The 142254-nt window shown below is 51.4% G+C and overlaps 2 protein-coding genes across 5 annotated transcripts; one reads left to right on the forward strand and one right to left on the reverse strand.

The window, feature by feature from the left end:
* Positions 1-35225: 35225 nt before the first annotated feature.
* MYLK4 (myosin light chain kinase family member 4) lies at positions 35226-105540 on the reverse strand. Of its 4 annotated transcripts, XM_055570463.1 has the most exons (13): positions 105380-105540; positions 103721-103932; positions 62055-62139; positions 58101-58206; positions 54171-54264; positions 53990-54099; positions 52767-52908; positions 49849-49919; positions 48900-49028; positions 48010-48162; positions 46205-46283; positions 42970-43041; positions 35226-39368 (listed from the first exon to the last, which is right to left on the reverse strand). In XM_055570463.1, exons 2-12 carry the CDS (start codon positions 103871-103873, stop codon positions 42994-42996), a joined length of 1170 nt encoding a protein of 389 aa, XP_055426438.1. In that variant the 5' UTR covers positions 103874-103932; positions 105380-105540; the 3' UTR covers positions 35226-39368; positions 42970-42993. The 4 variants fall into 4 exon arrangements, with proteins under 4 accessions (XP_055426438.1, XP_055426441.1, XP_055426440.1 ...); XM_055570466.1 differs by lacking the exon at positions 46205-46283; XM_055570465.1 differs by lacking the exons at positions 103721-103932; positions 105380-105540 and adding an exon at positions 99594-99955.
* A 16309-nt stretch (positions 105541-121849) lies between these two features.
* On the forward strand, positions 121850-133259 carry WRNIP1 (WRN helicase interacting protein 1). Its single transcript, XM_055570468.1, has 7 exons — positions 121850-122800; positions 124492-124683; positions 125106-125347; positions 129650-129879; positions 130814-130969; positions 132049-132128; positions 132582-133259. Exons 1-7 carry the CDS (start codon positions 122063-122065, stop codon positions 132855-132857), a joined length of 1914 nt encoding a protein of 637 aa, XP_055426443.1. The 5' UTR covers positions 121850-122062; the 3' UTR covers positions 132858-133259.
* The last annotated feature ends 8995 nt before the right edge of the window (positions 133260-142254 follow it).

Raw genomic sequence — 142254 nt, forward strand, 5'->3', positions numbered from 1 at the left:
AACGTGTGGTTTATCACAGCCTTCAGAAACATCGACTGATCGGGATTATCCCCTCTCTCCTTTCCTGTGTGCCTTCAATTAGCTGAATGAAAGCAAACCCCAGGCTTTAGGACCAAAAATAGCTGGGGAAAAGTGACGCAGACTTCACCGAGATGAAAGAGTGGAGCCCAGAAGCCTAATTAAAAGCAACTGAGAAACCAGCATTTGATACGGAGTTTACTCACCTGAAAAAATAAACGGAGAGCTGCAGCAGGGCTCGGGGGGAGGGCTGTGGGAAAGGGCCACGGGGTCCCTGGCGGGTCACAGGAAGGCCCTGCCTGCGAGGACACAGGCTGCCTCTCTGCCCCTCCCAGAGTCAGGGGGAGGTCGACCAGGAGGGGACCCAGGAGGGCGCGCCGCCACGGTGGCAGGGACCACCTTCGTCCTTCCCCCGCGCACGCGGGCTCTTCCCCTCCCTGAAATGCGCGTCATTAGCGAGCATCCTCCCCCAGATCTCCCAGCCTCTTCCCATCGCCCGTCTCCTCGCCTCCAGCCTCTCCCCCTTCCTGACATTCAGAGTGTTTCTGTGCATTCAGCATATGGATTGTTTTTGATGGCATGAGCTTTCAAGGACTCACTGAAAGAATGAGCCTTCCTTTACCAAGAGGAAAATTCTCTCCGTTTTGAGATAAATCAAGGCCCAAGGTCAGTCAAGAAATAAATGACTCCCTCTTTCGAACACTGCATATTTTTAACCTACAAATCAGCCCCACACATGGAACACTGGCAAATCTAAATGGCTTTGGCGGGGGGGCGGGGGGTGCCCTCTTGAGGCAGCTGCCATCTTGTCCAAGATTTTACTTGGAGGCGAGAGAAAGAATTTCACCTAATTGTCTTGGCCCTTGACAGCTGGGGGAGATGGCCCACATTCTCTCCTTTCCAAGCTGGATATTCATTACCTCGGGCAGCACTGGAGGTGGGGGAGGCGGAAAGATGTATTTGGTGTTTCCTAACAAATGCGGTGGCTTCGTTACTGCAAATAACTGAAAAGACAGCGCTGTTTCTGGAGCGGTCTGCTATGCGGAGGAGGCAGAGGCCAGATGCTGGCTCCTGGGGGCCCCAGCAGCGTTTCCTCGCCTCGCGCTTTGTTGGGGAGGATCCAGGACTCCACGAGACCATGGCAGCCAGTGTCAGCTGCTGTCCCACAAAATGTGAGGTCCAGGAGTTTTCACAGAGACGGGGGCCAGCAAACCGTGACCCAGGGGCCAAATCCAGCCTCATCCTACAAATAAAGTTTTATTTGAATGCAGCCACACCCACGTGTCTGAGGATTGTCTGTGGCTACTTTCAAATGGCAGAGTTGAGTGGTTGTGGCAGAGGCCATCTGGCCCCACAGAGCCTGGAAAAATCACACTCTGACCCTTTAAGAAAACATCTGCCCGGCCCAGAATGGGGTAGGGATAGGCACCAAATATCAGAACATCCCTGTTTATGTGATTTAATGTGAACCAGGGACTCAGTGGTCAGGAGCAACAAACAGAGAGGAAATAAAGGGCCGGGGAAGCAAAATCTATCTCCCACATGTGTGATCTTTCCAAGTCCACAGGAGGTTTTCCTAATCTTTCAATAACCCCGGTCCAAGAGTGCAGACCAGGTAACTGAATCTTGACAACTAGGGTTTCCCAGGTGGAGCTAGTTACAAAGAATCCACTTGCCAATGCAGGAGATGTAAGAGATCCATGTCAGGAGGATTCCCTTGAGGACAGCATGGCAACCCACTCCAGAATTCTTGCCTGGAGAATTCCATGGACAGAGGAGCCTGATGGGCTTCAGTTCATGGGGTGGCAGAGAGACACGGCTGAAGCGACTGAGCGTGCAAGATTTGGAGGACACATTTACAAGCCAAGGAACCCCAAAGATTACCGGCACACCCTCAGAAATCAGGAAGGGGCCTGGAATAGAGGCTGCTATTGGACCTTGGAAGGAACAGCCCAGCCACCACCTTGATGTCTCACCATCCTGCCCCCAGGATGTGAGACAGTAAATCTCTGTTGTTCTGAACCACCAGCTGGAGGCACTTCGTCACAGCAGTCCCGGAAGCTGAGTGCACGCCCTCTGTACCACGTGACCGTCATATGCATTCAAAGAAATAAGTAAGTAGTTGGAAAATTTTCTGGCCAAGAGAAGAAATAAATAAAGTAGGCCCTATACCGTGGCTCTGTTTCTACAATCACGCAGAGCTTCACGAGACATACGGGGAATTCGTCTCAGTGGAGCCAGCCACACTTAGGTGAGTATTGTGAAAACGAAAGAAATAAACCGGCGGAAGTCCAAGGCAGGCAGGACTCCAGTCCTTCAGCCTCTGTCCTGGACGCCCTGCCCAAGCTGAGAACTTGATCCGGGGAGAGTAGCTCTTTCCCCAGTTTGCCTTCTTATCTCACATTTTTTTAAGAAAAAAAAGGTGAATTCCTTTGAGGAGCAAGAGAATCTGCCTGAGCCCAGTGAAGCGACCGGAGCTGTTAGGAGACCTGATTCAGGGGCTTTCGGCCGCTGTCCATCCGCGCCCGGTGGTGACCACGGAGCAGCCCCACAAATGCCTCAGCAATGCCGGAGCCACAGACGCCCAGCTCCCTCTCCGCCTGTCAAGTGAGGCTGTGGCTTCTTGAAAACTGGGTCTGGGTCATATTTGTATTTTTTGTTAGCTCTGAAATTTAAAAAGTTGCTATGATCACAATGCAATCGAGACATGGGAATGTCTGGTCAACTCAACAAACTCAAAACAGATTTTGACCCTAGATGTTCAGCTGGATATTTTTGAAAGAAAATACTTTTTAAGAGGATGTTTTGCATTTACAGAAAAATTGCAAAGATAATACAGAGTGTTCCTGTATGCCCCACACCCATTTTCCCCTATTATTAACCTTACACATTGGAAAAGACCCTGATGCTGGGAAAGATTGAAGGCAGGAGGAGAAGGGGAAGACAGAAGTTGAGATGGTTGGATGGCATCACCATCCTGATGGACATGAGTTTGAGCAAACTCCCGGAGATGGTGATGGACAGGGAGGCCTGGCGTGCAGCAGTCCATGGGGTCACAAAGAGTCGGACAAGACTGAGCTACTGAACTGGACTGAACTGAATCTGGTACATTAGTTACATTAATGAAACAAAATAGATAGCATCGTTATTAACTGAACAGAGGTTCGTGACATTGTACAGGAGACAGGGATCAAGACCATCCCCATGGAAAAGAAATGCAAAAAAGCAAAATGGCTGTCTGGGAAGGCCTTACAAATAGCTGTGAAAAGAAGAGAAGTGAAAAACAAAGGAGAAAAGGAAAGATATAAGCATCTGAATGCAGAGATCCAAAGAATAGCAAGAAGAGATAAGAAAGCCTTCCTCAGCGATCAATGCAAAGAAATAGAGGAAAACAACAGAATGGGAAAGACTAGAGATCTCTTCAAGAAAATTAGAGATACCAAGGGAACATTCCATGCAAAGATGGGCTCGATAAAGGACAGAAATGGTATGGACCTAACAGAAGCAGAAGATATTAATAAGAGGTGGCAAGAATACACAGAACTGTACAAAAAAGAGCTTCACGACCAAGATAATCATGATGGTGTGATCACTCACCTACAGCCAGACATCCTGGAATGTAAAGTCAAGTGGGCCTCAGAAAGCATCACTATGAACAAAGCTAGTGGAGGTGATGGAATTCCAGTTGAGCTATTTCAAATCCTGAAAGATGATGCTGTGAAAGTGCTGCACTCAATATGCCAGCAAATTTGGAAAACTCAGCAGTGGCCACAGGACTGGAAAAGGTCAGTTTTCATTCCAATCCCAAAGAAAGAAAGGCAATGCCAAAGAATGCTCAAACTACCGCACAGTTGCACTCATCTCACACACTAGTAAAGTAATGCTCAAAATTCTCCAAGCCAGGCTTCAGCAATACGTGAACCATGAACTTCCAGATGTTCAAGCTGCTTTTAGAAAAGGCAGAGGAACCAGAGATCAAATTGCCAACATCCACTGGATCATTGGAAAAGCAAGAGAGAAAAACATCTATTTCTGCTTTATTGACTATGCCAAAGCCTTTGACTGTGTGGATCACAATAAACTGTGGAAAATTCTTCAAGAGATGGGAATATCAGACCACCTGACCTGCCTCTTGAGAAACCTATATGCAGGTCAGGAAGCAACAGTTAGAACTGGACATGGAACAACAGACTGGTTCCAAATAGGAAAAGGAGTATGTCAAGGCTGTATATTGTCACCCTGCTTATTTAACTTCTATGCAGAGTACATCATGAGAAATGCTGGGCTGGAAGAAGCACAAGCTGGAATCAAGATTGCCGGGAGAAATATCAATAACCTCAGATATGCAGATGACACCACCCTTATGGCAGAAAGTGAAGAGGAACTCAAAAGCCTCTTGATGAAAGTGAAAGAGGAGAGTGACAAAGTTGGCTTAAAGCTCAACATTCAGAAAACGAAGATCATGGCATCCGGTCCCATCACTTCATGGGAAATAGATGGGGAAACAGTGGAAACAGTGTCAGACTTTACTTTTTTGGGCTCCAAAATCACTTCAGATGGTGACTGCAGCCATGAAATTAAAAGACGCTTACTCGTTGGAAGGAAAGTTATGACCAACCTAGATAGCATATTCAAAAGCAGAGACATTACTTTGCCAACAAAGGTCCGTCTAGTCAAGGCTATGGTTTTTCCTGTGGTCATGTATGGATGTGAGAGTTGGACTGTGCAGAAGGCTGAGAGCCGAAGAATTGATGCTTTTGAACTGTGGTGTTGGAGAAGACTCTTGAGAGTCCCTTGGACTGCAAGGAGATCCAACCAGTCCATTTTGAAGGAGATCAGCCCTGGGATTTCTTTGGAGGGAATGATGCTGAAGCTGAAACTCCAGTCCTTTGGCCACCTCATGTGAAGAGTTGACTCACTGGAAAAGACTCTGATGCTGGGAGGGATTGGGGGCAGGAGGAGAAGGGGACGACAGAGGATGAGATGGCTGGATGGCATCATGGACTCGATGGACATGAGTTTGAGTGAACTCTGGGAGTTGGTGATGGACAGGGAGGCCTGGTGTGCTGCAATTCATGGGGTCACAAAGAGTCAGACACGACTGAGCGACGGAACTGAACTGAACTGATACTTTATTCAGATTTCCTTACTTTTTACCTGATATCTTCTTTCTGTCCCAGGATCCCCTCCAAGGCACCTGATTGCTTGTAGCAGCCCAGTTCCTTAGGCTCCTCGGGGCTGTGACAGCTTCTCAGACTTCCCTGGTTTTTGGTGACTTGGACGACCTTGAGGAGAGCTGATTGGGAATTTTGTGGAATGTCCAGGGTTTTTTCCTCATGATTAGCTGGGATTATGGTTTGGGGAGGAAGACCACAGGCAAAATGCCACTCTCATCACCTCCTGTCAGGGGCACATACAGTTAAGATAACTTGTCACTGTCAATATTGACCTTGAGCCCGGGCTGAGCTTGTTTCTGCCAGGCTTCTCCACTGCGAAGCTGCTCCAGTCCCAGGCTTCTCCACTGCGAAGCTGCTCTAGCTCCCTAGCCCCACCACACACACACACACACACACACACTGTCCTCATTGGAAGGAAGCCTCTGTGCACACCACACACTTAGGGGTTGGGGCTCTGCTTTGCCTCCTTGAGGACAGAACATCTCCATAAATTATTTGGAATTTTCTGCAGAGAAGACTTGTCTCTCTTCCGCCATTTGTTTATTTTTTCAATCATTTGTTTATATCAGTGTGGGCTCATGGATATTTATTCAGTTCAGGGCTACTTTATTTACTTAGTGAATCTTTTTATTGAATAGGATGGCTGTTTTGGAATCATGAGCAGATCAGCTCAGAGCTCAAAACCCACTGCACAACCATCCACTCCAGCCTCTGTTTTTGCTCACGTGGTGACCACATTTCTGGAAACTCCTTTATTGGCCATGTAGGGGCCAGGCGTGCCCGCCGGGCCGCATGGGGGCACAGGTGTGAGCGGGCAGGCTGTGTGCCCCCACACTGTCAATGTTTGGTTTGGTTGTTTGCACACCGCCCAGCATTCGAACGTGGGGAACAACACAGACCATCTAATTCCTGTCCTCAAGAAGCTCCAACAGTCATTGGAACAGACACGAGGCCCCAAACTCACACGAGGTGTGAGAGAGAGGGAAGTGTGGAGGCATCACAGACCAAACACGCCAGGTGCGCTGTAGGGCAGACTTCACCGAGGAGGGTTTTCTTGAGCTGGTGCAGGAATAGCTTTTCTCAGAGAAGCTCTATTTTGTGAAAAGTGGGAACTGGAGATGTGAGATGACCATGGGAAGGGATGATGGGCTTGAGTATATTTTTTTGTGTGTTTGGTTTTTTGAAGGAAGAATGACCAGATGACCATAAACCTTATAATCATTATTATAGTCTACTCTTGTTTAAAATCTTCTCTAAAAGCCAGAATCATTCCATGGCTTGCATGTACTTCATATAACTCCCTGTTTGCCAATTCATATTAAAAGAAAATTTGTGCTAAAGAAAAAATGAGAACACATGGCCATCTGCTCACCCTGCACTCACGAGTCGGGCCTTCATGGAGTGCTGCAGGGGTTTGCCCACTCTGAGGTTTCCGTCTGGAGTCTGGGCCCCCATGGGCATGGGGATTGGCTTTACTCTGAGAGACCCCAGGTGAGTTTGGTAAAAGGTTGTAATGTAGACAGTTTTCTCTACAAATCAGGAAAGCAACTGATTCTCATGAGATTTTTATATGTAGGTCAGTAAGTTTGCTGAATTTGTCTTTCAGGTCAGGAACTGGAAGAGATCTTGCTGGTCGCCTGCTGTAACCTCACCGTTTGCTGAACGGAGTAGTGGGGGCGCAGAGCGGGGTGACAGGCCAGGGCCACCCACGGGCGAGCACAGAGCCACAGCCAGCCCGGGGCCAGGGACGCCCAACAGACCTTCCTGGGTTCTGATCTGGGGCGGCGGAAACTCATTGTTTTAAAAGTTAAATATTTCTGTCTCAAAACAGCTGGACTTCCTGCTTCTGTAGGGAAAATAACACTGTGTGTGTGTGTGTGTGTGTGTGTGCGCGCGCGCGTGTTATCAGGAGGGGCTTCCCAGGTGGTGCTAGTCGTAAAGAGCCCGCCTGCCAATGTAGGAGACATAAAAGACTTGGGTTTGATCACTGGGTTGGGAAGATCCTGCGGAAGAGGGCATGGCAAACCACTCCAGTATTCTTGCCTGGAGAATTCCACAGACAGAGGAGCTTGGTAGGCTACAGTCCATGGGGTCACAGAGTCGGACACAACTGAGCGTCTTAGTACTCCCACGTGCGTAGTTGGGGAAAAGTGGTAGTAAAACATCATGCTATGTAACAGTGTGACAATGGCATTCAGTTCAGTTCCGTCGCTCAGTCATGTCTGACTCTTTGTGACCCCGTGGACTGCAGCCCACCAGGCCGCCCTGTCCGTCACCAACTCCCGGAACTTGCTCAAGCTCACGTCCATTGAGTCGGTGATGCCATCCAACTATCTTCTCCTCTGTTGTCCCCTTCTCCTCCCGCCTTCAATCTTTTGCAGCATCAGAGTCTTTTCCAATGAGTTGGCTCTTCCCATCAGGTAGCCAAAGTATTGGAGCTTCAGCTTTGGCATCAGTCCTTCCAATGAATATTCAGGACTGAGTTCCTTTATAATTTACTGGTTTGATCACGTAAGAGTGTAATGATGGCATCAAATTAGTATTAACTTGTAACGATGATCATTCGGCTGAACTTCTCTACTTTGGAGCAAGTTGCTGGCTTGAACTGTCTCCAGATAAACGCGCCTTGCCCTAAGTATCATCTCATAACCCATGCTACTGAGATGTCATGGAAACATTCCTCTTCTTAGAGGTTGCAGTCAGTTGGCTTTGGTCAACAGACTCGTGTGTGTGGATCCCATTTGGTCTCCTAAGTGACACACATGTTATATGTCAAGTGTTTGGGTTATCTGTTGCTGCATAAAAATTCTGCCTCCAAACCCTAAAAGCGTATTGCTAAATGGAAGAAGCCAATCTGTAAAGGCTATGTGCTGTACGATCCCAGGGATGCGACACTCTGGAAAAGGCAGAACCATGTAAAAAGACCACAGTGGGAAGAGCAGTGATTGTCGGGTTGGAGGATGGACGAGGGAGGGATAAACGGTGGCGCACAGGGGATTTTTAGGGGCAAAATCACTCTATATGATTCTGTCATAGGGACATATGACATCATAGTATTAGTCAATTTGGTCACGTCCAACTCTTTGTGACCCCATGGACTGTAGCCCACCATGCTCTTCCATCCATGGGATTCTTTCCAGGCAAGAATACTGGAGTGCTATGCCCTCCTCCAGGGATCTTCCCCTTTCAGGGATCAAACTGGTATCTCTTAAGTCTCCTGCTTGGCAGGCAAGTTCTTTACCGCTAGCACCACCTGGAACACCCTATTACATCATACATTCATCAAAACCCGTAGGATGTATAACATGTTGCTAGAAAACTAGAGCAAAAAGCATTGTTTCCTGCTAATTAACAAGAAGGATGGCTTAAACCCATGAAAATTCTCAGTTATACTCAGAAAAAAAAAAGAAATATTACTTTCAAGCAGAAGAAGTCATTAGACGTAGGCTAATGGTGTTTCTTACTAAGCTCTTAAATACTGCAGCAAACACCCATCCTATAAAAGCCACACGGAAGGGACAGGTAGGTCCCGCCGGGGACCTTCAGGGCTAATCCGGTTCTTCCGTCCGAGACACGGCCCAGAGACCCGGGTGCAGAGACCTGGGTCTCCCAGGCCGTGGGCACCGCTCCTTGGCGAGGCCTGCCGCCTCTCCAGCAGCCCCTCCCCACCCTGTCCCCCGCCTCCAGGAGTCTCTCATCTGGCTGTGCCCCCTGCTTTGGCAAGCACATCTGGCAGCATCCTAAACCTCTTCTCCTCTAATGACTTACATTTTGGGTGCACAGAAGCCAGAGGGGCTCCTAGACCATTTTTCTTTCTGGCCTGGGGCTGCCTCCAGCAAGTCTGAAGAGACTCGGACAGTTATCTGCCAGAAGTGTCACTGAATTCAGGGTCACAGCAGGAAGACGCTGACTGCAGCCAGGAAATTAAAAGACGCTTACTCCTTGGAAGGAATGTTATGACCAACCTAGATAGCATATTCAAAAGCAGAGACATTACTTTGCCAACAAAGGTCCAGCTAGTCAAGGCTATGGTTTTTCTAGTGGTCATGTATGGATGTGAGAGTTGGACTGTGAAGAAACCTGAGCACTGAAGAATTGATGCTTTTGAACTGTGGTGTTGGAGAAGACTCTTGCGAGTCCCTTGGACTGCAAGGAGATCCAACCAGTCCATCTTAAAGGAGATCGGCCCTGGGATTTCTTTGGAGGGAATGATGCTGAAGCTGAAACTCCAGTACTTTGGCCACCTGATGCGAAGAGTTGACTCATTGGAAAAGACTCTGATGCTGGGAGGGATTGGAGGCAGGAGGAGAAGGGGACGACAGAGGATGAGATGGCTGGATGGCATCACTGACTTGATGGATGTGAGTCTGAGTGAACTCCGGGAGTTGGTGATGGACAGGGAGGCCTGGCGTGCTGTGATTCATGGGGTCACAGAGTCGGACATGACTAGTGACTGAACTGAACTGAAGGAAGATGAGCCAAGATAAACTCAGGCTGTCAAAAATCCATGGAGGGCAAAACAATGGAGTCACAGGGCTGTGGGAGAGGCAGAGTGTGCCTGTCACAGTGGACCTCATTTCAGGATGGACAGATGCTCCGAGGGCTCCCTGGAGGAGGCAGCGGGAGAGGGTGGGGGAGAAAGAGGAAGCGAAGGATGAAGAGGATGATGCCGGCAACAGCCAGTGTCCATGGGGAGCAGCTGGAGGAATTCTGGCAAATACTTGTACGCAAGATAGTCTGAAGGAAGGCCCAGGCCGAAAAGGCCCTCCTTTTTCTGGGGTGCTAAGGCCAGGAGTCCACAGGGAGCCATGAGGAACGGGCTGGGACTGCAGAGCTTGGGCTGTGGGAAAGCCCACCTGGGAGGCAAGCCGCAGGCATGAGCCCCTGTGCTGACCGACTGGCGGGGCCAGGTGCCACTCAGCGCGGCCAGCAGGTGGCAAATAGGCACCCACAGGGCCCCGCCTTTGTAACAGGGACTCGCGAGGCAGCGAGGGTCTCGGGGCGAGGGGAGGAGGGCAGGATCGCGAACCCCCCTGAAACCTGAGACCGAGCTTTTGGAAAGGAACGCTTTCCTCATCCTTTTCCTGGATGACAGCAGCCAGCTGTATCCAAAGTTCACATCTCAGGACTCTGGCAGGAGACGCTCTCCTCTCGGCACCTGAGCAGTTAGGGAGCTTTAGAAACTTAATTTAAAGCAAGTGAAAGTTCATCATGTAGCACGCACCACCCAGAAGGGGTTTTCAGTTGTTTGGAGTATTCTGAGGCTATAAGTAGGCAGGGCATTCTGCCACAGTTGCCCTGTGAACACAGCCTTTCTGCTCGGAGAGAACAAAAATAAACTTCAGTCAGTGCTCCCAACCCCAATTGCAAAGTTGGTAATCTACATGCTTCTCTTTGTCTTTGCACCACTTCCGTTAGAAAGACAGGCACCCATGAGGCGTATCAGCCCGCAGTAATCGTGCAGACGTCACTCAGATACTGCGCTCTCAGAGAACACGGGGGTGGACGCCAAATGGTGTTTGTAAGTGGCTAGCGAGAGCTTTGCCTCTGAAGCACGGTCAAGTTCTGAAAACGATTTCCATCTGAGGAGCGTTTGGGGGCTGGTGTGACAGGCGGGGACGGGGTCAGCCAGTAATCTGATCGCCGCGAAAATCGTCACAATTACCACCTGCGTGGGTGGTCCTGTCCCAGGCTCAAACTGACCTGCAACAAAGCAAGCATCACACCGCTCTCTCTTGTCCCTGGAGGCACGACTCTCTCAGTGCCGAGGCCCTCCGTGGTTAACGAAGAGTAAAGGCACGCTGTCTGCGGGGCTGGAGCCAGCACGGGACTTGAAGACCCCAAAACTGTTCCCCTCAAAGTCCAGGACACGGGCTCCAAGACCATCCATCAGCCATTCGGTTAAAGGTGAACCTGAGCACTGCTGTGAAGGGCTTTACGGATGTCAGTAAGCTCCCAAGTCAGCTGACCTTACCACGGGGAGGTGACCCAGTGGGCTCAGAGATTCAGAGCAGGAGAGGGACCTGACATGCCCTTGCTAACTGAGAGGGGAAGGGCCCGTGGTGAGGAGGTGACCCCCGCAAACTCAGAGCAAGTCTCCGCTGACACTGGCAGGAAAAGGACCCCAGTCCTGCAACCGCAGGGAACTGGATCCTGCCAACGAGGAGCATAAGCTTGGAAACTCCAGACGCGAAGGCCGCCAGACCGCGCTGGACGTCTGATCCACGGAGACATCAGTAATATCGAGATGACAAATCGTAGCTTTCAAGCACTGTTTGTGCTGGTCATTATTCCATGGTGGAAAATGCATACAGCCCCCTTTCAAAGTGTTAGTTGCTCAGTCATGGCCAACTCTTTGTGACCCCAGGAACTGTAGCCACACACACCCCGACCGCAGGCTCCGCTGTCCACGGGACTCTCCGGGCCAGTATGCTAGCGTGGGTGGCCATTCCCTTCTCCGGGGAGCTTCCTGAGCAGGAAGCAAACCCGGGTCTCCTGCATTGCAGGCAGGTTCTTACCATCTGAGCCGCCAAAGAAGCCCCCTATACACCCTGCCACGACTATCTTTCATTGTTTCCCTCACTCTCATCCTCTATTTCTGATGCGCATTAAATACAAGGTAAGCCAGACGGAGAAGAATGACCTTACATCAAAGAGCCTCCGCTCAGAGAAAAGGCCCTGGAGACGCAGGTTCCATCCCTGGGTCAGGAAGATCTCCTGAAGGAGGAAATGGCACCCCACTCCAGGACTCTTGCCTGGAGAATCCCATGGACAGAGGAGCCTGGCGGGCTACAGTCCATAGAGTGAAAAGAGTCAAGAGTCAGGCACGGCTGGCTGAGTGAGCACACACACACACTGAACAAGGAGGGTCCTGATATGTTTAAATGGAATTCAAGCTTTTATAATGATGTCTGGGCATTTACAGTCTTGTGCAGTAAGAAACACCCCACTCCAGGACTCTTGCCTGGAAAATCCCATGGGCGGAGGAGCCTGGTGGGCTGCAGTCCATGGGGTCGCTAAGAGTTGGACATGACTGAGCGACTTCACTTTCCCTTTTCACTTGCGTGCATTGGAGAAGGAAATGGCAACCCACTCCAGTGTTCTTGCCTGGAGAATCCTAGGGACAGAGGAGCCTGGTGGGCCGCCATCTATGAGGTCGCACAGAGTCGGACACGACTGAAGCGGCTTAGCAGCAGCAGCAGCCATAAGAAAAACAAAATAAAATAGGTTGCTGTCTGCATCAGGTGTAGGCAGTCTGCCCCTGGGGTGTGGTGGTTCACACCCCTTGACACCCAGAGCTCAGATTCTCAGAGGTGGGGAAGCGGGGCCAGGACGAGGGTGAGACCAGAAGGACCCAACTCAAGGCGAAGGGGAGGGGCGAAAAACTCAGTCGCTAAGATAAATGGCGCGTCGAAATTCTGATCACACACACACAACACAAAATGTGCCTTTTAACCACTTTTAGGTTCAGCGGCTTTACATTCATGCTGCCCCGTCCCATCTCTGCCTCCCCGGGACTCTTTCCGTCTCGTGAAACTGAAACTCGGCCCCCATCATACGGTAACGTCACAGATAAATAACATGAATGCAATGTTTGTATCAAACTCTATTTTTTAGAGAAGTCTTAGGTTCACAGCAAATTTGAGAGAAAGGTGCAGAAATCTCCTGCCTGCCCCCTACCCTGCCGTGCCCTGTTCCCACATTATGGGCACCCCCACTGGGGTACAGTCACTATGACCGATGACCCTACCCTGGCACACGGTAGGCGCCCAGGGCCCGGTGTTTACATCAGGGTTCACGCCTCGTGCTACACATTCCCAGGGTTTGGACAAACGCTTAATGGCATGTATTCGTCACTGCGGTGTCCTACAGAGGAGTCTAACGGCCAGCCCAGGCTCCTCTGTGCCCCGCCTGTGCACCCTCCCTCCCTCCCTGCCCCCCAATCCTGGGAGCCCCTGATCTCATCACTGTGTCTATAGTTTTGCCTTTTCTGGGATGTCATTGAGTTGGAATCACAGCACAAGCCTTTTCAGATTGGCTTCTCTCATTTAGTAATATGCATTTAAGTTTCCTAGCACAATACTTTTTTTTTCAAAGATCAAAATTAATACCAAAGAAATCCAGGATGAGCAAAATATCGAAATGTAAAGGCTAGCTGGGTCTTCACACATCAACTCACTCTGCAATCCGATCGTGTAACAGACTCCGTCCTGTAATAAAACTGGGACGTTTGCTCCGACCGTTGCTGCCAATAGTTCCGCTTATTTGAGGCGGCCGTCTACATGAATTATGGAGCCGGCCGTGACAGATTGGACCTGGAGCCTGGCGGCCACGGGCATTCCTGCTCGTTCCCCCCCCCCCTCCCCTGCCGGAGGTTTCTGGGAAGTTCATAGGTGGTGGGTGGTGTCGATTACAGCTGAGAAATTAGTCCAGATCATGAAATAAATAAGGCCTGGAGAGTCGGCATGGAGCTTGTGTCCTCAGCTTCCAGCACAAGCTCCCATCACTGTTTCCAGAGCTTTTCCTGGCTTGACTTCAAAATAACTGTGTTCCGAAGTTCAGCAGGAAAGCGCTTCCAGGGATGAGAGAAGTACTTGGTGCCAGGAAAGGCAGGGTCCTGTCCCTTCCCAGCCCCCTCCCTGCCCCTCGGGTGGTGTGAGGTGGGGTGGAGGGGCTGCTTTAGGCAGGAGGAGCCCCCCAGGAGGCAGCCCCGACAGTGCTGAAGATGCGTGACTCACCAGGACTAGTGTCTCCAAGGAGCTCATCGAGGGGACCGGGAAGCAAAGACGTCACTCCCTTGAGCCCGGTCCAGAAGGGTCAGAAGATGCCATTTCTAACGTCCTTTGGATGGAAGAGGGTCTCCAGGCTTCTCACAGGCCAAGGAGTGACTTGGCCAGAGTTGGTTTCTGAGGGCGTGGGGCCCATGGGGGAAGGAGGAAAATGCTCCAAGCCTGACAGCAAATGCCTGGGGAGATGGAGGAGAGAGACGGCGATGGGGCCCGGCTCGAGTGGGGCCAGGAGCAGGCTGAGGGCTCTTCCGGGCGGAGCAGCTGTGAGGCACTTTCCTGCTCAGGAGACTAACATGCCCCCCACCTGCCCCCAGGGGAAGGGACTGTTTCTGGAGTGACTGTGGATGCCCACCGCCTCGCAGGAAAGGAGCACTCGCTACTTTCTCACGTCTACTCTCCTATCCTGAAAGTGCCACGGAGCACGTTGTGGTCGTCGTTCAGTTGCTCAGTCGCATCCGACCCTTTGCGACCCTGAGGGTCCACCCCTGCAGCACGCCAGGTTCCCCGTCCTCCACCGTCTCCCAGAGTCTACTCAAACTCATATCCATCGAGTCGGCGAGGCCATGAAAGAACTGGCTTTTACTCCCTGATCTTCTGGACCTTAGCTCTTAGCTCCTGGAGCTGAGCCTCCTTGAGTTTCCAAGGATTGACGAAGCAATGGCTGGGAGTTTTGCATCTCTTCACATCGCCTGTGAACCCTGACTCCAAGAACAAGGCCCACGCCCTGCTCTGGAGTCACGCTTTTCCACGGCAGGGAAGGGGGAGGACGGGTCACCTGTCGTCTCATGGGCTGCATTGCAGCTTGTTGGGCGAGGGCTCTGGGAAGCCCCGGGTCTCGGCCCAGGCCTGGCAGAGGTTGGCTCTTCTCTCCTGCCCTCAAATAGAGGCCGGGTGCTGCTCCCCTGCTCTTGCCGAGCGTCTCAGGACTGGGTGATGAGGGGTGTCTGAAATAACCACATTTTCTCAGGGTGAAAAGTCCAGCCCGGAGCTGCTCAGGGGTGGCTGGGGTGGGCTTCCCTGGAAATTCCGCACATGTTGAAGCATGTCACGTGACGATCAGGGCATCATGCTGCCTTTCCGTCTCTCCACAAAAATAACAGAAATGAAGTTCAGCCCTAAACCACCTCGTTCACCAACACAGAATTTCCCTTAAACAGCCTCTAGCGCACACACACACACACACACACGCCAAGATTACCTCCCCTGACAGTGAAATGCAAAGCAAGAAGCAAGGAGGAGAGGGGCAAGGGAAACATTTCAGACCAGACAGGTGTGTTTCTGTGTCACGCTTTTAGCAGGGACGTTCATACAAAAACAAAACAAGATGCAAATACAGCCTCTGGAGCACCGAGTGTTTATTCTAAATCTGTCCCCATTGGCCCTACCACTTGCTGTGTCTCTGCTGCATCCTGGGCCTCTAATTGTGATTTTCTTTCCTCCCCTGTTAGAGTTTCGTTCTTTTGAAGTTAGGAAATGTCAGTGGTTTCTTTCAAGCGTTTTTGGGCAAGACTCTTTTTTTAAGAGTCAGAGCAGGAAAAGGCCATTCAGCTTATCTCGTTCACTTCCTGAAATCCAAACAAGCTCTCAGAAAACCGCATCACACCCCATCCATTCAGCAAGGGGCTCTGCACTTGGACAGGAGATCTCAGGGCCATTTTGCTTTTATAAAAACCTTTAGAACTGGATCTGAAAAACCTCCAGAGATTTGGAGAAATAACTTGAAAGCTTGAGGCTAAAATTGGGTGGTTATTTCCCTCCTGAGGAAATGATTCAGAAAAATCCTTTCTTTCCTCAGAGAATTCCATCCCCGCTGGCCGCCCAGAGCCCCCACGTGGACCAACGGCTGAGTTTTTCAGACTTGTAGGCTAATTCTGTTTCTCTGCTGAGCAGAGGATGCCCCCAGCTGTGCCAGTTCCTCCCCTGGTCCTGACTGAGGACCAGACTTTGAGAGCCACGTGTGATGGGAAGGAAGAGTTGGATGAATCTACTCGCCCCCATTAAATAGTGCTTATTTAAGAGTCATTTGCAGGGACCCCCTGGCAGCACAGTGGATAAGAATCCGCCTGCCAGTACGGAGGATGCACTGATCGCTGGTCTGGGAAGATCCCACAGGCTGCAGAGCAACTAAGCCCCCATCTCACAGCTACTGAACCCTGAGTGCCTAGAGCCCGTGCTCTGCAACAAGAGAGGCCACTGCAGGGAGAAACCCATGCACCTCAACGGGAGCAGCTCTCACTCGCCGCAACTAGAGAAAAGCAACGAAGACCCAGCGCAGCCACAAAAAAGAAATAAGTTTAAAAAGTCACTTATAGAACATCAAATTTCTCAGTGAGCAAAACAAAAACAAAATTAGGATTCCAACCCCAACCCCAAACTTAAAATCTCATTTTCTCAAAAAAAAAAGGGGGGGTTTGAAGCTCCCTGCCTTAAAAAGACAGAGAAGGCAATGGCACCCCACTCCAGTACTCTCGCCTGGAAAATCCCATGGACAGAGGAGCCTGGTAGGCTGCAGTCCATGGGGTCGCTAGGAGTCAGACACGACTGAGTGACTTCACTTTCACTTTTCACTTTCATGCATTGGAGAAGGAAATGGCAACCCACTCCAGTGTTCTTGCCTGGAGAATCCCAGGGACGGGGGAGCCTGGTGGGTCTATGGGGTCACAGAGTCGGACACGATTGAAGCGACTTAGCAGCAGCAGCAGCAGCAGCAGCCTTAAAAAGACAATTATGAGAGGGCCAGTGGTCAATCCAAGTCAGCTGAGTCTCCAGAGCCTGCCCCACCTTGGTCAATAGTCTGTGCTTTCAGGACTCATCCCCTTTTAATGTGGACGAGCAGAAACATAGAGCAAAACACATGGCAGGACCAGACAGCAGGAAGCAGGCAGCGTACAATCCGACCTTCTCATGTGACGGGACAAGGCTCCTCAGAAAGTCCCTGGCGTGGTCCTGGCACCGTGATAGCAGTGTGAGTGAGTCCTTACCGCCGCAGTCAACAGGGTGACAAATGACAGCAGGTGGTCGGATCTCTGAGTAGAAGCCGCCGCTCCCCGGGGCCCACTGGGGTCGCTGAGGGGCCTGTGGGGGTCCCTGTGTTCGGTGCTGGCCGCCAGGAATCTGCTCGCCATCGTCAAGGCAGACAGTCCACCTATTCATCCTTCCTCCTGATGCACAACGGTGGAATCCTGAAGCCCACACTCGTCAGAGGAGCCGCAGAAATGGGCCCAGTCATCCAACATGGCTTTTTTTAAGTTCTATTATCAAACCACAAGATTGGTAGTCATATTTCATTGTCAGAGTTTTTTTTTAAAAAAAGCCAGTCCCCAAATCATGACATCCGATTCTTTCTATTAGGACCTGATTCCTTGCTGTGTTTTTTTTTTTTTTTTGCTTGCTGACTTTGAGCAAATTCCAGAGACATCGTGACCATCAAGTTTCTGTGATAAAGGAGACACTGTTCCTGAGTGTCTCACAAGGAGAGAGTCTGCTTATCCTAGGCAGCACAGTTTTATTTTGAATCATATACATTTTGGTTATTTTTTTCCAAAATATACTACACACTTCTCAGTCCTCCTAAGACCTGATTTTTTGCATGAGAGTGGCACACGCAGCATAATGTTCACCAGTCTCATCAGGGTTATGCGTGCGTTCAGTGGTGGTCACACACATTCACACTCGTGTGAGACCATCACCCCTGCCCGCAGGACTATCGTGAACGTAAGAGGAACTTGCTTTGATAAAGACTCAGCGTCGCCCATAAACCTCCAGCGCTGTGATCGTTGTAACATTACTCACGGAGGGAGAGGGGACAAATGATGTGTTTGTGCAGTTCATGCTGCATATTAGCTAACCTCGAGCCCCTGAGGTTTTGGGGTCGTGAGATGGTTTTTATTGCTCCTGTTTCTGTTATTCTGTCTTCTCCCATCAGGGGGTAACAACCATTTTCTCTGCTTTCAGGACACTTTTCTGTGACGCCCACTCTTTCCTAGTCTACTGCAGGAAAAGTCAGCGGTCAGACTCTCTAAAATGTGCTTAACTGAGAGTCCGGCCGTGGGGAAAACTTTCCCTTGAGTTAGGGTCAAAATAGCCTGTGAACGGACCTCACGACGTGTGTTTTCTTTGGAAAACATTTCTGCTTCTTCCAGATTCTTCCCTGCGTCTTAGGTGGTGGTGACTGATGCGCGTCTGGCCTGTGGAGAAGGGGGCTCATGCTTGCGGCTCTTCGTTGTCCGGAGCCCCCTTAACATCAAAAGGCAGCTGTAACATCTGGAAGCCTGGTCCCCACTGGGAAAACAACAGAGAAAATTAAATTAGGGAGACAAAAATTTAAGCAAACTCCCTTTCAGGTTCCTATCATTTCCTGCCATAGAAATAAAAGACAGATTCTTTCTCTATTTGCTCTCAATTTGTCTTGACCATATCGTTTTTACTCACGAAATTATCCCTCCTAAGTGTAGCCGGCAGAGAAATAAAATCAGAACCTAGACCTCAAGGGCAATCTTGGAGGGTTAATCAGGTTGCACATCCTTCTCCCCTTTCCACCCAGTACCTGCGGGCAGAGTGGGCGGGCTGGCGTTTTCTCTGAGAGCATCTGCCATGGGGACTTTACTGAGGGGTTTTAATTAAGTCACTGGTTCTCAGTTTGGGGCAGTTTTGCCCTCGTGGGACATTCGGCAAGGAATGGAAACAGCTGTGATTTTTGCAACTGGGGGAGTGTGAGAATCGAGCGGGTAGACGCCAGGGAGACTGCTGAACAGCCTCCAAAACCAGGAGCCCCCCAGGTGTGGACTCCTCAGCCCCTGCATCAGCAGCGCTGAGGTGGGAAACCAGAGCTGAGGTCCAAGGGCGACAGAGGAGACGGATGCTTCAGGTGGGGACACAGAGGACCTCGGTGACTACTCGGGGGCCCGGGGCTGGAAGAGTTCCTGCGAATGGATTTTTTAAGCCAGAGGACTTGCTTTTGGGGGTTTGAGCCTATAAAATGTAAACGATCCTTGTTGAATTGAGGCTTCAAAGTTGAGCTGAGCATTCTGAGAATTGTTGTATATATTACAACCATTTCATATAAAAATATGTGTTTATATATAAGTGGGTTCTATACCTGCATGTATAGAGACATAATTACTTACACACACACACACACACGCACACTATTGGTTCCATTTCTCTGATGAACCCTGATGATCATTCACTAACTAGTTTGTAAGAAGAGAATTTGACGACAGTCTAAATTTCCAACATCAAGAGCCAATATAATGGAATACAAAATATTTATTAAAAGGAACAATTAAGTTTATGCCTTGAACAGCTCTTGAAAACAAAATGTTGAATGTACAAAATGGTCCTAAACAATGCACACAACAGGATGTCACTTGTGTAAATTTTGAAAATACATAAATCAATCCTATGCCTTTATTACAGAAAACAGAGGTGCAATGAGTTTATAAACCAGTGGCCCACAAGGGATCATAGCGAGTTAATCAGAGCTGTGTCCTCTAAGGAGGGAGGGCATGGGGCGGCAGGGATATGGAGAAGAAGTGGGGTCCAGAAGGAACCCAAGGAATTCCAGTTTCCTTGGTGAAACTTGGTTGTTTCATAAAAAATGTCTGAGGCATGAGGGACAAGATGTTTGCTCTTTGCAGACGGTGGTCGTCATAGGTAGGATCCTGGTTCCTTCCAACATGCATCCACAAGGAATCCATGACGGTGGCATCGTTTGGGAAGAGTCTGTGCAGAGGTAACTAAGCGGTGATCCCAGGTGAGACCGCCCTGGATTCGGGTGAGCTCCACGTCTGAAGACAGCTCCTTTCCATCGTGGACTTTCATTCCACTTCCACAGTTCTGGGCCTGTTATTCCCAAATACGTTCCTATACCCGTGAAAGAAGAGCTGACCTTCACATTTCTTCAAGGCGCCTTCATCAAATGTGAAAGTTAGAGCTTGTCTTTCTTGAAGTGGTTCCAAACCTCTGATTTTGGCGTTGGAATATGGTCTTCAAAGCACCCCACCCGCCCTCGGGCCCTCACTTCTTCAGTGTGGCAGCCTTGAAACCTGACAGCTCCCTGGCATGGCTGCAGGGGAAACGGTCAGGACCCCCTGCTCATCCTTGGGAGGAGAGCTGCCCTGTGAGCCGGCCAGCCTGCACTTGGATAAGAGATCGGCTTTTGTTGCATTAGGAGACCCAGGGGCTTGTTTGTTATGCAGCAGGACCCATTTTCCTGACTGATACAAGTCCCCAAGCAGCTGTCTCATTATTCATTCTTCTGACCTCCTTGAACATCAGCATTTACAAACCTGCCAGAGAAATTCTCTAAGTGACTACGGCTCAGTCCGTTCTCCTTCAGATCATGAAACCATTTGTAAACAAGCCCTAAAGTCACTTTATGGTCTCTTCCACTGGGATTTCACAAATACCATCTCATAGCCAACATTTTACCTCCCTCGTCTGACTCAGAAAAACACATTGTAATCAGAACACCTTTTGCACAATAAGGAAAACAAAGGCACCTTCACAGCTGGTGCTGGCTCCCAAACGCGGGTGGGCCCTGGGCTCCGAGTCCCAGCCAGCACAGGCTGCTCGCTCATAGGCTCCTCCGAGAGGGAGGCCCCGTGCTGGTGCGAGGTGTGCGCACCTGTGTGTGTGTGTCTGCTGAGTCTAACTCCTCCGCCCCCAAACCGCACCTTTCTGTAGACCTCTCCCTCACAAAGCCTCCGCTAGCGGTGGCGACGTGACTCAGGGATACCCGAAGGGACGCCGAGCACAGGCCCCAAGTTACAGACGCCTGGGGCAGAGCCTAGCCCTTCTCAGCTGTGCGCCCACCCAAGCGACAGAAAATGGACCATCATGTCGCTGCGTGGCATTTCTAGGGAATACTGAAAGTGCTTCCTGGAGGGCCTGGCTGGAGGGAAATCCCCATAGTCAAGGCAGATGAGGGTGGACATGGTTCTCATTCTCCAGGACCCGTCCCCGGAATCCTGTCCCAAGAGGCAGATCACACCCCCTCTCGGAAGCGGGTCAGAGCCCACAGATGCTCCCAGCAGCCTTGCCCCAGTGGGCGGGGTTGGGGGGGGCAGACATGGGAGTGAGGCTCCCTGCAGCCAGGGAGGCCCTTCCCCCCATGGAAACCCCAAGCCCACCCCACTGGGCAAACCTGAAGACCAAAGAGCCAGACACTTCTGGTCGATGAGATATGTTGCAACCGGTTTTCAAGTAGGAGAAACCTGCGTATTGACAAGTTCATCTTGAAATGAATGCAGCAGAGAGACGTCTTCACGGAGAATCACTGAACTGTTCCTGGTTGCTGATGGCTGATGACATTTCAGATGATTTTTCAGACTATATTTTATAAAAGCAATAATGTCGTGTGCACAAAACAAATGAGATATGTTTTCTTATTTCTTCTTATTTTGTATTTACAGAAATAAGGAGGAAGTACCCCAAGTTTTGAGTCTAGACCCAATGTCCAATGCCAGCTCTACCACCAGCAGCCAAGGCCCCAAGTGACCCCGTGTCTCCAGGGGCCACATGTCCACATCTCAGCACCACCAGCAGCCGAGGCCCCAAATGACCCCGTGTCTCCAGGGGCCGCATGTCCACATCTCAGCACGGAGATGGCAGTGTTTACCTCCTGGGAAGATCTGACGCTTCACGTGCATAACTTACAGCAACACAGCTAGACTAGGACTCGGAGAACAGTCAATGTTTAAAAAAATTCTAACACTCCCAACAACCGGGCTTCCCTGTGGTTCAGCTGATAAAGAATCCGCCTGCAATGCAGGAGACTCAGGTTCAATCTCTGGATTGGGAAGATCCCCTAGAGAAGGGAAACGCTACCCACTCCAGTATTCTTGCCTGGAGAATCCCATGGACAGAGGAGCCTGGCAGGCTACAACCCATGGGGTCACACAGAGTAGGACACAACTGAGTCACTTTCACTTCCAAAACAACCTGCTGGGGAAAGTCATTTTTCAAAGAAGGTACTTACTGGACACTGATCAGCCCCAGCAAAGTCGGAGAAGGCCGTGTTCCTTCTGCTTCTCCTCCACGGCGTCCACGTCACCAGGGGTCGGGGGAGGTGGGAAGACTTAGCTGTGGACCCCGGAAGGTGGTGTCGCATCTCCGTCCGTGTGTGGCTCTCTCGGCCACACTGACGAGCAGCCCAGAGCAGGCGTGTGCAGCCGCAGCGACGGTGCAGCCCCCACCAGTGTGAGCCCACCCTAGCCCACCCGCCCTACGCCGAGTGGCCTGGCTCCAGCCTGTCTCCACTGGAACCCAGCACCCAGCTCCTCTCTGCGGGGTTCCTTAGACGCGGTGGGGCGGAGAGGCCCCTGCGCCTCACCACGGGCACCGTCCATGTTTGCTCTCTGCTTCCTCCTCCCCTGGCCCCGCACCTTCCGCTTGCGGCTGTCCGTCTCTTTCCAGAAGTTGTCAGGTCAGCTGGAGGCCAGTCCTCACCAGCTCTTCCGTCTTTCCCATCGTCAGGTTAGACATCCCGTGAGGGCCAGGGATCCACACTCTGCTCATCAATAACGTCCTCAGCAAATCCATCCACGTCCTCCCGGCTCCCCTCGCTCCTCCACTCAGTCAGGGCGGCCCGGGCTCCAGCCTCCCTGTCTTCCCACCTCCTCCTCCCGGGAGCTCAAGCTTTCCCTCCCTGTTCGAGTCCTACGCTCGCCGTTTCATCACTGCAAGGAACTTCTGTGACATCATCATTCTTCAGTCAGTCAGTCAGTTCAGTCGCTCAGTCCTGTCTGACTCTTTGCGACCCCATGAATCACAGCTCGCCAGGCCTCCCTGTCCATCACCAACTCCCGGAGTTCACTCAAACTCATGTCCATCGAGTCGGTGATGCCATCTAGCCATCTCATCCTCTGTTGTGCCCTTCTCCTCCTGCCCCCAATCCCTCCCAGCATCAGGGTCTTTTCCAATGAGTCAACTCTTCGTATGAGGTGGCCAAAGTACTGGAATTTCAGCTTTAGCATCAGTACTTCCAGTGAACATTCAGCATTGATTTCCTTTAGAATGGACTGGTTGGATCCCCTTGCAGTTCAAGGGACTCTCAAGAGTCTTCTCCAACACCACAGTTCAAAAGCATCAATTCTTCCGCCCTCAGCTTTCTTCACGGTCCAACTCTCGCATCCATACATGGGGCTTGCAATTTTGCAGCAGGGAGGTTTCCTGCCTACAGCCGAACAATGGTCTTGTTTTAAAAACTGTAACAAACTAAAGGGCTAAGGTGTTCAGCCTGCAGGGCTCGTGATGAAAGAAGCAAGTTTCCTGTGCACAGTTTATCTTCCCCCAATTAAATGTGCACGGGCCATGGCCTCGGGGACCACGCTCGGCCACTCTCCACGGCTTGTCGGACAGGCTCCCCAGGAGTGACCAGCAGGGTCTCCTCCTCTCTCCCGCGAACCGTGAGTGGCTACCAGCAGAGAATAGACCGCAGGAGACCCCCTGGGCCCGGGTCTTCACAGTAGCCCCGTTCCCACCTGGAGCCGGCGAGGAGGGCAGACAGGCCCCGAGCTCTGGACGCTCCTCCTCTCGGCCAGTGGGAAGGCCTGCGGGATGCAGGCGAACCCTTCCGAGGTTCTGTGCGGCCATGCCCGCCCGCGTCTCCGCTTTGTTCAGGAAGCAGTGCGGTGCCCCTAAGGGACCTAGGAGCCGAGGGGCCTTCGCTCTAGCTCCCAGACGTGTCTCGTTGGCCACGTAATCTCGACCATCGGGCCTTCAGGGTCGTCCTCTGTAAACCAGTGATGACAATGGCTGTTCCACTAGACTGCTGGGAGAACTGCTTAGCATAACTCAGGGCACGCGGTCTGGTGGGGGGCGGGACTTAGAGCACGGGGTCTGATGGGCGGGGGCTCAGGGCACGCGGTCTGATGGGTGGGGACTGAGAGCACGTGGGTGCCCGCACCACTGGAGATAGACCTCCCCTCCCACCTGTGTCGTCGGACCACCAGCTCGCAGCCCACGGTTCCACTCGGCCTCCCACAGTCGTGGTGTTTTCGTCAAGCTTCTGTATTTTCGTTTGCATCCCATCAACGTGCTCCCCTCTGGCTCGCACAGTCATGACTTACCCCCTTTCCAACGTCCCAGAACTGGATTTATAAGTTTTCGTCTGCTGTTACAAAGGCTCCACCTGAAATGACCACCCTGTTCAGAGCACTGTCCCCAGAGGCAGAGTGCCTGGTGTCCCCAGCTCCCCGGCCCGCTCAGGGTCTCGACTGCACCAGTTCCCTAAACCATGAGGAGCGTGTTTGGCTCCCTGCAGACTGAACCAAGCGCCTGGAGCCAGCCCAACTCTGGATGGAACACAAAGGCTGAACCGGGCCCAGCAGGTCCCAGCTGCAGTGTTTCGATTGCTCACCACCGAAAGAAGTCTTGCCTCTGTCTTTTACGGGAACAGATTTGCGCGTGTGCCCACTGGAGGGGCTGCCTTCCGTGCTAGCTGGGACACGGGTGGCCCCGGGGCTGACCCCTCCCCTGCTGGCCGGGGCCTTGGCCGCTGGGCCCTTTGGGTCAGCAGATTTCTTTCCAGATGTCCACCTGCGCGCGTCCATCAGACCACCTTACGCCTTGCCGGGGTCGCTCCCCTTGCTGGGTAATGCTTCTGCGAGCCTTCTCCGAAGCAGCTGCGGCCAGGGAATCTGCGGGGGAATGGCGCTTTATAAATCAAAAAATAATAACGGAGCGCAGGCTGAGCACTGGAGGCCGCACATGCCTGGGCGACCTCGCCGGCCGGGCGCCGCGGGCGCTGGTGAATGACCACAGTGCCACCTGGTGGCCGAGCTGAGCTAGCGCCCCAGGGTGCATGCGAACCGGTGTTCCCACTAAAATCCCAGAGAAAACATAACCCAGCAATCCAGAGAGTTCCCCCGGAAGCCTTCAAGCTGGGAAGAAGCATAGGATAAAAATCTCATTTTTTTAAGACTTTTAATTTATTTGTTTCTTTGGTCCCCATATAGCGAGCTGAATTTCTGCGTAGCCCTTTTTAGTGAGAAGTCACTGAAGAACAGACTTGTCCGGGTGCTTTATGATACTGCTTTCCATGAGCAGAATATTTAAGGCACTGCTATCTCTGTTAACAAGAGTGACCAAAAATGCTTACGAAACTCGAAAAGGAATGAAAGTTTGTGCTTCCTTTGTGTTACGTAAAAATGCCGGGTTTTAAGTTTAATTATTCAGACTGAGGACTTCCTATCTAAACTCAGAACTCAGGTGCTTTCTGAGCCAGAAACCTGGCTTCTGCCCCCATCCACACATCCATGAGAAAGGCATGCGTGACCCTGGATGTGTAAGCCAAGCTTGAAGAAGTCTGCCTCTAACAGAGCGTTTCATTAAAGTTGCAGCCTCTCTCTGTAAGTGTCTCCAGTGTAGAGTGAGGAAAAAGCCGTGGCATATCTGGAAATCAGGGTGGGGTATGGCAGCTCAAGGAGGCGTGCTCCTTCTGGAATTTTCCACTCCCTCGACTGTTTCTTCATAACTGGAAGAGCCCTACCACTTCCCGCTCTACCGCATTGCTGTGTGAGAAAGATTCATACAATGGATTTTTATAAAGCTCTTTGAGCTTCTTTCAAGGGAACAGCCTCGTTAAAGTAACCAGTAAAGGAGAAAAAAAAAACCCGACTGACACTTAGGTATGATGGTTCCAAAGAGGACGTGCTCTAAACATTATGGATCAAATCTACCTTAAAAGAAATGGGTGTGAACTCCAGGGAGACGTGGAAGTGGCCTTGCGCGTGCATTCTATGCTGCTTACACGCCTGCTGAATAGAAACGTTGGTGTGAACCAAGTGATATTTTCCAACAGAGCCAGAAATGTCACGGTCAGGAAAAGTAAAACCCAAACAAACCGGAGAAATAGGCAAAGGCCCGAACGGCGGGAACCGAGTGCTCGCCCCTCCTCGAATCTGGGAGAAACTGAGCAGAGCCCCGTGTACAGAGGACGAGCAGCCGCCGTGGGCGCAGGGAGGCGTGAGCGCGTTCGGGGGTGGAAACCAGCTTCTCCACCTTGAGACCGCCTCGTCCCCGCGGTGGAGAGCTGCTTTCTTCTTCTGTTACCCTGGTGGCTCAGATGGTAACGGGTCTGCCTGCCGATGCAGGAGACCCGGGTTCAATCTCTGGGTCAGGAAGATGCCCTGGAGGAGGGCATGGCAACCCACTCAGTGTTCTCACCTGGAGAATCCCACGGACGGAAGGCTATAGTCCATGCGGTCACAGAGGCAGACACTGAGCGACTCACACAACAACGGGAAACTTACCACCCTAAGCACTTAATGCGCTCAGGGCAGTGGAGCTGAGACCAGGCACACAGTAGTGCAGGATTTCCACCGTCTCCAGAGCTCTTCCTGCAAAACCGAGACTCTGTCCCCATTAAGCATTCGCTCCACTTCTCCCCTAGCCCCTGGAAACCGCGTTCTGTCTCTACGCATCTGCTCTAGGGACCGCGTACAAGTGGCACCATGCAGAGCTGCTCCTGTGGCTGCTTATCTCTTTCTTCTGTGGCTGATCTCCTGAGGCTGTCCTCAGCGTTCCTCCACGCTGCAGCAGGCGTCGGAACCGCCTTCCTTTCTGAGACTGGACCGTAACCCACTGTGTGGATGGACCACGTCTTCTTTACCCATCGTCCACCGACAGGTGGGGTGCTCCCACCTTTCAGCTGCTGTGGGTGCTGCTGCTGTGAATGGGGCACCTTTTTTGAGTCCTTGCTTTTCATTCTCTCGGCGTACATGCAGAATGAAATTGCTGGTCATGGAGTAACTCCACGTCTAAGGTTTCAGGAACAGCTGTGCTGTTTCCCTAACAGCTGCCCGTGCCGCATCCCCACCAACAGGGCACCGGGGCCAGCAGGGCACCGGGGCTCTGCTTTCCTGCCAGCGTCGCTTCTCTGTTTCTTTGACGGAGGCTCTGACAGGTTTGAGCTGACACAGTGCCTTCCTCTGATCAGTGAGACCCTCACTCGCCCTGCCTGGGGGCTTTGTGCAAGGTGATCTTCTCGCGGCATCTCGGAGGAGGACGTGCTGTACTGGACGTGGCAGTCAGGTTTCCTCTGCGTGGCCTTGTGACAGGCCTGTTGCTTCTGCTCCCCCCGCCCCCCCCCAAAGGACCTTGGGAGCTGGAGCAGGGGGGACGTCCCCCAGGACTTGGGGACCCTGGGGGCCATGTGACTCATGCCTGGGTGGCATCCAGAGGTCAGCAGCGGCCAGGTTGGACCTTCTGCGGCCTTGCAAAGCCCCTCACCCCACACACATCAGCCTTGAAGGCCAGTGGCCGCCAGGCTGGGGGAACTGTGCAGATTATAAAGGAACGAGACCGAGACACAAATGACCCAGGGGAAGGCAGTGTGGCTCCACCGGGCCTGGGAGTGAGCACCATGGACGGTCGCCCCAGTGAAATCGGTTTGTGGCCGGCAGGATCTGCTCATGCACAGCTGGCGTGCGAGGTGGTCACTGTGAGACAGTTGTTCTCAACCGGCCATTGTTCTCACTGGCCTTTTATTTACCCTTGAAATGATTTTATTGTAGGGAGCCGGGAATTATAACCCAGACTTGCTGTGGTTGGAAGACATGCACAGCTTCCCAGGAAAGCTTAATTGGTCTGCCTGTCTCAGTGTTTGAGTGTTTAAGACAAGATAAAAATAATCTGGAGGGAACATCTCTATTTTCACATCTCAGCACTCATCTCAGTCCCTCAGTCTCCTACTGAAAAGTCTAATGCTCTCCGCAAAGAGTCACAAAGATGAACAACCCTCGGTTATGGGCCCATTTTAAAGGGTGGTAAGTGGGGGCACTGGGGAACCAAGGACCCCACAGTAGTGGGGACTGTCCTCGTAGGGAAGGAATGGAATTGCAAAGGTGGGCAGAGTTTCCCCAGCTAAAAACCGTAAGGGTAGACTCAGTGGGACACACCCGGGGGATAAGCTGAGTCCTGTTTCCCAGTGAAAAACCCACGTCTTCATCTTTCCTACCGTGAGAATATTTCCTCGGGTTTCACAGTCCAGCAGCTTCTGCTTGGACCCTGTTCCTTCTGCAATGAGTGGTCCCCGACCTTGATACGCGTGAGGAGCACTGGGGAGGGCTTGAAAACCTAAGGCAGATGCCCGTTGGGTGGGAGACCACCGCGGAGGGAAGGCGCACAGCCACAGGAACAGGCTGCAAGGAAACCGAGTCACTCGACCTCCTCCTCCCCTCGTCACGTGGGAGCACGTGAGAGTGAGCAGGAGTGACCTGGGCAGGCGGTGATCCTGCTGGCGTGTGGATTCACCTTGGTGTCTGTTTTCATCTGAGGGATCTTGAAAGCAGATCCTGAGACGTGAGCCTGGACACGGTTCGTTTACGGGGAAAGTCATCCCACGAAGGAGTGAGGGGAGGGGTGTGGGAGAGCCAGAGACAGAGGAGCCCGTGGAGCCCTTGTGCTGGGAACCGACTGTGGGCGCAGGGTGGGGAGTGTGCCCCTGCTCCTCTCCGGGCTGAGGCGGGCGTCTCTCTCTGGTCCAGCTCCCCTAGGTTGAGGGTCCCTGGGGTTTTGCTCCACGGCTGTGCCCACCTGGACGAGGTCACTTCCTGTGGCTCAGGAAGGGGTCCTGCATGTTGAAAGCCAGGGGAGGGCTGGTGCCCTTGCAGCCACCGTGAACCCAGGTGGCTTGAGGGTGAGGCTTCAGCTGCAGGTAGAGTCCAAGCGTGGACAGCAGCGGGGAAAGTCTTTCTGGCCAAAGAGAACACAGATCCATCACCCCCTGAGATGCCACAAGGGCAGGGATCACCGGGGACACTTGGGGTGCCCGTCCGTGCTGCTCCAAGGCAGGAGGGTGAACTCTAGGGCTTCCCACATTGTCATTAGCCCTCTGGTCCCAGGTCCCTGTCACGGCGAGGGTCTCCCTGAGGCAGGAAGAATCAGAGCTGTGAGGCTGTTACCTTGCACTTCTCATCCCTAGACTTAAGCCGAATTGTTGCACAGACATGAGAGAAGGTTTAACGGTGTCCAGTTCCTCCAGGCAGGCCAGGGGCGCACTTCCTGCCCTGGGCCACAAAGGCCCCACGCCTAATGGAACCCAGGGTTTACAGGGAGAAGCCGACACCCCAGCCTCTTTCCGGGGGCTGGTGCACCGGACGTGCACGAGTGTAACAGGAGCTCTGGGTGGCCAGATGCCTGCCGAAGGCCTGTGCGTCACCTGGGCTTTTTGAACTCCTCTCTGGAGACGGGGGACGACCAGCTGGTTTCTGCCATGTTTGAAACCTCAGCTGGATGCTCCCGGCCTGCTTTGCAGAGGCCCCTCCAGCCCAGAGTGCTGGAGAGGCATCTCTGAGTCTCCACGGAGCTCACGTCCTGGAACAAAACCCTTGTCCTCCCGACAGAGAAGAACCGAAGCCCCGAGCAGCGCAGAGGGGCCCAGAGGTGAGGGGACGGAGCACAGATAAGCCCTGAGCCACGGCCAGCTTTAATAACAGCAGTGCTCCTCTGCACCGGGACTCCCAGGGCCTGCTGAGCACTCTGGGTGATGGCGAGGCCGGCCTCGCCCAGAGCAGATTCAACACTTAATAAAAAACAAAAACCTGCGCTGATTTCAGCCGCTGCAGGGTGGCCAATGGACATGGACAAAGCTTCAGACCAGCAGGTGGAGTGAAGATGTAACGCCCTGCTTCCTCGTCGATGAACAGATGGATCCTCAAATAGATGACGGGTCAGAGCTTCTAACTCGTGCAGCCCGGAAACACGTTTCCCGGGAATGATGACCTGGTGAGCACTCACCTGGCCGCGCAGAAGGTGGGGGCATCCGGTGACCCCCCCACCAGACACATCCTCGTCTTCCTCTTCAGGGCAGATGCTACAAGGGAGAGCTCAGGGAGCTCTACCTATGAGCACCCACGTGTGTCTGTGTGCATTTAAACAATTTTCCACCCTTAACCCAACCGTGCGCCGATGTTTGATGTATGAATTCATGATCATTTAACTTAACCTTTGTTAAAGGTTTGCTTGAGGGTGAAATCGTGTGTGTGTGTGTGTGTGTGTGTTCGCAAACAATAGGACACAGTACAGTGAACGCAGGCATAAAGAGAGCTTCACTTTGCCTGTTGGTGCCCGTGGGTGCGGGCTGACCGTGTGACCATAGCCACCGCTGGGCCATCTCATGAGCTGAGGCAGCTTCTCCCAGGAAGCCCTCGGGAGAAGACACGTTTCTCACAAGGGGGGGGGAATCGCAGTTTCTCGGATTTGTAGCTCTCACCCGGCTTCTCCCCTGCCCCGTGACTGGGGGCCACCTCACCAGGCCAGTGCTCGTCAGGGATCACCTGCCCATCTGTGCACAGGCTGTGGACGCAGTCAAGAGGGAGAGGGTTGCTTTGTGATTTGGGATCAAAAAGACCTTAGGATAAACCCATGTGCACGCTCACAGAGAGTGACCTTCAACCTCGCTGTGGAGGACGAAGCTTCCTGGTGTGAAAAATGGCATTATCGTAGGACCAACACCTCACACAGGTTACCGTGGAGATGAAGTTAGAGAGTGAGGGCAAATCTTACACCCAGGATCCTGTACAAAACATCTGCTTAGTTAACGGTGATAAGCATGCACGTGGTACGCCAGAGGGCTGACTTTTCAGGCACGTAAACACCAATGCTTATGTTGACTGAGAAAAAAAAAGCACAGTGTGAGAGTTAAGTTTCATCTGGGGCAAAATGCAGACTGTAGCCGGGGGGCAGAGTGTCAGATGGCTCTGAGAAGCGGCTCTACACAGGCAGGGGGAGGCCCGCGTACACGCAGTTGTGCTGATGCCAGTTCACGCAATCAAACACACGTTTTTGCAGACAGTTTCTGCCAGGCTTGTGAATGTCACTGCTGGTCCCGAGGAGCAGACGTCACCACGGAAGATTTTAGTGCTTTTCTAGACACGAAGAGACGCAAGAATTGAGCTCATAAAATCTTCTCCTGGAAATCTCTAACTATCTAAAGACGTGTTCTGGCAGTTTTTCCCAGAGCACAGAGCGCCTCATTCCTCATCTCCACCCTGAACTCATTTCAGAGGGTGTTGAAGGTCAGTGGTCATGGCAGTTTGTGAATTAATCCTTGTAGAGGCAGATGGCAAGTGCCAGCCTTTTGCTGAAGCGTGTTAGAACCTCACTTTTAACGGCACAGGACACTGCTCTTCCACGGGCTGCCTGCAGGGAGTGCAGGCATGAAGGGGTTCCTAGTTTTGTCCACAAGGACACGTGTTGAGAGGGCCCCACAGGCAGCGCTCTCAGGAGACAGCTGGGTACTCCGCCTATGATCCCACCTGGATGGCCTCCCACTTGTATCTCAGGCTTCCTCGGGCTGACAGCGAAATCATTCACACTGAGTGCCCGCATTACAAAAGAAGAAATACTTCAAATATACAGCCTATGTTTCCTCCTCAAAAAAATTTTTAAAAAGACCAAACTGAACTCAAAGTAAAGAAAAGAAAGGGAATATAAACGATAAGAATAGAAAGCAATTAAACAGAAAAGAGAATTAATGGAGAAGACCGATGGGGGGAAAGGGTTCGTTATTTGAGATGATCAATAAAATTGATAAACTTCAAACCAGATTGATCAGCAAAAGACGGTCATGCAGAGACCCGCTCACGAATGTTCACAGCAACTTTATTTGTAAAAGCTAAAATTTGGACGTAACCCGAATGATCAACAGGTGAACATACAGAAAGGCTATTTTTAGCGTCAGAAAGTCCATAACGGTTTGTACTTTTCTGAAGTGTGAAGGGTTAGGTGCTCAGTCGAGTCTGACTCTTTGCGACCCCATGGACTGCAGTGCCCCAGGCTCCTCTGTCCATGGGGTTTCCCAGGCAAGAATACTGGAGTGGGTTGCCATTTCCTTCTCCAGGGGATCTTCCTCACCCAGAATTGAACCCAGGTCTCCTGCTCCACAGGCGGATCTTTACCAGCTGAACCACCAGGGAAGCCCCATATGCCCACCTAAGTCTAATTTTTGTTGCTAGCTGCCTCTTTAATGTTACCACATAGTAACTACCAATAACAAATAAAACGGCTGTTACGCTTGTTGTTGTTCTTTAGTCACTAAGTCGTGTCTGACTCTTTTGTAATTTCATGGGCTGTAGCCTGCCAGGCTTCTCTGTCTGCAGGATTGCCCAGGCAAGAATACTAGAGTGGGTTACCATCTTCTTCTCCAGGGAATTTTTCCGATCCAGGGATCAAATCCACGCCTCCTTAAATGGCACACGAGTCTCTACCACCAGGCCACCAGGGAAGCCCGACTTTTAAGTTGCTGTGCAATAAAACTCCCATATGAAGGCTAAACAGTAAACGCTGTTTATTGCTTACTGTGAGAAAATGGAAACCTTACTTTGCCGATATGGACAAGGCCTCCTCTTCTATTTTAAAGAGTATTATTCTGAAATTTCAAGTCCCAGTAGATTGTCACAACAGGAACCATCTTTACCCGATTTGCGGTGGCTCAGCAGTTAAAAAAAAAAAACAAAAACAAAACTGTCTTCCAACGCAGGAGACTTGAGTTCAGCCCCTGGGTCAGGAAGATCCCCTGGAGAAGAAAATGGCAACCCACTCCCATATTCTTGCCTGGAGAATCCCATGGACAGAGGAGCCCGGTGGCAACAGTCTCTGAGATCAAAAAAGAGTCAGACACAACTTAATGGCTAAACGATAACAACAAAGTAATATCCTGTGTGTTGAAATACCTTAACCAAACATGTTTTAAGAAACAGGTGGATGTCAGACAAATTTCTAAGGTAGCACAGCTGGGACTGAATAGCTCCTGGGTGAGGCAGAAGCAACGTGAAAACTGCTGCAGGAAAACCGATCAAAACCACAGAGTCTGACACTCGAGAAGTCAGCAGAAGGCGGTCTTGACAGAGTAGCAAAACTCCTGTTCCCCTTGGAAAGCTGTGAGCTCACAAGAAAAGCCACTAAGTGAATTGTGCAATGATAAGATTTGAGACAAATAGGAAATTTTTCAGTGAAAGCAGTTTCTAAAAACAATTTTTAAAGCATTTATAAAGGCTGACTGTACATTATCTTTTGAAAAAAACCCTAGGAAAACTTCATAATGTTTTAGAGTTAAATTTTATTAAACATATGGGCAAGTCTGAAATTATTCAGAATATTAAAATTGACTTGAGAATAATTAAAATTCAGAAAAACCTCAGGTGTGTGTCCAAGTTCTGGACAACATTAATATAATATAAAAAGTTCCTGGGAAATTTACAGTGAACAGGTGTGTGATGTCATCGAGGGGGAAGAAGTTCAGACATTAATTAGCAGGAATTATGAATATCCTCGTTGGGTTGTTTTCTTTCAAGTTGACATATTTTTGAGCATATGCACAGGGGAAATAATTTTAAAATCATGAGGACACATGGCAAAGAAAATCTTGCTTATTCATAATATTCCATACTTTTGCCATCAATCACTTAACAGCCGAGTGAGCTTTGAGGGTGCCGAGCTCTGCAGGCGAGGCCCCGTGCACAGGTAAGCATCTTTGTTGAGAAACGATTTGTCCCCGGCGACATCCGGGGACACAGGCAAGCTCTCGGGGATGCCCGTGTTGGGAGCAAGAGCAGAGAGTTACCGAAGTGGGGCTTCCAACCCTCTCAACCCCTGATGGGTCTGGATCCAAGGTGGGGTGGGGTCGCCTGTTAGAGGGGACTGGGGAGGCGACCATGTGTCTCTCCTGGGACGCAGGTAAGGGAGACCGCCCCATCCCCTCCCCCTAGGAGGACAGGGAGCAGCCAGAGCCCCCGGCCCCAGCGGGGGGACCCTCCTGGGAAAGGGCGGAACTGGACCCTGGACCTGCTTGTTGCCCATATTGGAGGCAGAAGGAACACTGCGTCTCTCCTTGAAACACTTCTGACGGCAAGTGTGTAGGGCTTCTGCACACAACCGTCGTGACACTCGCCTGGAGTCAGCGCAGACCCCGGTTCCGGGCTCAGTCCCTCAGACCCCCCACCCCTAGACAGGCTTCTGTCCAACTCGACTACAGATCACGGCTTCCCAAGATGCCTCCCTGAGCTTCCATCATCTGAGTTAATGCTTGGTTCACAGAACCCAGGGACTCCCTTCACCTCCTACTCCCGGGGTGCTACAAAGGACATAGTGAAGGACACGGACAAGCGGCCAGAAGGGCGAGGCCTGGGCGGGTCCTGAGAGCAGGAGGCTCTGACCCCATGGAGTTGGGGTGCGCCCCCTCCAGCATGTTCATTAACTCAGAACCTCTCCAGGTCCCTACGTTCAGGGTTTTTAATAAAGGTTTCAGTACCCAAGGGTGACGGCCACTGGCGCTAGCTCCGGCCCAGCTCCTTCTCCTCCCTGGGGGCAGGGGTGGCGGGGGGGGTGGCAGGGGCCAGGTGAGTGCGCCAGCCCCACCCCGCCATCCTGTGGTTGGGTCCTTGGACCACCAGCCTCATCCGCCCAGAATCACCTGAGGGCAACAGCTCAGCTGTGGACGCTCAGGAAATCCCGGGGCTTCTAGGAGCGCCCAGGCCAGGACCTGGGACCCGGGTCAGACACAGAGCTGTGGTTGGTGTCACGACATCACAGAGGCCCAGGAGGGCTTCTCCTCCGGGAAAGAGGTCAGAGGGCCTGGCGGGATGCCGGGTGGGGAAGCCTGAGTCTCGAGTGAGTAGCAGGGTGTCTCTGTGAACACAGGGTCCATTGCTCCCAGCAGAGACCCCAGGCATCCCAGCAGGACCATGCCAGCCAGTATGGGTGGGCAGCCACCCCTGGGGGGCTAGACTAGCGATGCTGGCCTGGCCCCACGTCACCCTCAGACAACGGCTAGGCTGGCAGCCCTCACAGCAGCGCTCCAGCCGGGAAGGCGACTGGTGGCCCCGGGCTGGGCAGCCGTTTCTTCCTGAGTCCCTCAGCGATAGGTCCTCTGGGGCAGAAGCACACCCCTCTGGGTCTAAGGAATCGCCCCAGAGCTGCAGGAAAGGTGAGCTGCTAGCGGCCTTCATGATTTCTCACAGCGGTGCTGGCATCAGGCGCTCTGTATGTATCTCAGTCTGTATCTTTGTGCTAAAATTAGGGGAAAAAACCCTGCAGCTTGTGTTGGTCCCTTGCATCCGAGTTGGGGGAGTAGATCTCCCCGGGGCTCCTGTGGATGGTCTCGGGCCCCTGTGAGTGTAGCCTGGGTTCTTGCTATCAGCAGATGTCACACGCCATCCTCGTCCAAAGGAGAGCGTTTGCATCGCGTTTGCCACATCCACAGATTAGCTCATTAACCAAAGGATAAACAAGGTCTGAGTTTATTCTTCAATACGACACATATATATGACTGTTACACATCTTTATAAGGAAAAGGAGTACAGATGAATGAAACTACGCCAGAAATAGAAAATACACACGATAAATGTAGTCACGGCTTCAGGGCTCCGTGTTTATTTCTTGTCTGCGTGGAAAAACTTCGTCCAGAGGGCTCACCAGCACCTATCCATCGGGATAACTACAGAGCGTTCAGGGCTCCACACAGGCACACACGACACAAGACTCTTCCGCCCCTTCGAGTGGGCAGCAGTGGAGTGAGAAGCCTTCACGCACGGTGAGACCACCCACAGAAAGACCGCCAGGGATGACGCGCCTGCCTGAATGGGAGCTGGGAGGAGACACACACCGACCCTCTGAGGTGAGAAGCTGTGAGCTTCACACAAGGCCCAGAAGTCGTTCTGGTTCAGAAGTCCCGCCCACCAAGTGCAGCATCTCAGGCCTTTAGGACAGAAAGCAATTCACATTTTGCAAACATAATTTTCATCTCAGAGAGGCTCTAGGGGAACATGGTGATAGATAAGAAGCCAGACTTTGATTCCAATGTAAGAAAAAGAGAAAGAGTAGAATATTTTAAAAGATGGAGCAAAAGCAGAGGAGGGCACCGTGGCCAGTTTGAGAAGGGCGTGGGCACAGAGGAACGGCCTGAACCCTGGATGGAGTCTCCAGGGGAGAGAGCTGAGCTCGACCCCGCCTGCCCCTAGTTACGAGCTCACAGACCAGTTTCCAAAGGAGGCCCCTCAACTGGCCTGGAGTCCAGACCCAACAGGCTCAAGTCTAATATTGGCCCTCCCACAACCCAGAGGCTGGAGTCGGGGTCGTGGGAACAGAAGGACAAAAAAGGAATAAAAGGAGAGTCTTGCTCGTTTCCCTCGTATAAAAATCCATATTTGGTTCTAAAACAAGGACAAAATGCTGCTGTACTAATTTCCATAAAGATGGTGAGAACGTTGGTTCTCACAGACCTGAGACTACATCATATCAGAGTCTGCCTCGCGTGACAAATCAGGCCTATTTACATCTTTGAGGAAAGAAAGCAAAAAATATGTCAAGTCAGACAGAAAGCAACTCCAGGCAACTCTACAGTGCCCAAAGACACAAGTCAGCCAACCTCAACCCGGAAGTGGTTTCCATGGTTAATCCAGGTGGGAGTCCGTGCCGGCGGGGTTTATGTCGTGAACAACGTGGCCCTTTTCTCCCTGGTTTCTAAGCAGCAGCAGACTCTGGGTCCCTGTCGGTTTCCTTCTCCCCAGGCCGGGGGACATGCCCCACCCCCCTGTCACTTGATTTCCTCCATTTGCTGGAGGGATGGCCTAAAGGAGTGAGCAAGGCCACCACGTCCACGGAGAGGAGGCGGAAGCCCAGCACAGCCTCTCGGCCCTGGTGACTTCTGGAGAAAAGGGGTCACGAGGACCCCGGTCCTGCCAGACTCCGCTTCTGGGTCCACATGCTCCTGTGGTTTGATTCCTATGATGTGCAAACCCCGTTTCCCGTAAGAATCATCACGTCCCGCAGCGACACGAGGGTGTGCACGGAGGGGACCACTGAGCAGGAGACGGGAACCCCCCATCTCGTGTAACTGGAGGGCAATCATTGGCTCTTCAGCACACTGTCCTTAGCGCCCTCAGAAAGCCCCCGGACCCCGCCCTGGCACTCCCCAGCCAAGCGTGCAAATCTAACTATGCAGCCTAAGGAGAGCCGCTTTCAAAGCAGAGTCTCCTTTCTAAACCCTAAAGCCCACGCCCGCTGACTGCAGGGTCGTCAGTGGGTGAATCCGGCAAGCAAGCACTCGTTCACTTGGCCCGAGCTGGGTCCTCCGCATACAGTGGGGCCGGGTAAGGCGACCAGGACTGAGGAGACCCCAAGCCCAGCGGAAGGTCCTCCACATGGGCCGGGGGGAGCCCATACCCAGGCCAGAACACGCCCTCCACGAGGGGCTTCTGATGAGACCCCTGTGTCCCGTTCAGCAGTTGAGTGGATGTAGCTCTCTGTGGGCTGAGCATGAAACCTGGACCACCTCGTGTTTTTCCAGACCCGACGATCACCAGCAGCTAAAGACAGAGTGGTGACGTAACACGTCAGTCACAGGGCCTTGTGTGCACATGTGTGTTTTAAGGAAACTAAATTAAACACAAAGCAGAATCACAGAACAGGAAGAGGAGAAGCCAGCCTTGGATGAGTGCGCAGGCCCAAAGGAGAAAGAGACGCTTCGTACTGCACGACCGGTGAGCTGGCGAGAGGCCTGAACTAATTACACGTGTCTTCTGCCTCCGCCTCCCCCGCCCCCGAAACACGTGGGCGGGTGAGGAGGACTCTCGGGTGGGATCAGAGAGGACGCTGAACTGTCAGCGCCTGTCAGAAGCCCCTCACCCAGGGGCCCCCGGAGCTGTTCTCAGTTGGTTTCATCGAGACAACTGGAGCCTAGAGCGACTTAAGCTAAAAATAAAGACATTATTATAGCTGATCTCAACACAACAGGTATTCGGAAGTGGAAAATGTGAGAGAGGCTTAAGAAGTAAGTGATGGGCGTGGCATCCACCATCTCAGCTTCCTGGAGAAACAACCCCTGTTTCTGCAGCAGGGCTCGGGTCCCCTGTTACATGTGAAGAAACGGCACTAGAGCTCGGGAATGGAAGAGCTTCCAGCTGGAAATCAGGGTCACGTCCGAATGGGAGTGTCTTGTGCAGGGCTGAGCCAAAGGGCCGCCACGTGGCGTGGCCACTGGTCCTCTTTACCCAGGTCGCTCGACAGGAAGCCCAGCACTGTCCTCTGAAGGACTCACCAGAGTCCTTCTCATTCCAGCTACGTTGAGGGAAGCTCTCCGGACAGTTAACGTTACTCTCAAGGCCACGAATGGACAGACTAACCATGCACTGCCTCTCAAAGCCTGTGTTTCATGTGGATGACGGTTCCCTCGGAAGAGAGCAAGGTGCACGGTGACAACCCATGTCCCTCAGCTGAAAGTAGACCAGCTGCTTGGAAGACTGCTGCTCTTGGAGGAGATGGCAAAACAAATGGAAGATAGGCTTTCTGATGCCTGTTGCTCAGAATTCAAAGAAAGCGTATATTCCAGAAAGCAAATTACTCATCAGTTGGATTCACCGGATTTCAGTCAAATCAAAATAATAAAGTCCGAGAAACAAAGCGGTCAAGGGTTCACCGGACTTAGAACTTTTTCTGGCAACATACTCACCCCTTTGAAAGGAAATTCTCTCTCTAAATGTATCCAACTTTTTTTTAACATATATCCACATTCTTTCTCATATTCTTTTCCATTATAATGAGCTGACTCATTGGAAAAGACCCTGTTGCTGGGAAAGACTGAGGGCAAGAAGAGAAGGGAGCAAAGCGACAGAGGATGAGATGGTTGGGTGGCATCATCAACTCGATGGAAGTGAGTCTGAGCAAACTGGGAGATACTGAAGGACAGGGAGGCCTGGCGTGCTGCAGTCCACGGGGTCGCAAAGAGTCGGACACGACTGAGCGACCGAACAGCGATACGTTCTTTTTCATACTCTTTTCCATTATAGCCTGAAATGGCAACCCACTCCAGTATTCTTACCTGGAGAATCTTATGGACAGGGGAGCCTAGTGGGCTACAGTCCGTGGGGTCACAAAGAGTCAGACAGGACTGAGCGACCGAGCGTGAACACACACAGTGGTCTATCCTGAGATGCTGAGTACAGTCCCCTGGGCTGTGCGGTGGCACCTTGTTGTTTATCCTATAGATAATAGTTTGCTGTTGCTTCCAACACATTTTAAACCCTCAGCTCAGTCTCCAGTATGACCACTCTAGTGATCTGAGACATAGCAGAGACGAGGCCTGCTGGGCCCCAGCAACAAAGACAGAAAGCTTTAAGTTCAGGATGGCAGGGAACCATCTTCTTGGGTGCTCCCGGCCACAGGGTGTGGCAGGGGGTGGGGTGGGTACAGGCTTGCCTGCCTCCAGGGCTTCAACTCTCAGCACCCCCCGCCCCCAAGCCTGGCAGAGGTGCTCAGAGTTCAGAGTGGCACCCTCCCCTCCCCACCGCCCAGAGCCACCAGTCTCCGTAGGAGTCAAGGCATCAGAATTGCTGATTTTTCCAAAAATCTTCTCAAGGCAGCAGCAACCGCAGCAGTTTTCCTGCAAAGCAAACAAAATATGACTCTTGTTAATTCAGCAAGGCTTTTAAAATTGTAATTAGTTGGTTGCGCCCCTTAGGAAAACCACAGATGACTTTTTATAATGTATGTGTGTCTGTGAGAAAAAAAAGGAACTCCTTGAAGGATCCACTGCTTACCAGAGCTGGGTGGGGTGTGTGTGTGTGTGTGTGCGCTCAGTTTATGCAAGATATTTTGGTACCATGCGCAGGATCGAAGGACAAGGCCTCTTTGTTTCACCTGAAGCGCAGCCAGCTCCCAGCCGCTGCCACCCTGCGTCCCGCCAGCTCCGTCGGCATCAAAGCGCGGCCGGGGACGCGCGTGGGACACTCTGCATGTCTCAGCCACGTATGACCCACGTCCTCCCTGTAGACCCGAGGGCTTGGCCCCGGCGCGCGTCTCTGGGCTGGCCACGGAGCAGCAGGAAGGAGAAACGAAACGCCACCTGGTTTGTTTTTAGAGCACTTCCTCAGCCCATCAAAAAACCTCTGACAAATTGCAGGAGATTTCTGTCCTCAATTTGCGTTGCGGGTTATGCCTTATTCATAAGGCTCTTTTTCCACAGGAATCATCTCCAACCACCAGATTTTAAAAATCAATATTATCTCAAAATTGGTTTTACTCATGTTGTGTCTTGCCAAAGCTCCCAGCTCCTCCTGGCAGGAGAGATTGTGAAGCATGGCCTACTGCTTTTAGCACAGCATCCTTCTCAAGGAAGGCTGCCCCCAGCATTAATTTCTTAACCTTACATTTTAGTTTGAGAAAGAAAAAAAAAAGTGAGAAAGCAAACCAGGAAGCACCTGCATCGCATGGACATGCGGTGGGACCGAGGTGGGTTTCTGTGGCCCCTGGAGGAGTGGGGGGGACCCAGGAGGGGAAGCTGGCCAGCCCGAGTGGCCATCTCGGAGTGGACCAGGCCAGGTTTGGAGTGGTCTCGCTGAGCATCTGCAACAAAGATGCTGCGTTGCCAGGGCGACTGGCTCAAAGCGCTTTGTCATTTGGGAAGGTCATGTACACACTTTAAAATAGATAACCAACAGAGACCTATGGCCCAGCACAGGGAGCTCTGCTCAGTGTCATGTGCCAGCCTGGATGGGAGGGGAGTCCGGGGAGAATGGAGGCATGCACACCGACACGTATGGCTGAGTCCCTTGACCACTCACCTGAAGCTACTATGACGTTTTTAACTGGCTATACTCCAATACAAAACAAAAAGCTTGAAGTTTGGGGGGAAAAACCCACAATCCTTTGTCCTTGTCCTTCTGGCCGCCACCACCTTCCGTCACCTTGGGTTCAAGAGCAAACCTCCTTGAACCGTCACCCACTGCCTTTTCGCCTCATCCTTCCCACCAGCCCCTGGCGCCGGGCCTCCTGCCTGGGCACCTCCTGGCACCCAGTGACCTCGCTCCCACCAGCCCCCAGAGCCCGCCCAGGGCTTATGGTGGGAAGGTGGTTTGCGGCAAACCCTCAGGGTTTGTGGTCGCTGGGAACGGAGATGCCTCTGGGCGGGGCTGGGAGAGAGAAGGACCGCCGGGGCACGCTGCCCACAGACCTCAGGCTCACAGCTCCCAGCAAAGCCGGGATGCCCACTTTAGGGGGCGCAAATGGCCCTCCTTCTCCACCGTGGCACCTGATGTGAGGCTACCCCCTGCTGTTCCCAAAGCCAACTCCCCGCTAGTCTGTACAAACAAGAATGGTCTTTGTATGTAGAAAGCAAAAGCTTTCCCGTTGACGTCACATCAATCTCCAAACAAGCGAAAGGGTCCCCAGTAAGGGAACCTCGTGCCAAAGCCAGGGTGTTCGCCTACGCTGGTTCTTGACTTGTATGATGATTTGCTGATTTATTTCTACCCCATCTTACTCCTCAACAGATTCGAGGCAGCTCGCAAGAGCACACACAGGCAACAGACCAAGAAAACCTCGGGGCCAGAGTAGATACAAGTCAGGGTGAGAGTTCGGACGGGCAGGCAGCAGAATGCCGCCTCACGAGGCTCGAGTCCAGCAGGGCCGCTGAAGCCGAGCTGCCCGGCAGGCCAAGGACTCGCAGCCCAGACGGCGGGGCCGCTGGCCAGGGCCAGCGGGGGTGCTGGGGCTTCTCGAAGCCTCTGGGGTAGTGCACTGCCCTCGGCCTCTCCTTTGGGCCACGTGTGTGTGTGTGTGTGCGCGTGTGCGTGTGTGTGTGCGTGTGCGTACGTGTGCGTGCGTGCGTGGGTGCGTGCATGCGTGCGCGCGCGCATGTGTGCGTGTGTGCATGTGTGCGTGCACGTGTGTGCGTGTGTGCGTGCGTGTGTGCGTGCGTGCGCGTGTGTGTGCGCGTGTGCATGTGTGCGTGTGTGTGCGCACGTGCGTGTGTGTGTGCGCGCGTGTGTGCGTGCGCGTGTGTGTGCGTGTGTGCGTGTGTGTGCGCACGTGCGTGTGTATGTGCGTGCGTGTGTGGGCATGTGCGTGTGCACATGTGTGTGTGCGTGTGCGTGTGCGCGTGCGCATGTGCGTGTGCGTGTGTGTGTGTGTGTGCGCACGCGTGCGCAGAGTCTCTCAGTTATGACCAATTCTCTGCAATCCTATGGGCTGTAGTCCACCAGGCTCCTCTGTCAATGGGAATGTCTAGGCAAAAATACTGGAGTGGGTTGCCCTGCTCTCCTCCAGGGGGTCTTCCTGAGCCACGGATCAAACCCGTGACTCTGATGTCTCCTGCACTGGCAGATGGCTTCTTTACCACTGGCACCACCTGGGAAGCCCCCTTTAGGCCATAAATTGGACCATTTATTGATGTAACAGCACATGCTCATGTGTAACACTCCTTCTCTGAATAATTCTGACAAAATTCTAAGCAAGGCAGAGGCTTTGTATGAAGAGGCAGTTCCTTGGGGTCCAAGAGGGGGTATGGGCCTGGCAGCAGCTCAGGAGGAGAAGAGTGAGCAGACTCCCCAGAGGGTCAGGCTCCACCGAGCCCCGGGGTGTGCCCCTGGGGGCAGGTCCTGACTCCCCAGAGGGTCAGGCTCCACCGTGCCCCGGGGTGTGCCCCTGGGGGCAAGTCCTCAGACTCCCCAGAGGGCCAGGCTCCACCGTGGTCCAGGGGTGCCCCTGGGCAGGTCCTGACTCCCCAGAGGGTCAGGCTCCACCGAGCCCTGGGGTGTGCCCCTGGGGGCAGGTCCTGACTCCCCAGAGGGCCAGGCTCCACCTGGGGGTGCCCCTGGGCAGGTCTCCAGACTCCCTGACTCTGCAGCCAGCGCTCCCTCCCCTGCTACTCCTACTACGTAGAACTGTTGCAAGGACTCCCAGGAGCCTTCCTGAGTACCTACTGTGTGCCGAGCCCTGAGTACCTACTGTGTGCCGAGCCCTGGTCTCTGGCTTTGCTTGGATGGTCTCAGTGGAGCCACTCAACAAACATGGGAAATGAGACTGTCCCCAGTCCACAAATCACAAGACGGAGGATCCTCTGCTAGGAAACAGCAGAGCAGACCCAAACACAGCCTCCTGGCCTCGGGGCCTCCCCCGGAGGGAATGCGCCCCGCTGCATGCGCGGTCAGCCAGCCACACTCTCCCCACCCTCTCTCTAGGCTCAGAGGCCCCTTTAGACCAACCTTTCAAGAGGCGCTTTCGGGACACTATTTGGTCACCGGGTCCTGGGCATCAGAGCAGCAATTCTTCCTTTTCTAGGAAAACCAAGAAGACATTTCGAGAAGGGTCAGACTGACGCGGTCTGACGATACCCAAAGAGGCAGGGGTTCCTGCAGAGACGTCCCTGGACCCTGAGTGGCTCACGGCCGCAGAATCCAGCTCGAGGGCGTCCCCACTCCCCCTCAACGTCCCTGTCATCACCGCCCTTCCCCTCGGAGTCTCGGATAGAGAGACTCGTGCTCCATGACCCTTGTTGTGACAATGTGTGTTTAGTCAAGACTCAGGCAGACGAGGCACAATAGTCAAGGTAGACTGACCACAGGGATGAGCCAGACACAGACATGGCTGCTTGCAGATGTTCTCAAGCCAGCAGACGAGAGCTAAGGGCCCCAGGAGAAGCTCCGGAGGACAGAGGAAGCCCCTCTGGTTGGCGCTGAGGAGACCGTCCTGGAGAAAGGGCACTGGGAGTGGGCCTCGGACACTGCCCAGGACTTGGGCCAACCTGGGCACAGGGCTGGGGCCCCAACACTGGCACACATGGGGGCCTGAACTGCTGGGCATGGGGGTTCAGGGTGCAAGGAGGGGAAGACTGGGAGATTCTCTCATCAGGGGATAATACGGTCAGAGCTATAATTAAGGAAGGGATGATTTGGTGACAGGGAAGAGCGTGGGCGCACGCAGACTCCGAGCATGTCCATCGTCATTAGCTCAGTAGACAGGAGCAGAGGATGAGGCCGGCGCCCAGGAGACGGGGAGGAGAGCTGGATGGTCATGAGCCGTGGGAGGAGCGCATCGGCCCCACCTGCTTGCTTCCCCGCCCCCAGCCCCAAAGCGGTGGCGGTGTCTGCACAGGTGCCGGCCAAGGGCGCACGGGCTTGCCCTCAGGGGGGCCCTGCAGCAGCCCAGGCTGTGCCTGACACAGTGGGTCCCGTGCGGGCGGTGGGCTTGGCCCTATGAGCCCAGCTCAGGAGGTGGAGACGGCAGGCCTCGGGGTCTAAGAGGGAGAATCCTAAGTTCACAGATCACGGGCATGCTCAGTGGTTGGGAAACAGGAAGTGCTTTTAAGCACAAAACAATGAAAAGAGACAAATAAAAGTTTATTATGAAAACTTTGAAATATCAGAATTTAGATTTAAATAGTTTGGGTAAGAGTTGAATTTTCAATATGAAGTTGAATTCTGGTTCTACAGGACATAGAAACAAGATTCTCTCAGAAGTGAATCACCTAGAAAAAATTATTCTCAATACTTCACCAAAAAATAAAACATATTAAGCTTGAGTGTTGTCCTTCAGTAACATGAAAGGTGTCATACAGGGTGGCCCTGGAAATGTCACAGGCCCCCTTGGCCCAGCAGCCCGCCTCCAGCGGGACGGCAGAGTGGGGAGCCTCGCCGGACTCCAGGGTCTGCTGCCTGTGGTGGGATCCTGGGTGGGGCTATACCCCTGTCCTCAGCGGCCCTTTCACATAAAGGGAATGATGGCATGTCTGAATCAGAGCATCGACCTGAGGACCAAGGGACTCCATTTCCTGAAGCCATCAGAACAGTGCTTGGCACAGTGCTGTGCAATTATCTTTCATGGTAACTAACTGGATTTATACAACGGAAATTTTTTTTGTTTAATCCTCACCATCCCTGAAATATCTATTCACCTTAGGTACCAGCAGTTGGATAAAATAACAAAAAGGTGATTTTGTTGTTGTTGTATGATCTAAAAAATATTTTTAAACACTTCTACACTGTATAATGTCATTAATTATCTGTTGTGGTTTCCATATTGTCCACCACGTCAAAGTGTATTTGGACACCAATAAGCTTGGATAAAAATACATGGGTGGAAAATTGGCCCAGAATAGGTTGGTAACCCTAATAAGCAGTTTATGCCGTCTGGGTGAGGTACCTACCAGGGAATCAGCCTATTTTTACTTGACATCAGTACCAATTATCAAGGAAAGGTATATTCAGACACAAATAAAACTTACAACTTATGCCGAATTTAGAAGTAATTTCAATAAAAACTGGATGTGGAAAAAATGAGTACCGGGTCACAGTCATCCCAGGGCTTGGTCGGTGGAAAAGCTGCACTCCAAACCCCGGAGGAGCAAAGGTGGGGGGGAGGGGGTGTACGAGGCCGACCAGCCGCCTGCACAGCGAGCCACGGCAGGGCCTGCCCACTGCTTCCCCGGGCTCGCGCCCCGCTGACCACACTAAATATTCAGGAAAGCTGCTTAGATGTGACCCGTCTGCCTCTGTGCTGTTTATGTAATCCACAGTGATCTGGATGTGGACGTCGGCAGGAGGCGATGGTAGTCACCCAGGTGACGGGTGGCCTCAGCCTAGACGACCATCCTGACGGTGGGGACTGTACGGATTCTGGGAATAATCAGTGCAGACGCTGGAGGAAAATTACGGAGGAGCTGAGGGGACTGGGGGAGGGAGAGGGGGCACAGAGAGGCTTTGGGGTCTGGGAGGGTGGTGAGGATGGTGGGGGGCGAGCAGAGGCAATCCAAGCGGAGATGGCCAGCTCATGGGGGAGTATTTGGACCCAAAGCTTAGGAAAGACACCTGTGCTGGAGGTACCAACGAGGCAGGTGAGATGTAAGCACTGACTAGGGTGGTGAGAGGCTGTCGGGAGTTTGTGTAAGAAGTGACCACACGGGGAGGCCCGGTCGCTCTCAAGGTACACCCCACCATTCAGTCTTCTTCACACGCACTTACATTAATCGTTTGTCCAAGCTGAATATTACCTTTCTTTTTTTTTTTTTTTTTGGTGCTTAGAGCACACTAAACCAGGCAAGCAGGGAAGTTAGAATTTTGAGTTCTATGTAGGAGATATACCCTGAATGTACATTAACATGTATTCTCCGAAACTTTATGTGACCTATGCCCGAGGCTAAACGTGTATGTGTGGGTGCGGTTACGGTGACGATACGATTCACTTCGCAATGGATACAGTAACTAAATAATAAACCTAATACATAGTTCTGCTGAAAATAATTCTCTAGTGTAGTTAGCATCATTAAAAAGCACAAATTGCTCAATAAAAGCATTTTAAGCAATTTAGCGCTAGCACAAGATTAGAAGGTTGTGAGAGACTAATTAGAAACAGCTTCACTCGAGGCTGAGGTGCCGCTAGCATCTGATCGTCAGAAGGTTGAAGCCGACTAGAAAGAAGAGGGAAAACAGCAGCCGTGGTTACCTGCGTGCTGAGCCTGGAGTGGAGCTTGTGATCCGACAGCCAAGGGTGCTTGAGAGCCTCACTAGCACTGATTCTCCAGCTAAAGGGAAAGGCAGGGGTTGTTAGGGACCCAGCGGAGACCAGATGGCCTCATGTCAAGTTGCCAGGCAATTCTGTCTCCCATGGAATTAGTATCAGGGATAGGTTACCACCCAATCCCATCAGGGTAACACTATTGGTAAGACAAGCAAGACAAACAATTCTGAAATCTTGATGCTACCTGAACATCTTCCTGCAAATAGAAATAACCATTCTTGACCAGATGTCTGAGCTTCATAAATTGAACTTCTATCTTCCCGACCCAGGGATTGAACCTATGTCTCCTGCTTAGCAGGCAGGTTCTTTACTACTGATGCTTTTGAACTGTGGTGTTGGAGATGACTCTTCAGAGTCCCTTGGACTGCAAGGAGATCCAACCAGTCCATCCTAAAGGAAATCAGTACTGAGTGTTCTTTGGAAGGACTGATGCTGAAGCTGAAACTCCAATACTTTGGCCACCTGATGTGAAGAGCTGACTCATTTGAAAAGACCCTGATGCTGGGAAAGATTGAAGGTGGGAGGAGAAGGGGACCACAGAGGATGAGATGGTTGGATGGCATCACTGACTCAATGGATGTGAGCTTGAGTAAGCTCTGGGAGTTGGTGATGGACAGGGAGGCCTGGTGTGCTGCCATCAACGGGGTCACAAAGAACCAGACACGACTGAGCGATTGAACTGAACTGAACTAAAAACTGCTCGTCTCTTCTATTAGATCACAAGTTACCTAAAGCCAGGAACTGGGCTTTATACATTTGCCCTCAAAGCCCCAGATACAATTTCTGGCAGATCAGGGAGAGTGAAGTGCAGGGGAAGGAGCATCTGGGGTCAGCCCCAGACCCCACCCCACCAAACCACCTGTCTATTGGTTCATAGTTGTGGTTATATAACTTAAAAGCTATAAAACAATAAAGCAAGTATTGTTGGCCATGAACTTCTTAAATGCCATCTACCATTATGTGTTTTATTATTTTTCTATTTTCTCTCATTATTTTTCCATTTTGGAGGTTTCTTGTTTTCCATTTTTTGTCTGTTTAAAACTTTTTTAAAAATTATTTTTATTTATTTATTTTTAATTTGTTTTCTTTTTCCTTTGTATTTTTCTTTTCTGTTTTTGGGAGTTGTCTTTTTTAAAATTTTTGTTATTTAGTCTTATCTTTTGTCATTATATATTTAAGACAGGATCACCTGAAAAGTATGTTTGGCTCATCACCGTCCTCCACCCTCTCTATGATCCTAAAATGTGAGCCCCTGTATTTCAGTATCAGTACCCTTCATCCACTGAATTCTGAATTATTAGCAAGACAGAAAGCAGGCCATTCATACATAACAGTCACGTGCTCGGCCTTGTGTTGATTCTTGGTTCTGTCACTTAACCGGCCATGTGATCCCGGAGTACCATCAAAGAACATGACTGATAATGCCCTCCTCCCACGGAGCTGGGAAGGCGGTAAAGAGAACACGTCTGGAGAGCAGCAGCAGGCCTGGCCCACAGCAGGCTCTCCCATGAAACAACCGTTCAGCGGCGTGGAGCCCCCAGCCCCACTCAAGCCCCGCCATCACAGCAGTTCCGGGGCTCAGGAGTCACTGTGTCTGCAGCCCAGCAGGTGCATCAGAGAGACCACCGCGGGGGCTGGTGGCTACTTCCCTAACTGCGGTCCTCTCAGCCCCAGGGCCCCGCTTCTCTGTTCGCCCTGCCTCCTCCTGAGCCCAGAGGGGACGTGGTCACCTCTTCTCCTTAATGAGAAGCTTGGAGATGAACTCCCGGGCCTCCTCCGAGACATCCTGGAACTCTTGGTCCTCCAGGTCCCACCTGCAGGCCAGGATGTTGTTCAGGGTCTCGGCATCGTCGTCGCCCAGGAAGGGGGACAAGCCGCTGAGTCTGTAAGACACGGCGTCCAGGGTGAGAAGCCTTTAAACACCCTCAGACTCTGTGGAGACAAGTGCCTTCTTGGTTCTGTCATTTAAAACGGAAAGAAGGCTCAGGGATAAAGAATCTGCCTGCAATGCAGGAGTTACCCAGGATGTGAATTCAGTCCCTGGGTCGGGAAGATCCCCTGGAGGAGGGCACGGCAACCCACTCCAGTATTCTTGCCTGGAGAAACCCATGGACAGAGGAGCCTGGCGGGCTACAGTCCACAGGGTCGCAAAGAGTTGGACACGCGTGAGCGACCCGCGAGCATGATTTTCTGTCTATCAGCTGCCCTCAAACACGAATCTCACAGAGTAACACAGACGCCCTTTTCACGCGTTTTACCAGAGTGCCATCACGGCCTCAGACGGCAGACGCCAGGAACGTCCCCCGGGCAGTGAGGCTGCTTCATCACTCGGGGGATCAGGACACAGTTGGGGGTGTTTTTTAAGTTACTTTGAGAGCATAGGATGGTGGCCTAGGAATCTGGGTGATTAGTGAAGAAGAGAGACTATTACTTTTTCTGATGATAAAAGGAAAGAATTTACTCCTTTACCCGCCAGACTCAACAGAACATGGAAAGTACCTGAGTAAGGGGCAGAGTTATTTATCTTTGAAAGATCTAACTTAGGGCTTTATTCAAAATAGCGGATGGAACATGCACGGCGATTGAGAACAAGTGCCCGAGGGGCCGGGGGCCTGCTTACAACATGTAGGCGATGACGCCCACACTCCACATGTCAGTGGGGAAGGAGACAAAATCGTAGTTCACAACTTCAGGGGCGAGGAATTCAGGAGTTCCAAAGTTCACCTTCAGCTTCTCTCTGGGTTTGTACCTGAAATTTAGGAGACAACACGGAGGAATGAAGAGGGTCGGCCAAAAACCAAAACTCGAGAAAACAGAAAGGGTGCAGTCTATAAGCAAAAAACTGCAGCTGCACAGCACAGTTAATGTAAACAGACTGAAGGAAATCGTATATTAAAGACAGAGTGTCCAAAACTGGTAACGAAGCTTCCCACCAGAGAGCCTTAAGAGTGAAACGGTAATGAAGCTTCTCACTAGAGGTCCCTAATAATCTGAAATGGTTGTGAGAAAAGCCACTTGGAATAATTAGAACACCTGAATTATGAATTATGAAACATGACCGAAGGAGCTGTGAGAACAGACTGTGCCCTGTCGACAGCTCAAACAAGCCTAGTTTAATGAATAGAGAAGACGCAGCCGTTCACGACCGTCCAACACTCTCACTCACGCACTGAGGTCCGAGTAAACTCCGTTCCCTTGAGGAGCTCATCTCTGCCTGAACCCTGTGAGCAATCCTGCTCACACAATTACTTTTTTAAGGTAAATCTTCTCTTTACAGATGGACCAAATGCAAAAGACTAAGACAAACTCTTACAAATTATGGACTAATGTCTTAAAATTAAATAACTGCACTGTACTAGGTTTTAATATTCCATATTTTTCTTGCATGCACTGTAGAAACTCCTAAACGTTCAAATTCTGAAGCCAGCAAAGTAGAGCTGAAACATAATTTTGGTTAATTCTAAACAGGGATACGAAACCAAGGGGTATATCAGATTTATCTTTGCAAAGAAAGATCACCCATCATGTTCTCTAACTCAATTCATACACCTATGTCCAAATTGACATACCTTCTGGCCAATCCAAAGTCAATAATTTTTATTTGTTTAGTGTCCCGATTCACACACAGGATGTTCTCAGGCTGCCAGGAGAAAGAGACACATTAGCAATGAAAACAACCATCCTTCACTCAAATTGTCCTTGAACCACAACTAAAAATACAACGATGCTCAGGAAAAACATATCAGGCCTTTCACTTTGGGGCGGGCTTGTCTGTGTGGGTATTTTCTCCTTTAATTATGTGGTGGATGAGGTTGTGGGCCCCTGCCAAGCTCGCATGACCCTGCCTTCCCTCCCCCACCAGCTCTGCCGTTGACGACCATGCCTGAGTTCAGGCCAAGGCCTCCTGCCTCAGGACTTTCCAAATGGCCTGGTGGAGGCCGTCTCAGACTTGACATCCGCCCCCCTAAAATTATTAAGTATGAATTTCCCCTTCTTGGAGGACTATTTTTCCCGAGGATTTATGAGTTCCAGGAGAAATGGCCTGCTTCATTCCACCGGCCACACAGAGCACGCACCCACATGCGAGCAGCCCTGACCCCCAGGCTTTCCCTGAGCTCAGTCTATGGGAAAGTCATCTGTAAGGGGAGGACTCCCCCACCCCCGTTCATTCTTCATTCTCGGCGATTCCAGAGAGTTGCTGAGTTTGGTCTCCGTGCCTAAAAGCCTTGACTAAGCGTTCCCTTGGAGCTTGCCTCTGGAAAGACTTGGCCCTGCAATGGGACAGTCTCGGGGTGCAGAGGAGAGAGGTAGATAGCCCTGCAACTCGGTATTTATAGAACATCTGAGAAGTGCACCTCCCTACGTTAGGACAGGAGACCTGAGGATGGGAAAAATAGGGGATCTGACTTAAAGTCAAGGTCATCCTCAAAAGAGAAATAAAGGTTTCAAAGACCCGCCTGAACTCTCAAGCTCTAACTCATCCCAAATCTTCCCTAAGCGCTAGGAGGGGGCATTAGCCGAGGTGCCAAGTCCCCAGGATTCCATGTCCCACCCTTCACACAGGGTCATGGCTGCCCCCCTATCCTGCCTGTCCAGGTGGAGGAGAGGGTAGAGTGAGGTCAGAAACACAACAACACTTTATGAGATGAGCTAGCACCAGCTTGGTGGTGGCGGTTTAGTCACTAAGTCGTGTCCAACTCTGTTACCCCATGGACTGTGGCCGGCCGGCCTCCTCTGTCCCAGGCAACAGAACTGGAGTGGGTTCCCATCTCCTGCTCCAGTAGTGTCTGCTTGTCAACGTTCAATTGTCCATTTGGTTGGGCATAATGTCATTGGAAGCTTTTTCTCTAAAATATCTCTAAAACAGATGTCTCTAGGCAAAGGCAATTTATAGAGAAGTGGGTGCTGCACAGGAAGACTTGGCCTCGTGCTTACATAACTGATTGATTATGTATCAAGCTGTCCAATTGCCAAAAAGCACCATGACACAAAAGAATTGTTTGCAGAATAAAAAAAAAAACAACAGCTCTGAGGGCACTTCAGAAAGTAAATTTTTTTCTATTATAAAATTAAAGCATATTCATTGAATAAGATTTACAAAACACAAAAAATGCAGGAAGGAGACCATTTTAAGTCACCTATAATCTCCCCTGCAGAGAGACAAGCCTTTGGTATTTTTGGCCCCTCTCCCTCCAAGGAGCTTTCTGAAAGGGCACCTGGTCCTTAATGGCCCATCCAGCTGCTGCCTTTATTGCATCTTTACATGCAAGCCACAGCTAGAGTGCCTGTTGCAAGTCCTCAGTCAACATTATGAAGCCACCTGTGGGGCGGTTTGACTTACGACGGGTCAGGCCCCCGCTTCAGCTGCCAATCAAACCCCTTTAGGGATATTTGGAGAGCATCTACACTCAATGAAAATGCTCCGTGAAAGTGTGTGTTATCAAACCAGTTCATAGCCATGGGCTCTGCTAATGACTTTTAACCTCCGGCTCTGGCATCCCATCGACCACTTCCTCCTGCTCTGTGGACGGGAGAGGCAGCGCGTAAATCAGGACGGCGAGAGGAGCCGAGCTCCAAGAACGGAGGCCCATGGAGACCTATGCAAGGAGGCAGAATTGATTGAGCTCCGCGAGCCCCGATGACTTGCAGTAGATGGTATGTTCTACAGAATGTGTATTTTATCTCAGTGTCACACTGTGCAAACAGGGAAATGAGAAACAACCGAGCCACACAGGAAGATGCCTTGAGGACATGAGAGCTGCTCGGAGTTATTGGGCCCATATTTCACTGGTCGTAACGATGCACAGTCGGATTACAGGGACTTCATAAAGGGAGAGAGCGCAAGAGGGAAAGGTCGTAAAATAAGAGGAGAAAGAGGGTGGGCTCCCCACTGTTTACAACAGGTTCGCACCGCTCCCAGGGAGGTGCGCAGCCCCACCCACCACCCTTCTGCCCCTCAGTCTCTCAGCACCTCCCCTCCGGCTGCCCTGGATCCCATTCTGCCATAGCATCCTCCTCCCGGCTCTAGCATGCTTGTAGAAAAATAATCCCTAAAGTCCAGAGCCTCCTGGAGGGTTTTAGAGGACTGCTGGGGATTCTGAAGAGCTGGGAAGTTTGACCACAAGCAGGGAACTCTGAGTCAGCTAAAATTCCTCCCACCTACTCAGACTGATGATGAGAGGATGCAACCAGGATGGTGGCGATGAGGACGGTGTGATGGTAGAAACCACCTCCCTATGAGTTCCTTTAACATAAGCAACTTACAATAAGACTCTGAACAGCAGTCCCTAAGGATGGAGACAAGCACATACCAGAGAGTGACAGAAATTGGGAATAGGGAGATGAGGCTAAGAGTCCAGAGTCTTCAAATTCCCGAATACATACCCAGCGATGGGCTCCGTCTCCCAAGCGGGTGTCCAGTACCCGACGGGTCCCCGGACCCGCCTGGGGGAAGGCTCGCGTCCCCCTGAGGCAGAGCGCGTCCTACCTTCAGGTCCAGGTGGAGGATGTACATCTGGTGCATGTGTCTTATCCCCTCGCATATCTGCCTGATGAACAGGATGGTGTCGAGCTCCGTCAGGTTGCAGTTGTCGTCGATGATGCGATCGAAGAGCTCGCCTCCGTCCACGCTGCGGGGGAGAGGGGGCGAGTCCTGAGTCAGCGCCCTCGACGAGCACCTGCTCCTCGCATCTGCGCGCCGCTGACCCGCCCGCCGGCTGTGTCTGCAGCTGTGTCTCTCTACCTTCTCAATAAGATGCCTCTGACGGTGATGGCCGTCACTGGAGCCCCACCACTTGCTCAAGTGGAAAGTCTCAAAGCCCCTCCCTTGCAGGGGCTGCGGCTCTGGGGTGGGTCCACCTCTGCCATCTCCTAAGGAGCACGGAGGCCCAGGAGGACGCTAGGAAGGCAGAGGTGGAGGGAATTCCAGACTCCTCGGGAAGGCCAGGCTGATTTCAGCAATAAAGTGCTCGTGTGGAGCTCATGCTGGATGTTTCATTACCCGAAATTCCTATCGCACAATGACAAGCAAAACCCGAAGTGGGGGCTGGGGGTGGGGAGCTGAAGTGAGTCGCAAACACGGATTCACTGTTGGTTAGAATGACTCACTTTATAACTAAACACTCATTTTTATAAAGGTGATTTTATTTTACTTTTTATAATTCTTTTTGATGTGGACCATTTTTAAAGTATTTAATGAATTTGTTACAACACTGCTTCTGTTTTATGTTTGGGTTTTTTAGCCACGAGGCATGTGGGACTTTAGCTGCCAGACCAGGGATCGAACCCACAGCCCTTGCGTGGTGAGGTGAAGTCTTAACCAGTGGACCACGAGGGGCGGCCCTAGAAAGGTGATGCTAAACAGAAGCCTCTCAGCTCTACTTCTAAGAGTCTGACACGAGCTTTGTTTTCACTATCAGGTCAAAAGTAGGACACAGTTCAAGGCTCACCCCTCCAGGGTACCCAGAGCAAGAGTTAAGACGGGGCCTCGACAGTACAGCTCATACTGAGCTAAACTTGTGTGGTTGTCCTGCTACTTAGCAACACAATCTCACGTGGAGACCCTTTCCTGAGTAATTTCCTTCCCGCGGGGGATGCAGTTCTGACACATGCAAGTCAGAATCCCAGAGTCCAGCAGGGTCCAGCTGGAGGCAGGACAGGGCGGCGTGCTGGGGATGTGCGCGTAGGATGGGGAGGGGATGGGGGACGCACTACTCCATGACCAGGACGATGTCGTTCTTAGACTCGAAGGCGTCGTAGAGCTGGATGAGGTTCACATGGTCCAGCTGGTTCATGACGCTGATCTCGTTCTTCACGTCATCCTGGGGGAGGGAGGGCTGGTTTAGCACTGGGCGGACGGCAGCCCGCCACGTCCGCACCGCGTGGCCCTTACCTTGTCCTTCATGCCCCTGGTCTTGATGATCTTGGCCGCCAGCTTCAAGCCCGTGGCTTTCTCCTCACACTTGTGAACTTGGCCGAAGCGCCCACTGCGGGAGAAGAGGTCGTGGCCTGGGTGAGGCTCTGTTCCCACCAGGGCCCCGGTCCGGCTGCTGCCCGGTGGACACTGAAGCTTTCCCGCACCCCTCTTTCTGACTTGAGTGAGCAAGCCTGATGTGCCCCTGCTGTGGCCAAATCTCCTAGAACAGGTCAAGTTCTGATACGAGCCACAGGCCTCAGAGTCACCTGGGGGTGATGTCCCAGCCCTACTGAAGCAGGAAGTCTGGGGAAGACCCCAGAATCTGCATTTTCATAACATCCCTTGGGTGGTTCTCATGCACCCTAAAATTTGAGGGTTTCTATTGTAGAGAAAATAGAATCTTTCTGAATGCATGTGAATATAACAAGCTAGGTTCTCTAAGCATAAGAATGATACAGGCTGTTGGTCAGGCAAGTCAGATTATTTTTGGAAACTGCATATAAATAAATAAGTAATCACAAAATTGCATATAGACACATTTAATCAAAGCATACACTACACACTTTAGCTTGGATATCAATTTAAATGCACTTTGTAAGGCAGCTTCTTACAAACGTCACGACCTCCCCAAATACACACTCATGAGCAGTCTTATCCTTTGACTTGCTTGCTGTGATTCCTGACTCAGTGAAACGGCTGGGGAGCTGGGGGGAGGTCACCCCAGCCCACCCCACTCAGCCACACTCCCTGCACAGAAGCAGATGCGTCCTGGGGTGGGGGTGGGGTGACATTACCGTAAGCACAGCCAAGTGTGACATCAATCCCACCCACTGTTCCAGACGTGCTCTCTCTCCTGGAGCCCAGGAACACAGCCCCGGGCGCTTCAGATGTGGCTGCTCATTAAGAAAGGTCTTTTTCCCTTAATTAGCAATGGCCCCCAGATCGGCCTGGCCCAGCCGTGGTGCCACGTCACTGCTCAGCTTCAGCACCTCCTTCTGTCCCTCTGAAAGGCTTCACCCTGCAAGGCCTGGGGCGGGAGATGGCCTCAAGGGTCCCTGCTGGCCCGCCAGGCTGATAACCTCATGCTAGGAATAACTGACCATGATGAGCAGCAACTCTAATCACCCCACAGGCCACAGGTGGGGAAGGAACCCCGGGAAAATGGAGGGGCCTGCCGCGGTGTGGGGGCCCCGGGATCCTGGCCCTGGGGGGTTGGCCCCGCCTACTCTGTAGGACAAGGGGCTGCACCTCAACTCGCCCCCGACGGAGAGGAGGTCCCCGCTGACGAGGCCAGCACGCCCAGCTGACCACCCCCTAAGCTCCTCACTGAGGCCGGGATGGGGCGATAGGCGGGTGGTCCCACCTGCAGCCACCAGAGAAGACCCCGCGCTGCCCCGGAGGCTCTGAGAGTCACCGAGAGACCTCGACTAGAAACGCACACAAACCCTGGGGTTGCTCCAAAGCTGCCTCTGCAAATAACTTGCCTCCTTTAGAGAAACGGTGGCTGGCTTGCCAACCCCGTTCCTCAAGACCCTGATAAGCTAACACTTGCCGTGAGACTAAGAGGCCCAGGCAGCGCTGCCTGCTCCGGAAGCCCCATCCCCCTCGACCGTCCTCACAGGCCGGGGGCCTCTCTGCCATCAGCTGGCCAAGGAGGAGAAAGTTCAGGTGTGTCCTGTGACAGAGGGCAAAGGAGCCATGGGATTGGAAAACCTGGGAGGGGCTTCGCAGAGTCAGCCACACCCCTGACCACAGGCAGAAACACGCACGCTATGAACCACACGTGCTCTCCGTGTTGTGAGTAAATGTCTATGTGTTGAATGTATGTACAGTTTTCCTGCTCTCCACCTCTTACTTTACATAGATTGCTAGTGGGAGTCAACACTGGGAGTCACAAGACCTCAGGGAGGGTCGTGGCTGAAGTAGGAGAGGAAAGCCCCTCCTCCCTGGTGGACTCGGCTCCTCCTTCTTCAGGGAGGGCATCTGTGTGGATGTCCTGCCAGCAAGTCCTTCTGCAGGGCACGTCACCGACTGAAATGAATGACAGTAACTCACATGGTATCAGTGCAAATGGAAAACAAGCGATGATAAAAAAAATAATTTACTATGTGCCGTGAGATAAACAGCGTTCACACATTTCTACGTTTTGCTCCTCGGCGTTCAAGCTTCTAAACCTCCTGGGGACTCACACTGCTTTCCTCTCACTCCGGACAGGACAACACGGGAAGTGAAGCAGATGAAACGCGGAGGGTAGTCACCTCATCAGCCTTTCCGGCATCAGCGACAGTTTTCAGAAATGGTTAAAATCACTTAAAATAACTGTATGTGATGTTTCTGGTTCTCCGGGTGAGACTGACAGACATTTATGAAATTCTTAAGACCCATCTCTATTTATAGCAGCAGTGTCCAATAGCCAAGGCGTGGGAGTCACCTAAGCGTCTGCCAATAGACGGGGGTGAGGGATGTGTGGTATATAGATTCAGTTCAGTTCAGTCGTGTCTGACTCTTTGTGACCCCATGGACTGCAGCACGCCAGGCCTCCCTGTCCATCACCAACTCCTGGAGTTTACTCAAACTCATGTCCATTGAGTCGGTGATGCCATCCAACCATCTCATCCTCTGTCGTCCCCTTCTCCTCCTGCCTTCAATCTTTCCCAGCATCAGGGTCTTTTCCAGTGAGTCAGTTCTTCACATCAGGTGGCCAAAGTATTGGAGTTTCAGCTTCAACGTCAGTCCTTTCAATGAACATTCAGGACTGATTTCCTTTAGGATGGACTGGTTGGATCTCCTTGCAGTCCAAGGGATTCTCAAGAGTCTTCTCCAACACCATGATTCAAAGGCATCAATTCTTAGGCATTCAGCTTTCTTTATAATTCCACTCTCACATCCATACATGACTACTGGAAAAACCATAGCCTTAACTAGATGGACTTTTGTTGGCAAAGTAATGTCTCTGCTTTTTAATATGTTATCTAGGTTGGTCATAACTTTTCTTTCAAGGACCAAGCGTCTTTTAATTTCCTGGCTGCAGTCACCATCTGAAGTGATTTTGGAGCCCCCCAAAATAAAGTCTGACACTGTTTCTACTCTTTCCCCATCTATTTCCCATGAAGTGATGGAACCAGATGCCATGACCTTCGTTTTCTGAATGTTGAGCTTTAAGCCAACTTTTTCACTCTCGTCTCTCACTTTCATCAAGAGGCACTTTAGTTCTTCTTCACTTTCTGCCATAAGGGTGGTGTCATCTGCATATCTGAGGTTATTGATATTTCTCCCGGCAATCTTGAGTCCAGCTTATATATATTACTCAGTCATAAAAAGAAGGAAATAATGCCATTTGCAGCAACATAGACAAACCTAGAGATTATTGTGCTAAGTGAACTAAGTCAGACTGAGACAGACAAAGGCCATATGATATCCCCTATATATGAGGTCCAAACATACGATACAAATTAACTTATTTACAAAACAGAAGCAGACTCGCAACTCACACACCTGGAAAAGAAACTCACAGCTACCAAAGGGGAAAGGTGGGTGGCATGGTTCTAAATCAGGAGTTCGGGATTAACATATAAACATTACTGTATATAAAACAGATAACCAACAAGGACCTATTGTATAACACATGAAACTCTACTCAGTATTCTATAATAACCTGTAATGGAGAAGAATCTGAAAAAAAATATATAGATGTAATTGAACCACTTTTCTGTACACCCAAAACTAACACAACATTATAAATTAACTATACTCCAATATAAATTTAAAAATATGAAAAATCAGTACAAAAACCAAGAAAAGTAAAAATAGAAAGATGAAACACGTAGGAATTTTTAAAAAGACCTGTGTCTTTGCAAGCACTCTTTCCTCCTTGCCAAGAGGGTGCTGAAGAGGAGTGGCACTCACCCTCCCAAGATCTCGGTCCTGCTCACGGTGTAGAAGCTGTTGACCGCGGCTTGCCTGGCCGTCACGATGCGATGGTCAAACGGCGCGGGCGGTGCCGGGGCGTCAGCTGGGAGGCGAGAGGAGAAGTGCTGGTGAGAAGCGGCCCGTGTGCCAACGTGCTCGTTTAGAAGCAAAACGCGAGTGGCCCCCCGGGTTTCTAAAGATCCAGGGAACACAGACCTTCATTTCATATCGTGATTTGTGGGTCATGAAGGCGACCCCTGACACTTGTGAGAAAGCTTGTCAGGACCTCAGCCCCCAGCTTCCCCGGGACGGCTTTCAGAAACCACAAAACAATCAAAGATCTCCATGTAACGTCCAAACAGGTAATGCTTCCAAGTCTCAGTCTTTTACACTCAAACCCCTGACACTGTTTGACCCATTTAAAAAAAAAAAAACACAACTGGTAAAGTCGACACTTTTAATTACAGTAGAGAGGGAAAAAAATGAAAAATTTATTCCGTCATTGAAAGGTTTGATATTACTAAACGTGACTTTCCAAAATATTTTAGTCTTTATTTAAGACACATTTAAAGCTTAAAGGGGCTGCCCTGGTGTCTCAGTCGGTAAAGAGCCCACCTGCAATGCAGGAGACCTGGGTTCGATCCCTGGGTTGGAAAGATCACCTGGAGAACGGAAAGGCCACCCCCGCCAGTGTTCTTGGCTGGAGAATCCCCGTGGACAGAGGAGCCTGGTGAGCTACCGTCCTGGGGTCGCAGAGAGTCGGACACGACTGAGCGACTAAACACAAAGCTCAAAGATGAACTTTTCCTGACTAGAAACAAAACACCCCGTGACATTGGCTAAGTGCATGTTCTCCAGCTCGCAAATTTCTCCCACTTTCGACCTCCCAGCCTAAGCGTTTAACCTCCAGTCTACAGCAGGATCTGTTCTAAAATACACTGCTGTTTAGTCGCTAAGTCATGCCCAACTCTTTGTGACCCCATGGGTTGTAGACTGCCAGGCCCCTCTGTCCATAGGACTTCCCAGGCAACAATACTGCGGTGGGTTGCTATTTCCTCCTCCAGGGATCTTCCTGACCCAGGGGTCAAGCTGGTGTCTCCTGCATTGGCTGGAAGGTTCATAACCACTGCGCCAGCTTGCAAGGCCCTAAAATACATAGTTACTTACTAATATTCTTCCAGTACACTTTTCACTTTTCCAGAGTTACTGTAAAACTTTTCTTGCCATGAACCTATTCATTTCTCCATTTATTCATTATTTAATCACCTACTGCATGCAGCTTCATACATGTGTCCAAAGGCTACAGAGGGAAGTGAGCCGAAAATAAGTTTGCCTTTAGAAATTCACATTTATTCAAAATGTAATCCTTAAACACTTATCTTGTGCTAGGCACTCTGCCAAGAGTTCATATTTTTGTAAGATTCAGATAATGATATTAATCTCTGGGCATCTGATCTGATGAGGACATTCTCCTGTCACACCATAAATATGCTGAAAAGTGAAGAAGCTAGGAAAGATTCCTCATGGTGGCACTGTCTCTTCACTGCCACCCCAAACAGTGGTGGAGTTACAAACACAAATGCTATCGATATGTTGTAAGGTATCCTGCGGGCCATTAGTCTAAGTGAAATTTAGTCAGAAATGCTTGCTGGAAAAGGTTAAGATGCTTTAAAGGGCTGGAATCAAAGTCGTTTCCTACCCAGGGGGGTCTCCAGAGCTTGCTGCCTGGGGGCCTCTGCTCCAGAGGGCTCGGGGGCTCTGCCTTGCAGGGAGTCCCCAGCGCGGCTGGCTTGCGGTGTGCTCCAAGGGCCCCCGGCTCCTTTACCCGCCATGTCTATCTTGCTCTTCTTGTTCTCCTCCTGGACCAAGCTCTTCTCGCTGCCTCTCCTCTTCCCACCTCCCGAGGCCTCTGTTGGATCAGCTTTCTGCAAGACGGGTATTGTCGCTGCCTTTCCCACGGCTCGTGACGGGGGCGTGGCTTTTACGGAGCTGACACGCCTGGAAAATAGAATCCAGCCACAGCTCTCAACGTTCCCAAGAGAAAACTCTCAGATGGTCACATTTCTGAGCAGGAAAGCTTCCTCGCAACGATGCTTTGCTGATGGGATGTAAGCTTCAAGATAGGGAGCTGGCGATGTCAGGGTTTGGGGTGAGATGGAGCTGGGTGCACCCGCATCATCCCTAGCAGCTGGAGATGGTCCACATCCTAGAGACGCTCCCTGACGACCTCATGGCGACCCCGAGTTAGTCCACAGACCCTTTACAGCAGCAGTCATTTTATGACTCCCTAACTAATTTGATCTTCATTTTCCACTTTATTCCTTAAAGAAGAGGGAAACCACTGCATTAAAGTGCAATAAAAAAAAAAAAAAAAAAAAAGCAATGGTCTCTGAATAGTACCAGCAGTGAGAGGAGCCTCTACTGGTGAAAGAATTGACCTAATGTCCACTTTCCAACACCTCCAGACTCTACTAAACCCATGTCTTCAGTGATGGACTTCCTTCCTAAACATTAGTGTTTACATTTAACTCTTGAAAAATTAGACTTCTCTACAAATAGCTTCCAAAATACATCATTCAAAAAGGAAATAAGAATTATATCTTTAATCCCTAAAAAACACCATGGATGTTTGGATCTGGGTGCTCTTTGTTTCAAGTAGATACTTGGTTGATCACAACATAGATTTATTCATTTTAATTGGCTGCGTAATTGCCTGAATTTCTATGTGAGACTTTGCAGATGAGGACGAAGCATTAAATAACCTACTCAGTCCTCACAATGCTTGGGAAGCAGCCAAGGTACCATCTGATCAATCTGATCATTGCTCAGTTATTGATCTCAGGAAGAATGTGCTCTATATTGCTAAAAATAAGAAACTTTTACCTGATGTTTAGAAAATATAAAATGTGATTGCTGGTAATCACCGTATCTGTCTGTCAGTTGGTAGGAGACATAGAAAGTAATAAATTGCTGGAAAATGTCACAGCGAGAAGAAAAAATAATGGCAAGAAAAATCCACACCACTGGGGAAGCAGCTTCTAAACCGTCATTTTGAAGAGTCCCTTCAGTAATCCTGCAGTATGGCCTCAAACTGGAACGGCTCCTAGAGCTGCAGAAAGTGGCGGCTGGGGATGCAACCGCTATAAACCCTACCTTCCGTAGGGCTGACCACCGTTTGTTCTATCAACACACTGCTCTTTATGTGAACTCCTGGCCAGCCCTGTTCTGTGCGGCACCTTGGATCCTCCATCTTCTTTAGCTCCTCCATCGCCAGGCTCTCCCTTAGCACGAAGCCCCTTTTCCTCCCCTTTGAACACCAGACATTCACTTCTATCTGCAGAGCCTTGTTCAGCCCCAGAGCTGTGAGCGTCCTGTCGGCTCAGTCTCCCTGGGCATGAAATGTCTCTTCCGTCCTCACTCTCTCTCAGCTCTGTGGAATTTCTGAGGGCGGAATCTACTGGTTCATCGCAGGGTCTTTCTGTCTGACATGTGGCGGAACTTCTCTGAGCTAGAGATGCAGGGGTCTTCTCAGCCTGCTTCTCGTCGAGCTTGTTAAACGATTCTTCCTCAGAGGAGGGCAGGTTCTTCTGGGAAGATCTCTCTAAAAGCCACCATAGGATACAAAATATTTTAATGAAGGGCGCACGTGACCGGTGTCATTCTGGTTTCACAGAATGGCACCTGCATTCAGGCTTCTCTTTATCGGCAGATACGCGCTTTGGAAAGCAAAGTAGGAGAGCATGTGGCCAATGGACTGAGGGCCGGGCCCCCAGAGATCCTCTGGTCTGCAGCTAGGAGGACCCAAAGCCAATCAGATATAGGTATTCAAGCAGCTCTTGACCCAACACAGGGCTTCACGAAAGTGTAACTTCCTCTGGATAAGAATAACAACAGGCCTTGCGTGACAGAGCCCTCTTCATTCATCAATATCTATTCTCACGGAAAGGTTACCTGCGGGGGCCGCTGTCCTTTCGTCGGTGGCGGTGGCAGGTGCTGCGTCCTTCAGGCCAGGGAGTGACCACGCTTGCTCCTTAGCCTGTGGGGACACGATGGAGTAATCAGCAATGTATATTATACATCACAGCAGGCTCTGTTGACCACAGTACTCCTGACGCTTGGGGCTGGAGAAGTTTCTATGGTGGGGAATGTCTCTAGAATTACAGGACATTTGGCAGCATCTCTGGCATCTGCCCACCAGATGTCCACAGAACCCCCAGGTGAAATATCCAAAAACAATGCCTCCAGAAATTGCTAAATGTCTGGTAGACAAATTCACCCCAGATTGAGAACCGCTACATTACACAATTCAAACACGGACAAAAATGCCAAAAATAAATAGCAATTTAGAGGGCAGAACAGTCTGAACTGATGAAGCCCTGTAGCAACTAGAGTATTTGAAAGTGAATGTTTTAAAAGAAGTTTTATAAAACTCTGGCATTGTTTGTAGAAGAAGGCCCATCTTCTTGGATAGATTAAAGGATACTGACAATGTGTATGTTACCCTTGACCTCTGCTTATTCTGTCTTGATATCGTTCACATATAAATCAAATAAAAATCAGAGGCTCTATGTGAATGGGTTTTGCAAATCAGAAAGTAGAAGACTACAGTAAGCATTCATAAAGGAGGCTTCTACGCCGCTTAGAACAGATGGCCCCTTTCTAAGGAGATGAGCGTTCTTCTCCCATTTCTACTTTCTCTGAATTAGTTTACCAAACCCTTTTTAAATACCACGTAAAAGGTAAACATTAGCCCAATCCACCCAGATTATCACAAGTTCTGAAGTTATGCATTATAAATTAATGAAATTCTATGGATGTTCAAAGAATCAGTCTTTTTTTTTTTTTTCACTTTGGAAAGAGCAAAATTTGCCTGTGGGTGACTTGCAAGCATGAAATACTATGTAAGTGCAGGTCACAGATGTCAAGACAAATTATAAGTGTGCTTTTAAACAACCCAAGAGGCAGTCCAATAGGTTCAGAGCATTTTCATTTTTCAGATAAGGACCTTCAAACACAGAGGCATGTTTAGTAAATCTGTGGAAAACCAAAATTAGAGATTAGAGCCTGGTAGTTTGGAACTTGCTCTTTTTTAGTGAGAGCCAGGACCATGGCCTTCAGCTTCCCCTTGCGCACAAGCAGAGTGGTCAGCACATCCCCCAGCGTGTAACGTTTTCCTAATGTTTTTATCATCAGCTTCCCACTAGATGTAGGGCTCAAGTGGGCAAAAAGACAGATTCATCTCTGAGTCCCTGGCATTTCCTCAGGGACTGATGTTGGTGGAGGTGGTGATGGCAGAGATGATGATGATGATGGCCGGTATAGTCTAAGTACTGACTACATACCAGGCACGTTTCTGAGTACACTACATCATTAATTTCTGGTTCCGCATAGCAACACTTTGAGATATATACTACTAACTCCATTTTATAATACAGTTGGATAATTTCACAGGGTTATATAATTCAGAAATGGCATAACCAGGATTTTAACTCTTAACTGCAGCTGTATTGTCACTCTGAAAAAAGAAACAGAAGATTATAGGCGAGGTATATCATTAATATTGATGGGATATCTACCACACAGCCAGCACCACAGGAGACAAGGCAAAAGGTTACAAGAAAATGCCATCAGATAGAAACAAATAAGTAAAGAAATAAATACTCATCAGTCAGAAGATCAGAATTAATATGGAAGAAAGGAGAGAAAGAGAATTCCATTCAGATTTTGAGTCAGATAAGGTAGTTTAACAAATTCAGATGTCTGATAGCTTTGTCTTTCAATGCTTCTCTTCCGCAGTGAAAATCCCTGGTGGGCAGGTGTTGCTCTTCTGGATTTATACTGGATGGCACGAATGTGATGGTAAAAGCACAGGCGGACTCAGGAAAGAAAACTGGTGTGTGTCGGTGGGTTTCAGTCTATCGAAAGACGCAGAATGGATAATGTGGCGTGCTGACCGCGGGTGCTGCCTCCAGGGCCGTCTCCACGTCGGTGGTGGGTGCCCACAGGACGCGCTAGGTGCCACGGTCTGATTTGACCAACAGGAGAACTGCTGACGCTGAGCAAGGTGAGAGCCCGGTTTCCAAGTGAGGCTCTGTTTTTCCCCTCCTGTTGTGTATTGGGTACGCCTTCCCCTTTGAATGATGTAAGAAGGTCTTCCCTGGTCGCCACAGCCTGTCATGGCTCGTTTCCCTGTGTCACACTGACATCTAGAGGAGCTTGGACCCGACGAGCTCCAAACAGTCAGCAGCTGCAGTTCTCCTCGCTGTTTGAACAGAAACTTGAGGGTGAAGCTCGACCCCGGGCACCATCCTCGCCCGGGGCACAGACCTTTTCCCTGCACTCCGCTCCGCGGCACCGCACGGCAGGCCCGCTGAACCCACGCGCAGGAAGGAAAACGTGCTTTCCGGACTGCTGATGGCCGGGCAGGAAAGCCCCATCAGGCTGCGCCACTGAGGATGGGCTCCCCGGGCGCCGCTGACAGTCTGGATCCCTGAGCTGGTTTACGGGATTGCCGCGGCTCCGTGTGGGGGGATTATAGCTGCCTCAGAAGACTGTTTTCTTAACATCCCAATGGGACATGACCAAACTAACTGCCTGTACGCTGAGCTGAGGGTGTATTACTGCTATTGAGGGGCCAAGGTGAGCAAGCACTCTGGGTAACTTTAACCAATGCCTTAGAAATACAAAAGCAAAATTACAAAAGCTGTAATGTTAAATTGTTAAAGTTTGGTTAGGCTCCTCACAGGGGAGACAGGAAAACAGAGCCTAAAACAAGACAAAGGAAAGAATTTTCACAAGAAATACTGAAACTCGGTCTCCTCGCTTCTCCTGGAAGATGACTGTAGAGATCATCTGTAAGAGAAATCTGGTTCTCTTCATCTTCGGCGCACATGCAAACTCTCTGGACCTTAAGGAAGAAAACTTCCTACAGTCCCCGGCAGATACAACCTGCTGAGCAATGTGCCGGGCCTGGCAGGACAGAGCAGGACCGAACCTGGGAGGGAAGTGCCAACCTGGACCTCAGAGCTACTGGGCGGACACCCCCGGGCTGCAGAAAACATCAGGGACAGTCAGCGGTGACACGAGAACACGACCCTGCCAGGAAGACCAAAGCCTCTTGCTGTGTCCACCAAGGAAAGAGGACTGCTCCCAGGTGTGTGTCAAGAGAGAGGCCAGAATCAACGGTGCTGGTTCAGGAAAGCCTAATGGGAGCCTGTGTCAAGGGCAGAGACCTGGATGATTTTACCCTCATTTGATTACAAGATGAATCAGCAGTTTTGTAAACAGGCAGCACAGTGCCGGGTCACAGCCCCTACGGCGAGAGAAGGTGGGTGGGGCCTGCCCTGCTCAGACGCGCTCCCACTCTTCACGGACTACAGACTCGACTTACTTTACACACTTTCAAGCTCTGTCTGGGCTTCCCAGGTGGCTCAAGTGGTGAAGAGTCCACCTGCCAACCCGGGAGCCGCAGGAGATTCGGGTTCTGTCTCTGGGTTGGAAAGATCCCCGGGAGGAGGAAATGACAACCCACTCCAGTGTTCTTGCCTGGGAAATCCCATGAGCCTGGCGGGCTACAGTCCATGGGATCTCAGAGTTAGACACGACTGAAGCCACTGGGCATGCACACGTTGTCTCATCCCCCAAACCCCTGCTATAGCTGAGTGACCAAGTGGGCCACAAGAGGGTCCTGAACAGGCATGTAAAGACCCAAGGTTTTGGGAGAGGCCAACTGTTGGTCTGCCCTTCCTCCTTGGGGGCCAGGTTGTGGACTAGAGACACTGACTGTTGAAAATACACCCTCTCTTCCACTCTCCTCTCCAGCCTGCCTTTGTCGATTTAAAAGAACTGGTTAGAACTAATCGGGAATACATTAAGACTCTTCTCCTAAAGATCTGGGCTGGCTGAGTGGTAAAGAATCCGCTTGCAATGCAGAAGATGTGGGTTTGATCCCTGGTCTGGAAGATCCCCTGGAGAAGAAATGGCAACCCACTCCAGTATTCTTGCCTGGAGAATCCCATGGACAGAGAAGCCTGGTGGACTGCAGTCCATGGGGTCACAAAGAGTCAGACAGGACCGAGCGACTAAGCAACGACAGCCTAAGCTCCAGGCACACGGGCATGTGGATCATACAGACTTTTCTTTCCCTTTTATTGCTGACGGACACGCTCACCTCAGACATCTTAAAGAGGTTCATATTTTCTTATTCCCTTCCCTCCACCACCTCTCCTGTCTTTCCTAAGCAGAAAACGCTGGGCCCTCTGCCCTTAACTGCTGCCTTTCCCAGGAGCCGCCAACGAGGCTCTGCCTAGCCGCCCTCCGGCCGCCCTCCACCTTCTCACCTGCCCAGATCCTCCTTTGCTCTGACCTGCTGCTTCTCAACCACCTGGGCAGGGGGCTGAAAACCATCAGCGCCTGGGTCCCCCCGAGTGCCTCATAAAATTCCAGGGGTGGCTTGGAGGCTGACGTTTTGACCCCGAGCCACGCCCCGTGCACTATAAGAGCTGCCAGGTTTGGGAGCCGGGGCTCTGCCCACTCCGGGCCCACCCCTCTGGCTTCTGGAGGATTTTTTGGTTGCTCACCACCCAGGCAGCCCCACCGCAGCGTGAACGATAGTGCGACACTGGGGAGGCTGTGCTCCTCAGCCTTGCCGCCTCCCTCCCACCATCAAGGGTCTTCTATCCTCCCCAGGACGGATTATCTAGCAAACTGCTGCCTCCTCCTCGCCGGCCACCAGGGACACACGAAGAACGAGTCTAGGGGTGCCTGCCCAGCAGACCGCAGACCCCTCTCCAAGATGATCTTGCGGGGATCTGGAGAGGGAGGAGCCAAGGAAAAACCCACATTCCCACCCACACCCCTTGTTCTCCCCTGAAATCCTCGCCTTGCTTCCTGGTCAAAATGTGGCCATCGCAAGGGACTGAATTCCTCCGTGCAAATGCCGGTGAGCAGAGAGGAGACTGGCTGCAGTGGGGAATACTGCCTCCCAGGGCGTGGAGTTATTTGTACGCTTCACACAAAAGTGAATCTGAAACCCCCAATCACGGCCGCCTCTGTCCCCAGAACAGCACCTGCAAAGTTGCTGAGGAATGGCACTGGGGTGTGTGTGTGTGTGTGTGTGTGTGTGTGTGTGTGTGTGTTAATAACCAATTTCAAACTCAGGTACAAATGGGATTTGAGCTCCTTGATGTGCATTTGATTAAAATGAGTCTTACTTAGTATAACTCCTCTCTTATACAACACAAGACCCGACCTTGGAATGTTTCCACATGAAGTTTACAGCGTTTTTTCATCACCTAATAAAACCCTTTGATTTTTCTCCACCGCAGACAGTTTTATAAGGATTCATTTCACGTGGTGTTCTCCGTATGCGCTTTAATTTTTATTTTATGTTCGCTTTTATCGCTCCATCTCCTGTGTCCTGCTCCGAGGAAGCGGTGGGCGGTCCAGCCCAGCCCCCTGGGAAGCTGGCTCACGGGGGTGGGTGCGCTCTCTGGGGAGCCCAACGTTCTCCAGGGGGAGGGCTGTGTAGCCCCTGGGCTTAAGGGAAGTTCAGAGATCTGAGCTTAGAGTCACTGAGCAAAATGCTGCACCTGCCATGGTTTGCCTTTCCGCAGCTTCCCCAGGGCAGCAAGTTTTGCAAGCATATTACAAAGCTAAGTGGCTTTAAAAGGCGTCTCTGAGAAGTCTCTGAACGTGGAACGTGATGCGAACGCTGTAGATACACACTTGTCTGTGATGAGTCTGCCCAAAGGTTTAGTTGGCTGGTCCCTTCTACTCAGAGTAGGTCTGTGTCCAGCTCCCCCGAGACCTTGTCAGCAACGCAGACAACGCAGACAACGCAGACCTTGAGTGCATCTTGCCTTACTTGCTTCAGAGACGTGATGAGCACTTGCAATGACGGGAGGAGAAGAGGTTAGAGGCGGGTGCCGGCACGGTCACGTTTTACTTCATGAGGGTCATGAAACCTAATTTCCCAGGAGGCAAAAACAACCTCAGTGGTTTCCTCTGAAACGTCTGATTGGCTTTCTTTGTGCATCGCCGAGCTCGACGCTACACCAGATGCCCAGTCAGTGCCTTTGCTTCGGACACTGAAGTCCTTCCCTGCACCCGTCCTGGGACCAAGGAGCCGGCCTACACACGGCCCGCACGCTCTAACGCCCCTGCGGCTCTCAGCGTCTGCAAGGCTGCCGACTCTGGACTGAAGCCTGGCGGAGTTAAACGCACTCTCCGAATCTTTGTCTCCTGGTTGAGAAACTGCTTCTGGGGGGCCTTTCCAGGCACCTGCGCCCTCAGAATCGCTCTTCTGCTGTGATGATGATTTAGTAACCAGATGCCTGTGTGGAGGTGTCTTGAGGGCAGATCACAGAAACATGTGTGCTTGTTTGTATGTGACTCTCTTTCCATTGCTCAGCTGGTGAGGGAGTTGCTTCCACAGAGCTGATTTCTCCCCTCTGCCTCGGGCCCTGTCCACACGGAGGAGGGTGATCTCTCGGGACCTTTATCAGGAGACTCGCATCTCCCCTCCGTCTAAGGGGAGTGGAGTGTGATGAGGCCTTTTCCCTAGCATTGCTCAGGGGCAGTGGCTCGGGGACTGACCCCTGAAATGCGCACTTCAGCTCTTTTGTGAATACCTGGTCTCGGGCAGCGCTGGCATTGAGCCTGTCCACCTTGCTTCAGTGGGAGAGAACAGACGCATGGACCATGGGGGAAGGAGAGGCCGGGACGAATCGAGAGAGCAGCGTGGAGACATACACACGCCACGTGTAAGAGGACGAGCCCGTGCTGTGTTCCGTGACAACCTAGAGGGGCGGGATGGGCTGGAAGGTGGGAGGGAGGCTCAAGAGGGAGGGGACACATGGATGCCTACGGCTGATTCACCCTGATGTCTGGCAGAAACCAGTACAATATCGTGAAGCAATTATCCTCCAATTAAAAATACATTTTTTTTAAAAAAAGGAAAGCGTTATCCACTGATTCCAATAAGAATAACAATCTCTTGTTCACGAAAAGATCGCTTCGTCCATGAACAAAACTAATACATGTGGAAAGGTAGCATTTTTCATTACGGAAAAAATGCTTTTTATTTTCCACGATGACTGAAGACAGAACAAGGAGAAACCCACAAAATCACCTTAGATGAAATATCACAGGTTTAAATTAGATATTTTAAAGGAATTAAGATAATGAAAGTAGTTTGCTTCCCAATCTGGTGGGTTGGATACGTCACTGTTTTGTATTCTCAGCCACACAATTCACAGTAAAGGAACACAGTGTTTTAAACGTTCAAAATAAAACAAAGAAATAGAAAACTTACTAAATCATAAAATTATCTAGAACTTGAAGAGACCTTGAAGAGCACGTAGGCCCAGTCAGCTCAGCTGAAGAGAAGAGAAATGAGAGTCTTTTCAGCTCCACTCAACTGTAGGAGATTTTAATCTTGCGTGCTAAGTCGCTTCAGACGTGTCTGACTCTTTGTGACCCCATGGACTGTCGCCCACCAGGCTCCTCTGTAATGGGATTCTCTAGGCAACAGTACTAGAGTGGGTTGCCACGCCCTCCTCCAGGGGATCTTCCCGACCCAGGGATCGAGCCCATGTCTCTTTCATCTCCATCTCTTGCATTGGCAGGAGGGTTCTTTACAAAGAGCACCCAATTAGCGGAAGCATTTCTGCTAAAAGCGATGGTTCTTGTGAGTACTGGCTACTTTCCCCACAACGCCTTCCTCCCTAAAGTGCCAACTGGACTCATGCGTCACAGACTCTGCTCTCCTCTCCTCTGACTAAATACCCACCCACCGCAGCGCCATTTCCAAATGTGCACACAGCTCTCCTTGCCCGCTGCGTTACTACACAGCAGGTTTCTAGACGCTTAGAACAGGCAACTGCAGAATTGTTTTACATTATGAACCGGTATAAACAGAAGCATTAATCTGTCTTCTGGTATCGGGTCGCCAGAGTGAGAAGGACACAGGTCCAGTAAACTTTAAAGTGACTACTTTTGTTTGGAGGGAAAACTTCTTCTCAAATAAGACCTAATAGTGGGGATTAAGGAAACTCTATCAGTGCCTGCACTTGTATCCAAATGGAGTAGATTTGGGCTGGACAGGGTCTGAAAACGAGGAGGGGCTGGCCTACTTTCCTCGGTTTGTGGGGGACCCACCTGGAATTCTCCGTGGGTTTCCACAGGAAGCAAAAACAGCACACAGTTGCTCATCCATCTTCCTGGAGACTGTTGGCCAGACTACCCCCGGAAGAGCAGGAAATAAATCAGTGCCCACGAGGAGGCGACAGCCGGCCGCACCCACGCAGCACTGCACCCTCCTGGATGCAATCTGCAGCTGTGGGTATTCCAAGCCCAGAAGTGAAGTCTGTTTCCAGTTAGCAACCTCGTATACACCTCGTCTACGCTCACTCCACGCCACTGCAGCCCGCTCCTCGAGTTTAATGAACTCCTTCTTCTCTGTGAACCTGACTCACACAAGGATAGCTGCACTAGGTGACAAGTCACGAGCAGAACGCTCGAGTCAAACCTCCAGGGCGACCCCGGCAGCTCATCCTCGTTCACTGCGACGCATGGCGCGCTGGAGGCTCACACGCTAGGCTACTTTATCCAACTCCAGAAAATACATCTAAACTGTGAAATGAGAGACTGCTAAAAGAAAAAAAAGTTAGAAGTAACTTTTTCCAACTCTTCTGGTCATGTCTCATTATTTTCATGTATTAAAATTTAGGCAAAAGTCTAAATATACTTGAATTTCACATTTAATGAGATCAGTTCAATTTGGCGTTTAACAATCACTATAAAATTTTTCATTTTGATTTAATTCAGTTATAAGCAATATATTTTTCAAGCTGACCTCATTATTGCTGGGGTACATTTACACAAATACGTAACTTGCCGTGGCCGCACCGGCCATGTCTGAGCCTGGACGTCGCTTCACCTGCTAGCACTTGGCTGTTGCTCATTTTCTGTTCACTCCCACAAAAGCACTCATATTGGCACCAATTTTCCCTATTTAACACAGAAGTAGTGTTATTTAAAAATAAATAAGCTCAGTTTCTAGCGTAAATGTTATAAAAAATATTAAGTCCTTTTTATGATTCTACTCTTAGTAGCACCTCAAATTTTTTTCTCTCCTAAAAGTTATGACAATTAATGTCGAAGTCAAATATGGGTTTTTTTTTTAATTTTAAAGAAAATTAACCAGATGAGGATTCCAACTCCTATGAAAATCCATGTTCTATAAAATAGGAACTCCAGCTGCAAAAAAATCCTTAACTCAAAAATTCTAAAATGTAGGAATTCTTTTCAAGTGATTAAATAACTAAAACTAGTTTATTTTATAACATGGATATATATATATGTATATATATTTAATGAAACAGCATACTATTTATATGCATTTCATAATCATCCATATTTTTACTAAACCTTGCTCCCATCTATACTGATTTAACCAAATTCATGTCTGAAAGTATACATAACCTTTTCCCCCAGGAAATCTAATATCATTATCAAAATTAAAATATAAGAATTTTGATAGAATTAGTCTCATCTTTATATCTAAATATACTGCCTCTAAACAATGCTTTAATAATTCATAATGCTAAATAAGTTTCCTTACTAAATTCAAGTACTAGCCAAAGAACACCAGCTCCGAAGCCGAAGCTGGGAAAGCTGACTGAATCTATAAACGTACTTACGCTTAGAAATAACAAAAATGTGTACTTATGAGTCACGTTCTCTGATGAAAATTGTTTTTTTTTAATTTGCCTTTAAGCATTATATTTTGTTAGCTTCTCTTCAAGTCGTTTTTCAAATCATTTTTTTCAGAGGATACCAAGGAGCTGATCTTAACGTTTAGCGTCACAGCGCAGCCTTTGCCGTCGTGAATTTCGGCCCTGGAAAAAGAAAAAAGCCACGTCTCCCGTTTCCATTCCCCCCACTAACAAGACAGAAGGAATTGTCCCCTCTCGGATTTGCTGTGACCGGGCCATCGGTCTCATTAGCCCGAGCTAGCACAGGAGTTAATTAGCTGCTAATAGGCTCAAGGATTCTGCCAGCGCTGGGCTTCTCACAGGGCTGTGTTTTGTTTATATCCAGGACTATATGTTCCTTCCACTTAATCTTTTGGCGTCTTACTTTGTACTCCAACTCAAATTAAAAGCTCTGGCCTCCTCTCTCCACGGCTGCCTCAGTGCAGAAGTCTTTATTAAGACCGGGTTTGTCTTCTGGCTAGGACACCTCAGTAATTTTCCTACAGAGCTCACATCCTTGAAAATGCTATCTGGTTTCTTTCTAAATGAGCATCTCTGATAGGTCACTAGTAAAAATATCTGACGGTTTAGCCTCCCTCCATCAGCCACGCGCCTATCACATGGCAGACGATCCCATCCTCGCAGGCGATGCTGTGCCTTCATCTTAGACCTCATCGCAGCAGTGGTCCTCAGGGTCCGCACGTGATCAGGAGCTGACGGCTGTTTGGCGCGTCTTCCTGCCTTGGCCATCATCACACGGCTCCCAGCTTCTCCTCCGTGTGCTTGACATCGGTGAGCACCAAGCCCCAGTTTTTTCTCCTTGGAGGACTCATGGACACCTTCAACTAAACTCTACACAAATGAGCTCAGAACTCTGTGTTTAATTCCATGATTCCAATGATTACTAGATCATTGGTCATGGTATCAGGATTTCAAACTGTACAAATCTAAAATGAACCCACCATCTTACGCTTGCATTGGCTTGCCCTCATGGGTTCCAGTCTCCATCCACAGTGCTGTGTCTTATTTGTGGAGCTGCCAGGAAGGCATGGTGTCCGGCTCAAAGAAACCCAGGGCCAGGCCTAACCTCACGCTCGAGTCCCCTTCCTCCCACTGGGCACTGTCTTCAGAGGAGCCTCACCCACCTCAGACCCAAGGCCGTGGCAAGCTCCACAGTCCAGGCGTGTGACCAGCACCACCACGTGAGCAGAGAAAAGCAAACGGGAATCCAGAGAAACACCGCTGTGGATTCCAGCTGGGAAGACAAACCCTGCAAGGCCTGCTCCTGGCTGACAGGCCCCGATGCTGGGCTTGGGCCCCAGGAGGCAGCAGCATTCTCCACTGGGGAGTCCGAAGGGTTTAAGGCCTAGACTCGGCTCTCATACACGATCAAATTTGGAGGGACCAGCAAAGCCTGGCCCTCCTCCTAATCTGAGGCCTCCCTGGGTTGTGGGGTGCCCTGGTGTGGGAACTCGGGTGTAGGAGGCCCCACGAGAACTCAGGGTGCCCAGGGGCTGAGCATCACCTCTGAGGACCGTGCAGAGCTGGGAGCAGCATCTGTGATGGCAAGATGAGCCAAGGAGCCCAGCGCCTGGGCACAGACACTTCTTTTCGGAAGAATTCTAACAGGGAGAAGTTCCCAGGGTAAAGCTCTGCTGTCTCAGGAAGGGCAGAGATGACAAGGCCGCTTCACAGCTCCTGCTTCTCCCTACACCTGCGGGTCACAGACCCCCACCACTGGCCCCTGGGGTCCCAAGGCCCAGGATACCTCGAAAAGGAGGCTCAGACGCTTCCAACTGGAGGTCATGAGAACAGGTTCAAGGTCGAAATGTACCCTACAGGACAGCGCCCCGCGACCCCAACTGCAGAATAGTCACCTGGAGAGCCTCTGAAACACCCCAGCCCTGGCGCCCCATCCCAGGCCAAACCGCCAAAGTGAGAACCTCGTTTCAACCCTTTCTAAAGCCTTAGACTTGTGAGGTTTAGCAAAGGAACACACAGGACGCCCAGTTAAATTTAAATTCAGATGAATGACAAATAATTATTAATGTGTGTCCCTTACCAAAAAAAAGTCGTTTGTTCTCTGAAATTCCATTCTAAGCGTCGCCCTGTGTATTTTCTTGGGCAGCTCCTGTGAGTAACGCACAGTCAAGGGTGGGGAACAGCTGCCCTGGGGTCAGCTCGTCCAGGTCCTAGCCATCTAATTTGCAAACTTTGTCTTAAGCGGAGAGTTCTGTCACAGCCAAGACTCCTCTGCAAGGTCTGTGAACTAGCGTTTAATTCACCAAACCTCTATGGCACGCGCCTGAGACAGCCAGGCTGAAGACACCACCAGCAAGACCCTGTCACTGTCGTCCAAGGACTAGCCGTCCAGAGGCAGGATACAATAACAAATTATTTCTTATAATTTCTTACAATTCTTCAAAATATTTACCCAAATAGTAATTGATCATGTTGACATGTCTGTTTATCAGAGAAGTCCATTTGGAGCAAAACTTATAGAAATCAAGCCTTGTTTTGAAAACTTTTGGATGGGACATCAAAGCTTCATTTTTCAAAATTAACCACTTGTATGTACTGGCTTAAAGCTTCCCTCATCTGTAGGTTTTCCGGTCCTGAAAGCCTCCCCTGGAGATGTGAAGCCGCCTCTCTCACGCAGGCTGCTCTCAGCTGTGGAGCCGGGCTTCCCCGGGAGCTTGGAAGCGCATCTTACAGTGTCTTTAACACTGGAGTTTAGATGCTGCACAGGCTGAGATGAAGGGCAAGGTCACAGCACAGCCTGTTTCACTTAGGGTCCCTCACAGATGCTCAAACGCTTTGGTACTAATGGTGTCCCAGGTACTGAAACCCACTAGCCATCCGTTTTCTGGACCGCAGTGGTGTGTTTATTCTCATAATAATATCTCTCGCCCTAACTGGTCTGGAGGTGTGTTTTCTGGAGTGCCAGGGAGCTGGTCTGCACACAGCCACGCATAAGAGTCCAGGGCGGGAACAGCCGGCCTCCGACCGAGCCACAACAGGAAGGACGCTGAGGACCACAGCCCCGGGCTCTGTCCTGGGGATGGTTCTCTAGCCAACCACAGCGTCACCGCTCTGCTGCTGGCCAATTCACATGCCTCTGCATTTCCCACAAGACACGGCAAGAAACTGAGCTGTGGAAATTTATCTAAGTCATGGCACTCTCACGTCAGCCAGTTTAATAACTCAGGAGAAGAAAGAATGAATTTAGCACAACATTTCCTTGATGAATGCAACTTACAAATTTGTGGAGGTATTTTTTAGCATTCCTTGTCTTCACCCTCAGATGGTCCATATTCTAAATATCCTCAAGTCACCAGTTACTTCCAAACTTCCTCATGAAATTCTCTTACCTCTGGCTCAGTAAAGATGGAATGAAATGAGGGCAAGACTTTTTATTTTCAAACTGCGTTTGAGCATGACACAGGAGGAAACCTGGTTGCCCTTCAGGAGCTTCTGCGTGGGGAGTCAGCCCAGGGCTCAAGAACACACTTTCACAGGGTGGTATCATCTGAGAAGCTGTAAAGTGCTAAGATGCTTTGGAAGGGCATCTCATATGAAACATTATCCACTAATTAAAAACTATTTTTAAGTAATGCTAACGTTGGGTATCTCTGCGTTTAAAAGAAATAAGGCAACATTTCAGGTCTGTAATTTTTAAGTAGGTTCTGGGGAGTCATTTTGAAGAGCGACCTAAGAGTGACCGATGACTGTTTTTCCTCGGAAACAAAAGCTCTTTCCTCCAGTTGTAGTATCCTTGACAAAGAAGGTGCTTCTGTAAAGATATAAATAATCAATCAAAGGTATACATCTTGCAAGTAAGTATATAACATGTCAGAGGTGGCATGTGAGGTGGGTTTTTCTCCTCTTTTGTTTTAAAGCAGAAAAGGACACGCTGTGAACCCGTCTATTTGAGGAAACCTCCACCGTGTTCCCGCTAACAGTCACGAAACCTGAAACCCCCGGGCGCTGACTCTGCTGTCCCTGGAACAACAGCTTCATCATGCCCCGGGGCTCACTCTCAGCAGGGGCCACCTGAGCCGGGGGATGACCTCTGTGGAGCCACGCCATCACGCTCAGCTGGCCGCCTTTGTCCATCAGTGGCGTCCACCTGCTGTGTCCATGAGCCCCGGCGCCCTCGGCCACTCAGCTCACGGAGAGCAAGTTCCAGAAAACAGACTGGTTATGCGTGGGTTCGTGTTTGTGCAAGTAGCCTGGAGAGGGCCACTCAGACCTGTATCTACTTCAGGCCGCCTGAAGTCCAGCTGGGAACCACCAGTTGCTCAGAGACCTTCTCTGATGACACAGAACTTCCCGTGATCTCTGACTCAAGCTACACAGAGCAACAAGAGAAGCCCCAGGGCATTCCTCAGTCTACGACATTCATGCTTGGAGATGTTGGTTTTAACCATCATGAGAGTCTTCAGCAGAGGTCTCTAGCCTTAAGCTGAGCAGAGTTAACCGGCCTTGGTCTCGAAGGCTTATGAGGGGCACTAGGTGGCACCTGCCAAAGTTAGGGAGGTCCCAGGGCTGTGCCCATCCTCATAGAGCTGGTCTTTACCACCAGGGTCCACAGAGAAAGGGCCAGACACAAGCTACCCTCTGCCACTGCTCGACAGGGTACTTTGCTTGAAGCCAGAAAAAGTCCTGAAGAAAGCAGGCTCTTCAAAGGCATGAAATCTTAACTCTGGGAGGGGACCATCTCTGTCAGATGGATCACTGGCCCACAGTCAGGAGGCTGGATCCTAGGGGCGTTTCTCCTAACCAGCTGCATCCCCTGTGGACAGCGCTCCACATTAGAGACGCTGCTTTATCGCCCCTAGTTTTAAAGATCATTGAGGGGCTAACATACAGTGACGAATGTGGAAGTGCTTTTGGAAAAAGAAAAGCATCACAAACACCAGCTTGATGCAGGGTCCCCAAAACAGGCGGGTCAGCTGTCTGCATAGACTCCACCGCCCGGGGCAAGTCCACCTCCACTCGGGAGGCGTATCCATGCCTGACCCCAACACTTGGAAGAACACTCTCCCGTTGCCATAAACGCCAGCACAAAGCAGTCACCAGCATTTTGTTAGAGCAGGCCGTTCCCACCCAGAGTCAGGGCACAATTTAACACTCAGGAATCCCCGGGGAGGTCGCTGGGGGTCAGCCTGGCGGGGCGGTGCAGCATTTCCCAGCCAGTTTAAAGGTCGGATCCCTTATTTGGGCCCAGACGCTGGCTGACAAACACACCCTGAGCCACATCCCACGGAGAACTTTGCTTTTGTCGTTTATCCTTAAAACACTCCCACCCAAACCCAAGGTGAAGGATAATTTTTCTTGAATGAAGAGTAATATAAGCCAGGGGACTTCCCTGGTGGTCCAGCTGTTAAGACCCCGAGCTTCCACTACAGGGGCCATGGGTTCAATCCCTGGTTAGGGAACTAAGATCCCACACGCCATAGGGGCAAAGAAATAAAATAACATAAGCCCCAAACCACAACGAGATACCACACCGCACCCATCGAGCCTGGGAGCCTAGCATAAAACCAGTAAGTGTTGGTGAGGATGTGAAGAAACCGGAACCCTGTGGACTGATGGTGCAAACGTAAAATGGCACAGCCACCAGGGAAAAGGGTGAGGCGGATTCCCCAAAGATTTAATCAGACAGCCGCCATGCGATCAGCAGTCCCGCTTCTGAGGTGCACCCAAAAGATCTAAAAGCAAGAATGCAGAAACGTATCTGCACAGCTCTGTTCACAGCAGCATTATCCACAATGGCCAAAATGTGGAAGAAACTCAAGCGTCTGCTGATGGATGGATGGATGGGTGGATGGATGGGAAACACTTTTCAGTCTTGCTAAGTTAAAAATAGCCCTGTATGTACTAGGAATGAACAGAATGCGTTCAAGTTTGATCCTGCTTGGATGAATTCTTTAAAGCACATACATATATACTGGCATTCCTAAAAGAAATCGCAGGAAATTCAACAGCATTCACTGTGGAGAGAAACTTGAGCTGGAGCCATAGTGTAATTTCTCATCATTTTCAAGTTTCCTGTACTGTTTGAATTTGTTTCCACATGATGGTATGTGTATACCTCTTCATTCGTTCATCCATTCAAGATAGAATGCTGAATATGCTCAGAGGAATAAGACAAAGCCCTTGACGGAAAATTCTTATAATCAAGTGAGAAAAACTGAGAAGTGCATTATTAAAAGAATTATCTTGTATGGGTTATAACTGCTTAAGAGACTGGATGCATGTCCTGCCTTGGCTTTTTTTTTTCCTAGCTGTGTGATCTTGCGCAAGCTACTTAACCTTTCTATGCCTCAATTTTCATCTGTAAGCTGAGGATGATAAGGGTTCTGACCTTAAGGAGCGTTCATGAGCATGAAGCGAACACATGTGAAGCACTTAGACCAGTGGCTGGCACATGGTAAGCTCTCAATTAGCGCCTGACTCTCTTACGATAAAGATGCAGGGTTACCCCAGCCCAGGGGAAGGAGGGCTTCCTCCAGGGGCTCCTGGCTATGGAGGCTTTGAGGCGGCATTGCCCCTTGAGCCAGGCCTGAAAACATACCCAGGTGTTTGCCTGGTGAGCAGGAGGGAGAGGCCGTGTCAGGAAAAGAGAAGAACTGAGGTCAGACAGGACAGTGTGGCTGCTGGGACAGCCGCCCCGAACAGGCAAAGTGAACTCCTGAACTTTCCTTCTAGGAGCTTCGCAAGGAAATGAAAAAGAAAGAGCAACTTTGTTCATTTTTAAAGTCCAGTACGTAATTTGTGTAGAGGCCGACCCTTCATATGGCATTTCAGACTCCCGGGTTAAATTGCTTTTTTATAGTCTTCTTGGTAGAAGTTCACACCTGATCAAACATCTGTAAACGAGCCAGTATAAAAATGAAACTCCTGAAACACAAAGCAGACTCGCAAGCAGACCCCAGGGCGGGCAGGCTGCGGCGGGCAGCGGCCCTGCGCCTCGCGAAATCCGATTTGCACCTGCTCCCTGGGCCGAGCGGCTCACAAGGCGCCATTTGGCATTGGGAATGACCTTGTGGCCATCGACCCCAGCACCCACCGTGTGGGACTCCAGGTGAAGGTCCAGCAGCTCACATCTGCCCGATCCGGGGGTCCCCCAGTCCGGGGTGGGCCTGTGACCCTGGCTCCTCAGGTTAAAGGCCGCTGAGTCAGCAGCACCGTGTGCGAGGCCTCCAGCCAAGAGGCGTCCGCAGACCCCGGCTCATCGGCCCTCCTGGGAGTAAAGGTGAGCGTGTCCTCCTGGCAGGGGAGAGCTGAGCCTCCAGGAAGTCAAACAGTTTGTCCAGCTTGAGCATCACTCAGGATGTGCACCCACCTCCTCTCGCTCCGTATTCAGCGTTCCGTTTACTGCTATGAGCTGCCTTCTCTGGGAAATGCTTTACACCCAGCACCCCAAGACCCCAGTCTCGGGGAGTCAGAGTGCTGGGGACACCAGGGCTGGGGTCTCTGGTCCACGTGCGAAGAAGCTGCTCATTGCCCATGGACCCGTGCGCTCACTCGGCCTGGCCTCTGGACAGACCATGTCATAGGTTGCGAGCAGTCTGTCTAATGCCCTTTCCCCATCTTCCCTTCTAAGAGACACCTGGATTGTGTGTTCAGCTAAAAACTACATTCTTCAGCCTCTTTTGTAGAAGGGTTGGCCATTGAGATATAAGCATCAGAGAGTAAAAAGCTTTCAAGGAAAACCTCTTGCCCTTCCAGTCCTTAAGCTACAGGGAAAGCAGGTCCGTGGCAGGAGCCCCAGTAACCTCCTTGGGGCCGTGAGGGAGAGGCCGGAGTGTTTCAGAGAGCTTGGCTGTGAACCAAACCTCTGGACCTCTAGACTCTCAGGGTCTAAACCTTCATGTACTCAACTCACTGGAGTGTGAGTTCTAGCAAGTGAAGTCGCTCAGTCATGTCTGACTCTTTGCGACCCCATGGACTGTGGCCCACCAGTCTCCTCTGTCCATGGGATTTTCCAGGCAAGAATACTGGAGTGGGCTGCCATTGCCTTCTCCAGGGGATCTTCCCAACCCAGGGATCGAATCCGGGTCTCCTCCATAGCGGGCGGGTTCTTTACCAGCTGAGCCACAGGGAAGCCCTTCTGTTTCTAGAAGCCACGTACCGTTCCTAAGCGGCAGCTGACTGAACACGGGCACACACTGACTCTGACCATCGTTCACATGTTCGTTCACACCAGTGTGGTTGGCAAAAGTCAAGCCTATTTGACAGAATTGATGGATAAAATAGCTCTTAGTCATCTATTTTCTCAACAGGAAACAAAAGAGGTGCAGCTGTGTTGCTGGGGAACCTGGGAGTCTGTGAATTTCACACTCATAAGGCTGGATGTCACCAGTCCCACTGGGGCCTTTGCGTGGCTTTCCGAGGCCGGCGCCCTGCCTTCTCTTTCACTCCACTGGCCTCACTCAGGACTGCTGTGGTAGACAGACCAGCCAGGAGTGAGCGAAACTCCCAGGCTTCTCAGAGAAAGCCACACTCTACACACACACACCCACTCACACTCACACACACACACACTCACCCACCCCCTTCAAAAGGCAGGATGTGTAGCTAGGTCTGGGCTCACATCCTTGAGTCACATCCACCCACACACGGGAGAAAGCGCACCAGTCGGCCCCGGCACAGGGACCAGAGCGCTGGAAGGTCATCAGCAGGAAGGAAAGACAGGGAGGGGGGAGAGGGCAGGGGTCACGGTGGGGGAGACAAACCAACCCCCGGTTCCTACTGGCCCTGAGAGCCGCAAAGAGAGCCCTGCCTCATAGGTAAGTGTGTGAGCTTGAGCGCAATTAAATACACCAACTTCCCACCTAGATACAGAATTGAACATGCCAAATACTTCTGTATTAATTGACTGTGGAAAGGCGCAGTGCTTTACAGCCGGGATTCCTTGCCTGTGTTTAGTGGTTTATTAATTAGAAATGACACGTTCCACCTCACAGTTTGTCTTCTTGTTATTTTCATTAAACACACCACAGTCCCAAGTTCAGGCAGAACAAACGTATGTAAAAAAATAAAATTATGAACTGTGTTTAAAAAGAAGGAAGAGTTTTATTCCAGTTCTGTTAATTCAGTGACACAGATTAATAGCTACTGAAGAGTGGTTCAGGGCACAGCAGATCAGATCAGCAGCATCTGTAATCACAGCAACTTGTTCATCTTCCTGCATTTAAGTTCTAGTAAGACCCTTGAATATCTTTCTCTTAATCAGTTTACCAGTTTGCAATCTTCTTTACACTAATTTTTTTAACCAGAACAAATAGAGAAAAGCAAACTTTCACCAAGTCTGTTATCACTAGTTATAAATCAGTAGGGATTCCCTCGTAGCTCAGTTGGTAAAGAATCTGCCTATGATGCGGGAGACCCGGGTTCGATCCCTGGGTTGTGAAGAGCCCCTGGAGAAGGAAATGGCAACCCACTCCAGTACTCTTGCCTGGGGAACCCCATGGATAGAGGAGCCTGGCGGGCTACAGTCCATGGGGTCACAAAGAGGACTTAGTGACTAAACCATAAATGAGTAAACACTGACCTTGTGAAGTTTTAACTGCAGCCGAGGGTGGTGCCAGCACTCTCATAGTCAAAGAAAATCTGGGTGGATTTTCGGGGAGTAGCCCCTTTTTGAATAAATGAAGCAAAGTAAAATCGCTGCTGATACAGCTGTACCTGTGTCCGTATCCACCAGAACTGAACTAGAAGGACCCTTCCTCCTGGTTTGAAACTGACCTCCTCTAAGAGCCCTTCCTTTCCTCCCTGTCTTACTCCACGCTCTGCACCTTCTTCAGACCCTGTTAAAACCACGACAGCAATAAATGGGTCACACCCACACAGAGACAAGAGATAACATGAGGAGACACAGCGGTGATAGAACACTAGAAACTGGAGGCAGATGGGTGAATGACCCAGACAGGAGAGCGGAGTCTCAGGACAGCAGAGGAGGGATGTGGAGAAGCAACCGGGCTTATCCACAGAACACTGGAAAGCTTTGAAAAATACTAAGTATTTCATCTTAGTCCCAGAGATTACAATTCAATTGGTCTGGCCTGTGGTCTGGACACTTGAGTTTTTAAGGATTTTCTGGTAATTCTAACATGCAGACAAATGTTGGCATTTCTGCCCTCACACGAAAACCAGAGGCTAAAACCAATGAAGCAAAGCAAGTTGGAGGCAGCAGAGGTGAGGCAAGAAAAAAATAAAACTAAAAGAAAACTCATCAATACACTCATGAAACATGTTCAATCTCTGTTACTAGAACAGGATTTACATAAAAGAAGCGCTCAGAGAATAGGAAAGAGTTGTTGGGATCGAGTCCGATAGTTGACAAGAAAACTTGAAGGAACCCCCACGGTAAAGAAAACTCTCTGAAAGCAGAGCAGAGAAGGAAAACAGACGAGAAAGATAAGAAATTCCGAGACCAGGAGACCCAGCACTCAAATACTAGGCGTTCCAGAACGGAAACGAGAGAATACGGAATTGCCCAAGTCAGCTTCCCAGACGGAAGGATGCAAGGACATTCGGCAGAACAGGAGACGCAAAGGTTGCTCAGAAACGCTGGGGGCCACGCTCACCCCAGGCTCTCCTGGGCTCTCCCGCCCTCACTGGCACCCCAGAGTCTGCGTGTGCTCTGTCTTATTTTCCATGCTCCCGCTCCATTGCGCCCAGCCGGAGCACCTCATAAAGTCACGGTTTTGGCTTTTGGCATCTTCAGTCAGAGCTCAGGTGAAGCGGTTGGGCTGTGGGTGCTATCGGGCCCAGGCAGCCCCGACTAGACAGACGCCCTTCCCGAGGCTGTTAGCACTTGTGGGAGCCTCACTGTTTCTGGGCTCTTCTCCACAAGGCGATTCTGCCTGTTTCCGTCCCCATCTCCCCGGCTCTCTGGTGGACCATTCTGAGCATGGCCATCCCCCTTCGAGGACCTGTGGCCAGGAACGGCATTTCTGCTCCTCGCCCGGCACCTGCGCGGGCGGGCTGGACTCACAGGCACTTTTCGGTAGCCTAGACATCACCACCAAACCCTGCGTCCCGGGGGCTCCTGCCCCCGAGGGTCCAGAGGGGGCTTGCTCTGGACAGGGGTATATTAGGGGAAAACAACAGGAACCCCAGAAGGTCTGGGTCCAATGGGGCTCTGAAAAAGGTGTTCTGACTCTGATGCAGCTGACTCAAGCCCTAACTCAAGCAGGAAGACATTTAGACACCGTTTGTTACCCTAGCTGAGGAACAAAAATGTGAAGAGTCAGTGATAGCTTTCTGGAAAATTGTGGGGAAGGAAAAAGGGCTTTTTTTGCCAAGCATTAATAAAATATTCATATCACAGAAATTGATCCTTCAAACGTTTATGGTCGGTCGCTAACCTTATATGTACCGATGGAACAAACACCAGGACTCCGTATTGAAACAAAACAAAAGACCCCGCGGTTGGCAGTGGCCCTGAGTGCATCTCATCCTGGCTCCTTCTGTGATACCCTGACATGCAGGTCCAGGTTTGAGCCCGCGGCTCGGCCAGGCCTCCCTAGGGAAAGACCCCAGTATTCGGAAGGTCCTCCTGGTCCACCAGGGTTAGCGCTCCTCGCCTCTTGTCTTCAAGAGTCTCTTCTCTCACCGGGGAGCAAGCAGAGCTCCCCTCATTGCCAGCTGCACATGTCAGCCCAGAGGTAAGGGCGCTGGTTTCTGAAGAGGCAAGGAAGCAGCCAGCCTCTCCAACATACACGGCAGTGGATGTCCAAAAACGGTACCGAGACCCTGTAGCTGCAGGCCTGCAGAAAACGTAAGGTGTCTCAGGTTACAGACAGACGTCGTAACAGCAGAGAAGATGGAGTGGGTGGCGGGGAGGAAGGGGGTCGGACACACAGCGCCGTCGCCTTTTGCCAGGAAGTGGCTCAAGTATCTTGAGACCATAGGTGAGTGGTTTCTGAAACCAGATCCCAGTGTCAGGCGTCCGCCTAAGGAAATTCCCCCCTTGATGTTGTCCCCTGTGGCCGGACTCAGAGAAGACAAAAGCCGTGGCGGGAGACATGGGGGATTGAGGAGCCTCAGACCTGACGACGTAATTAACTGTAATTAACTGAACGGTCCTTCAGGCTAAAACAGACCTCTGTGTACACATCTTACTGCCAGCTTCTTCCCTCCTGGCAGGAGAGACCAATCCCCTGACGCTCTGAGCTGTGACTATGTCACAGGCCGCTGCTTTCTGAAGTGGGGTCCCCGTCGAGTCCCTGTGGGGCTTCGGGGAACACAGATGTGGGCAGATGGGTGGCACCCCAAGAGCTTCAGGAATTTGCTCTTTCTGGTCAATCTTCATGACTCTTGAAGAACTGGCTCCTTTAACTGAATCAGACTTGAAAATGAAAGCGATCCACCAGGAACTCAAACACAGGCCCTTGGATTCTCTTGCTCCACGATTCTGGTCACAAGGAAGGAGTGGGACCCTAGGGAGCCCCACAAGGTTCTGGGGATAAAAACGGGAACTGAGAAGGGAAATGGGGAAACACCAGGAAAGGGGCTGGGAAACCCCTGAGGACAGACGCTCTGTCACAAGAAACGTGTTTCAAACTTGTCGAATCCTAAGAATCACCTGAGCAGGACTCGCACAGATCTGAGGCTTTGGTCTGGAGGGGCTGGCCCACGTCTCACTGCTATGTCACCATTGGCAGCGACAGCCGTCTGAGGACGCAAGACAGCCCAGTGGCCCCTGCTTAACCCACCAGGAGGTCATGTGGCCTCCCTCCACACAGGCAAACCAGGGCCCAGAAAGTGCCTCAGGACTCCAAGGGCACTGGGCAGGAGGGAGCAGCACCTGCCTCTGTTTCTAAAGGTCAGCGGGTACCGCAGCTTGACCAAGGTCCCCACAAGGGCCAGGCGGCCCTGGGCGGCGGTCCTGGGCGGGCAGCCTGTCTGTCCTTGTTTCGGGGGAAGGCTGTTCTCAGACATAGAGCTTGGGGGTCAGCGATTCCTCCCTGCTCTCTGCAGGGGTGCGAAGTGCCCCCACCACTCAGGAGGGGCCACTCACTTGTCTGTAATACAGCCCAGCCCATCAGGCACCATTTGAAGAAGGGGGTCAACAAGAAGAGCGTCTGGTGACTGCAGCTGCCGGAGAGTCACACCTTCATCGGCGCCTGGGGCCTCGACCAGCCTGCCCCTGCATCCTGGCTCCTGCCACCTCCATCTCACCCAGCACCCGTGGGGCCCTTCTTCTCCTGTGACTTGACTACTAGGTCAGGCTGGGGCTTCAGAACCCAGCAGGGCTGTGGGACCATTTCTCTTACCCCCTGGTTACCATGCTGACCACAAGTCCTGTGTATCCGGCCGTTACCAATGTGGAGACCCAGGACAGTCACACCTGCTGCTTTCTGACCATCACACCAGTCCATCAAGCCCTGCCTCCCCGTCAGCCTCTCTCTGTCTCCCACAGTGCCCCCAGGCCTCCCTGTCTGCAGCCCTGCCGTGTCCCTCTCCCCCGCTGGGCCGTAACAGCCCCCGACACCGTAAGGACATCAGCACCCCTGCAGTGGGCCACGGGAGTCCCCACGCCCTCCTGGTTCCAGCCCACCAGCTGCGCCCACACCTGGCCTCTGGGTTCCAGCGTCAGCCCGTGGCCACGATCAAAAGCACCTCGTGTGCAGTGTGCTCACAGGCCGCGCCCTGCTACTGTGTAACTGAGAAAACAGGAGGTCCTGTAGAATTTGAACAAGTCAGAGAAGCAATGAGGAACTGTGGGGTATAAATATGCCCCAAGTACTACACGGACATACACACGCTAAAGCGGATGCATTGCTTCTCTGGAGTTCAGATTGCAGGGGCTCCTGAACTTTACTTGGCAGCCCTGCCCGCCCCCTGCCTGCAGCCCTGGGCCAGACGCCCTCCTAGGCCTCTGGGGACACTTTCCAGACTGTGGGCTCAGCTCATCAGATGTGCTGTTGTGACTCTGAACCTCCTGGGGAGAAGTTGAAGGCCTTATTTTTTTTCCTTCTAGGAGGCTCCCGCTCGGAGGTATGTCTCAGTGTTTACACACCAAAACCCCTGGGAAAGCAGTTTTTGACAAACTACAAAGGAGCCTCTTAAAACCCACACTGGGAGCCACGGCCTCTGTGATTTTTCATTGTCATAACCCAGAAGGGTCACTGGAGCCAGTCCTCCCAGCAGGACCCCTGGGCCAAGCAGCCCTGCCCCGTCCAGGTGGGGACGCGGCCAGCAACCATCCGCCTCCTCAGGCACCGTTCTCCCGGGAAACCCACCATGCTCTTTCGCAAACGCATAGTTTTATTTGGAGTCTTAGGAGTAAACTGTCAGCGGTTCCCCAGGAACGAATGGATAGTTGGCTGACAGCAAACTCGCCGTTCCAGCAAGACGTCCACTGTGTGTGGTTCACAGGCTGAGCAAAGCCGCCTGGGGAGGAGACGGGTGGATCGAGGGTCAGCGGTGGTTGAGCCCCCGGGGCTGAGCCCACGGAGGAAGGGCCTTCTCCCACAGGCGTCACCAGCTGGCCTGGACGTCAGGCCACCGGGCACATGGAAGGAAATCTACTGCCCAGAGGGAGCAGCTCTGAAAAGTTTGCACCAAGGAACTTTGCCAGCTTGGAGTGACGCTTGAGCCCAGGAGGATCACTCAGCGCGGGAGGATAAAGGATAAGAAAACAAAGGAGGAAGTCAGGCCTCAAGAACCCAGCTTCCCTTAAGGGCACGTCGAATAGAGAACTCTAAGCAGCCCCAGAGCAGGTCCCTCTGTGGTTAAAGCCTTGGGCATTTACTTACGAGGCTAATTCTCAGGCCACATTCTCTTACTCAGCGCTTTTAATCAAAATAATCAGTCCAGTGTCTGGGGAGGACAGGGAAGAAGGAGTCAGTGTAAGAACCCCCGGTTGCTAATGAAATATTTAAAGACCAAGGACAGGGATGCTCTGTCCTGTTTAATACAGAGGAGGCTCTTACCACACACCCCCAATACCCTGGGGTTTCTCTATTTTCCAGGGGAAAAAATAGAATTTATGCACCTTAAAAAAATATGAAGTGAAAAATTATCCATTAGCACAGCAAAGACCCATTTCCAGGAAACAGGTTTTTAAAGAGAATTCCTGACGTCCTGAGGTTAAGCCAGGAGGTGTCATGACTTTGAACGTGGACCATGAAAGAGCCACTGTGTCCAGGTGCGGCTCAGGCCTGCCTCGTTTCATCGTTAAGGGAGGCTGGTTAAACCTCTGGTTGTGATCCAAAAATATCCTGGCAGTTAGCATCCTGCATGAAAATTTATAAACCACGAAAGACCTTTTCTCACAGAAAAGTTAATTCAGGCTGGTTGGCCTGAAAAAAAAAAAAAGCTATTTAAAAGGGGTAGTCATCAGAAGTGGTTATGTGGAAAACTAGAGGTAAGTAATGCCTTTTACTCCCCTAAAACATACTAAAAATATAGCAACAGTAATTTCAGAAGGAGGGGAAGTGGCACCAAGTGTATTTCATTTCTAAGAAGTCCCAGGAATGAGGCCTGAAACCACCAGAATTAACTTTCAGGGCTGATAAAACACAGGCAGGGCTGTGAGCAGGAAGTCAGAGCTGGGGGAGGTGCCCCCACCTTGGTATCAGGCTCCGGGCAGCCCTGAGGTTCCCGCTTTCTCGGCCTGGCTGGGCCGGTCAGCAAGGGTGTCTTCTCCTCTCCTGCCGCCTCCCTCCCCCTTCACTCCGAGCCTTAATTATTGAGCGCCTCCTGAATGCCAGTGTGTCAGGTGAGAGCCGAGACGCCACTTGCTCTGGGGGACCTCCCCAGCGCCCCCAGACTAGGCAATCCCCCTACACCCGCTCCGCTCTCAGCCCTCCACGCCCCTTCCTTGCCTGCCTGCTCCCTAAGACCGAGGGCAGAGGGGAGCCGGGCGTACGTGTCGCCCACCCCGCACTCCCGCTGCGTGCTCAGAGAGTAGCGGGGCAAAAGCCGGATTCCGTGAGTCCAGCTTCACGGACCCAGTGTCTCTTCTATTCCAAATGGACCTGGAGACTTGGCTCTGAAGTGAGCATTAAGGGGACTGGCCAAGAAGAGGAAGCGGCAGCAAAAACTGAGTGGCCGTCGCAATGGCTGGCTGGGGCCCACCCCTCGCCCTGCAGTGAGGGGTCGGTGGACACCCGCCTGCACCTGGGCTGACCCCGCTCTGCTCACCCAAGTGAGACCTGAGACAGCCCTGAAGGGGCCCACCTGCACGCCCGGCCCAGACACTCAGCCCGAGCGCAGAGAACCTCCGGCCCCAGGAACCAAGCTGGGACTGCCCATCCAGTTTTCCTCCTGATCCTGACAGCCTGACATTTCAACCTCAGCTAAATGATGACCTTTTAGACGGAGCCGCAGTGTCACGCATCTGCGGCGCCGAGCGCTTTCCGTGCAGACTGGGCGCATCTGCGCGCCAGCCCCAGGAGGGCAGCATCACCCACGCCCAGGTCACCCTCGGTGCATGCGGGTGCCGGGGTGGCTGACAGCTAGCATGCTGGGCTCTGCAAACTGCACTTCTTTGTCCTCCTCGCTGGAGCCCAGCGGGAATGGTTCTTGGGAGGCATTTAGCAAAGGCTTCCACTCGGCCTGAGTGGAGCCTGTGAGTCTCTGCACTTCTGGTCACAGACTGCTGGGCCACCCCGTCCAGAGCGTCTGTCTGAGCTGGGTCCTGGCCTTGACCGAGTTCACCGCCAGCTCCAAAGGGCACCCCCGGCCCCGCCCACAGGTTCTGCTGTTCTGTGCAGGCCGTGCCGAGGGAAGCCCAAAGGCCACTGGTGTCCAGGTTGGTGTGGGACCGGCACTCTGGGAGGGAAACAGAGGCTGTCACTCAGGCCCCAGAGCTGGAAATGGGGAGGGTTTTCAGGAATGGCTACAGGGACTGTAGCCTTCATGTCCGCTCCAGAGGCCTCGCGCTGCAGAAGCCAGGCCTTCTCTCCACCTGGTCTTAGATGTTTCTCCCAAACATTCCTCCACCGCCACCTCCCCTGACCTGCTGTCCACGGGTGCCCTCTCCAGCTATTTGTGGACACGTGTAGGGCCCAGAGCGCTCAGGTTGGATTTCATTCAGTCTCTCAAGTCGATTCATGGAAGATCCGCTTCATTGTAATTCTCCACAGAGACAGGCCCGTCCACCTGCTTGGACACAGGGTGACCCGACCACTGGTTCTTCCTTAAACCTTGTGTAACATCTTCCTTCTGCTAAGATTCTTAATCTGTTGATTTTATCATCATGAATCCTCTTTTGCTACCCAACTAACGGCACAAAATGTTTACTGCAGCAACTAACACAGAGGTAAGAGAGCTGTGCTGGCAGTGGGGATGCGCACCCAGAGCTAGCGTCCCCACGGCCCCCACGCAACCATGGTCTCCAGGGACCCAGCGAGTGCGCGGAGGGCAAGAAACTCAATGACAGCAGCCAGCACTCACCTGTTTCTCAGAACCGAGAGCCCTCTGACATGCGTGCTGTGCTCAGCCTTAATCAAGGAGACGTCAGGGGTCACAAGACTAACTTGATTAGAAGAGATGCATGATGAGTGCACATCACACACAGAGACCAAATATTTCAAGTATCATATATGTTCTACGGCCTAACCAACCCCCAGCAGAGACACATTATTATCTTTTCAGTTGGCAGTGGGTGTCCTCTGGTGCCAGCTAGTCCCAAGAGGGAAGGAGAGTCAGCTGGACTGGAATCAAGTGGGGTTCCTAGGGCACGTGGGGTCCCCGAGGAGCCCCAGAGAGCGTTAGAGGCACAGGTTCCCTCATGGGGAGTCTGGTGCTGTGGTTTCAGGGGCCTGGGGTTGGAATATCCACCAAGTACTAGGCAATTCTCATCTGCAGGAGTTTGGGAAATGCTGCCCTGGGACTTCCCAGGTGGTGCTAGTGATAAAGAACCCACCTGCCAATGCAGGAGACATAAGAGATGCAGGTTCAATCCCTGAGTCAGGAAGATCCCCTAGAGGAGGAAGCAGCAACCCACTCTAATCTTCTTGCCCAGAGAATCGCTTGGACAGAGGAGTCTGGCGGGCTATAGTCCATGGGGTTACAAAGAGTCGAGCATGACTTAAGCAACTTAGCACACATGCCCCGGATGAGCAAATATCAGAGAGCCACACAGGTGCTCAGAGTCAAGGTCACTTGTCCAATGTGAGGGGCGGAACCCAGGCGGACTCAGGAGCTCCAGACACAGGGACCTTCCCCCCAACCCTGGGAGCTTCGGGAGCAGGGCTGCCCTGAGTAGACGCCCTGGATCCAGCCGCCCCCCACAAGATGTTATGCCTACACGCTAGAAGGGCTTCCGTCACTAGAAGGGCCTCACAAATGACCCCTTTACTCAGTTAGGTCGCCTGCTGCCTTGCGGGCAAGGGCTGACCAAGGAATTTCCATGACGCAGCAGCTCGTCAGGGGCCCCGCCTTTCAAAAGGGCCAGGAACTTGGGGTCCATCTGGAGAGGACCAGTGACCTCACAGGGGAGGCAGGCCACGCCCAGCACCTCACATGTCCCTCCCACAGCTTATCTAACTGGCCCTAGTACAAGTTTTGTGTTTTGTCTGCCTGAGAAATCTAATGGAAAGAACTATTCTTAGACCTATTTATTTTATCAAGGAAAATATGTTCTTAAAATGTTCAAGAAAGGATATTGTCTGGTTCCCAAGAAATAGCCTGACAAACCCCTGGAAAGATGTACACACTAAATACACACACGCCCACATGCACACATACATATACACACATGCACACAAGTGTTCTGCATGTGTGTGTGTGTATGTCTATAATGAAGGCCATCCCTAGGGGCTCAGATATAAAGAATCTGCCTGTAGTGAGGAAGGCTCAGGTTCGATCCCTGGGTCAGGAAGATCCCCTGGAGAAGGGAATGGCAACCCACTCCAGTGTTATTGCCTGGAGAATTCCATGGACAGCAGAGCCTGGTGGGCTACAGTCCATGGGGTCGCAAAGAGACAGACGTGACTGAGCGACTAACGCTTTCACATGCCTGTAATATGCAAGCGTGTATTCACAACTGTGGTAGCGATTGTTTTCCTGCCAGGAATTTTTTTACAGTAAATGTGAATGAACCCTTCATCCGTCAACTGCAGGAGGTAGTGAATATTCTACTGCTTTTTACCCTTCGATGAGTACAGGAGTCACCAATGGACCTTGTTGAAATGCAGATTCTTCCCCAGCAGATCTGGGAGGGACCTGACCGTCTGCACCTCTAACCAGCTCACAGGCGACGCTGGCAAGCCATGGACCGCCGTTTGAGTAACAAGGTTCTGGTCTGTGGTGAATGACCATCTTCATCACACAGAAAACGATGACTGTTAAAGATCAGAATACCTCAGAGAAACAAATAAAAACCGTGTTTAAATAAACTTATTCTTTCTTGGAAAATTAATCTCAAAACAGACTTCAGAATCTATATAATGCCTCTTGGCCATGACTGTAAACAATGTTCCCTGGATTTTGTGAGAGCAGTTTCAGAATACAGGCTGGTAGACAAATTTCTATGTGAGAGAAGGAGGCAGCAGGTCAGCGGGCGATGCTCTGATCTGTGCGTCAGGTCACGCTGACTCCCAAGGCCACCCTGCCTGCATCAAGATGAGTAAAATACACTCAAGCACATCCTCGTGGGACTCTTGGGGAAAATTCCCCCAGCGATATTATTCCAGATATCCTGCTCTTTGGAGGTTGGCCCTGCCTGTGACTTTGAATAGTTGAAATAAGTATATGAATAATTATCCTAACTTCTAAGGTTTAAAGTATGAAACAGTCCCTAAACCATGTTAGGAATAACCAGACCACAAACAGATGGGACACGCGTGACACAGGTGCCGTGAAAGATACGACGAAATAGAGCAGGCTCCCCACGGGGAAGAGGCCCCAGCTTTTCAGGAGCAGAGGCCAAACCCAAGGTAATTACCGGAAACGGCATCAGAGCTGCTCACACACGCGGCACAGGGCACGCACAGCGCCCCGGAAGGGCGATGCATGAGGGTGGATTAGAACCAACCGCGGTGGGGTTTGAATCTGGCCCTGAAGGACAGAAGGACCTGCAAGGGCCCAGGAGAGGAGACAGCATGAGGCAACGTGCAGTGAACGGCGTCCGAGCCCGCTCCCAGGGCACTGGGAAGGCGATTCTGGGCGGAGAGAGAGGAGAGGAGAGGAGGAGAGTCCCTCGGGAAGGCGGACGGTGGGGCTCTCGGCAGGAGAGCAGTCAGACCACAGAGGGGAAGCCAGCGCCGCGGACAACGCCCACCCACGTGTGGTCTGTGAGCCTGTCTCCACAGCAAGCTCTGCGTAGCCTGCTTTAGGCAACAGCAAGCCTGCGGGGGGCGGCACTCTTGACCCCAGATGAGGAAGCAGGTGAGAGGCTGGGCAATTCGCTCAGTGTCATAGAGGCAGCACAGGGGACGCGAAATCCACGCTTGTGGTCTCACACCAATCTGTGTGCACAGCAACCACGGCTCACCTCGCACTTTCTCACTAAGTACAATGTGTGTAAGAACACCTGCAGAAATACCGAGCACCACGGTAAAAGCTGAACAAGCTGGTCCCTGGATCGTCCACCTTCCCTGTCTGTCATCCACCATCTAAAGGTAGTGGAAAGTCAGATCCATTCAAGAGTCCGGACTTATGACTACAGTTAATAAACTACAGACTATAAAAGCTGTTATGTATTATACAACAAAGAAATTAAATATCTTAGGTACGCTGACACACAGCATTTAGCTTATAATTTTACAGCCTTATTATACGTTTGAGAAAATCATTAGTTCCAATGTTTTGTTTCCTGGCTTCTCCTCTGCCCAGGAATCAGTGGCTGAGAACAGGCGGACGGCAGCCTCAAGACACTGCTTTCGACAACTGGAAGCTGCAGCCACTGTGGGAAAGAGCACGGAGGTTTCTCAGAAAACTAAAAATATAGCACCAGACAATCTTGCAATCCCACTCCTGGATATATATCCAAAGAAAACAAAAACACAAACCCAGAAAGACACGCGCACTCCAGCCTTCTCTGGAGCACTGCTTCCAGTAGCCAGCGTATGGAGGTGAGGGAAGAGCCCATCAACAGACAAATGGATAAAGATGCCGTGTGTGTGTGTCCGTGTGTTTATGCAGTGGAATATTACTCAGCCTTAAAAAAGAATGAAATGATATCATGTAAAACAACATGTAAATATCATGTAAAAGAGCAAACCTAGACAGCATTTGCTTAGTGGAATACTGTATGATATCACTTATATGTAGGATCTAAAAAATTGTATGAACGAATGTACAAGCTAAACAGAAAGAGACTCCTAGATGTAGACATAGAAAGCAAACCAGTGGTCACGAAGGGGAGAGGGAAGGGCGGGCGGCAAGTAGGGGCGTGGGGTTAACAGACGTGAACCACGGTGTATAAAATGGACCAGCAATAAGGATGCATCACACGGCGCAGGGAAATAAAGCCACGACTTTGTAATAACTTTAAACGGAAATATGAAAATATTGACTCACTATGTTCTACACCTGAAATCAATATAATATTGCAAATCAGCTATACTTCAAATAATGAATTATTTAAATAATTTTTAAAACCCAGTTGGAAGGACAAGCCAAAAGTGCTCTGACCTCACGGCAGGACTGCAGTAACTTTTGCAGCTTCTTCCCACAGGAGGTCACTGTTACATCAGTTCCAGAAAAGAGCCTCAATTTGCTGAGAAAAAGAAACAAGCCCTTTCTTTTAATCTGTCTACCCAGTCTGGCTGTATTTGCATCAGGGAGTAGAGCAACTGACCAAAACAGCAAAGGTGAGAAGCACATCAGATAACGTGAAGAAAATATAAGCTGTCCTTGGAAAATTCATCAGAGGTGGTTTTCAAATACTTAATGCTTGATTTCTGAAAACTAAATCCAGTTAAATGGTCTGCGAGTTAAATTCCAGTGAAACGTTTGGACACAACTTAACGACTGAACGGCAACAACAAATGGCCTACAAATAAACCTCGTTGCCCGTTTCATGTGTGGGGCCAACTGATCCATCCAGATAGAGCGTCGTGGCACAGAGCTGCGTACCTTTGGGTGACTGGCCTCACTGACCCTCGGTTTGCTCATCTATAAAACAGAGCAACTACACAGCTTCACAGGACCACTGTAAGGATTGACCGGGATGAAGAGCTGAGCACAGAGCCCGGAACACAGGAAACCCAGCACAAATGCTGGAGATCACGGCCGTCAGAGCTGATTGCGGTGGTGCCCACAAGGTCCACGGAGCCAGTGATGCCATCCAGCCATCTCATCCTGTGATGCCCCCTTCTCCTACCGCCCTCAGTCTCTCCCAGCATCAGGGTCTTTTCCAGTGAGTAGGGTTTTCACATCAGGCAGCCATGGGTAAAATACAAACATAGCCTTACGAGTGTAGAAACTTGCTTCTATTATCCTGTCAACTCATCATGCTTATCCTAGAAGCTTGGGAAGAAAAAAGACCTTACTCGTGTCATCATCCATTTTTAAATTTTGAAATAACTAGAAGCCCTCGAGGGTTCTACAGGAAGACCCCATCATGAGCCCCTCTGTGTAAGCATGCTAAGCTGCAGGCTCTGTGAGCCCTTTAAATAAACGACCCCGTTTCATCAAACTCTGCCTCCTCTTCATTCAGTGGGTGCTCGGAGATTCTTCACTGAGCAAATAAGCATTGAATTCAGGCACAAAGTGAATATTTCAGTGAATATTTCCGCTGTGACACAGATGCATTTTTATTCCCGCTTCACCAAGTACATTCTTAAGGAACCTGGCTCTTTAGAAAACAGAAACTAAAGCTTTCTGTTGTGTCTGAGTGTCTGGTGGGGAAACACGCCACGGCTGCTAGGGCACGCTGGTGCCAGGGCCTGATTTTGCTGCAGTCTCACTCATCACTGCCTTGATGCCATTAGGGCAAGAGTCAAGGCAGCGCAAAAGGCAAAAATTTAGAACAGAAGAGAAAACAGTTTTGACCATGCAGACTTCCAAAAGAGTTTTAGGGTCCCCCAGGGGGTCCAGGGACCTCATTGTGAGAACTGCTTGGTCCCAGGACAGACGGAGCAGGTGAGCATAGACTCATCACGTGTTTCCCTGGCTTGTTCCAGCCTTGCCTTCTCTGGGCCCTTTGGGAACACCCCTCCTTAGGGTTGAGGCTGGACGGTCATCATGTTGAGCATCTTCTGAGCCCTCTCCTGAGAACCCAAGGGGCCTGAGAGACTCGGGAGTCTGGGCCTGCACAGGCTCTGAGAGCTTACCTCCTGTTGCTGCCTCCGTCCTGCCCCTGGCGCCCGAAGGAGCTCCAACCCCCTTCAGATCGGGGAACCATCCTGCAAACCATACAAACGCTGGACTCAAAGACACCCAGGCTGGACGTGGCCCCAGAACTGACAGGCGCCCTGGGCCAGGCGCCGGGCGGAGCGGCCCCTGCCAGGGCCCATTGTCTGCCGGTCAGGTGTCCACAGTCAACTGCCCGGTGCGCCTGCACGCTGCCAGCGCCAGACAGATCAGAGCTGGGCTTGGAATCGCACGGCTGAAAGGGGACGCGCCATCATACAGCTTCTGCACTGTTCAGAAGGGAGAGCCATTTCTCTGGGACGCAGAAAAAAAATACATTCATGAATTAAAATCTTGTCTTCATAGTTAATCTCTATACTTTGCCCCACCTTAATTTTAAGCCCTCTGTTCTGTTTTGTTCAGTCGCTCCGTCATGTCTGACTCTTTGTGACCAGATGGACTGCTGCACACCAGGCTTCCTGGCCCCTCAGTGTCTCCTGGAGCTTGCCCAAGTTCACGTCCATTGAGTCGGTGATGCCATCCACCTAATAGGGCCCACGTGGGAGCTCACTGATAAGATGGCTCATGATGTTGGCCTCGCAAACGAAGAATAAAACCACAGTGATCCTTGAGACTGAACAGATTGCCCAAACGACGTTCTGTTTTCTCACTGGCGCCTACCTTTTAAAGCTGCAAGACCACCAGATTCCAGACCTCCGACTACATGACCATCCCTTCCGAGAATTTTTCACTGGCGGGGTATAAGAAAGACCCCATCAGAAAGGGAGGACACAGGTTCTCCTTAAGGGCCAGTCACCCTCTTGTTTCCTTCTAATAAATTTCCTTTTCTTGCCTGACTGCCCGGCTCAGTTTTTATCTCTGCACTCGCCGTGTACCAACCATCTCATCAGCTAAGCCCTAAATGGTGCACAAAGCACAGTAACAGGAAGGGTGGCATCCGCTTTCTCCACTAACGTTTGCAAGGCAAAGCCTACAAGCTGAAGGTCTACTAGACAACCTGGAGGCTGGGCTCACACACCCCTCACTGCCAGTCTGCTCTCTGCCTCTTTCTAGAACTTCCTGACACCTGGTCACAGATTGGAGCATCGGCCTGCTTGTCACGACTCCAGCCTTGTTGCTCAGACTCCCAGCTCCCAGCTCGAGTCCTTGGGGGGTCATTTCCAGTGAGGAAATGACCTGAGGGTGCAGGTCACCCCCTAAAGAACAGGGGAGTCAGGAAGAGGTGGCACCAAAGCCAGAGGCCAGGGCCCGGGACAGGTCAGCCACCCTGCGAGGGGCCTGCGAGACCCAGGGCCTGCCTCACGGCTGCTGGCTGCATCCACATGGGAACTTGGTAGCGACCTTGCCAAGGGCTGCCCAGCCACTTGTGAAGAAGGCTGCCCTCAGACAAAGACCTGGAGCAGCTGACCTCCCCAAACATCATGGAAATGCCACAGTGACCTGTGCTCCCCGGGGCCCCGGGTGGACGAAGCCAGAGCCGCGCTCACAGGGCAGGCCTGGGCTGGGTCCGTTGCTTCTGCACCGTCAGTGGACTAACCAGCCCGTGTCTCTCCCTGACCAAAGTTGTAACTGAGGGTGCAGGTCACCCACACACAGCTGGAAACGCGGGGGTCTATCACCCTGCAGTGGAGAAGGCGATGGCACCCCACTCCAGTACTCTTGCCTGGAAAACCCCATGGACGGAGGAGCCTGGTAGGCTGCAGTCCATGGGGTTGCTAAGAGTTGGACACGACTGAGCAACTTCACTTTCCACTTTCAGGCATTGGAGAAGGAAATGGCAGCCCACTCCAGGGTTCTTTCCTGGAGAATTCCAGGGGAGCCTGGTAGGAGGCCGTCTATGGGATCGCACAGAGTCAGACACGACTGAAACGACTTAGCAGCAGCATCACCCTGCAGAAGGCCCTGGTGTGACAGGAGGCAGAGGATCGTGCCCCCTGCCTCACCCTCTGAGGCCCTCCTGCCCGGCGGTGCAACCATCAGGGGTCCCCGCTCCCCCTCCCCGAGTGCACCCCTAGGACACCCCCAGCACCCCACATGCACGCCCGCCTTGGCCCCACTTTCTGCTGGGACCTCAGTGACAGCGGGGAGAACCAGCGAGGGGCACCAGGTGAAGCTGACCTGGCAGCGTTTCCTATGCATCTGCGTTCAGGGGGACACTTTGGGCCTCTTTGCTCGCCACCACTGTCTGCTTATCACTCCCTGTCTTTGTTATCATTGCTGTGTTTTGAGCAGAAATTTCAAAATAAAGCCCAAAGTGCCCAACGGCCCAGGCGGAAGACTTGGACACAGCACCCTGAGGCCAGTGTCCAATGGTGACATGAAGTCACCTCTTTACTAGAAGCTTGGGGTGATGTGGGGGTTGTAAACTAAGAAACCATTTTTAAATTATTTATGTGTGTTATTGCGTATTTGAAAATCTAGAATAAGCACATCAAAACTATGATTCCACTCTGTTCTTGCTTTTGCTAAATATTTTAATGACTTGATGTGTGAAAATATTATATTAACTAATAGGAGTAAAAGTAATGTGTAGATGTAGCAAAAATCATGAAGGGAGTGTGAGAAAAATTGGTCTGGGAAACCCCGACAGACAAATGTGCTTTTTACAGTCGTATTGTCTTAGGTAAGTGGATCGGGATACAGTTTGGTCAATTGTATCTAGAAATTTCATTATCAATATACTCATCATTTTCTAACAGGATCACAGGCTTGATTTGCAATGTTTGTAAATTTTACTACTTTGATTTAACTTTTAGAGAGAGAAAATAAGACCTTTTTTTTCCTATTACACCAAATGACGTAAAACTATCACAGTTTCAATGATTCTGAGAACCCAAAATGACACAGACATAGACTGGGACTCTCAGAATCCCACATGAGCAGAGATCTGCTCCCAGGGTCTCGGGAGACCTTCCCACTGTTTTACGTCTTCAGTGAAGACTGACGTCCAGATAGTATTCTCTGACACCCTGGAAAGGGAGTTCCTAAAACTGCTCTTGTAGACACTCTTAAGACAAGAGGTTGCCCACATTTCCAAATAACCATTCACAATGGAAAAGAGAAGAGGGTATATTGTAAAATCTGATTTAAGAGACATTTTCCTTACCATTAGAAAGTTACAACAACATTTTATAAAAGACACACACCGGAGCACTCCTAATGAGCTCAGCTCCCTGCTGGCCCCTCCTTCGGGACACACCTGGGGGCCACCTCTCAGAGCCAGGGAAGGGGCCGTTCTTTACCACGCGTCGCCTATAGACAGAAGTCTATTGCAGGCATAGGCACGTATCAGCCAACTCCCCCGGAGCGTGTGTGCAACAGCCAAACAGATCCGGGCTTGGGCAGCAGTGACAGGAGCACTCGTCCTGTCGGCTCCCCGGAGAGGCGCAGGGCCCCCGTGGGGACCTGGCTCCTCGAGTTCCGGGCTCTCCCAGCACCACCAGGATGCAGAGCTGGTGGTTTCTTGTTGAATAAGACAGAAATCTACATGCAGGCATAGACACATGTCAGCCAACTCCCCGGGAGAGACTTTTAACCATAAATTCACGCATTTTCAATCCAAAGAGGCAAAAATTACTTCTTTGGGAGAGGTGAAGAAAATCTTACTGTTTCCGTGCACAAAGCACAGAACCACCTGCAATACACACACAGGTATAGAGTGCATCTGGGACAGCACGATTTCAAGGAAGGGGCTTGACTAAGCAGAAAAAAGCCAGAAGTCCCTGCGGTGGGGGAGATGGCGATAAGCAGCTCTGCTGACAACCACTTTGGGTAGGAAAAGCAACTCAGAACACCTCCTAGAGTATTTGCTAAACTGCCTCCTTCGTCCTAAAAATAACTCATTCTATGCTAATTGATGAAAGAATTAAATAAGTAGAAAGAACTGATTTCCCAGATACAATACTCTCTCTTGGGAAGCACTAAAATCTTTAGAATCTGAATTCTTTCTCTTCCTTCAAAATTCTCCTGTTTTCCTGACTGAAGCCCATTCTGAGAGCAGCTGTGGCCTCCCAGGAAAGGCAGGGAGGGGCAGAGGTCTCAAGGAAAAGGCACGGAGGCCATCTGTGCTCGGGAGCTTGCTCAGAAGAGGCGACCACTCTTCTGCAGACACTTCTTAGCAAGGGGAAAGGACGTTGTGCTTTGGTGCCACTTTATCTCCCTCAGTTACATAAGAAGTAGAAGAGGAGATGCTGACATTATTTTTAGCTCTCACAGACAAAAATAGAACGCCAGCTTTCATACACGTCAGGAATGACTGCCTCCAGGTTCCCCGAAAGTTGGTGGAGACTTGGAGATGTTGACAAGGGCTGCCTACCTCTCCTGATCCCACCCCCATAGGGCGGCCGTCCCGGGGGAGGACAAGGCAGGACACGCATTCCGTCTGCCAGGGCGAGCCCGTTCCCCGGCCAGAAACACTCAGCCAGGACAGCGGCCACGTTACTACCTGGGTGTCCTCAAGAGCAGGCGCCTGTCGGTGACCTCCGCGGGTCATCACGGACCGGAGCACACGCCAGAGGACGGGAGATGAGAGAAGGCACAGGCTACCTGCAATCCAAACGCCTTTTCTTCTGAGTGACAAGTCCATCCTGGCCTTCCTGCCCTGACCCTGCACGAGCTCGTTTCCAGGCAGAACTCTGCTCCGGGCAGGAGGCGGTGCCGAGCGGCGGGGTCTGCGGGACCCCGCGGTGACGGTTCCAGTTACACCATCAACGGCTAATCTGCCTCTTTAAAAGGAAAAATATGATGGCCCGGGTGACAGATCGGAAACAGGTGCAGGGTAGAGGGAGGCCGGCTGGCGGCGAGTGACACTGTGGAGAGCGCGCTTGTCTCCCGTTCAAGGACGATAGGCACCAGGGAAACGGGGCCGCCGCCAGGGAGCCTTCTCCTGCCCACGCGGGCAAGGGACACGGGGTGGGCGGGACGGGGACGCACGGCTTTAAACATCAGAAACCCTCCGCCCGCAGCTACGTTATTTTGAGATCTAAGTTATAATCGCGGTGACCACCGCTGATAGTACAATTTCACCGCGGTGAGGCAGGAAGGGCCGCCTGCTATTAAATGCGCCACCTGCCATTGCAACGGGGAGACCCGAGCTTTGTCCCAACCCACCCTCGCCCACTCACATCCTGACCATAAGTGGTTTGTTCTGTTTGGTCTTTGCAGCATTTGTGTCCAGTGGTTCAGCATTCCGGGAGCTGTGACCCCCCCCACCTCCGCACGGTCCCTTCCTCCCTGGGGACCGTGCCTGTTGAGGGGGCAGGGGTTGAGGACCAGAGGACAGGAGGTGAGCACACACAAGCCTGGGCAGAAAAAGCAGGGTGCGTAGAGCCAGTGGGGCAGCAGAGGGGGCAGAAAACCGCAGGGGAGAACGGACTCAGGTTGCTGAGAACAGGAGCTACTTGGTCTTCCACTGGAAAAAAGAATGTGTGTGTGTGTGTGTGTTTGCGTGTATCAGACAGCAAGTCAGATCTGAGGGAGATACAGCATGGTGGTTATTTATACGGGTAACAGAGAACAACAGAAGAGGAAACCCTGGATGTGATTGTGTGAAAGGAATGCTAATTACAGGTATGAGAGCGTTATCACTCTGAGTTAATGACACACACAGTAGCTATTAAACCATCACTCACATGTGCCACGTCCATTATTTAAGTTCCACTTTGTTTCAACACCATATTGTGTGGCTTTCCAGCTGGTTTATTGTAGTCTATCTGCTCTGTGCTAAGTCGCTTCAGTCACATCTAACTCTGCGACCCCATGGGTCATAGCCCTCCAGGCTCCTCTGTCCATGGAATTCTCCAGGCAAGAATACTGGAATGCGTTCAGGGAGCCACTCCAGAGCTGTGGCCACCCACAGGAGAGCTGCGCCCTCCGCCAGGGAATCTTCCCGACCCAGAGCGCCAGCCCACACCTCTTAACGTCTCCTGCACTGGCGGGCAGGCTCTTTACCACTAATGCCACCTGCAAAGCCCAGTGTATCTGCCACAAGCTTTTAAAATTCTACACTTCTTAGGTGATTTTGAACAGTATGTAGAATATAAGAGAATATAAGAAAAGCCTTTCAAAAACAATCCGAAGGGAAGTTGGAAAGCACAAGGAACAAAACACAGTACAAAAGTAGAATATGTGGCGTTCTATCAATTCAAAAAAAAATCAGAGGAAGAGAAGGAAGAGAGGCAAAAATAAAGCCAGAAGAGGAAAAATGAGTGACACAGAGAAACCTGGTTAAGAGCAGGAAAAGAAGAATCTGAGCTACGCTGAACTGTGTAGAAGGATGTAAGTTGTGGAACGCACAATTTGTTCTCGTTAGGCGAGAAAAGACTCTTCTAGAAAGAACTTGTGCTTCAGGCCTTCTGAGCAGTGTGCCTGTCACCAGAGCGCCTGCGATGCGGAGTAAATTCTCCTCAGGGCAGCGCAGTGAGGGTTCCTACTATGATTAGCTGTGCTAATCTTCCTAAAGAGAGAAGGGATGAAGAGACAGAGGAGAGGTGGAGAGAGTCATGGCGGGCATGTTTTTATGGTCCCTGGAGAGAAAGGCCCGGGATTGTGAAGATTTCCCGTGGCCCCAGCAGGAGATGGAGACGTGTCAGCCCAGCTCCGTCTGCATTCCTGACGACATCCGAGCCGCTGGAAGGCCCTCTCCTCCCAGCCCTGCCAAGGCCTGCTGGCCGCCCAGGCACCCGCTCACCGGGCCAGTGAGGGCCTCGGGGCCTGTGGCCTTGGCAGACACGGCAAGGAGAAGGGCTCTGTGCCTCCCGTCCGGGCCCGTCCGTCCCCCGCAGGGTGAGGGAGAGACAGGGAAATTTACTGCCGACACCTCTGGGCCCTGAGCCACTTGGTGAGAAACTGAATGGGGCACGCGGCGGTTCCTCCCCATCTTCCGCGCGGCCGTGACGGCTGGGCGCAGGCGCCGCCAGACATCAGACCCATCACACAGAACCTTCTCTCAGGACCGCAGGGCCAGCATCCTCAGGCGTTCCCTCAGAAGTGTCCTAAAGCGTTTCACTTCCCACTCACTCGATTTCTCTGGAGCAGATCATCACCAAAACTCCCTGAAAATCTTCATGTTTCCACCTAGCACCATCTTGCCTGCTTACAAAACTTGTATCACAGAACTTGGCGAAAAAGCATCCTGGAAACCTAATCAAACTCATAAAAACTATTACAAATCATTGGTTGTTTCAAAGTTAGCCTATAAGAATACTTTGTCTCCCCTGTTCCACAGAAATTAATGAACAGAAAAGGAAACCCTTCTGATTATTCATTTGCATCGCAAGCAGCCCGAATGAGGAAGTCCTCGGATCTGACTTCAGTTTTGCCGAGGAAGTGTGTTCTTGGTGTACGCAGGACAAGATGTTAGCTCACAGGGGAAGGGCAGTCTCCAAACACCACGCTCAGCCCGACTCGTTCCCCCTATCCAGCAAGGTCTATCTCTCTGTACTCACAGGGAAAAGACTCCTCCCCCTTCACACCCAACAGCGTGCTCCACCGTCTGTTGTACCATTAGAAATGCCCTTCCTGCCTGGACAGGGTTTTTCGGAACAGAAGCTGGATGAAGAGGAAAGTGAAAGTAAAGTCGCTCAGTCATGTCCGACTCTTTGCAACCCCTTGGCCTGCAGCCTCCCAGGCTCCTCTGTCAGCGGGATTCTCCAGGCAAGAACCCTGGAGTGGGTCGCCATGCCCTCCCCCAGGGGATCTTCCCGACCCAGGGATGGAACCTGAGTCTCCCACAGTACGATGTGAGCCCCCGGGGAAGGACAAAGAGGGATGTTTCCAAAGCTCGCTCTGATTATTAGGAATAATGACCCCTGGCCCCCAGGGGAACGCGGGGCACACTTAAACAGGCCTGTTTGTTCTGCAAACATTCTCGGAGCCTGTTTGGTACCACGAGCAGGAGAACAGGCGAGGTGGATGACATAGGGTCCCGACCTTGAGGAGGGCGTCGGGGCAGGGTGACAAACAAGTTCCAGGTGAGGCCCCTCCAGGCGGGAAGGGGGGGGCCCAGGGGGCCGAGCAGGGGACACAGCCCGCCGGTCCACACCCGAGGACACCCCTCGCCGTGACGGAGCCGGTGCTGGGTGCTTGGCACACAGGTGCGTCCACTGCTCAGAGCGGCAGCCCCTGCGCTCGGCGAGGGACCTCCCGAAGAGCCAGCTGCCAGGACGGGGCCTGCCACCAGCAAGAGCCTGTCCCCGACCCCAGCAGCCACTGTCGACAGCCCTGACCCCTACTCCGTGGGGACCTCGGGGTCCTGAGGGAACTGGAAACGTCTGCAGAGCAGTTGTGGCCCTCAAGTGCTTCTCCAGATTGCATGCCCAAACCATACCTCCTAAGAAACTGAGCTTCCACATGACCCTTGTGACCTCTAAGCCGCGCGCCAGACCACGGTGGCGCCCACAGGGAGAGCTGCACATTCAAAGGCCTCCCCGTGGCGAGCGCACCCACCTGGAGGGAAAACTCCAGGGAACGAAGCAGGGGTTTGCCTGTTCCTAGAGCTCCCTTAATTCCACACCAGTGATGGCAACACGGAATCTGAAAACCGACTGACAGACGGGGACGGGCGCTGCTTACCTGGTTTTTTCCAGATCTCGAATCTTGTTCACCAGAACTTTCTTCCAGAAAGCACTTCTCCACCTCCTCCATGCACTGGAAAAAGGCCATCTTCTCCAGCTGGTCGCTGCGGTAACACGCGTTGATTCCTTCCAGCCTCTTCACTGTTAGCATCTTGGTGGTGAGTCCAAGGAAGTTCGTGTCTGGAGCGTGGTCTCTGTCCCCCTCGGTCTCTGATTTGTAAATGAGGACACAGTCATCATGACTCTTCTCTCCACTGCAAGGGGGAGAAACAGAGCTCCCATCACCGAGACACATGTTTGACTCTTTGGGAAAATGTACAATGGGAAGTTTGAGGTTACTTCTATTTTAACTAGAGAAAGGGCCCAAATGAGGAAGAGAAATGCAAATATTAACCTTGAGTTTCACATGTTGGAACTTTGAAAAGAAAAAGCTTTCTCTCCCTTCTTTTTCCTACAAAAGCAAATAGTGAGAAGCAACTTGAGCGTCATGGGGCGGCTGATTGTCCCCTCACTGCCTCAAAGAAGATCTAGGCTAAGCGTCCGGTTTAAGGAGACAGTCTCTTCCGGTTTAACTGGCTTGCTGGCCTTGCCCCTCCAGCCCTGGACAAGGACATGGGAAGGGCATGCTGCGTGAGGAAGGGGCCCCCTGGGCTCCCCCAGGAATTCTGCCCCCTCGGGGGAGTGGTCTCACCAAATGCACCATTTTCAGAGCCTTTCGCTGCCTACGGCTTAAAATGTTCATTTTAAAATGAATTTGGCTTCCTAACAGTCCTCTCACATAGGCCAGATTCCCAGACACCCTTCTCTGCGTCATTAACAGCTGAGCACCGAAGATTTCACACCCTACTTACACTTCCACTTCACCGAAGATTTCACACCCTACTTACACTTCCACTTCACCGAAGATTTCACACACTACTTACACTTCCACTTCACCGAAGATTTCACACACTAGATACACGTACAAGTGTTACAACTAGTAACCTTACACTGTTACTTACAAACGAAGTGTTAGGCTCATTACTGCTCCGATACTAAAGCCCCACAAGGGTGTCTGTATCCACCCATCTCCTGACCATTTCAGGGAGGCTGATGCAAACTTGTGGCTGGTTCCCTCCGGAGGCCCCCTGTTGGAGATTTTCTGGAAATTGCTTCTTCCTGCTTTTTCTCAATTTGAAATCATCTGTAATTATCCCCACAAAACTTCATCTTTCATTTTCTCAACTCCTCTAGTACAATAAAATGATACCTTGAAATTCTAAATTATTTAAAATCCAATGCTCTACATAATTCTACTGAACCGTAGAAAGACCATAAACTTATTTACACTAAAATGTGAACAGGATCAACCAGAGCTCTGTGAAATACACTACAGACCATCATTAGTGTTCTTACAAGTTGCCCTGAAAAAATCTGTTATTATAATAAGAATTTCACAGCTACGTCTAAGACAAACTATAACTAAAATCTAACACATCATTGTAGAAGGTGCTCAAGTTGGCTCAGGAAGCCACATAAAAATTAGCACATTAAAACAAAAGCTTGGGTCCAAGATACAAAAATTTTGCAGAGAACTATTAAACATTAAGCTCTGCCTGGAGTTTGATAAAACTTGCTATGTAACACAACATAGAAAGAAAGAAAATAGAGTTATTACCATTTATAAGAGGACATGCTGGGGTCCAGACCACTCCAAGCGTCGAGCACAAGTTCCAGCAGATAAAGGGGAGTTTGCAGAGTTCAGAACGACTACTCAACCCCCTGGTAAAGGTCTTGCCTTGCGGTCAGAGTAAGTCTTCTGAAAAGACAAGTGTCCACTCCGGGAGGAAGTAGCCTCTCTCTCGAATGCCACTTTGAGCCCCTGTTTAAACTCAGATGGTCCTTGATCTCATGTTGCTCAGCTGTTGCCTTCTTAGTCAGATGGGGAAGAATATTAATTTTAGACACGGGGCTTTTCAAAGCCGATGGCTCCATTTCAGAGGTCAGGTAAGGAGAGGACGCAGCGCAACGGTGGATGAAATATCACCTTCACCTTCTTGTCACGTCACGGCAGCAGCAGCCTCAGGACGACAAAGCTGCGTTTGTCTTTGCCATCTCACGCCCCGCTCTGCCGCCCTTTTCGGTCTTGGCATCTCAAGCACGTTCCCAGATGGAGGGTTCAAACGTGGGAAGTCCACCTTTTTTGCTCACCTTACACTTGAACACATCCCACTACAATAGGAGAGAGCTTCTGCCAGCAAAAGCACCGGACAGTTTTACGGTTCTCAGTGCTTAAGATTATTTGCAACATCTCCAGCTATTTACAGCTCCAGGGAAAGTTCAAAGGCACAGGCGTGCAGGGGAGTTACAAAGAACAGGAGTGAGGTTTCACAAACTCTCCCTGCAAACAACACTCTGCCTCTCCCCGTTTTCAGCCAAGAAAAGAGAATCCAGTGCCAACAAACCACCTGCCTGCTCCCAACAGCAGGGGATTCCTAGACTTACTGAAGTTGCATAAAACTTCGATTCCCCAAAAAATAGAACTGATACCAGTGATCCTACGATTCTTCCATTTTCGTCTTTCAGAGCCTTTGCCGACCCCCCTCTCTCCACCCCAACCCATCTCTAGTGGCCTCTTGCTTTTCAAAGATTTAAGTTCTTATCTTTAATTCAGATCTGTGTTTTCCATATTAAATAAGAATACATTTTCATTTTGAATAGAATATAAAAATTATATAAAATCTTTTAAAAAGCCAAACTTTGGATATTTTTCTAGGACCAGAGAACTTTGCTCTTCAGGCAGAGTAACTTCACAAATTATGTGTTTGTGAAAGATAGATTACGTGACAGAACGGAAAAGACTGAACTGACTTGAGGTTATCAGTTTCCTCAGAGTCATTAAACTGTGAAGCACAGATAAGATGACAAATCCCCACACCCAGAGAAAAGCCGGGTGAGCGGCCTCGGCTAATTCGATGGCATTCTCTCCCCGGTGGCTCAGATGGTAAAGAATCTGTCTGCAGTGCAGGAGACCTAGGTTTGATCCCTGCGTCAGGAAGATCCCCTGGAGGAGGGCATGGCAACCCACTCCAATGTTCTTACCCTGGAGATCCCACGGACAGAAGAGCCTGGCAGGCTGCAAAGAGTCGCACATGAGTCAGTGACTAAACAACAGCAAAAACAAATACTTTATTCAGGCTTCATGAGTTCCTCTCTGATGTCCCTTTTCCATGTTGGAATCTCACCCAGGACTTTATACTCATTTAGATCCACTGGGATTTATGATGGATTGGATGTGAGGAGTGAAAGGAAGCTGGAAGGCAAGGATGACTCTCCACGTTTTTTCCTGAGCGTGTGGAGGAGGGAGCTGAGGTTGGTGGTGATGGAGACGTGACTTTGGGGGGAGTCAGGCAGGCCCTCCGTGTTTGACAGGCCTGTTAGATATCTGAATTGCATAGGTCGTGAGACAGAAACCTGGACTTCAGGGGAGAGATCCCGGTTGCAGACATGAAGTTATCACAGGCAGACAGTTTCATGCACAATATGTATTTGATACACATCTGTTGATTGATCACTAGTTCAGTTCAGTTCAGTTGCTCAGTCGTGTTGGACTCTTTGCGACCCCATGAACCACAGCACACCAGGCCTCCCTGTCCATCACCAACTCCTGGAGTCTGCTCTAACTCATGTCCATTGAGTCAGTGATGCCATCCAACCATCTCATCCTCTGTTGTCCCCTTCTCCTCCTGCCCTCAATCTTTCCCAACATCAGGATCTTTTCAAACGAGTCAGCTCTTCGCATCAGGTGGCCAAAATACCAGCGTTCAGTAGACAGAAGGTTTTTAACGCTGCCACACTGTCCTAGCAATGGCACCCACTCCAGCGCTCTTGCCTGGAAAATCCCATGGGCAGAGGAGCCTGGTGGGCTGCAGACCATGGGGTCGCGAAGAGTCGGACGTGACTGAGCGACTTCACTTTCACTTTCATGCGTTGGAGAAGGAAATGGCAACCCACTCCAGTGTTCTTGCCTGGAGAATCCCAGGGACAGAGGCGCTTAGTGGGCTGCCATCTATGGGGTTACACAGAGTCAGACATGACTGAAGTGACTTAGCAGCAGCAGCAGCAACTGACCTAAAGGAAAAGTCAACTGAAAGGACTGCTCTCAGGCTGCTTGTCTTCTAAAGTTAAGCAGCAGCGGCGCCAGGCACAAGCAGCCTGGCACGATCCTGACCACCAAGCAAGACAGGCAGAGCAGGCACAGCCGCCGGGGCCTCCCCGCCTCACCCGCCAGAGTCCACGGAGCTGAGCGTCTCTGAAGATGTTGTCACCAGTGGGAAACCTCACAGGAGAGGGGGAAACAGCTCCAGACATCTTCCCTGGATTTGCCTCTTATTTTGGAGCCACAAATCTTTTATAGAAATACTAATCTAAGGTAAAGAATCCTCCTGCAACACGGGAGATCCGGGTTCAATCCCTGGGTCGGGAAGATCCCCTGGAGAAGGAATGGAAACCCACTCAAGTATTCTTGCCTGGAGGATTCCATGGACAGAGGAGCCTGGCTGGCTACAGTCCATGGGGTCACAAAAGAGCCGGACACGACTGAGCAACTAACACTTTCACTTTCTTCAACCTTAGAAAACGTCATTCCACAGAGCCATAGAAACTGCGATTGCTTTCAACGGACATTGACCAGCAGGAGAGTGTGCCGCCACAGGAGCGGGCGAGGCGGGCATCGCCAGGGGCCCTGTGTGGTAGCTGGCGCAGAGGCAGCCTGGCCAGTGCCGACAGCTGGGCAGCGAGGCTCCTGCATGTGCTCACACGGGCGGCAGCCATCTCCACAAACATCAGAATGCAAAGAAAGGCCCCCCGTGATCGACACAGATATTAAACTTTCCTTTCTAAAAGCCTCATTGACTATCATCCAGGAAAGCAAAAATTGATACACTGTACTCACCAAAATTCAAAATTTGCTCCTCAAAAGACACCATTGGAAAATGGAAAAACAAGCTCCAGACTTGGAGAAAATACTGTGAAACCATATATTTGATAAAAGACTCATATCCTGACACAGGCTCTTACAAATCAACAATATGAAGACAACCCAATTCTAAAAATGGACAAGGATTTGAAGGGCATCTTATAAAAGAAAATATATAATAGTTAATACACACACACAAATGCTCAAAAATCTGCCATTAGAGGGATGCAAATTAAAATCACAAGGAAATAACATTTCATACCCACTAGTAGAGCTATAATAAAAAGACAGATGCAGGAAAATGTTGGTGAGGATGTGGGATAACTGGAGCCCTCCACATCCATGTTGGAGGAGACGTAAAATGATGCAGGTCTTAGGAAATAGGTTGGCAGTTTGTTAAAGTCATTCTCCATCTGACCTAACAATTCTTCTCCCAGGCGTCTACCCAAGAGAAATGAAAATACGTGAACACACAAAGCCTTGCATGCAAATGTTCAGCAGTGTTATTCGCAGCAGCCAAAAACTAGAAACAGTCCACTGTCCAGCAGCGGATTCAGTGAATGGAGAAAAGTACTCGATACAGCCATTCAAATGCAATACCACTCAACAGTAGAAGTGAATGGAGCACTAATCCTGGCTACAACCCGGATAAACAAAAACACTGTGCTAAGTGAAGAGAGTCAGAAAGACCACAGACTGAAACTTCCCGTTTGTATGAAATGTCCAGAAAAGGCAAATCTGTAGACACAGGAAGCAGATTCGAGTTGCCTCGGGCTGAGAGTAGGAACAAGGATGAACTGTAAGCAAAATCTACTCAGGTGACGGAAACGTTCAAAAAACATTTTGAACAATTCAGTGTGTTTCCTAACATGTAGTTCAATTGTCCACTGATGGGTGAAATGTAGGGTGCGCAAATTATACTTCAAAAAAGTAATTTAGAAAGTAGAAAACCCAATAATATAAATAATGAAAGGGAAACTTGTTAAGAGGAAAAAAAGCGCCACTCAACAGTTGGTGGCCGGCCGTTCCAGGTGACCTAGGCTGGACCCGAGGAGTCATAAATCACACTCCGCGCTTGCCAGGCCATGTGGGGCCAGAGAAAGGAAGAGAGGACGGTGGGTGGAAGGAGCCAGGATCTCACTCTTCTCTCCCGGAAGGAATGCCGCATGGTGTAGGGTTTCATAATTAGTAGAAAATTAACAGAAATTTAAAGCTAATTTGTATCTCTTACTTTCTACTTGGGGAGAGGACGCTTTGAGCCGGGAGGACAGTGATGTGATGGAACATTCAGACTTGTTTACAACCCTGCTGATATTAGACCCTTAAAATGTCCAGGTGACAGTGAGTAAGTAGCTAAATTTCATGTAATAAAAAATGAAAATAGGAGGATTGAAAAAAACTAGATAAAAATACATCTAGAGCCCTTTAAAGATTGGTCTCCTCAGAACTACCAAATAATGTTCCAGTTCATTACTTCTACAAAGGCTGCACAACTCGTCCACATAATTATATCTTTTTTTACTTTCTTGTAAAATGTAAATACAAGTCATGGAGTTAATCTACTGCTTAGAAAACATATATGATATTCAACAGGAGCCAAGTACATGGCTCAATACCATTCATAATTCAGAAATACGTTTCTGAAGCTCATAGCACTTTGGTATAACTTTCGTTAGAAATGTTTCGTTCCTTCCGACTTACATTTTTAGAACTTACCACCTACAGAGGATTTGCGTGAATAGTACAATGAATATCCATACACCCTGCACGTGGATTCACCAAGTGTTTTTATTTTCAATGTTTGCTGTCTCTCTCTCTTCTGAGTTACAGACCTCATGAAGCTTTACCCCGAAATACATTATCATATGTCTCCTGAGATAAGAGACAGGATCCAACCAAAATTCACACAGCACGTTTTGTTGACATGTCTTTTCAGTCTCCTTTTTATCTTTTCAGAGAACAAAAACCAAGTTGTTTTTTTTAACCTTTCATGACATTGATATTTTTTATATTTTTAACTCTAGACCAGTTTCTTCGTAAAATGTCTCTCAATTTGAATTGCTGGATCTTTCCTCATAGTTTGAACCAGGTAAACCATGGGGCATGAAAACCACGTCACTGATGGCACGTCTTTCTCAGAATGTCTTGACAGGTGGTACGTGATGAGGCTTGCACCATGATTAATCATATAATTTGGTGATCTGATTCAGGAAGCATCTGCTAGATTTCTCCATAATAAAATTATCCTTTTCCTTTTGCAATTAATAGGTAACTTGTGAGATTTTATGGGTATCCCATTCCACAACAATCTATCACTCTGTGACTTAAGTATCCTTTCTTGCATGAATCAGCTATCACCACACTGACTGTGAAGTGATTTCCCAATTCCATCATTTTCTATGCTTGTTAACTGATATTCTTCATTAAGAAGCTTTCCATCCCCAACCTGATATCCTTCCTTTCAGAATCATTTCTGAACATAAAACACATGCCCTGTGCTATTCATTCTGATGCTCAAATTGTCCCGGATTTGGTCAAAATACTTCTGACATTCCCTGCTGTTCTGGGGGGCACTTCCTGACTTTCTGGCATAAAGAGACGCCGAAGCTCCCCACGTCCTTCTCCTGCTCTTCTAGAATCTGCCATTTCTCAGAGCAGCCCTGGTTCGTTTCAGGGAAGAAGGGCATTTAGAAACCAAGACCAAGGCAGGAGGGCTCTTAGCTACTGGACTGTCCGGTCCTTTTCCGTGGACTGAGCTGGAAGCATAACTTTCTTGAGCTGTGAGCTCATCCTTATAGTTCTCTAATCCCAACCCAATGCCGCAGGATTCTCTCTGCCTCGTTCCCCTCGTTCTGCCTCGTTCCACAAGAAATCTCCCCCTGTTGATTCTTTAAGTCTAAGAAGGAAAGAAAAAAAATAAAACGCTTGCTGTGAGGTAGCATTCACGCTTCTGTTGAGTCCGTTCTAAACAACTGGGAAAAGTAAGAGTGTTCAGGTCCAAATGTTACAGACTCTGTTGCACAGCATGAATCATCATTTTTTCCAGCTGGAATTTGAGGAAGGGTATATTTATGTTTCCATTCTTGAGGATGCTTTTCTACCTTCTAAATTAGAAGTGAATTTTAAGAGCTAGAAGGAGCTCATGACAGGAACGAGGCATGAAATTACAGAAGTGCAAAGGCCAAGCCACGCTCTTCTGACCGAACGCCGGCCTGCTTTTCCCGAGGGTGAGGTTGAGGAGAGAAACTTTCCACGGGAGAACTTTGCAGCCAAGAGGGTGACGGTGGCTGGCGGGGAGCTGGGTGAAGACGCCCCACACGCTCAGGGGTGTGTTATTTCTTATCAAGGGTAACAGTTGTATCTTTAGGGAGAAAATAAATCTGGCTACTATGTAATGGTTCATAATAGGTTTTTAGGTTTTATCCCATATATTCAAAAGTATTGGCGTTTCTTGGTGCAAAAGGACTGTGGCAGCTGGTAAAATGGTAAAAGGGCGTTACAAGTCCCAGCTGTCATACGGGAAACATTTTGAGCGTACATGAAGCCTGGGGGGGCGCAGAGCAGCACACTCCTGCACTTCTGGGCGGAGTGGAAATTGCTCTCATCTTTGGGGAAGGCAATTCTGCCACGCTCTGTGACCCCACAATTGCATTTCTAAGACTTTTGCCCCAAAGGAAATAGAACTGCAAAATAATATCTTTGAAGTTATCGATGATGACATTATTTATTATATTTAAAACATTGAGATAGAACATAAGTACAAGCTGGTTGAATAGCTGTGGTCCTTCCATAAGAAAGAACATTATGTTTCTATTAAGTCACACATAGAAGAATATTTAACAGTGCCAGAAAAAATGAGTGTGATAGTTAGGGGCCGTGTTTGTGGGGGTGGATTTGCCTCCTGCTCAGCATCGCCGGGGGTACTGCCCTCTGGGTGCCAGCTTCATGAAGGGGGAGGGAGGTCTATCAGGCTCCTCTGCTTGAGGGTGAGCCCTCAACTCGGGTAGACCCTGGGCGCATGACAGACGCTCTCAGAATCGGCAGAATTGGTAAAAGCGCTCGGGGCAGAAGGACCTCTTGTGCTCAGGTCCTTCTGCTCTGTCTGGATTTGCATTTCCCTCGGATTGTTCCCAGATAGTTCCTATTTTCATGCTTCCCTGATGGCTCAGTGGTAAAGAATCCACCTGCCAATGCAGGAGATGTGGGTTCAATCTCTGGGTCGGGAAGATCCCCTGGGGGAGGAAATGGCAGCCCACTCCAGTATTCTTGCCTGGAGAATCCCATGGACAGAGGAGCCTGGCAGGCCACAGTCCAGGGTGTTGCAGAGAGTCAGACATGACTTAGCAACTAAAACAACAAGCTCCTGTTTTATCAGGTCTCTGATACTTTTAAGAAGATTTCTGAACCATCTTATTCAGCATTATTATTTGTTTTCAGCAGTTACCTGTATTGATCTATCTGAATTTCCCAGCTGCCATTATTGGAAATGGAAACCCTTTGAATTTTTTTTTTTAATTGAGGAGAAATTTGTTAACAGTGCTTGGCTCCTGGTTAGACCACATCCCAACCCACACACGTAACCTTCTGGTTATGCCCCTTTCAGTCGATTCCTGTCTCAGTGACACTGACTTCTAACACCTAGCTTCCCTAGACTTGCCTGCTCTTGAACTTGCGAGGGACTCACTGCCTGTGCCCTCTGCACTGGTTTCATCCCCTCAGCGTGGCGTTTATGGGAATCCCATGTGCTTTTGCAGGCCCTCCTTTTCTAGTTCACTGTAGCATTTCACAGGAGGAAGGACCACGATCTGTGCATCCATCACCTGCGGATTTACAGTGTATCCTGGTCTTTACTTGTTTGTTTTGCTATTGCAAATAAAGCTTGTATAAACACTCTTCTACAAGACATTTTATACATATGTTATCTTTCCCTTGGAGTAAATACCTCAGAGTGCAACTGATGGGTCGCAGAGCAGACACGCGTTTAGTTTTGTAAGAAATCGGCAAGCGTTTCTAAGAGCCCACTTTAGGCTCCCCACGGCGTCCCGCCAGCAGCCTGTGGGCGTTGTGGCCGCTCTGCACCCCTGCCAGCGTGCGGCACTGACAGCTGTGTGAACCGCAGTCATCCTCACGGGCAGGAGACAGGATCTTGCGGGGTTTTAACCAACCTTATATAAATTACATAAACAATCTGCACCCATTTTAAAGGTACAGGTTTTTTGATTGTGCTGGGTCTTCCTTGCTGCACAAGGGCTCCCTCTAGTTACAGCGAGCAGGGGCCAGTCTCTAGTCGTGGTGCACAGGCAGTGACTTCCTCTGCTGCAGAGCACGGGCTCTCGGCGCGCGCTTCCGGGGCTGCAGCACGTGGGCTCAGTGGCTGCAGCTCCCAGGCTCTAGAGCAGAGGCCCGGCAGTTGTGGGGCACGGGCTTAGTTGCTCTGCGGCAAGTGCCATCTTCCCAGACCAGGCATCAAACCCGTGTCTCCTGCATTGGCAGGCAGATTCTTTACCACTGAGCCACCAGGGACGCCCTGGTGAGTTTTGACATCTCCTCAATCAATATATTCCACATTTCTGTGCTGCTGTGCTTAGTCGCTCAGTTGCGTCTGACACTTTGCCGCCCCACGGACTGTAGCCCGCCAAGCAAGAATACTGGAGTGGGTAGCCTTTCCCTCCTCCAGGGGATCCTCCCAACCCAGGGATCGAACCCAGGACTCCCGCATTGCAGACAGATTCTTTACCATTTGAACCACCAGGGAAGCTCATGAATACTGGAGTGGGTACTCCAGACCTTCTCCGGGGGATCTTCCTGACCCAGGAATCAAATTGGGGTCTCCTGCATTGCAGGTGGATTCTTTACCAGCTGGGAAACCAGGGAAGCCCACCACATTTCTATCACTACCCAAAAGGCCAGGGCCTGAGGCAGTTTTTGGCTAGTGAAGAAACGTGGTAGCCAAGAGATCCCTCGAGCCCTGGCCACCGATAAGCCCCATCCCTTCACACACTGCTGCAATTTCTAGACTACAGATGAGCTCTGCCTGGTCTACATTTTCACATGATTGGAGTCATTATACGCACACACACACACACACACGCTGTTTCATGTCTGGCTTATTTTATTCAGCACAATGTTTCTAAGACTTGTCCGTCTTGCTGTGTATGCAGGTACGTTTATTTTTTTACTAAGTACATTTCCATTGTGTGAATAAACCACACTCTGTTTTTTCCATCCCGCTCTTGCCGGGCCTCTGCAGTGTCTCCAGTCCAAGGTGGTTATGAACGAGGCTGTGCTAACCGTCTATGTCCAGCCGGTTTTCTGGACACATCAGGAGCATGTTTCCATCTCTCCTGGGTAAACCCTCTGGGAGCAGAATTACTGGATTATGTGGCAAGGGCGTGTTTGCCCTTTTAAGAAACCTGCCAAGTGATTTTCCAAAATGATTTTACCCTTGTATGTTCACACAAGCAACGCTTGAGTTCCAACTGTGTCTTGTTTTCAACAGTGTGTAATGTGGCCAATCTTTTCAGTTTTCAGTCATTCTAGAGGGAGTGTGGTTTGATCCCTGGGTCAGGAAGATCCCCTGGAGAGGGCATGGCAACCCACTCCAGTGTTCTTGCCTGGGGAGTCCCATGGACAGAGGGGCCTGGTGAGCCACAGTCCATGGGGTCACACAGAGTCAGAACGACGGAAGCGACTTGGCACAGCAGACGGCCTGTAGCATTCCACTGCAGCTTTAACGTGCCTTTCACTGTGCATGCTTCCTGTGCTTTTCTATCCATGTACCTTCTTTTGTGAAGCATTCTTTTATACCTTTCGTGCATTTAAAAACAGGGGTATTTTGTCTTATTGTTGAGTTACAATAATTTTCTTTATATACTCTGGAAATAAGTCCATACACATATATGTACTACAAATATTTTCTCTCAGGCTATGGCTTATGTTTTCATTTTCCCACAGATGTCTTTTGAAAAGCAGATGCTTTAAAATTTAATTAAGTTCAATATATACATATATATATATGCTCATATGTATATTTTTTAATGAGCAGTGCTGTTTATGCCATCACTAACAAACTTTCACGTACCCCAAAGCCATGAGGATGTTCTTCCATGTTTCCCTGTAGAAGCTTCATACTTCTAGCTTTCACATGGGGGCCTCTGGTCCATCTTGAATTAATTTTTGCCTGCGGTGGAAGTAGAAGCCAAGGATCATTTTTTTTCTCTGTCATTTACTCACTTTTGATGGGATCATTTGTTGAACTTCACATTAATTTTAATGCCTTCTTAATAACGTCTCTGAGATCCTCCTTTACACGTGCCTCATTTTACCAACCAGTCACTTAGCAGCTCCCTGTGAACCCCCTACTTACTAACATTTCTGGAAATTCCTCCAAGGGTTGCTGAAATGTGCCGCCACTGCTGTGTGGACTGCAGCCCTCCCGCCCCGCTGGTGAAGGCCACTGTCAAGACCCTCCCGCCCCCCAGGTGAAGGCCACTGTCAAGACCCTCCCGCCCCGCAGGTGAAGGCCACAGTCAAGACCCTCCGGCCCCGCTGGTGAAGGCCACTGTCAAGACCCTCCCGCCCCGCAGGTGAAGGCCACTGTCAAGACCCTCCGGCCCCGCAGGTGAAGGCCACTGTCAAGACCCTCCCGCCCCGCTGGTGAAGGCCACTGTCAAGACCCTCCTGGAAGAACCCTGGGCACTGGCAGTGCTGCTGGGGCCATGGTGGGAGCACCAGGGTCCGAATGGGGAGCCCACCACCCTCCAGGCCAAGGCAGAGCAGGGTGGGGGGAGGCCTCCTTCCACCGCGGTACAGCTGGTCCTCCAACCCAGATTCGTGGCCAGAACACCCAGCATCTCCTGAACCATCCTGATCTTCTTCCTGTAGAGTTTCAAATTCAGTTCAAAAGACAGGAAGGAAACAGACATCACGGCTCACCATCCACATTCTCTTCTCCCTTCAGTTAAAAACCCAGCTCTCCCCAGAGCCAGCCAGTCTTTCTTGCCAGCTGCAGTCCTCCACTGCTCCTAGGAGACCATCTCATGCCCACCTCCAAACACTGCCCTTTTTCTTCATGGAAGGGTTCTCTGAAAGTCTGCCTCTAATCTTTCTGTGACTAAAAGCCCCACTTGGGTGGTCTTTCTGGAGACAGTGCTCCTGATGTGAACCTCGGGGCAGAGGGTCAAGCCTGCCCTTGACGCCTGCCTGATGGCTTTCACTCACGGTCCTGTTCAGACACACCCAGTGCCCCACAGGCCAGGCTCGGGGCCTGCACGGGCCTGTGTCACAGAAGTCGAGGCCAGGAGTGGAAACGGACACGCAGGGGGCAGTAACAGCACCACGGGGTGTCTGCTAGAAGGGACGGCAAGGCACCAGACCAGCCTGGGGGTCAAGGACGATCAGTAAACTGGAGGGTAAATAGGAACCAAGACACAGCTGTTCTCTGTTTGACTGGAAGTTTTAAAAAATCAGGGATTGAAGTAGGATTTTTGCCTCTGTCAATTCACCCTTCACTTTATAGGGTAAAGTGATCTGCTTTCTCCAACAATGTAATAATAACTAGTACTGACCAGTGCACTTCAGAAAGAAAAAGAATAAATGCTTTGGAAATAAAGAGGCACGGTGTTGTTCTGACGCCAAGTAGGCATCATCCTGCAATTCGATCCTGTCGACACCAGTGCTTTCTCAGGACCCATGGGTCAGGGCAGAGCGCCCCACAAGAAGGGCCCGTTTCAGACTCCAGGCTCAGGGGCCAGCACTCCTAGGACTGGCTGCACATGCAGGGCCCTGCCCTCCCCAGAGATGGCTGGCCCACAGTTCCAGCCTCGAACTGTGTGGCTGGCCTTTCTGGTGACCAGCCCCTGTCCTGAAGCTCTCCTGGGACCCGCCAGGAGTCACCTCATTGGCTCTCCTGTCACTCAGGAAATTCCAAGGATTTTTGAAGCTCAGTGCCGGAAACTGATTTCAAAGTTCAGACATATTCTTTTTGTATCACAAGTATCAACTGAAAATCACTTAAAACTAATAAAAGCCAAATACGAAATAAATTAATAAAAGTCAAGGCCCTTCTTTTATACCAGTAAGACCAGTAATAGAACAATTCGACGGTCTCAGCGCAGCAGCAAGAAGTATACAGTTTATTGGAATAAACTTGATGAGAGATGCGGTGCAGAGTGCAGGGGACACGGGAAAGTCAGGACAAGAAAGGCGGGTGAGGCTAGGTTAGGGGAGAGGACCCCTGCAGCAGGAAGGACAACGGATGACCCTGGGGCTGACTTTTAGGATGCAGACTAAAGACGGTGGGGATGCGCGTCACAGTGGGGTTAACTGAGCTCAGAATGTCCAATGTACCTCGGGTGAGAATGTGAAGGGCAAGCCCGGCAGCACTCGGGACCCGCAGCCACACTGAGACTTTCCTTGTGGCCACTGAACAGACGGCTGGTCTGAGAGCTGAGCCACGCACATGACCGTCAGCCCACCGTGGTTCTGGGGCCGGAGGAGAGAGAGAGAGAGAACGCCAAGGCCGCTGAAAACACGACAGCGGGAGGGACTGACGGAGGACGTTCAAGCCCTGGGTTTATTGCTCTACGTTGATCTCATTCACTACAGTCTTATAACAGGGTTTACACTTCTTTGGTTTTATGTTGATTAAAAAAGAAAGTTTAAATCTGGATAGGGAAGCTGGTGTGGTTTATTCATTTTATTTTTCTGGTACCTCCATCTAGTGGAGAAAACTTTGAACTTCAGACAGAATGAGCTGGGGTTCAGGAAACAGTCACAGAGGGCTTGGCGGGTGACCAGCGAGGTTCTAAGCACCTTTACGTTCCTAGGATGGCTGACCGCCCACAACAGCCTGCGAGGCGTTGCCGGACGCCCTCAGGTTTGGAAGCTGAGCCTGCGAAAGGCAGCAGCTTGCCCAAGGTCACACCACGCCCCACTCAAGCCCAGATTCAAGGGCAAGTCCGTGCATTTTCACCTCGCATTCCATCCAAGTGGCTCGATTTTATTCATGGATGAGACCACAGGAGTAAAGTACATATACACGAGGAGATACGGGGAGTTTTGTCTTCTCTTTTTTTACTTTTTCTGTTTTTTTTTTCTTTTAAATATTTATATATACAAATATGTGAACAAAGCACTTGTATAATAATAAGATAGGACTATACTATATAGCTTTGTATCTTCTAACTTTTATTCAGTATTACACAATAAATGCTTTCCATTACAGTAAAAACTTTTGAAAATATATATTAGGTAACAATAAAGGCAGATACAGAATTACATTTATATGTATATACACAGAGTCTTCAAATGCATTTTAAAAGACTGGAAGAGGGTGTTAAAATATTAACAGTGAGAATGAGTAGATTTTTCACAATTAGTGTGTATTAGTTTTAAAAAAATTAAGTTTTAAGCTTTACATTTATTAAAAGATTCAAGAAGCTTCACAGATGTTGCCTGGTTTGTTGTTACTATTTCAAACTACTTTGTGTTAAAGGTGACCATGTGTCCATCTATTTCTACAAATGTTTACAATTATCGTAGTGTACCATGTTTCCATATTTAGAGATACGTTCCTTCAAAACTCATTTTGAGGGCAGCCCCAGAACCTGACCAGTAGCAGGACATGGCACACCAAACTCGCACTTTGGCCTGAGGACTGCACTGTTACCGTTTAGTCGTTCAGTCCTGTCTGACTCTTTCTGAGACCCCAGGGACTGCAGCCCACCAGGCTCCTCTGCCCATGGGGTTTCCTAGGCAAGAACACTGGAGTGGGTTGCCGTTTCCTTCTCCAGGGGATCTTCCTGACCCAATGATTGAACCCAAGTCTTTTGTATCATCAGGCATATTCTTTACCACTAGGCCACCAAGGAAGTCCACAGATTATACTGAGCTGAAGGCAATTAAGCTGATACAAGAAAAACTCTCTGCTCTCCCTTTACTTCTTAAGAGCAGGACATAAATTTGCAAAGGTGTCCCCCATCCCATCTACCAGGACGAGCAGAAGCTAATCGCTGGAGGGAACCCTGGGCCCTCATGGGCCCAGAGGTGGCACCAGAGGAAGCTATATAATATACGTAACTGGTTCTTGTCTCCCATCTGTTGTTGTTCAGGTGCCCTGTCGTGTCTGACTCTCTATGACCCCGTGGACTGCAGCACGCCAGGCTTCCCTGTCCTTCACTATCCCCCGGAGTTTGCTCAGACTCATGTCCATTAAGTCAGTGATGCCCTCCAACCATCTCATCTGCTATTGCTCTCTTCTCTTCCTGCCCTCAATCCTTCCCAGCATCAGAGTCTTTTCCAATGAGTTGGCTGGCCACTCATATCAAATGCCCAAAGTACTGGAGCTTCAGTTTCAGCATCAGTCCTTCCAGTTAATATTCAGGGTTGATTAACTTTAGGATTGGCTGGTTTGATCTCCTTGCAGTCCAAGGGACTCTCAAGAGTCTTCTCCAATACCACAGATGAAAGGATCGATTCTCCAGTGCTCAGCCTTCTTTACAGTCCAATTTTCACAATCATATATGACTACTGGAAAAACCATAGCTTTGACTAGACGGACCTGTGTTGGCAAAGTGATGTCCCTGCTTTTCAATACACTAAGTGTGTTTCCCGTTGGCCCCCATACATGTGCCTTAGCTGTCTGCTCCCTAGAAACGCAAGGCCCTCTCCCTTGTCCTGTCACTTCCCTTCAGGCGTGCTGTGTCTGCTGCTAAGCTCCCACCCAAGCCCCTGGTCACCACTAGGTAATCCCCGTGTATGAGACCTGCGCATGCTCACAGGCCCGTTTTTCTCTTTTTAATCTGCCTTCTGTTGGTTAAATTCGAAGGGCCCAGCTAATAAAACCTAAGGTGGAATGAGGAAATTTCTCTCTAGGCTCTGAAAACCTCTTCTCAAACTACCTGCTTTTGTGAAGTTCAGGGGCTATTTGCTCTGGGTAATAATTAAAAGGTTATATAAAAGTTCATGATCCTACATTTCAAACTGTATGATGGCCAAAGGGTAAAGATTCTTTCTCATTTTTGTTTACCTCTTCTAATCAGAAAATTGGATTTTGGTCCTCTTTACAATTGCAGGGAGGTTGCAACACATACTTTAAATCCACTATCAACTGAAAAAATATTTCCTTTGCTATTCTTTTTTATACCGTCTTTTATATACTGCTAGTTCTCTGTGGTGCTGGAGAAGACTCCTGAGAGTTCCTTGGACTGCAAGGAGATCCAACTAATCAGTCTAAAAGGAAATCTGTCCTGAATATTCATTGGAAGGACTGATACTGAAGCTCCAATGCTTTGGCCCATCTGATGCAAAGAACTGACTCACTGGACACGACTGGGCGATAGAACAAGTTCTCTGTGATCCATTCCTTTTTGTAAAATCATCGCACAAGAAGGGGCTCATACATTCCTTAGGTGGTTGCCTTTCGGTTAAGTTTGAAGCAGTTCTTATGCAGATGAATTAGAAATTCCAGTCTTGTCAGCTTTTAGTAAAGTCAATTCTCCCCTAAAAATGTTCCATTTGTTTTCATGCCACCTCTGTTTCCTTTCTCTAAATACCAAAAAGTCAGGTTTGTGACACGTTTTTTAATTAGTTTCAGAAGAGCAGGAACGTGGCTCAGAGGCCATCCCCTCGCCCACAGGCCAGAGACTACCGGGTCTCAACCCGACGTCGCTCGTCCGCCGGCGCCAGGAGATGCTCGCGCGTTCCTAACGTTTAACCACGAAGCGGCCGTGAGACACCACGCGTTTGGGGTAAAAGGCCAACAGTCTGTGGAGAACGGTGCTAGACGTGTGTCTCCGGCCGCCGCTGTGGGTGGCCCTTCGGACTCCCTGGGACAGTCCCTGCCCAGCGTCCCGCCCGCGTCCACCGTTACCCGCACTTCCCCGCCCCCTGACTCCGCCCTCCGCCCCCGCCCCGCCCCCAACGCGCCCAAAGCCACACCCCTTGCGCAGCCGCGGCGCGCGTCCCAAGGCTCCGGCGTCCCGCCCGCGGGTGGGTGCGCATGTGCAACCTGCCGGCCTCCCGCGGCGCCGACCGGAAAGCGACGCGCCGCAACCCGCCGAGCGGCCGCGGACTACGTTTCCCGGCAGGCCGTGCGAGCCGTTGCCCGCGCCGGCCGGAAAGGAGCGCTCCTCAGCCCGCCGAACGGTCGCGGACTACATTTCCCGTCGGGCCGTGCGAGCCGGCGCCGGCGGCGGCCGGGCTGGCTACCGCGGACTCCGCTTCCCGGCGCGCCGCGCGAGGCGGCGGGGCGGCGGGCAGAGGGCGGGTCGACGCGGGCGGCCCGGACGTGAGGCCTGAGCGGCGCTCTGCGCCGGGCCGCGCGCGTCCTGCCGCCTCCCGGAGCCGGGGGCGCGCGGCGCGGGGCCTAGCGCGGCGGCCGCCATGGAGGTGAGCGGGCCGGAGGACGACCCGCTGCTGGCGCAGCTGCACCGGGTGCAGTGCCCCGTGTGCCAGCAGGCCATGCCCGCCGCGCACATCAACGCGCACCTGGACCGCTGCCTGCTGCTGCACCCGGCGGGCCTGGCGGAGCCGGCGCAGCCCCGCGCCAAGCGGCGCCGGCCGTCAGAGAGCTCGGCGCTCAAGCAGCCGGCCACGCCGACGGCGGCCGAGAGCAGCGAGGGCGAGGCGGAGGAGCCGGACGACGGCGGCGAGAGCGAGGACCGCGAGAGCGACGACGCGCCGCCCACGCCCAGCGGCGCGCGCCTGCTGCCCGACTTCCCGGGCGCGCGGCCCGGCAGCCCGGGCGGCAAGGGCGCGGGGCCGCGGCCGGCGGCGGCGGCGGCGGGCGGCGCGTCCCCGCGGAGCTGGGGCGAGGCCGAGGCACCGGAGGAGGAGGAGGCGGCGGGCGACGCGGACGGCGAGGACGACGCGGGCCGCTGGGACGCGGACGCGGGCGCCGCCGCATTCGGGGCCCCCGGGGGCCGCCCGCGCGCGCCGGCGGCCGAGGAGGTGCGGCAGCTGCTGGAGGGGAAGCCGCTGGCCGACACCATGCGCCCCGACGCGCTGCAGGACTTCGTGGGACAGGGCCGCGCCGTGGGGCCCGAGACGCTGCTGCGCTCGCTGCTCGAGGCCAGCGAGGTGCCCTCGCTCATCCTGTGGGGGCCACCGGGCTGCGGCAAGGTCAGCGCGCCGTCCCGGCCCTCTGCGGGGGGATATGGGGGCTCCGATCAGGGCCCCGAGGCGTCCCGCCCCGCCCTCACCCGCTGGCTGTTAGTAGCCTGATTCTCTGGGAAAGGACAGGTGGCCTGGAGCAGTTTCCCATTCAGGAGTGTGTCCATTCAGTTTTGGGGGAAAAAAATGCAAATAATTTCAAATTTCTGTTGTGCTTTCTTCTGTTTAGCTCTCGGGTTTCTTGTTCATTGGCTTTGTTCTTGCAGACAGTTCTTTATCAAACCTTGAAACTGTACTTAACAGGGCTGACCTGAGAACTCCTTCCCTTTTCAAGTCGCTTTCATCCACTGTTTTCCATAAATTCTTATGATGCCTTGCCCTTTAGAGAAGAAACTGGGTGCGTCTTGGTGTCCAGTGCTTTCTTGGAAATTAGCACAAGCCCAAAGGTGGGCACTTAGGATACTGCAATCTAGAGAACAGAGCATTGGAAGAACACTTGAGCAGGAGTCTGAAGGAGCCTTAAGGAGGCAGGTGTTAAGACTGAAAGAGAGCCAAGCGGTGCTTAAATACATATATTTTATCTGCTGGAAGAGGAAGAAAGCACCACAGAGTGGAAAGCAAAACCCAGGATTAGGTGCAGAGGAGCTCAGAGCTGTGAGATTCAGACGCCTTGATGGTGTTTTCTTTGGTTTTTCTTTCTAGCTTCATCCTCTGTTTATGTGTCTTGTGCTTTCCTTTGGTCAAATTTAACCCACATAGCTCGGTGCTATGCAGTAGCATCTTTACTGATTTCCGAGAACTCTTTGCTTAAGATGGTCAGAACCGTTAATCAGATGGAAGAGGTAGAAGAGGCAGAAAACAAGAAGAACACCCCTGGGGCGGTGAGCAGGACACACTGAGGACGCGCGGCCAGAAAGGCAGTGGGCTGAGCTGGTCAGTGCGGAGGTGGGTGACCCATCCCAAGCCAGACAGGTGTGGCCTCTGTGCTGGGACTTGCGGAGGAGCAGCCGCAGTGTCTGATGGGGCCGTGTGACCTTCAGAAAATGAAATGCCCCCTTGCCACTCATTCCGGAGCACGTTTGCCCCTCTTCACCCCCATCCTTACTGCCGCACTGCGATGCGGACGGTAATAATAAACTTAATGAGAGCATGTGCATGTGTATAAGCGCCAGGTGCCGAGCAGCACTTTTCCTTGGATTTCTTTGCTTCCCGGGAAGCGCTGACGGAGGCGTTGCTGCTGCTTTACTCCGTCCACAGAAGACGGTCACAAGTGGTTTAGGGTCACCGTTGATCCCCCAGTTCAAGTGCTGGTTCTCTTCTGCGCTGCCTGCGAGCTTCGGGCTGTGGTCCCCCTGGCCCGGGGGTCTGCGCCTCGCCGGTCGGTGTTGCTGCTGTCTTGGCTGGGCGAGGTCACACCTGCCACCAGGCTCAGCTGCGTCCATTCAGCAGCTCTTTCCAGAGATTTCGCAGATCTTAGTGTCCCCCGGAAGGCATCAGCGGAGTTAGACATGAAGGAGAGGAGGTCAGGATTAGCTGAGCTTTCAGCTGCTTTGCCTGCTTTATGTGTGGCATTGTCTTTAGTGTGTAAACACGCACCGCGCTGTTTCAGCCGGCTCTCCTGCCGGGCGCCGCAGTGTCCAGGCTGCTGGTAGGCATGCTGGTGCCCATCCCTCCATCTCAGTTCCCGCCCTCTCTCGCAGACCACGCTGGCCCACATCATAGCCAACAACAGCAAGAAGCACAGCATCAGGTTCGTGACGTTGTCGGCAACCAGCGCCAAGACAACCGACGTGCGGGACGTCATCAAACAAGCTCAGAACGAGAAGAGGTTTTTCAAGAGGAAAACCATCCTTTTCATTGATGAGATTCATCGGTTCAATAAGTCTCAGCAGGTACGTGCTCTCCCTTCTGGTCCTTGTGAATGTGGACTTGAATATGAAGCCCGTGCGTTCACTGCACAAGGATTCAGGGTGGGGGTGACTAATTCTCCAGGAGCCCAGGCCCTTCGCCCTTCTCCTTCATGCCTGTTATCCTCACTTTTTCTTAGCATTTTTTTTGCACCCAGAAAATGCTGCTTCTGTCTGATAAATGAAATTGTAGGTGTATCCCGGGGCTGTTGATATGAGAAAAACCACTTTGGGTCAGGTTTCCAATTTTCAGGCATTTGTAATTGAAACATCAGGACTCAGTGGACAGCTTAAGTTGCTGATTGGATCCTGAACTCAGGATTAGGAAAAGAAGGAACAGCCGGCTCATCCTGGATCCTGCAGGCTGATCCTGCAGGTCAGCGTCTTCTGTTTTCCTTCCTGATCAGGACACGTTCCTTCCTCACGTGGAGTGTGGGACCATCACCCTGATCGGGGCGACCACGGAGAACCCCTCCTTCCAGGTCAATGCTGCTCTGCTGAGCCGCTGCCGAGTCATCGTGCTGGAGAAGCTCCCCGTGGAGGCCGTGGTGACCATCCTAATGCGGGCCGTCAACTCCCTGGGGATCCAGGTGCTGGACTCCAGCCGCCCTGCCGACCCTCTGAGCCACGGCGGCAACAGCAGCTCCGAGTAAGCAGCTCTGGCTCCGGGGGGAGCCCCTGGCTGGGCTGGAGGGCCAGATGAGCAGGGTGTCCTTCCAGGATGGACGGGCGTGTGTGATGCTGGGCTGCAGAGGGGCTGCCCTGTCTCTGCAGATGGAGAGACCACCTGTCCTGGGCGCCCCCAAGGCTCCTCCGGCTCTGACTGACCGCCTGGCCCCTGGCTTTAGTTCTTGGTGTTTGCCTTGGTGCTGACAGATTCCGGGCTTTTCCTGGCATACCTTTTTATCAAGGCTCGGAAAACCTGGAGAGGCTTTTTGATTATTTTCTTCATAGGAGAAACTTACGTCATGAATCTTTTGAAGTTTATACTCCGATTCTAGTTTTCTTTTTCCTGCAGTTTTTTTTTTCTTTCTGTAAAACATTGAGTAAGAATTAGTGTAAAAGTTACCGTAAACTTTTTCAGGTGTTTTTAGGGTGATGGTTGTGCACTCTGGAAGTCAGACTCAATTCCACAAAAGGAAAGAAACTGTAACTGAAAATGATGCCTTAAAGGCCATCCGTTTGCTCCGGGTGATGTCTCTGTATCGTGAGAGGTGTGTGAATCGTGGGCCATCGATTGCCTTACATGGGGCAGGGATCTTCCCTTATTTGGGTTAGAAGCATGCCTCTGCCGCCTCTGCCATTTGCTCCTGTCCCCGATGTGGGAGGAATTACCTGGGGTGCAGAAAAGCCTGGACATGGACAGGGACCTGCTTGGGCCAGGTTGCATGGCTTGAGGGTTGAGCTGGGGTGGGAAAGCCACCCACGCCGGGACTGAGGAGCCGAGAGGGGCCCGAGGGCATTGATCCTTGAAGCTTCAGTCGTGAAAGCACGTCGCTGTCTCCTGACTCAGGGCACACTCTTCTCCGGGTGCTGGTTGCTGAGGTCCCTGAACACCTCCCTGTCTGTTCTGGGCCTGAGCACCCCTCCTCACCCTCCCCTGAGGTCTCGAGTGGTTTCAGCGTATTTACTCCTCTTGAGGACCCGCGTGGTGTCAGCAGGGTTGCAAGGAACTGGCTCGTGGGGAACTGGCTCACGGCTGGAACCTCTGCAGCATTGTTCTTCAGTTCCCATCCAGAGACTTGCCTTGTGACTGTCCCGAGCAGCCTTTTATTACTGCAACACCTGTGTTTAGAAAGACTGAAGTTTGGACATGGGCGATCCTGGAATGTGGCTCGTGTGAAAGAGGGGATGAGGAGCCGTGGGAGACCAGGTGGACTCACCCCAGTGCCCATGACTCCAGACCTGATGGAAGGGATGACAGTGGAGCAGAGCAGACCTCAAACACTCAGGGGAGGATTGCATTTTCCAACTGTGGAAAACTCTCCGTCTCTAAAGGCTTTCTCGCAGCCTGCTCATTGGCCTTTTTCATAACGAACGAGGCCCGCTCACCGCCTGTCCGTGAGGATGGGCTCTGAGACCGCCTGTGTGCCTGTCCTCTGCCCACTTCCTGCCCTGGGTGTGCGCGGTGCAGTCACACACGAGGGCAGTCTGTGCCCCTGGGCGCTGGCCCGATGGCGGCACAGCAGCGGTGACCCACCCCTTTGGTGTTGGCAGTTTCCATGACGCCTGTTTGGTAAAAGGATAATACTGAGAGTTCTGAGTACCTGGCTTGCTTTTCAAAATAGCGTTTTATTATGAAGGTTGCAGACTCTGTATGATATGACCCAGTTTTGTTTTCAAAGCTTGACTGGATGGTCACAGGTTAGATAGGTTCAGGGCGTTCCGGAGGTTCTGCCTGCCCCCAGGCCCGCCCCCAGCTCAGTGAGGTGAGAGGTTAGTGGGTGGGCGGCTCGCAGAGGGGGCTCAGCAAGCGCCCTGGCAGCTGCTGTCCTCTCTGGGTGCTGCAGATAAGGATTTGTGGTGGTGTTTTCTTTGGTACTTCCCATCTGTCTCAGTTGTTAAAAATACACGTTCCATCCTGAGGCTGCGGGGAAGCTGAAGTCGGCCCACTTGGTGTGCACAAGTGGGGCCTGTCGTCCACCAGGCCCTTGGGTTCGGGACCCCCGTGCTGCGGCCAGTCGCCTCCGAAGGGCGGCCCTGCGGCACTGGCTCGGGCCTCCAGCCCTGCGCTGCCCTGGCTCGTGGTCCTGCGGGCGCTCTGCTGCCTGCGGCTCTGAGGAGAAAGGCCGTCGCGTTCTAGTTCTGGGGCCAGGTGTCGAGGCCGTGTGGGTCTGCCTGCCCCACACACACAGACAGACACACATATACACACTTGTGCAGACACAGTTACACACATCACACAGACACATATACGCGTATACATGCACACTTATACACACATATACACACAGACACACACTTAAACACACATATACACACTTATTCAGACATGCATATACATATATCACACACACATACCCAGAGACACACGTACTTATACACACATATACACACAGACACACGCACTTAAACACACATACACACTTATTCAGACATGCATATACATATATCACACACACATACCCAGAGACACACGTACTTATACACACATATACACGCACAGAAGCATGTACTTATACACACATACATATACACACTTATATACCCACATAGAGACACACTTACACAGACACACACATACATGCTTATACACGCGCACACACACACAAGCATACACACACACACACACAGACACGCACAGGTGTGCTCTTCCCGCGGCTCCCCTGAGCCACCGCACCTCCTCTGCTGCTGGCCCCCCAGTGTGGGTTGTCTTTCGTGGGTCTAGTGTTTCTCCAGATCGTCGAGAATCCGCTTTGGAAGTGGCTGTCCGCTCTACAAGGAGCCAGCGCTGTGGTCTCGGTGTGTATTGTGAGTGCCTGGTCGGGGGGGAGGCCGGGCTGATGGGAGAGCCGTCCGTTGTGAGCTGACTCCTGGGGGCAGAGAGGCAGCTGGGAGGCTCTGAAGAGGAGTCTCTTCAGAGACATGGCATCTGGGAGACGCCAGAGGTGGGCCTTCAGGGGCAAGTGCAGCCTGGGGTCCTCGACGCTGTCCCCCCAGGGAGGCGGGGCGCCCTCTGAGCACTCCTGCCCAGCCCAGTGGGGCCTTCGGGGTTGTTCTCCAGGTAGCTGCTTCAGATGGTCCACGTTGATTTATTAATTGCTGTGACATTTCCAGCTGCAGGTTGGCAGGGACACGGCTGAGCTGTGACTTAGAACAGTTATATTTTACTTTGTACGTATGCAGCTAGCCAGAAAGAATAAGATCTCTCTACATAGCTAAAAGTGTAGGACACCTTGTCTAACCAGACAGAATAGGAAAAGTTGCTCAATTAGACTCGGAGTCACAGTTAGACCTTCTTTACGAAGGTCCACGCGTGGTCAGTACCCCTGTGGCAGCGTGCCCCAGACCAGAGCCCAGTGCCCAGCTCCTGGGTGCTGCTGTGCCCAGAGGGACTGGGGACAAAAATGAAGATGCGCTTATAGAGTTGTCCCTCAGGATCTGCAAGGCATTGGATCCAGAGCCCCCCACCCCCGTGGACACCAGAACACGAGACTGGAGGATGCGCAGGCCCTTTCTGTGACAGCCTCATGTTTGCCTAGGACCAGAGCACATCCTTTCATATATGCAACATTGTTTCTAGGCGGCTCATCACACTTAACAGGATGTAAATAAACCATGTGTAGGTTGTTGCAACCCAGAAGGCACTGGCACCCCACTCCAGTACTCTTGCCTGGAAAATCCCATAGATGGAGGCGCCTGGTAGGCTGCAGTCCATGGTGTCGCTAAGAGTCAGGCACAACTGAGCGACTTCACTTTCACTTTTCACTTTCATGCATTGGAGAAGGAAATGGCAGCCCACTCCAGTATTCTTGCCTGGAGAATCCCAGGGATGGCAGAGCCTGGTGGGTTGCCGTCTATGGGGTCGCACAGAGTCAGACACGACTGAAGTGACTTAGCAGCAGCAGCAGCAGGTTGTTGCAAATAGGCTCTGAATGCTTTGTACTTGGTTGTCAATGTGCAGCAGACTCAAGCTGTGCTTTCTAGAACTATCTGGAATTTTTCCCTCTAATACTTTACGTCTGAGGCTGGTTGAAATCGTGCATGTGGAACCTGGAGATGCAAAGGACCGAATGTCAGATGGAAAAGGACCAAACATCAGGTGAAATAAGCTCAGGACTCAAGAGCGAGGCTCTGCTCAGCCACGCTGTCTCTGGCCGCTAACAGCACAGGCCCGCCCCAACACCAGGGCTTGGGGTCCCGGACAGCTTGGGAGTGGCCTTGTGGGGATAAGAGGCACAGTGTGCTGCAGGAGGGGGTGTCCAGAGTGTGACACGCGCTGGTGTTGCAGGCCCTCAGTGCTCATCGAGGACAAGGCTGTGGACACGCTGGCCCACCTGAGCGACGGGGACGCACGGGCCGGGCTGAACGGGCTGCAGCTGGCGGTGCTGGCCCGGCTGAGCGCCCGGAAGACCTTTGGGAAGAAGGGCGGGCAGAGCTACCCCCCGAGCCGCGTGCTGGTCACAGAGAGCGACGTGAAGGAGGGCCTGCAGCGCTCACACCTCCTGTATGACCGGGCAGGTGAGTGAGCACCCGGGCCCCCAGGCAGCTCCGCCTGGTGCCTCCCGGCACAGCTCTGCCTCCTGACCAGGGGGCTGACAGCTGGTGTGGAATCGTGGGAACTCAGGTGTGTGTTTAGTTTAAGTAGCTTGGTTCAGTTGGAGTTCTTTAATGAGAGTTAAAATCCTTAATTCCCTTGTGGCTCAGCTGGTTAAAGAATCCGCTGGCAACAGGGGAGACCTGGCTTCGATCCCTGGTTTGGGAAGATCCCCTGGAGAAGGGAAAGACGACGCACTCCAGTATTCTGGCCTGGAGAATCCCATGGACTGTATAGTCCAAGGGGTCTCAGAGAGTTGGACATGACTGAGCGACTTGCACTTGAATTCTTAAAGGCACAATTAAAAATTAAGTTTACGTAGAAATTGGTGCTTTTATTCTGTGCTATTCTTTTTTTAAATGAATTTTGCCATGTGCGTTTATCTGTTTTCATAAAACCATATTTACAGATACCAAACCTGACACCAGCTCCTGTTAAATCTCTGAGCTGGAATAGTCGACATCATAAGCGCAGCGCTCTGTGTGTCTTTACAAAGGACGTGGGCGGTGAAGAGAGTCCCGTGTAGACGAGGGTGTGTGTGATTCTGGGCCGTCGTGCTGGAGTCGGATTTCCACCCCTTTAGAAGGAAGTGGGGTCTCCAGCGTGCTGCCTTCATCGTGGACCCGGTGAAGCGTGAGACCGAGGCCCTTTGCAGCGGGCGGGGCTCAGCACTGCCTCCCCGGCCCCGCGTCCCACGGCGGCGGCACGAGCCCCTCCGCGGGGCCGGGTGAGGGAGGTGTCGGAGCTCACCGTGCTCAGGCCCTCCTGGGTCCCTCGCTGGCTCGGGCTTCCCTGAGGTCAGCTGGGGAGAGGCCTGCAGCGCGGCAGGCGCAGGGCTGAGTGGGGTTCTGCGTGCAGGGGAGGAGCACTACAACTGCATCTCGGCGCTGCACAAGTCCATGCGGGGCTCCGACTCCAGCGCCGCGCTCTACTGGCTGGGTCGCATGCTGGAGGGCGGCGAGGACCCGTTGTACGTGGCCCGGCGGCTCGTGAGGTTCGCCAGCGAGGACGTGGGTGAGTGACGGGCGCCGGGCGGGGGCCTGGGCGGGGCCTGGGGAGGGGAGGGGCGGAGCCCCGGGAGTGTCGGGGCGGGGCTCCGGGAGTGGGCGGGGCGGGGCGGGGACTCGGTGGAGTCCGTCCTCTGTTTCTGGGCGTCTGGCTCCCACAGTCACGGGTCCCCGCGTCCTTCGGTGGTGACGCCACGGGGGTGCGGGCTGCGTGCTCTGCCCGCGTGGGCCGCCTTCGCAGCTCGTGCCTCTGTCGCCGTGGGGTCCGTGGGACCCCGTGTCACGGGCCTGTCCGCAGCAGTTGCCACGTGGTGTGCCCGTGTCGCACTTGGGTGATTCTTGAGGCGTTCACACTTGCATCTCTGTTCTTTTTGTTTTGGAGGTCTGTGACAAGTCCTCTTTGACGTCACTACTACAAAAAGATTGACCCCCTCAAGGCTCGGGGGATGGTTAGCATGTTGAGCAGTGAAGTGTTTTAGGCACGACAGTGTCCTGTTAACATAAGCTCTGTACACGCTGGGGAACCAGGAAATTCGTGCAGCCTGCTTTGTCGGGTTTTCACTTTGTCGCGGTTTTCACTTTGTCGGGTTTTCGCTTTATCGCGGTTTTCGTGGTATTGCAGCAGTCCAGAACCAAGCCCACAATCTCTCCGAGGTGCCTGTGTTGAAATAAAAGCAGCGTTTTAATTTTGCTTTGAAGTCAGGTGTTCTGCTTTTCATCAGAGAGCTCCCGAGATGTTAATAGAAAGGGAGGGCTCCAGGCCCCGTTTAAAGGAGATCTCAGAGCCTTAGCTTTCTTTGGTGTCAGGAAGTGCTCTGCTTTCAGCATGTCCATCCGGTGACTTGTCTTCATGGCCTCCGCTCTTTATGGGTGTTGTACGTGGTCTCCTGTTTTTCCTACTGGATGTAGAGCTTTTATCTCCAAGGAAACAACAGTTCTGCATGGTAACCACTCCGTGCACACCTCTGGAGTCAGCTAAGATCGGCTTTTGCCGAGTGATTCCTCGGTTAGGGTCTGCAGGCGGTCATGGGTCGGCACGGGGGTGTGCACTGGGGCTTAACTCGCCCCTGTTCATATGTGTGGCAGGCCTGGCCGACCCGTCTGCGTTGACACAAGCCGTCGCCACCTACCAAGGCTGTCACTTCATAGGAATGCCCGAGTGCGAGGTAAGGCCCTTGCCCTATGCCGTCACCTTGGGTGGTGCCTCCCTGGGCCTGGACCACGGAGGAGGCCGCCTGGCTCTCCGACCCCCATCTGGAAGCTTAGACGCTGTGAGGGAGGGACCTCGGTGTCGGCAGGGTCTCATGTGGGCTCCTCAGAGGTGCTCAGGGTTTCCTGGGGGCAGGAGCCTCAGAAGAGCTGAACAGGATGTCTCTGCAAGTTCACCCACAGACAGAGCAGCTCCTGCTTAGCTTTACATGGTGGGGTTTTGAGAAGAATTTCATGTGATAAAAAGTCCTTTCAGTTTTAAAAGAAAACCACCGGTCTGGTTTAGCCTTGTCTCGGGGAGGGGCGCCTTCTCCCTGTCGTGGTTTGTCCAGACCGTGGGCCCCGTGGGAATGTCAGCGCAGCGGGGGGCTCCCAGAGTTAACCCGGGGCGACGCCCCCACCCCGCGCAGGTGCTCCTGGCCCAGTGCGTCGTCTACCTGGCACGAGCCCCCAAGTCCGTCGAGGTGTACAGTGCCTACAACAACGTCAAGGCCTGCCTGCGGGGCCACCAGGGGCCGCTGCCCCCCGTGCCCCTGCACCTGCGCAACGCGCCCACCAGGCTGATGAAGGACCTGGGCTATGGCCAGGGCTACAAGTACAACCCCGCCTGCAGCGAGCCGGTGGAGCAGGACTACCTGCCGCAGGAGCTGCGGGGCGTGGACTTCTTCAAGCAGCGGCGGTGCTGACGCAGGCGGCCGACCGGGCCGGGGGCCTGGCGCAGGCCGTCCCGGGCCCGCCTTCTGTGCCAGAGACGGAGCGTTCTGAGGCGGGGCACAGCTACTGCAGCTACGTGTGTGACGTGACGTTGTGTTCGTTTGCACCCTGTGCGACGTTATGCTCATGAAACGTTCTGGCAGCTTCGTGCAATGGATTCACGTTATCAGGAGGTATCTATTTTGTCATAGTATTTAAGTCATAATGTCATTTCACAATTTAGTTCTGTAGGTTTCTTTTCCTTTAAAAAATGTTTATTCTGGGTAGTTTCAATTGGTTAAAAAAAATGTAATTGTGGTTTAATACTGCATAGTGTTTTGGGTATTTTTTTTATATGCAAAGGTCTTATGAGCCAATAAAACTATTTCAAAGTACTCTTCAATTCTTGCCTGTTTTCCACCTGGAATCCAAGGTTTCAACATCTGTCAGTGTTACATTCTGATGGGTAAACACGGGAAGAAAAATGACCCTAGGTAACAGAGTTCAGAAATCTGTGTATCTGTGAAAATCAACTTTAAAAATTTTGAAGGATTTTGAAGCATCATCGTGATTGATTGAAGTACAGTTAATCTTCAGTTCCAGAGTTGGTTGGTTCCCATTCCTTTGAGGCCAGTTCTTGGAATTGCTGCAGCTTATGTCGTGGCTACAATCTGATCACCGTGCAGCTGACGTCACCTGGTGAAGGTTTCAGCTCAGGATATGGTTCCGAATATTATCTGTAGCCCTGGAGAAGGAACTCAAGGTCCCTGACTCTGCTTCCTGGCTAACCTGCTACTGTTGGCTCTCTCTTGACTGTTTGCCTTTGTTTCTGCGTTCTCTCACCTCTCTGATTAGACTTGCCCTTTGGCTAAAGCTTTTTTGCGGACAAAGGCAGGTGGCGGCACCTGAGAAAGGACCACAGGGTCCTGCTCTGCTTCACTGACTTCTCAAGCTTCCTCCTGCTGTTGGGCACCCCTCTCCTCCGGGGGGACCCCACCTGCTCATCGGTTGGTGGTCTGCCCCGTGGGGGGACCCCTCCCATCCTGGGCACCGTTGCTTCATCCGTGCATCGCGTCCGACCTAGGGATGCTGTGCTCAACCTGCTCACGTGAGGCAGAACCTGCGGTCGCTTTGAGTAGCACGGAGGCCTAGGCAGCAAAACCACCCGAGAGTCTGCGCATGCGCTTACTCCGCCTGCAGCCCTGCCTGATGGTTCGGGAATAAACTCCAGGTTGAAGGACTTCCCTGGTGTCCAGTGGCTAAGACTCCTGGCTGCCGAGGCAGGGGGCCCTGGTTCGACCCCAGGTCAGGGAACTAGGTCCCACATGCTGCAGCTAAGACCCAGCTCAGCCCAATAAGTACTGAAATGTGTGCGTGCTCTGTTGCTCAGTCATGTCTGATTGTGTGCGATCCCATGGACCACAGCTCACCAGCTCCTCTGTCCATGGGATTTCCCAGGCAAGAATACTGGGGTAGGTTGCCATTTCCTTTTCTGGGGGGTCTTTCGGACCCAGGGATCAAACCACCACCTCTTCACGTCGCTTGTATAGCACGCAGGTTCTTTACCACCTGTGTCATCTGGGAAACCCTAAAAAAATTTTTTTTCAAATAAATTGAAAAAGAAGCTCCAAGTTGGCCATCCTGGCCAGTTGCCTTCCTGTCCCTCCCTCTGCAGGCTGAGTGGGTCTTCCTGGGGTCTCAGAGTTGGCCGTGATTTATTTCACTGAGTGTATGGGGGACCCATTCAGTCTGGACACTTGAGTCTGAGTTCTGGGACGGTTTTTTTCATTCGATGAATACTGAGTGCCTGCCCCACACTGAGCTCTTGTTGGGAACATTAGGAAACGAAAGACAAAATCCTGTGCTGTTGAAACCGGAGTTAAGTCCATCCTTACCCTGGGGTGGACGTGGACAGGATGGAGGTGTGCCGAGGTCCAGCCCCGGCTGATCCAGAGTATTCGAAGGAGAGACGGCTAGGCGACCTATTCAAATGTTAATTAGAGATAATAAAGAGTAATAGAATGAGGATAGCTCAGTGAGGAAATTCAGTGGAGAAAAGCGGCTGAAATAGGGATAGCTCAGTAGGAAAATTCAGTGGAGAAAAGAGGCTGAGTAGCTTGGTTTACGCGGGAGACCAATAAAACTTCAAGACAAGAAGTTTGCACCACTTACGTAGGCCGCAGGCGTCCTTCTGTTCTCCCGAAGGAGAGGAGACACTGAGGCCTCCCCGGTCGGATCTTAGAAGCCCAGGCATAATTAGCAAGCATGGTGGGTTCCGCGCTCCAGATGGAGACTCAGCTAGAATTTGGGAGAGAGAGTGACATGGGGAGACCAAGTTTCAGTGAACAAGGCCCGCACTTTATTTTCCAAAGTAGTTTTTATACCTTCAGTTATGCATAGAGGATAATGGGGGAAGGGGTGGAGTCATGCAAGGACAGCAGTTCCTGGTTCTAATCTAAGCCAGGCTTTCAAACTTATCATATGCAAAAGTTCAGGTGATTGACATCATCTTCTGGCCCGGAGGCCTGTTAACATTTTAAGAAACTTATTTTTCTCTAAAGGTGATTATTCCAAAGTCAGGCACCAGCCTTCCAAAAAGCATTGGACAAAGCTGCATTTTACATTTCTATACACCCATTATATCAATCAATACACTGCCAAGGACACAGTAGGTAAGGAGTATGGAGACTTAGCAGCAAACATTGGCCCAACAAGTGAAAAACCCTTCACCAATACAATTTCTAATCAATCTTTTAACTACTCAAAGGAATCTGTGTTTAGGCAGTTTAGAACATCTCCTGCCTCTCACAGTTGGGAGGCTCTGAACAATCACATGTGGCCGGAAAAACCCATTCAGGCAGGCTAGAGGATTTCCAAAGGAGTTTGTAGGTTGAAACACTGTCACATCCAAGAATTATTAACTGGAGCTGTAAGCTAACTCTTTTTTCAGAGAGAGGTAGTGGGAGACAGCCCCCCGTAAAGTCAGAGGTGTAGGTGAAAGCACAAAGCAGAAAGTAGGCAGGCTCTGGTTTTGGGGGTAGATGCTCGAGAATTTCCAGGGGGACTCCTGAGGCTCGATCCCGCCTTTGCGTATGCCGAGCCTCCTTCCTCATGACCTTTGTCATGGGCGGAGTTCCTCACGCTGGCTCCCAGCAGTGATAGAATTCCAGTTGAGCTATTCCAGATCCTGAAAGATGATGCTGTGGAAAGTGCTGCACTCAATATTCAATATGCACTCAATATGCAATATGCCGGCTCCCGGCAGAGGTGTGGTTGAGATGTTGGTGGCCAAGTGGACCTCATCCAGATCTGGGGTGGGTGCGGGGCAGGAGCCTGCTGCCCCGATACCTGGGGTTGGGGGAGCCTGCCAGGCAGTGGGGGTGGCCCTGGGCAGGGAAGTGCCAGGCAGACCAGTGTCTGGTGAGGAGGCCAGTCTGATACCTCCCCAGTGGAGGAGGGGAGGCAGCAGAGGCAACAGAGCCTTGTTGGTTCTGGAAGGCTGGGCTTTTACTCAGCGTTTCTAGCAAAGGAGCGATGTCCTGGGTCGCCTGCGCTGCGGCGCTGAGCCGGGATGGGAGGGCGGCAGGGTGCAAGAGGGGAGGTGGCACCCGCAGGGCTGGGAGGTGTTGGTGGGTGAGCAGGGGGCAGAGACGGTGAGGACCGATCTGGGGATGCGGGTGACTGCAGGGAGAGCCAGTCACATTTGGCAATGGGTTGTGTGGAAAGTTGTGACCAACCTAGACAGTATATTGAAAAGCAGAGACATTACTTTGTCAACAAAGGTCCATCTAGTCAAGGCTATGGTTTTTCCAGTGGTCATGTATGGATGTGAGAGTTGGACTGTGAAGAAAGCTGAGCGCCGAAGAATTGATGCTTTTGAACTGTGGTGTTGGAGAAGACTCTTGAGAGTCCCTTGGACTGCAAGGAGATCCAACCAGTCCATTTTAAAGGAGATCAGTCCTGTGTGTTCTTTGGAAGGACTGATGCTGAAGCTGAAGCTCCAATACTCGGGCCACCTGGTGGGAAGAGCTGACTCATTGGAAAAGACCCTGATGCTGGGAAAGATTGAGGGCAGGAGGAGAAGGGGATGACAGAGGATGAGATGGTTGGATGGCATCGTGGACTCAATGGACATGAGTCTGAGTGAACTCTGGGAGTTGGTGATGAACAGGGAAGCCTAGCGTGGTGCAGTCCATGTGGTCACAGAGAGTCGGACATGACTGAGCAACTGAACTGAACTGTGTGTGGCACGTGTGTGCAAGAGGAGCTGGCGGCTGGCGTGTGCTGAGGATGTTCTGCGTGCCAGTGTGGACAGCTCATCTGAGACCTCGTAGTAACCCGGTAAACTGAGGACCACGGTGGATGTTTTTGGGACAGAAAGCTTGGTGGCTTGCTCCAGACTGCCCAGCTCCTTGGGGGGCCTTGGTCGGCATCAGGCATCCCTGCAGAGGGCTGCTCTCGCCTGGGGGTCCTCACCTCCACCTCCTCCAGTCCCTCCTCCTGGAACAGCCTAGGTCGGCCCCCCAAACCTGTTCCTCATGTGTGTTTCTTTCCTCCTTGTTTTCCATCCTTTGTCTTCGTGCTCTGCTCCCTGGAACGGTTCCTCGGGCTTGTTTTTCATCTTTGCCATCATCACCTTGTACATTTCCGAGAGCTCACTTTTCTGTCACTGTCCTTTTTTCTGGTTGTAAGCTGTGTGTGTTGTGATTGCTTATCTTACTTCTCTGGATATTAAACTTGTTTTTCATTTTCTCCCCGTATGCGCTCTTTCCTTCCATGCTCGTTTTTTCTGTCCGTTTGGCGTCTGTCTGTCCTAACACTTGCCCCTCAGATGTCCAGTCACCCCAGTAAGAAGCTCCTGTTCAGCTCGACAGCAGATTGGAAGCTCAGAAGGTGAGTAGGGGCTGGGCAAGGTGTGATTGGATCCTCCAGGAGCCGTTTGTGGGAACCTGGCGTCCAGAGCCTGCAGGGCTTATCCTCTCTGGCTGGTTAGGGTCCCGGAAAACTTCTGTACTCCCCCGGGTGGGGAAACGTCTGCTGCCTGCGTTCTGGGGGCCATGTGGTCAGGCATCCGCCAGCAGCATGCGCTTGTGTCCCGGGGCTCCGTGTGAGAAGGGGACCAGGCCCCCAGCTCTGCTGGGTCTGGTTCAGAGAGCCTCCTGGGGCAGCAGGGGGTGAGCAACACTGTCGGAGCCCTGGGGACGCCCGCTGTGTAGACAGGGTGGGTTCTTGGCTGCTCTTCTGGGACCCGCCCAGTTGTGGCCGCGAGCCCAGCCTCCCACGCTGTGCTGCCCCTCATTCTCCGGCTTAAGACGCCTTTCCTGCAGGATGGGCAGGGCCTTGGGAGGAAATGAAATGAGATGGGCTCGACCCATCCTGTTGACTGCTGCTGCTGCTGCTGCTAAGTCACTTCAGTCGTGTCCGACTCTGTGCGACCCCATGGACTGCAGCCCACCAGGCTCCCCTGTCCCTGGGATTCTCCAGGCAAGAACACTGGAGTGGGTTGCCATTTCCTTTTCCAGTGCGTGAAAGTGGAAAGTGAAAGTGAAGTCGCTCAGTCGTGTCCAACTCTTAGCGACCCCATGGACTGCAGCCTACCAGGCTCCTCCATCCATGGGATTTTCCAGGCAACAGTACTGGAGTGGGGTGCCATTGCCTCCTCTTGACTAGTGTTCTAGATAAGGAAAGCTCGCCACTCCCAGCCGTGGGGTCTCATGGTCTAGCAGGAAATGGAGGGAGCTGGAGGGGCCCAGGGTGGTGGAAGCCGGCCAGCACCTCTGACCAGGCCAGAGGCTGAGTTGGGGGCGTGGGGGGAGGACCCAGCCTCCACTGCACGTCCTGGCGGGAGTCGGGGGTGGGGGAAGGAGAGGGCGCCTGGCCGCTTCTTCTGTCCCCTGACCCGCCGATGCCCCCATTGCAGAACCTGCCAGGCGCTCCCGGCTAAAGACGTGGGAGCTCGGGTCTGGAGGGTCGAGGGTGGGGGTGGAACAGACACATCTCTGAGACCAGACACACGGTGAGCAGGTCTCAGAAGACGCAGAGCTCCAGCCGACGGTGTGCCCCGAGAAACAGTCCAGCGAGACAGCCTGATGCAAACAACATATGCCAACCAGGAGCTTCTGGACTACAGCGGTAGTCAGGAAACGTACCCAGAAAACCACCCGCTTCTCCGTAACAGCCCGGGAGTGAACTTACTAGTCTCCAGGGAGCAGGGCCAAGGTGGAGACAAGAAACAACTCCAACAAAAGCAGACATAAGCCGTGTTCCGAAAGGTGGTTTTGTCATAAACACCGTTAGTTTAAACAGTATTTAAGTTGGGTTTTATATTCCCATCATGGTGAGTGACAAGCTGAGTGACTACATGAGCTGTCACTGAGCCGTTTATGCCGCTCACAGCCCAGGTCGGTCCTCGACCTGTGTGTCCACCAGGAGGCAGCCTCCACCAGTCTCAGCCCAACGGCCACCGGGCGCCCACGGCCACACGCAGCCCAGCGGCCACCGGGCGCCCACGGCCACACGCAGCCCAGCGGCCACCGGGCGCCCACGGCCACACGCAGCCAGGGCCGTCGCAGTGTTTGTGGTTAACCTCACAGGCCAGTTACTATTTATTTCTGATTACAAAAGTAATTGTGACTTTTGCCAAAAAGGTACTGGAGCGGATACAGCCAAAACCAAAATAAACCACGTGGCAAAAAAATAACATGAGCCCAGTTTAACGTTAGTTCTCAGCGGTAACCTCCACCAGCTCCTTAGTCTCTGCCTCCTGGGTGTTTCTCCCAGCGTGTGTGAGAAAATCGGAGGCAGCTTCAGCTGTTCCTGAGCCTGCCTTCTCTCGCCTCGAGGTTGGTCAGGTCCTGGAAGTGTCTGCGTGGCTCTCGGTGGCTGCGCACACAGTCCCAGGGCCGCGTACTGCGTGTGACACGCGGGCTGTGACACACGGCTCCTGAGAAGCAGAGACGCGGTCTGCACCCCAGGCGCCTTCCTGCAGCTCCTTCACCAGCCCAGACTGTGCTGCCCTGGGCCCTCCCCCGCCCAGGGAGGGGTCTGATCACCCCACCCACGCGTCCTCCCCCTGCTCTCGGGATAAAAAGCAAGTCCACCCTTTAGTCTCGGGACAGTGTCCCGCCCCCCCACCTAGCATCACTCCCACTTCACTCCCACCCTCCCTGCCCACAGCCCCCTGTGCCCAGTGGTGAAGCGCCAGGGCCCAGATCTGTCTACACCGCTTCTCCCCTGTGTGACCTTGGTCAAGGTCATCATCTTTGTTTTCACTCTTCATCTGTAGGATGGGGGTCAAAGAATCACCTAATGGCAGCGGGGAAGACCTGCTGAGAAACACACATGACCTCAGTTCCTCGGGGAGGCCAGTCTGGGGAAGGGATGGCAGCAGTCTTCCAGGGACACTGGGACACTCGGCAGGGCTTTGGCTCATGTCAATCATTGTGAAGGTCTGTCTAGTCAAAGCTATGGTTTTCCCGGGGGTTATGTACAGATGTGAGAGTTGGACCATAATGAAAGCTGAGTACCGAAGAATTGATGCTTTTGAATTCTGGTGCTGGAGAAGACTCTTGAGCGTCCCTTGGACTGCAAGGAGATCCAACCAGTCCATTCTAAGGGAAATCAGTCCTAAATATTCATTTGAAGGACTGATGCTGAAGCTGAAGCTCCAATACTTTGGCTACCTGATGGGAAGAGCTGACTCATTGGGAAAGACCCTGATGCTGGGAAAGATTGAAGGCAGGAAGAAAAGGGGACGACAGAGGATGAGATGGTTGGGTGGCATCGCCGACTCGATGGACATGAGTTTGAACAAACTCCGGGAGATGGGGAGGACAGGGCAGCCTGGTGTGCTGCCGTCCATGGGGTCGCAAATAGCCGGACACGACTGAGCGACTGGAAACCAACAATCATTGTGAACAGGCGAGCTGCCCTCTTGCGTGTCCGGCATTGTTGAAAGTGTTTTATCTTCTGTTTCTCAAATGACCATCTAAGCTGCATCTATTTTGTATTCAGAGCAGAACTTGGGACTCAGGAAAGCTGAGTGACTGTCCCAGGGCCACAGAGAGGGCTTGGAACCCAGGCAGCCTGAGTGCTCAGCCGCCTGGCCAATGGTTCTCAGACTCGTGAGCCCGTTGGAGCCCAGAATTCCAGTCCAGCCCAGCTGTGGCAGGGTCCATCTCTAGCAGGTCCCCAGGTGATGCTTTCTCTGCTGGCCCCTGCAAACCACACTTTGAGAATCCAGAAAGCAGTTTCTGGTGGCCAACAGGCTCTTCCGGACACAGGGTGTCTTCCCCCCACCCCGCTGCCTCCCTCCCGTGCACTCCTGTGTCTCTTCCTACTGGCTCCGACCACGTTCAGTGACTCAGGAGGCCGACCAGCCTGCCCCAAGTCCCCGTGCCGCCTGGGCCGGCCTGCCTGCCTCTGTTGCCCCTTCCCACCGCAGTGGCTGGTTTTCCCCGATGGGGCTCGTTGAAATCATCCACCTGGACATGGACTTGTGTGCGTTGTGCTGGCCAGACCTGCCCCACTGAGGGTTGGCTGACAGTCGGAGTTGGAAAAGGTGTCTTGCTGGTTCTCATGACGTTCCACGGGGCCAGCCAGGCCTGAGGAAGAGAGACTTTTTGAGAAACTAAATTTCTGTGCTCCTGGCCAATTTTGATGAACTTTTGACTTCCATTGAGAACCAGGAGTTTTATTGACTGAGCTCCTGACCAGGGAGCAAGATGCATGGCCTCCAGCTTGCAGCCTGTAAGTTCCCGCCCCGTGAGCCTGAGCCTTCCCCGCTCTTACGGCCCAGGGAAACAAGTATTGTGCAAACAGGAAGCCTCCTCTGGGGCCGAGGGCATGGAAAACCTCACACTTGACCGTGGGCATCAGAAGCCCACGTCCAAGTGCCCTGGAGGAAGGTGCCGGGTTTCCCCCCCGGGGGTTGCGCTGGGGTCCCAGCGGCCTCTGCTTGAACAACGGCAGGGCCCCAGCTGATGTTTCATCACCGGGTGGGAGTTACATAACATGAGGCCTTCTAACGCTCAGCTGTTCCCTGAAGCAGAAAGCAGTTGGGTCAGAATCCTGTTTTTTCCACAATCTATTGTTTGAAACTTTGCCCCAAGATCCAGCAGAAATGTGAAGGGGTCCCTGAGCCATCTGCAGATAGAACAAACCGTGCCTCCCTCCGCTGACATCACGCCCAGCAGCTGGTCCTGCCCAGGTTCTGGCCTCTTGGTTTCAGATGAAAAGCCTTCTGAGGGCAGCCGTGGTGATGACGTGGTAACCCCACAACGCCTGGCTCCTGGGAGGTCTTCAGCGAGCACTTGTTCATTGGTATTCTTGCTGGAGAAGATGAGGAGGAGACTGGTCCTTGACGGGCAGGTGCGACCCTTCCCTGGCTCG

Source organism: Bubalus kerabau, chromosome 3 (assembly GCF_029407905.1).
Source record: "Bubalus kerabau isolate K-KA32 ecotype Philippines breed swamp buffalo chromosome 3, PCC_UOA_SB_1v2, whole genome shotgun sequence".
Lineage (NCBI taxonomy): Eukaryota > Metazoa > Chordata > Mammalia > Artiodactyla > Bovidae > Bubalus > Bubalus kerabau.

Bases quoted from the DNA above. Each gene is read 5' to 3' on its own strand.
- MYLK4 (XM_055570463.1), bottom strand. From the start codon at position 103,873: ATGCTAACAGTGAAGAGGCTGGAAGGAATCAACGCGTGTTACCGCAGC. The intron at 62,140-103,720 runs GTAAGCAGCGCC...GTGTCCCCACAG, and splicing joins CGAGATCTGGAAAAAACCAG to GCTAAGGAGCAAGCGTGGTC. The intron at 54,265-58,100 runs GTGAGTGCCACT...CTTCTCCCGCAG, and splicing joins AGGACCGAGATCTTGGGAGG to TGGGCGCTTCGGCCAAGTTC.
- WRNIP1 (XM_055570468.1), top strand. From the start codon at position 122,063: ATGGAGGTGAGCGGGCCGGAGGACGACCCGCTGCTGGCGCAGCTGCAC. The intron at 125,348-129,649 runs GTAAGCAGCTCT...CTGGTGTTGCAG, and splicing joins GGCGGCAACAGCAGCTCCGA to GCCCTCAGTGCTCATCGAGG. The intron at 129,880-130,813 runs GTGAGTGAGCAC...TTCTGCGTGCAG, and splicing joins CCTCCTGTATGACCGGGCAG to GGGAGGAGCACTACAACTGC.